General features: G+C 41.0%; 3 protein-coding genes across 4 annotated transcripts; 2 read left to right on the top strand and 1 right to left on the bottom strand.

The window, feature by feature from the left end:
• The first annotated feature begins 270 nt into the window (after positions 1 to 270).
• Positions 271 to 37423, top strand: LOC135175468 (sodium/hydrogen exchanger 2-like). Its single transcript, XM_064143616.1, has 12 exons — positions 271 to 531; positions 6052 to 6515; positions 11935 to 12185; positions 18802 to 19019; positions 20386 to 20588; positions 23456 to 23545; positions 25887 to 25957; positions 27432 to 27593; positions 28195 to 28291; positions 29189 to 29320; positions 33175 to 33265; positions 35225 to 37423. Exons 1-12 carry the CDS (start codon positions 390 to 392, stop codon positions 35593 to 35595), a joined length of 2292 nt encoding a protein of 763 aa, XP_063999686.1. The 5' UTR covers positions 271 to 389; the 3' UTR covers positions 35596 to 37423.
• Positions 37424 to 42499: 5076 nt separating this feature from the next.
• On the bottom strand, positions 42500 to 53402 carry MFSD9 (major facilitator superfamily domain containing 9). Of its 2 annotated transcripts, none has more exons than XM_064143619.1 (6): positions 53302 to 53402; positions 50665 to 50752; positions 48294 to 48337; positions 46920 to 47049; positions 45965 to 46174; positions 42500 to 45398 (listed from the first exon to the last, which is right to left on the bottom strand). In XM_064143619.1, exons 1-6 carry the CDS (start codon positions 53389 to 53391, stop codon positions 44608 to 44610), a joined length of 1353 nt encoding a protein of 450 aa, XP_063999689.1. In that variant the 5' UTR covers positions 53392 to 53402; the 3' UTR covers positions 42500 to 44607. The 2 variants fall into 2 exon arrangements, with proteins under 2 accessions (XP_063999689.1, XP_063999688.1); XM_064143618.1 differs by lacking the exon at positions 53302 to 53402 and adding an exon at positions 53005 to 53238.
• Positions 53403 to 65909: 12507 nt separating this feature from the next.
• Positions 65910 to 91563, top strand: TMEM182 (transmembrane protein 182). The gene is made up of 5 exons (XM_064144026.1): positions 65910 to 66050; positions 66455 to 66554; positions 67911 to 68009; positions 80762 to 80899; positions 91340 to 91563. The coding sequence occupies exons 1-5, from the start codon at positions 65910 to 65912 to the stop codon at positions 91561 to 91563; spliced, it is 702 nt and encodes a 233-aa protein (XP_064000096.1).
• The last annotated feature ends 52616 nt before the right edge of the window (positions 91564 to 144179 follow it).

The raw sequence follows: 144179 nt of genomic DNA on the forward strand, positions 1-144179 counted from the left end.
GCGTGAGGTGGCCGGGGGCGGTGGCCGGCGAAGGCGACGCCAACACGCGCCTTTGCCCCGCGGGGGCGGCCCCGGGGGCGGCCCGGGAAGAGCAGGGTGCCGCGGCCGGCTGGCGGCGCCGAGCCGGGACTCACCCAGTCACCGGGGAGGAGGAGGCGGAGTCGGCGGGCCCGCGGCAGCGGCAGGTGCCCGCGGCGGCGGGATGGTGGCGGCGGCCGGCACGGGGCCGTAGAGCAGCGGCGCGCCGGGCCGGGAGCGGGGACGCTATGGGCTGTTGCGGCGCCTCCCCGCGCCCTTTCGCGCCTCTGCTGCCGTTGCTGGTGCTGGTATTTGCGGTGTTGGCGGTCGGGGTGGCCACCTCGGAAAGCCAGCTGGCCGGCGCCTCAGCGATGGGCAGCGGCACCCCTCCGAGCCCCAGCAGCACCGCTTTCGAGGAGACGCGACTCCACGTCTTCACCCTGGACTATCCCCACGTGCAAATCCCCTTCGAGATCACCCTCTGGATCCTACTGGCCTCCCTCGCCAAGATCGGTGAGCGGGGCCGTCGAGTGACCCTCCCTCCCTCCCTCTCTCTCTCTCCCTCTCTCTCTCTCTCCCTCTCTCTCTGCCCTCTCGGGCCACCTGTCCCCCGGGCCCGCCTCTGGCAGCCAGGCTGCAGCGGTCTGTGCTTGGCGGCAGGGTCGCGGGTGCGAGGGCAGCCGGAGGCTGATGCGCCTTCTCGGGACGGGATGCTCAGGCGTGATTTATCTAACAGAAGGTGGGGTTTCTCGGTTAGGAAAGGTGTGGAGGAGAAAAGAGATTACCTCCAGCCCTCAGCAGCAACGCGTGTACCTCGGGCTACGAGGACTGTATAACCCGGAGTTCACTGGGTGCACTGCGCGAGTGACTTTGCCGGGATCAGTCTGCTGTCATCTGATCACTCCCTTCTTTTGCTTAAAATAACGTCGGGTATAATGACAGCGTCAGAACAGAACAGCGGATCGATGTAAAGCAAATATTTATGAGGGTAGAGTAAGCCTCTCCATTGTACTTCCCCACCATTCAGTTATGTCCCGAGAAAGACCAGAAAGGCCACCAGTGAATAAGAAAGGCCACCTCTTCCCTCATGTGGAAAATATTTGTATTGCATAGCTCCACAGTGTTTTGTGCAGCTTATATATATGATGGGTTTTGTTCAGCTTTCTCAGTCCCAGTGAGAAAAACTAGTACAGTCCAGTCATCTTGGGAATACCAGATAAAGATGCACTGAAAAGCCATTTACAAATCAGTAAATCTTGAAAATTATGAACTTTGTATCTTCTTAACTATGAAGGGTAAAGCCGTGGCAACAAAATTAAGACTTTTTTTTTGGATCAGATTTCAACAAAAACTATAACCATGTTAATTGTGATAAAAGATTTTGACAAAACTTTCGACTTCTGCTTGGGACATTTAAACAAAGACTGTGTCACATTCTGTTTAGTGATCAGAAAATCTGGATTTTGCAAACCAGAAATTATCTACTCGTTTCCTGCCACAGCTAGTGTTGTAGTTGGGTACCTGATCTCCTACCCAAGCAACTTGCTATGATTTCTTTACTTGCTGCAGAAATACTCTTACGTTGCATGCATTGGGGATGCATATGTCTCGATGCATGTATCTTAATGCGTTAAAGATGCATGCTTAGTCTTCAATATGTATTAAGGTGTTTGCAGAATCAGGACAGAGCTCAAATGTGGTATACTTGAGTACATCATGAACCGAAATAGCCAGAGAATTCAGAGTTTGATAAAGAGCTTAGCAAGTTGAATCCTGTTAAATTGCTCTGGCTCCTGAGTTTATATACATCAAGAGCTCTTGAATAAGCTAGGACTAGTGAAAACGTTTCTAGTTTATTAAAAATGACAGGGAAGCCATTTGAGACAGGTAAACACACATACATACACAATATATTATTGTATATACACAATTATTGTGTATGTACACAGTATGTTATTGTATTTCTGTAAGACTTTACGTGCTGACTAGCATGATGTTTTTGCTAGTGCAGAGTTAAAAGGAAAAAAAATCTTACTTTAATTTTCCAATCTGACTGCAGCACACTGAACAAGGAAACAGTGTGAGGAAAAGTGTGCATTATTTTTAAATCCCTACAATTACACCAAACAAAAGCTAGTGTGGCTAATCTAGGGCATTACTTCTGCTGTTACAAGCAGTGAGGGCCAGATCCAGGAGAGGCTCTAGGTGTGGCAGTGCTCAGCTTCACCACGCCCATCTGCAGGTGCCCTCACTCCAGGACTGGAATTAGGAACATCCAGTTCTAGCTCCTGAACCTCTGTCTATGTTTTCTTATCTGGTGAGTGTATCAGGTAAATTTTGCCAGGACAGGTCCCATTGCTCCTAAGTTGCATTGCCACAGGATCAATTTTTCACTTGCTTGTGCCTTCTTTTTGGATAGAGGTAGCCCAGATGGGTGCCCACTGAGACACAGAATTGTTGGCTCTGCCATGTCCTATTGTGTTACAAAGAGTGGGCTATGTGTCTCAGTTCAAAGTGATGAAGAGGGGTTTTCCAGCCTGTCTCACCTGTAGCCCCAAGAGCAGCCCTCTGAGAGAAGCTCTTTGGTGCATTCCTTTCCACAGCATTTCCTGCTAGCAGCATGGGCATCTCATCCCTGTCATGTCAGGTTGCATGAAATCCGTCTCAAGATTCATACACTGCCCAGGAAACTTTGCTGCTTAATCTGCCATGGCAAATTCCTTTCTGGGGCTAGGTGCTGAATGCTTATGCTTGGCACTGCTGAGTGGCAAACTTTATGAGCGGAGCCCTAAGGTCTTTTCAGATGTAAGGAGCTCAAAAGATGGGGTCGCATTTAATAACGGGTCTTGTAATTTGTGGAGGACTCCACAGAAAACTCTGTTGCAGCTCTTGCTTGTTGTCCAACTGGAGCTGTTTTAAACAAATGTGTTTTCACAGAAATGCAATTTAACTGGAGCTGAAATGTTCCAGGTTTTTCTAGTTTTATAGGGGATTTGTCTGAAATGTATCTCAGAGCCTGCATATGATCATGTTATTGTAGGCTATGTATAGAGGGAGCAAAAAAGCACAAGAAAGAAGAAAACAAAGTTATCAAGCCGAAGTTGAACAATTTGACAAGGTGCATTTTCACAAAGCCTTTAGAAATACATTGATTCTTCTTGTGGCATAAAACAAGGGCGCATTCAAAATCTGAGAGATTGCCTGCTTTGGCTGAAATTGTTACTTTCTGACCGCCTCTACTAACTTACCAGCTGTTGTGATACCATGTAAGAGGTATGTTACTAACATGCCAATGGAATCTTTGAGTGTATGAGGTGGGACCCAGTGCACCTGAATTATGCTGCAGTCTCTATGCACTGAAACTAGGCTACCTTCCTCCTGGTTTTACTTAATTCTTATGTTATTAGCCTGCAAAATGTTGTCTAACTGATCCAGGTTCTCATCACCGCTATATTTAAACAAAAATACATGATTAGAGGTGCTGCTTCTGGGAATTAGCTGATATCTTTCCAATGCTTCTGTCCTGAAAAAAAGGGTTTAAAGTGTTCAGAGAGCCCTTGGAAAAAATCAAAAGTACAAGTCCCAGTTGCATTTCTAGCATCAAAGTGCACTGGATTTCACCCAAGAAGTAAGAAACCAGAACTCTAAGGACTTTTAGCTTGAAGGTTACAGAATTTGCACTTTAGGCAAGTTTCCTAATGCCCGATGACCTGAGGGTAAACATCTTCCATGCTGTTGAAGTTGAGTCATTGCATAATCAGGAGCCCAAAAACAGAGTCAGAGGAGGAAAACGTAGCTGTAGTCAAGGGTTCAGCGTAAAAACCTGAGTATTCATGTACTGCAGGGAATCTGCTCCCATGGCACTCCCAGTAATGTGGCTGTGGATCCAGTCAGAGCGTGGAAGTCGTTCCTCATCCTGCAAGGCACCTGTGTCTGACTTGATGTGCACTGGATCCTAAATCCTGGCTCTGTGCCCTTAAACCACAGCCCATCCCTAGTCACTTTTGAATACTTTTTATGGAGGCAGGCAGCCTTTTAGGACCTTTAATGCTGTTTACATGGATAAAGAGCACATTTAACCTAGTGGGATGTTTTCCATTACTTTTAAGGATGAAAAAGAATCTCAAAAGCTCTGTAAGAATATGAACTTTCCAAAGAATGACTTGTAACAAAGAAAAGAAAAAAAATTTTTATTTCTATATTCACAGTAGACTTTTCATTGTCATTGCATTACAACACGTTGGGATGTTTTTTTTGTTTTCATTAAAAGCTGTATTTACAAAAAGTCCCTCCTTTTCAGTTTTTACTGAGAAAACTCTTCACAATACTTCTGAAGGGCTTAAAAACATTTTTGCAGAATCTACTTAGGAGAAACTTGAATACTGTATTGGAAATTTTGGTGTCTTGCCACTGCAAAACCTAGGACAAACCATAAACTGCCTACCAATGACTTTGGCAGTTATGTAACGAGTCACACAGGCTGTGTTTCTAAATATTAAAAAGCATTCTGTGTTCACACAGAAAGGAAAACAAAAAATGCAACCTGAGCTGCTTACTTTTAAATCCAGATTTAATATTCATAGGATCTATAAGTATTATAGAATGTATACATGTGTATGTATATATATATGTATATACTTATTTATAGAATATGTAAGTAAAAAATCTGCAGATTGAAACAGCTTTCTCCTTGGTCTTTCATTTGCTTTTCCTAATTATAAGTTCAGGCTTTCTTTTACCTCAAAAACACCTTTGATGAAAGGAGAATTAATAAAACAGATGTTTACAAGATGCAGAAGCTTGAAACTGGGAAAGTGGATGTGAAGTATGCCAAGCTTGCACTAGTTTAACTGTTTCGGCTACGGGTGTGATATTTGCTGAAACAGTTTGCCTGAAATAGACACCCGTTACTACCACACCCAGTGTTTCCATGCAGCTCTCATTTAAAATAATTTAAATGCTTTTTACTTAGGCAGGAATTGTGGGATGCTGTGGGTGCGGAGAGTTTTCTATATAATTATGTGGGCCAAATATAGATAAGGAGGAGTCTGGTAAAGATTGGCATCACCAGGACCCGGAATGTGACCTTGGTGCATAAGGTTGATCCTTCCATTACATTGGCCAGTTAGGTTTCTTCAAAACTTTTCCCATTCATTACCAAAATTATCCTTACAGCAGCCAACTTCTGCAAGAAATGGGAATCTTTAAATAAAAGCTGCACGGCTGTGAGATTTTTAGTAGACTAAAGAACATCCAACAGTGTCCTCATTCAGAACCTTTTTTAATTAATTTTTTTTTCCAGGAATTTGCACAGATTATTATGAGACACTCCTGACACTGCCACAGTTCATATAATGCAAAAGAATGAATGTAATAATACGGCCTGCAACTTATTGTCACTTCATGGAAAACATGCTGCTGCTTATGAACTTCATTTGGAGGCTCTGCTAAAGCTCAAAGAATAATTTTGTTTGTAAATGCTTCCTCATGGTGACTGGGAGGTGGCCATGGGTGACTGGGTGCAGGTCATATGTGCTAGTTCTGCTCCCTAGCTTTCAGACCATAAAAGACTTCTAAAAATTAAATTAATGTACTCCTTAAGTTCCTTTAAGAAGCTGTGCATGGAGGAAAGGGTGATTATTATGATTCCCCCCCCCCCCCCCACTATCTAGGTATAATTTGCCCTAGAAAAAGTGTTTGGATTGTGTTTCCGGAGGATTCCACATCACAGAAAAATCCCACACTTTCACAAACAGAACCTTTGTACATAGCTGTTCCACCCAGACTAGCTATTAACTGGAAGGCCTAGCTATTAAATTGTCTCTCCTCCAAATTAACTGAATTAACTACCCTAGCTGACAGATTTGCCTTGACCTGTGGCAGTGGTCTGGGTCAGACTTTGCAATGAAAATGAAATTGCTCTGAGATTGCTGCTTGTTTACTATAGAAACTAAGATAGCAGAATCCAAAACAAAATTTGGGATTCTGTGCAAATAACCATTTTACTTTCTTGTGTTTGAATTTCCTTGGAAGGCTTTCATCTCTATCACAAGTTGCCCTCGATAGTACCTGAAAGCTGTCTGCTCATTTTGGTTGGATTGCTTCTTGGTGGGATTATTTTTGGAGCAGATGAGAAGTCCCCACCTGTAATGAACAGTGATGTTTTTTTCCTGTATCTCTTACCACCCATCGTACTTGATGCTGGATATTTTATGCCAACTCGTCTTTTCTTTGAGAACTTTGGTACCATTTTCTGGTATGCTGTGGTGGGCACACTCTGGAACGCCATTGGCATTGGAATTTCACTTTATGGAATTTGCCAGATCAGTGCATTTGGTTTGACTGATATCACACTGCTGCAGAATTTGCTCTTTGGCAGCCTCATTTCAGCTGTGGATCCCGTGGCGGTGTTAGCTGTTTTTGAAAATATTCATGTCAATGAACAGCTTTACATCCTGGTGTTTGGAGAGTCTTTGCTGAATGATGCTATAACTGTGGTAAGTTGCTTGTTAAATTATTAGTTGATACAAATGATTAATGATTTCTTGCATGCTACTCCATTATGCCTCTTTGCATCTCTATCTTTGTATTGCAGTTTGCTAATAGAGTGGAAGTCAAGGAATGTTAATGTGTTTATGTCATTCTCTGAATTGTAGATATATAAACTATGGAAGTCTTACTATACCTAAATAATGTGTAATGATAGTATATTTGCTCTAAGGATTTTACTACCTGATCTCTTTAATTTATGTATCTTTGAATTCTGTTATTTCTGTAAGCTGAAACTGGAGGTTTTACTCACCTGCAGAAACGTTGTTGGACAGGAGAAAGAAAAGGGGTGATGGGCTGGCCTAGCATGTTCTCAGGGAAAATGGGGAAATCATTGAGATGGCAAAGGACTTAGGTGATGCGTGTGCCCATCCAGCTAAAACTGCCCTGAGACCACCAATACATTTCTTTCAAGCTAGAGATGAGGTAGGACAGTCATATGGAGGCCGTAATTTCTAATTATTAACTAGCTGAACTGGGTTTGTGGTGCTGATCTGAAGATGGCAAACTGCAAAATCCATCAACACCCCCAGTGCCCCTCATTTGTACCAGATGACACCATATCTGAGACATTGCTCCCATTTACTCATGCCTTACTTGTACTCCTCCTTCTGCCAGCTGTGTCTTGGCATGCTTTCTGTTTTGTGAGACACAGAGGTCCGGTTTTTTGTACTCCAGAAGAATAAAAAAGATTCATGAACTGGATCTGTACCTTCTCTGTCACTGGCTTCTTATTTCTATTCTATTCTACGCAGAATTATCATTTGGTTTTCTCCTGTCCTAGGATTTTTCCTCATTTACTTAACACTTGCATATCTCATGGTATAACTTGACTCTTGGTACTCATAATTTCTTGTATGTCTATGGGAGTACTGGCTTTTCTACCCCCTCCCCCCCCCACTTCATGCTTTAATTGATTCTGTTTTATCCAGTCAGCTGAATTGCATCCTCTCTTACAGGCTTGCCTTGGAGCCTAGCTTTTCTCATTAGCTTACATCTGAAACTGCCTGCCATTACTAAACTGGTATTAAGCCAGTCCTGAAAATAAATAAGTATAAATACTGAGTTTCAAAAGCTATAGCATTTCACCCCTGTCTGTGTATGTCTCTATTCACTCTTAATTGCCACACATGCAATGGAATTCTTTTTTATACAAGTTTGGGGGAAAAATGGTGTGGTTTTATGTCAATGTTAAGCTTACTTTTTTTTTTTGTGTGTGTGTGTATGTGTGTGTATTTCTATCCAAAATTACTCTTTCCAATCACAAAATTAATCACTGTGCCACTGGAGCAGCAGTTAATCCAGCGAGGTTTCCTAGCAAAACACTGCATCACAATGACAGAAGTATTCATGCGTGCCATTGCCCAATGGCGAATTACTCCAAACCACCATTTTTATAGGTGCTGGCATGGCAATTTCATAACAGTGATGCATGGCTTTCCTGTAGGCATCATTATTGCCTTCTTTGGACCTAGTCCTTTCTCAGGACATTCCTGTCCATATGCCCTAACCCAGGAGAGATACTCTGAGGAGTCAGTAGGGCAGGCCAGTAATGCACTGGTCATACATACATTCATGAAGGACTGGAAAGAATTTAGAGTACCTTCGATCTTAGTTCCCAGCTATCGCTTAGAGGTAGCACTTGGCAGGAGGTCGAGTGGTTTCTCACCTGCTAAGCGTTGCTCTCCTGATGGTTCCTGGTTACGGCTTTGCACACTTGCAATCATATGATTATACTTAAAACATGACCCAGGCTGTCACACAGTTCTCCTGCGGGGTACCCTTAGAGGTTCTCTCCTGCCCATAGCAGTGCTAACAGACCAGTCCTTACCGTGGTGCTGCCAGGATTACGCAGCTACCCGCTCAAAGGAGATGATATTTTGTGAATGCTGTCTCTTTCTCTGCCTGTCTTGTGTTGCTGAGAGCTGCCAAGGCAGTTTGCAGGCAGAGTTAAGCACTTCCAGCTTTGTCTGCTGGAGTACCATGACTCCCACCTACCATGGCAGCTGCCTCCCATGGGGTGCAGATTTGAAGCAGGAGACCTGAATGCGTGCCTGCCTAATTCCTATGGCCACTGCAGTATCAGAAACCTCGGGGGCTACAGAGAATGGCAGTGCAGAACAGTGTGGCTTTGGTAAAGATGTTTTCTAGATACTTCTTCCTGTATCCTGTTTACTCTCCCTGGGTGTTGCTAGTAAAAGCTTTTATTAAGAAAGCCAGGCCATCTATGTTTTCCCTTTTCACAAATCCTGCTTACTACACCTTCATTTTAGATGCAAAGAGAGGTGATTCCTCAGGAATCTTAATTCTGCTGCGTTTCTCAGAAGGTCTTTCACACCTGATAGCTTTTTGCTGTATGTCTGTGCATTCAGATGATCTGACTGATGGAGTTTTGGAGCTTGAATTTGGCTGAGGACAATGTTTGCTGGTTGGCTCCTTGTTCAGAGTTTGTGCTTTACCAAAAGACTGGGTCAGCATTAACTAGCACAGTGATATTAATGATCTCTGGAGGTCCTTTCCAACCTCTAAAGTTCTGTGATTCTGTGATTAAATTGAGACATCACAGCTGGAACTGAGTGTTACAAGTTCAAATTCCAATACTGGGCTTAAAATCACACAAAAAAAAAAGGAGCCAGTGTTGTTACAATAATATTATTTTCATATTAGAAAACATTACAGGCAGTGCTCTGTATTCCATCTCTAATGAAAACATTGTTTTAGAGTCCTTTAAAGTAATCTCAGAATTGAAAACTAATAACTGAGAACTAAAGAAAACAAGCAATTAGTGTCTAGGAAGAGCTGAGATACTCTGAGACAAGATTAAAAAGTGAATGGTGACTAATATTCCTTCGTGAAATCTTCAGCGGCTTCAGCTGAAGGATTTTGACTAAATGCAAAATCTTGAGCCTGAGAAAAAACCCTGTTTTCATATGAAATGCATTACAAAGTGTGACCATTGTTGATATTGTTTAACTCACCTGAACTTTTAGAGAGAGCAGTAAAACAGAATTGCTGGAGAGTAAAAGGGAGGTGAACTTGATTTTGATCTTATTTACAGCAGTGTAAATAAAGAATAATAGGAATGGTATTAAAATCCTGTTCATGACATTCCATAGTCCTCATTCCATAGTTCTGTTCTAACTGCTGCTTTTACCATGGTGATCTGGGTTTGATATGAGGTACAAAGGAGAACATTGCAGTTTTACTTTAAAATAATTTACAAACACAGACTTGAGATGCCTGTAAACTGGGTCCACTCTGTTTGCAAGGTCAACACTTCTCTGTGAGGATGAGGTGAGGTTATGGAAAGGCTGTTGCTTCAGAACATCTTTAAAAGCAGCTCTCAGAGCCCTTACTTTGGAGATTTGCCTTACATGTATTTATATAGTTACTTTTTAAAATACAAAAAAGGTTATTAAAACTCCAATTACAGAAAATAATAATAATCTTTCCTAAAAGAATATTCTGCCAGGTCAAATTCTCTAGGTGTCTTGAAGAACAGCACAAGTCTAGGGTAGGCTCAAGTTTCAACAAGTATGTCAGTGAAACTCCTCTCCTTGCAAAAAACCACAAGCCAACAGCATTTTTTCTTCAGTCTGTGATTCATGGAGTCTTCACAGTCTGTGGGCTGCGAGCTCCTTGTAAAGTGACTAAAAAAGGCACACCTGCTTTCAGTAGACTTCATTCTGGTATGCTTGTCTTCAAGCAAGGTCCACAAATCAAAACAGGTGGAAAAACAGTGGAACCTGTGACATTACTTTCCCATCCTGCACAGGACATAGTAACCAGGAATAGGGTGTAAATTCTGGGAGTCTGCCTCAGTATAGCAAGATGAAAGGCTTCATCCAGGTGAAAAAGGACCTTGTCCCCGGTGAACTCATCCTGAGGACATTGTTATCAAATCAGTAGTTCATGCTCCTGCTCTTGTCTTGTTTGTTGCTTTGTGATGAAAATTACTGGTGGCCATGCTAAGTTTGAATTAACTGTCTTCTGTCGTGCTTACTCTGCAATGCTTTTTCTTTTGTATTTTCAGTTCTTTCTTTTCACATGGCCCAGTGGACCCATAATGTCTTTTCATTAGTCTATAGTGAAAACTTTTACTTCTGTAAGACCTATCAAATTTTGCCCAAGAAAAGCTTAAGAACCTTCTGTTATGTGAAAGAGAACAAGACTGCAAACATGACAAATCCCTCCCAGTCGCTATTCAAACACATACATTGTTGGCACAACGCAAGTACTGATAAAGCATTGTTCTCTTGAGTATCATTTCTGATAGAGAAACCTGTTTGATTTGCTAATAAATCCAGAAAGAAAGTGGAGGTTTAACTCCTGCAAGCTGTCCAAGATGGCTTGTCATGTATTTAGTATATCCGTGTAACCTGTGACCCCACCGTGGTAAGAATAGATGCCTGTGACCAGCCTTAGATCTGTACAAGGGGACTATGTAGCTGTCATGGTATTGCATGACTTGGAGCATGCATGCAGTGCCAGGTAATACTTAAATCTCCCAAGTAAGTCTGCAAATGGGGACATCCTTTGAGACTTCTTTGAGAGTAACTTACTCCATTGTCTGTGTAGCAACTAAAATACTGAATTTTAGAGAAATGGAGAGTTTACATTGTTCTCTTTCCTATGTACAACAGAAGGGCTCTCCTAGTGACCCACTTTGTTTTGGAGGATGGTTATAAAAACTGAAAATTAAACTGAGCAAACACATGGTAACAGATCTGTTAATGGAAATTAAATCCAATTCTCTGCAACTAATTTAAATTTTGAAAAGTCTCTAAGCAGTCAGATTCATAATGCTTAATAAGTTAGAGAAAGAGCACTCCATGACTGCCATGTTTCTCATAGTCCTTGAGGTGATCACTATCCACCCCTTTTCCCTCCTCCTCCTCTGATACTGGTAACTATATGGTCTAACTCAGTACTGCAGCTCTTGGTGTCTTATGTAATAGTCTGATTTTTTTGCTCATTATGCAACTGCATTTTTTCCCCCCCCCTTCTTTTTTATTTCTTTGATTCTGGGGAAAATCTGAAATGGCCATTTATGGAGAAATCAGAAGCTTTGCAGATAAATGAACTTGAAGAAAGCTTAGATAAATATATGCTCCTGGTATGCAGAATTGCATGGATTAATAAACCTGTCGCATTTGCAAAAATGGGAGTCACAATATTTACTTTGTGTATCTCTGTGCTATTTATGGATGGCAAGTAATGTGCCGTAGGTAAACAACAGCATATCTCAAAAGTGAGCACAGGGCGGATGGAGAAATGAAAAGTTCAGTGTTGAAGTAGAGGAACGCAATGGCATGAAGGGAAATTAAGGAGACTTCAGAAACATAATGTGCTTTCTTTTTCTCATAGGTCCTGTACAATTTATTCAAGTCTTTCTGCCAGATGCGCACAATTAAGGTTATTGACATATTCGCTGGGATTGCTAACTTCTTTATAGTGGGAATCGGTGGAGTATTGATTGGAATCCTTTTGGGATTTGTAGCAGCCTTTACCACCCGTTTCACCCATAAAATCCGAGTGATTGAGCCACTCTTTGTCTTCCTGTACAGTTACTTGTCATACATAACAGCTGAAATGTTTCATCTATCAGGCATCATGGCGTAAGTACCCCAAACTTCAGTAATAATAGCAGCCAAGTGAGAATGCCAAAGGAAATTGCAGGGATGACCAGAATTTGCAAACCCTGTCATATGGCATCGTTTCATTGTGCATGGCAGTGATGCTGGCTTGAGGATTTCCGGCCTCTCCCCTCCCACTTCCATCCCATCCTCTCAGCTTGCCACTACACCAGCTGTGTCACTAAAACTGTTCGTGGCATCACACCATAAACCATATCTTTTAAACGTTCCAAGTTAAAAATAATCCCTTGTATTTTCAGTGATGTTATTTTTAACCAGGATCACTTTGGTGACCTGTGTCCTTGTGTGACCCCACAACTATTCATAAGGGCATGTCTGAGGGGTGGCCCACAGTGATGTAGGGACAGTGGTGGCTGGGAGGGAGTGGGAGTGGTAGCTAGGAACTCTGTGAACTGGCTTCACTTCTGATGCCAATATATTGTGAAACTGCGTCTTAGACTTAGTCATATGAGTAGCCAGTAAGTACCATTCAATGAAGACAATGTATATATCATTAAGAGAAACTCCTGCTGGATGACAAGCAGAGTAAGAATTGGGTGTACATAAAATTTTCAAAATCCAGTCCTATGGTGATATAACCATTTAGTTTAGTGTCTTGATTTTAGTTAATATCATGGCATTATGATGCCCTCCAAATACATCATTATGTATAAAATAATACTGATTTTTCTGACTTCCAAGAGGTAAAAATATTTTAATTCCTGTTTTTCTCACTCCTGGGCTTCAGTAAAGACAAAGCACAGCCTCTTGCTTGATACTGTTTATACTGTATCCACCTCAGTATTAGAAAGAGCCTTTATGACATTTGATATACTTAGTTTGCTCTGGTTCCAGGTAATATTTTTAAAGACCAGACTTCTTTAATGACTTTGTATTGTTCTAGTGGCAAATATCAGTCATTCAGACATTAGGAAGGTAGCTTTTTAGGAAAGCTGAGATGTTATTTCTGAGTATCACTGATACTTACTAATACCATATGTGATGATTTTTTTTTTTAGGAGAGTGAAGATAGGTTTGATAGTCATACCAGTATATATTTCTGGGGAGCTGGGGAGTGATTTACATGGAAGCTTAGAGCTGATGATTTCACCAGTATAAACAGGAGGGGTTATTACTTTAATGTAGGTAAAGAGATAAAGATTGCATACGCTTCTTCCTCTGATATGAGCCTAAATAAAGTAACGTATGCATCCACTTTGACCGAGTTCATAAATGTGCCATCTCTTCCCCTAGCTTCTATTCATAGCATTTGTGTGGTTTCTAGTTTCCTCCACTTCTTAAGTGATATGTCCTTGACATCCTATGATCAAATACTTAAAGGGCTTCTAAACCAAAAATGTGTGGCCAAATTGTACATGGGAAAAATTGTGGCAGTGAGTATGAAAATACTAATTTGGCTATGCTGCATCAAGGGTACAATGGAAAGGGCATGGTGGATCTGCCGGTGGATCAATGGACCCACCGCATGCCAGTGCCTGCCACCAGCACACCAGTACTTCCCATGGCACTAACAACCTATTCATTTTCATTTGTAATAGTGGCCCCTGAGTTGATGCAAAACAGAAGAGGAAAACCAAGTATTTTTTTTCCCTCCAGCACAGTAGAAAATAAGCTATCATCTCATACAACCCAGTATGTTTTTTTTTCCCCTAAATGTATTTTGTGATAGATCTGGATATGTCAATAACACCCAGGGGGAGCAGGAAAGGCTCTCTGCAGTCATGTAGTGTCTCAGATGTCAAGAGATGTAAAATGTGCCCCCTCCCTGCAACCCCTTGGAGTAAATCTAAACCTGCTTTTCACTTTGTTGTGCTTTGAACTGCAGAGAATATTTTACTCTGTGTCACACTGCAACATGCACCAAAATTGAGTTCCTTGTAATTTTCTACAGCAAATGACTCATGGCAGGATTACTTGCATCTGACTTCAGCTCTCATTTGAGTGTGCAGTTGGACCAAGTGACCTTGGAGTGTCCCATAGAACCTGGATTGTTTATTCATTATGTGCTTCTGTGGCCATTTATTGTTTAGCCTATAGGGAGTAATTGCCTGATCTCACCTTGTTCGCCTGTATCATTATGAGTCTTCCAAACTACTGATTGCCATTTCCTTCATAACCAGATTCAAAAGCTACTCAGTGAGACCTTGTAGTTGTTTGCCATGCTCACCCACCCCCCTACATCACTTCAGTAGGAGGACATGAGAAGGAACGTACGGTGTTATCCAATAAATAAGTGGCATACACAGACTGCCTCATTTCTGTGCAAGTAAGGAATTCACTGGCAGAGAAACAGAGGGAAATAAAAGGTGCTTGTCCCTCTTCTGATAAGTCTGTGTACTCTTCCTGAGGACAAATAATTCTTGAAGCATCCATGTAGAACCTCTACACCAGGTTAACTGGATGAATTAGCAAAGGGACTGAATGATGTCCCTGTAAGCTGCAGTGAGAAAGTCCTCTTCAGAAGGAGAGGAATGAGCTGCTTCTGTAATTAAAGTCAAGCTTGAATCAGGATCACAGGTGTAAAAACATACTGATGTGAATCTGAAGTGCACTTGCTTGGTTCCATTTGTAATTATAATGCTGCATTTTCTGCTGACTAATTTCTCGTAAAGGTTGTGAAGCAGCAGAACTATTAACATACACTTTTTTTTAATTCCAGACGTGAATTAACAGGCTGAAAGGAAGAAACATTAAAAGGATTGTAAATTTAGTAGGTCAAGGAAACCTGAGGATTGAACTTAGTGGCCTAGTTTATTGCAGTCATGACAGAAACTGTTCTGTTTGTACAGGAGGACTTTTGTTCTTCAGAAGCACAGAAAGTTGAAGGTTGATTGCAATTAACTGCTTTTTTGCTCCCCCTTCTAGACCAAGACAAGTATCTCAGGTCACAGAAGTAGCAGCCAGAATTGATATAGTTGAATAAGAAATGTAAAATAAACCACACTTAAGCTTTTGCTTTCATTATTGTGACAGTAAAAATTTAGTCTGAGAAGAACATATTAATATGCATAAAATCTTGCCTGTTTTTAAAAAAGATTTTATATTAAATTCTAACATTATATTGCCTTGTTTTCAAGTTAAAGTGCCTTCAATATTTTTTTTTCTAACATAAATAAATACTCTGAAAAGGTAACATATTCATAAGGCCAGCATTTATTAGCTGTGGAATATTACTGACCCAAAGAGTAACAAATAAAGGGCAGCACTATTGTTTATACTGGTGAACCAACCACTTAGTCAACACTAATTGAATGAATGCAAAATGTGTTGTCCCTTTAAATTCTAGTGGTTAAGCATAGTAGGTGTTTTAAGTTACAGCTTGCAAAGATCCTGATTAATCTGGTGACAGATTCTTATCAGACATCTATTTACAGTCTCTCCATTACATCAGGATCCAAAAACAAAGTGTGTAGAGAGCACACTTCCCTATTCCCCCAGTTGCAGGGCTTTTCTATAATCATGAAAGCTATGTATTTTAAAAAGGCAATAAATAGTACTAGAGTGTTTTATTGTGGTTTTTTGAGGCAGACCTGACAGCCCTAATGCTTTGGGCAGTTAAGTTGCAGCTTCGAGAATCTAAAATGACTGTGGGTTTGGAATTGGCTGTTTTGCAGCCTGCCCACAGTGTTCTTGCTATGTTACATTTGGTACCTTTGCACTTGCCAGCTCCACTGTATGCATCATTAGCTGGATGTATCTGGGATACATTGGACTTGTTATACTTGTGCCGATAAGCAGTGCTTGCACAGAAGAACTGTCATAACTTATGATATAACTTGAAATAATTGTAGGTCTGTCAGTGCAGCCTGCAGCTTGTGAAGAGCTAATTTACCACTTAATATGAGACTTCTGGAGGATGAAAATATTTAAGACCCTTATTCACATATTTTTTAAGGGTGACCACCAGAGATATGTGTAAACTGAAGAACCTAAGAATATTTGACAGCTTCCAGGGCTAGATACATGTCATGGCAAAGTCATCATTCTTTGTCAAGAAAAAAGTCCCTTACATGGCCCAGGTCCTCTTCTGCTTTCTTCCTGAGGTAAGCAGGCACATATGCTTGTGGGATCTGTAGTGACAAGTCCCCATTCAGGGCAACTGTGAGATCAGGATAAGGAAGGGAATTGTGAAGAACATCAGCAGTCTGCCAGTATTGGTAAAAAAGCAGGACCTCAGTTAGCCCAAACACACGCTCAAACTAGAAAAGTTGCCTAAACCACTGAGTGTTTCAGGAAAGAAGTGTGCATGCTTATTCTTCCATTGTGGATCCCATGAAACCATGATAAGCTTTGCTTCTCAGATGGCGTGATTCTCTTGGGACAGTCTTTCTGTTAACACTCTGGTGAAATCAGCTGGCAATGAGCAGAGAGCTGGCAATTATGTTAGTACTAAATGCAAATGGAGGTCTGGCATAGTTTTAGTCAAGCTTTCCTTCTTCATCTTGGAGTTTTCTTGGGCTGGAGCTAGTTTTTGTGTTGCAGCAGCCATTTTATTTTGTGCTGACTAGATCTGCCTCTCCATCACCAAGTGTGGTGGAAAATGCAGAGTGAAGGCCATGTTAGATGCATGTCCTGCTAGCAAACCCCCTCCACTTGTATTTGTAAACCTGTGTCTGCTGCATACTACTACATCTGTCCCCAAATCAGACCTTCCCTGAGTTTTAATCACCATCATGTGCCTGCAGCGGCTGTGCTGCTTGATAACGATCAGCAAAGTACACTGTGTCCTCTCCCAGTGTCCAGGTGTCCTTTTGGATTTGTCCCTCAGAAGTAATGCTGCCTAGTCACTTCAGGGATGTGGATGTGTTGGTGAGGTCAGAGATCTACAACTGTGTTTCGGATTTTGGCTGTTGTCCTCCAAAGCGAGCCATGATGACTTCACAGACAAGAAGAAAATTCTGGACAAAACTAACTGCAGTTATTTAGGAGGAACATGTTCAGAGTCTGCCAGAGACTAAAGACTCAGGTGCTGCTATGGACATCTTGCAAAATGTTAAGAAAGTTTACTATGTCAAAGCCTTTTTGAAGTTTCTGCTGCTTCTGGGATTCCTCTGTACTTTGATATATATATATACACACATACATTCTGTTAGAAGAAAGAATTTAGATGTGCCATTCATAATGTCAGTGAGCTTTTTCTGAGCTCTCCCTCAGTCTGCCATTCCATTACACTCACATTCAGGGATGTTTGAGTTATTCAGAGATGGGGCTCTTGTCTTAGAAAGAGGACATGCTCAACAGAAGACTTGCCACAGTGGGATCTCCATGAGATGTGGGAAAATCTTCTTCAGCTTCTTCCAAAGAAATGCTGGCAGACCTGCCAGCCACCTCCACAACAGAGAGAAGTGTGGAGATTTCAGTAAGAAGAAATATTCCCCATGTTGACAAATAATTATAAACTGAAAGCCTGATGGAACTGAGAGAAATAACCATAGGATAAGTCCTCGTGTATTCAGAAAGACATAGTTTAGTGTACCTGGTTTGACTAAGAACCCATACATGGGTATGTAGAACGTTTTTAACTGGGAGATCAGAGAAGACACGGTTTTGCTCTATGTAATAGAGTCAGGAGTGACAGCTGTTTCACGGTGGCCTTACCTTAGTTGCCCACCCTGGTAATTACTAGGCAATTCGGACTATGCTTCACTACACTGAGGCTACACTTTGAAGTTAACCTCCAGTCAGCTCTGCTAACTGTCCTTAAATTTGTCAGCTTTAAAGCTAAGTGGTCCTCAACCATCGCTGCACCATGGGCAGCTAAGCTGAGCAAGTGGTGAACAGCCAATAATGTAATTCTTTACTCTTTCTATTGATTAAGAAACTGTATACTAGCACAGACTCAAAACATGGACTTGTAGGTGTACTTACAGTAAGCCATATCTCTTTTCTCATCAGCTGAGATGCACGTTTCATTCCCATGAAGATGATTTAAATGTGCAACAGCACCAAAGTGACTTGTGGTGGTGTTTTTCTCACATTTAGCCCTGTGCACAGGCAAAGCAAGCAGAGGCCAAAAGTGGTAGAGGATGATAAACTGTTTGTGGCATTGGTGTTTACTTTGCCTGGAAAGAGGAGCTGACTACCGTCACTGCTGTTGAGGAGAGCAGTTGTTTGATGAGACAGTCTCTGGTGGAAAGAGAGGAAAGTCCTGCCCCAGGACATGCAGTTACCATCTTGTCTGATGTCCTCTGTCAGCAGTTGAAGTAGCAATCTGTTTTCTAGAGCTGCCCCTGGCTCTCTGCAGCTCTGCCTTTTCCAAAACAGAGTTTGAGTGACCTCTGCAAAGAGGTGATGCAGATTTAGTATGTGATAGATCTCTCTGTGTGCTGATGTTCTCTCAGGAACCTCCCCACCATGGAAAAAGCCAAACAAACAAAACCCCCCAATCTCATGCCCAAAACTGTATGTTCACCAACTCTACAAAATTCACATTGGTTATAGAGTAAGCTACAGAATAAAATAAGTATTTTAAAGTGGATTATGGAAATGTGAATAATATTCTGCAGAAGTGAAGCCAATGAAATAAATTTTTGAAGAAATCAAGTCAATGAAATACAGGATAATATTTGTCTTCCAGAATTACAGCTTGTGCCATGACTATGAACAAATACGTGGAGGAAAACGTTTCTCAAAAGTCCTATACGACAATAAAGTATTTCATGAAGATGCTGAGCAGTGTCAGTGAGACTTTAATCTTCATCTTCATGGGAGTGTCTACAGTTGGGAAGAACCATGAGTGGAATTGGGCCTTTGTTAGCTTCACCCTCCTTTTCTGTTTAATCTGGAGGGCACTGGGTAAGCAAGTCTCAGACTATGTCAGTGTTCTTTACAATTGAAAATTTTAACCTTTTGTCAAGTAGAATATACCAACATTTAGACAAAGACTCATCAGCTGGTCTTATCTGTAATATGTCCTGTATCAGAGCTGGCTTCCACCTTCTCGCAAAACGGAACGCAAAAGTTGCTTTGCTCCTGAGCCTGCCCATCTAAAGGCAGTGGTAGTCTACTTATTATTCAGAGTACATGCATTTAAGCAAATATTTATTTACAAATAAGCTACTTTTGCTGAAAAGAAAAAAAGTATTTGTCTAATAGTTCAACAGGTTGTAGATTTTTAAAATTTATGTTTCCTAGCTTGGAAATTTCCCCAGTCATAGGCATAAATGCCATCAAAACAGGAAATGCTGTAGTCAAAATTCAGGTATATATAGGTAAGACAAAAATTCCATAAGAAAATGAATGACCCTTTTGTAGTACTAAATCTTTTTCTTTTACCTTGAGACCTAAGTGCAGCTCAGGCTTGTAGGTCTTAAATATGTCCCTTGCCTCAGGTTCATTTGTAATAATTTGATCTCTTCATGGCTAGAAGCAGCTCATGCTCTGATCTGCCTCTGCACCCCTACTTCCAAAGTCTCTCTCCAGTTTGTTAATATGAACTAATTTCCCTCCTGTGCCTGCAGTGCCACAATAATACCTTTTGCTGAAAAGCAGGTGAGCAGTGTGGCTGCTCCCCAGCTCCTGGCCCCAGTACTTGCTGCCTTCACCTGCCTTTATACATCTACTCCATTCTACCACATCACTTGAGCCTTTACCTTCAGTATACCAGCAGGCAATGACATCTTCTCCCTCCATCTCCAGTCATGCATCCTTCATGTGTGTGCAGATAAAATTACATGAGTAGGAGTTTGCAGGATTCAAAGCACAGATTGATGGAGCTGACAAACCAAAGTGTAGAAAAGCACCTCAAATCCTATTTAAAGAATATAAGAAGTCTTAGCTTATACTGACACAAAGATTTATTGCTGTGCTAGAGGTGTAGAATCTAACAGATAGTTGTCTCATGGAGAGATATTAGCTGCTACAGGTCCTAAATCCAGGTGGTTAGCTCACTAGATATGTTTAGAATGATGCTCTTTAGGCATTTAATTTTTTTTCATGTCATTTTTTAGCTGCTAAGTAACATTTAGTGTCTTCAGTAATATATAGGTAAGAAGCAAATAAAAGTGATTTAAAAAAAATGTTGGTATTGTGAAGGATTTCTCTGATTTAATTTCTCTCTTTCCCCCCTTCCTCCCTATATTTTTTTCTGGTGGTTTTTTTGTTTGTTTTGGTTTTTTTTTGTTTGTTTGTTTTGTTTTGCTTTGCTTTTGTTTTTCCTCAGGTGTTTTCGTTCTGACTAAGATCATTAATGTGTTCCGGACAATTCCTCTCACTTTTAAGGACCAATTTATTATTGCCTATGGAGGCCTCCGGGGAGCTATTTGTTTTTCACTTGTCTTTCTGCTTCCTCCTGCTGTGTTTCCCAGGAAGAAATTGTTCATCACTGCTGTTATTGTGGTGATATTCTTTACTGTCTTCATTCAGGTAATGGCTTTCATTCTCTTGACTTCTTTCTCAAACAGGTTGTAAAAAAGCAGTGGGCAAAAAAAACCCAAATGTACTAATTTACTGCAAGAAACATACTTGAGGATACTCTCCATAGTCATAGTTGTAAAAAAAAAGGTCACAGGTATCAAATGTATGACAGATTTTAAGCACTTATGCTAACATGCAAGTAGTATGAAGCATTTAATACCTAGTGAGTTTGAAGCAGAGGTAAAAAATAATCTGTGTACAGCTCCAGCACTAATTCCATGTTAGAATATTTAAAGTTTACTCAGTTTACTTACTGAGCATTTACTCAGGAGTTCAGTGCTGGATATGATGTGCAGTGAGTAGGAGATGGAAAACACTGAGAGTACTGAGGCATAGAGTGTTAAAGTCTGGGTATTAGGCAGTGGTGCTGCAAGCCAACTGGACATCCACCCAAAAGCACATGGAAGAACATGACTGTGGTGTCCTCCTGGCCATGGAGGCCTGGCCAAGAATGACCAAGCAAGAGGGAAGTGACAGAAACCACATTTTGTGATTCTGTGAGGCTAAGATTCACAAACAAACGTACCAGGCTAGTCGTTATCTGGACCAGTGACAGAAATTTGAGAGACTAGTAAATGAAATTTAAAAAGAAATATATTTTTTTTAGCCTGGCTTTTACATGCATAAATGTGCTATGGAAAGTAGCAAGTATCTCTACTCTTTCTTGGGAAAAGAGAAGGTGGCCCATAGCAGCTGGAGTTGACCTTAACATGTAAGCTGTGAAAACTGGTTTTGAAGGATAGAGTACTTTAAAATATGTAGGTAAATGGAATATGTTATGAAATGCAACATCATCATTCCATAATAAGGCAATTTATTTTCTAGATTAATCTCATCTAACTGGACTACTGTAAAATCTTTGAGGGTGGGGCATACATAGGAGATTGTTAGCTTAAATATTTATTAAACCAAGGTTTAGATTCATGTTAGGATGGTTACAAAGTGGATGAGGAAGGAGTTGACAGTTTTTCCTTTAATGGGAAACAGAAGTGTATAGTCCTTTTGGTCAGAAACAACCTCTGAAGGGTTCTAGTCCAATCCCGTGCCCAAAACAAGGCTGCATTCAAAGCTAGATAGTGTTGCTCAGGGCCTGAACATGTCTGTGGATGGAGATTTCCCAGCTTCTCTGGGCATCTGCTTCAGTGTTTGACTGAAGGTAATAGGCTGACAAGGTGTTATTAATGGAATTCCACATGGATGATTCCTGGGGAAGGTTTATTTAATATAGAATCATAGACTCAACCAGGTTGGAAGAGACCTCCAATGACTGTGGCACATAAATCTAGGAGCTTTTTCTTGGTGACAGGCTTTGGAAGGTGTTTTCAGGGTAACAGCAAGGTGGGTTATCACGTAGAAACAAGAGAATAACTGAGAGCAATTTAATAGAGTGGAATTTAACAATATTAAGTGCAGATATTTTCTTGATGGAGCTTTCTTACTAGGGGTTTCGCTTATGAAATTTTAAGCTTTCATTTGGAAACAAATACAAAGGGAAGCAGGCTTGGCTGTACTACTTGATAATGGGGTGAAATTAAAGCCACTGATGCGCTGGGGACAGAAAGGCAAATCTGGTCTTAAGATGGATATTTCTATGTATTTCTCTGTATTTGTGTAAATAGATACTGAGATTGGGTAGGGCTGGGTGCTAGGTTGGACTGGATGATCTTGGAGATCTCTTCCAACCAGATGGATTCTATGATACTATGATAGATAATTCCATTGGAGAACAGTGTCATATTCTGGAGTGATCATGGAACTAGCAACCCTGCTGTGTGAAAGGAGACCAGGATGCCTTTGCCTTAGAAAAATGAAGGAGAAGGATTATAATTACTATTATAAGAGGGAGTAAATACCAGAGAAGAAGGAACACTTTAAACTAAAAAGACAAATGTTGGCAGAAGAAAGTGGTGCAACATGACCATGATGCAATTAAGAAACAGCTTTCTAATTATTAGAACAATAAGGTTCAGGATGAGTGTTCCAGTATGAGCAATGGGGCAAAGAAACCTAACTACTTTTGAGATAAAGCTTGATTCATTTAATAAAAACAAAAAAAGAATAAAAAGTGACCTGGTTGTCTAGAATCGTCGGGTCTGACTATATTATCATGAGAGATCAATTCCTCTCCTCTGTGCCAGTGCAGCTATACGAATAAACAAATTATGCCAGTTCTTCCACAAATAATTGTTCAAACCCATTATATCATTCTGGGATAGGCAGAGCTTTTTGTTCTTTCTCTGAGACTAGGCAGGCAAGGGCACATGTTACAAAAAGTCTTAGTATCCTGATCTCGAATAGCAATTTTTTCGCTTCTCTTGATACGTCTTTGAGTTTCTGTTTTGAAAACAGTCACTAAAACCCAGAATGTTGTAGTTTTAGTTTGGAGTGACTGGAGGATCTGTTTGTTAATTCAGAAAACAAGGGATGGTTTTTCTAATACATAACTGAACTTAAAAAAAACCCAAAACAATATACGATGAATAGGCTGAGGTATTTCTGATGGAGTTTGTCAGGTTGCCCCTGCTGGATCTCTTAGCTCTAGAGAGCCTCTTCCTTCTGTTGCATTAGTGAAGTCCAAGTTCTGGCAAGGACTTAATAGTTAAATGCAAGGCCTGCTAATCACGAGAATTAACAATTATTGTGTCAGGATGGGTTTTGGGGTTAGGAAGATGAAAGGGTATCCTGAGCTAAAAAAGTTATCCACAGCCATTTTCAAGGTTCTGACAGAGATTGAAAGGACTGAAAGGTTTTGGTTTTGCTTTATGGACAAAAAACACCCCAGGACTATTTAACTTTTTTTTTTTTCTTCTTCACAGGGAATAACAATTCGTCCACTGGTAGAGTTTCTTGATGTCAAAAGATCCAATAAAAAGCAGCCTGCTGTCAGTGAAGAAATTTATAACAGGGTATGCTGCAGCTTCAGATGAAACCTTCATGTAGATGAAATTCCTAGTGGCTTTCCATAAGACAAGAATTCAGTACACAGAGAGACACACGCTCCTTTAGATTTTTTTTCCACAGCTGTTGTAAGCACTATAAAGCTTACATTTAACCTTTGGCAATTAACAAAATTAGCATTATTATGTATAATTATTTTGGAGTCTTCACTTTCTTAATTGTTTACCTGATGAGGTAAATTAACTTCCTGTAGTTTGTTTCTCGTATGAGATACGTGTTATTTTAGAACTCAGCAACATTAGGAAACCTTTACCAATTTAATTACATTCCATTGCATTTGAATTAGTTTAATTAAATAAATGTAAACTCCTCCTAAGCATACTCTTAAACTTACTTAACTTCCACATCATTGGCCTCTTTATGTGTCTCTAATTATTGCAATTTACTGGCCATACATATTCTTGAGTGTATTTTTCCTTGTAGCCTACTTGTGGCAGGTGGTTTGATATTCCAGAAATAATAAGGGCCACATTGATCACAGAAGTATATCTAGACATTCCTGTAGCCTCCACTGAATTCTCTCCAGTAGTTCCTTGTCTGTCTTGAACTGGGAGCCAAGAACTGGAACACAGTACTCCAGATGAGGCCCCACCAAGGCAGAGTAGAGGAGCAGAAGAACCTCATTTGACCTTGCTGGTCATACTATTTGTAATGCACCCCAGGATACCATTGTCCTTCTTGGCCACAAGGGCACATTGCTCTCTCATGGTCAACTTGCTGTCTAACAAGACTCCAAGGTCCTTCTCTTTGGAGCTGGTAACCTCCACAGTTACAGTGTGTGGAGTCATTCTTGCCCGGATGCAGGACTCTGCACTTGTCCTTTTTTATCTTCACTGAGTTCCTCTCTGCCCAGCTGTCCAGCCTGTCCTAATCTTTCAGTTCATGTTTTTAGAGCTTATCCTTTTACATGTATCTACCAGGATTTCTCCTGCAGTTTGAAAGGCTTTTACTGTGGTACTTAAATTAAAAGCAAAGTGATTCTCTATTTCATAATTTATAATATGCAGATGAATATTAGGTGATCAGGATGCTTTGAGATAAAGCTAGACCACAGTTCGATAAAACAGGAGCTCAGTTCCTGAAGCTGGATATCTCAACTCTATCCTGGGCACCCTGAGGGGCTGGTGCTGATGTAGGGAGCTGCTGCTCAGTCAGGTGCTCTCCTCCACAAAGCCATAACCTGCTTCACTGTTAGGCCTGGGGAATTCCCTGGCGAAGTCCTTGCAGAAGTCCCAGGCATATCCCAGAGTGTTTAAGAAATTTAAAAGAATTAAAAACCTCCAGATTCAGGCAGATTGACTTTGAGGAAATTAGCCACTTCTTTCTGTCCTTCTGGGGCTGTGAACTAAGGAAATTAAGCTGAATTGTTATCCTGAATTCTAACTACCAAGTTAGGAGCATGTGTCGATCTGTTAGAGGGCAGAAGGGCTCTGCAGAGGGACCTGGACAGTCCAAGTGCCAGATTCTGCACATTGCCCACAACAACCCCACACAGTGCTACAGGCTGGAGACAGAGTGGCTGGAGAGCAGCCAGGCAGACAAGGACCCGGGGGTACTGGTTGACAGGCAACTGAACATGAGCCAGCAGTGTGTCCAGATGGCCAAGAAGGCCAGTGGCATCCTGGCCTGCATGAGGAATTGTGTGGCCAGCAGGACCAGGGAGGTCATTCTGCCCCTGTACTCAGCACTGGCCAGGCCACACCTTGAGTACTGTGTCCAGTTCTGGGCCCCTCAATTTCAGAAAGATATTGAGGTGCTTGAAGGTGTCCAGAGAAGGGCAGCAAGGCTGGTGAGGGCACTGGAGCACAACCCTATGAGGTGAGGCTGAGGGAGCTGGGGTTGTCCAGTCTGAAGAAGAGGAGGGTCAGGGGAGACCTTACTTCTCTCTACAACTACCTGAAAGGAGGTTGTAGCCAGGTGGGGTTGGTCTCTTCTTCCTGGCACCCAGTGACAGAACAAGAGGACACAGTCTCAAACTGCAGCAGGACAGGTTTAGGCTGGACATTAGGAAGAAGTTCTTCACAGGAAGAAGAGAGATTTGACATAGGAATGGGCTGCCCAGAGAGGTGATGGAGACCACCAGGAGGCTGGATGAGGCACTTAGTGCTATGGTTTAGTTAATCAGAAGGATTAGGTGATAGGTTGGACTTGATGATGTTCGAGGGCTTTTCCAACTTGATTTATTCTGTGATTCTGTGATACACATGGCTGTTTTGAGTTGGAAACTACCAATGCCTAAGGGCAAGCAAAGTGATGTTTATATGTAATGAACCAATGTTTCCCTTTTAGTTCTTTGACCATGTGAAGACAGGAATTGAAGATGTGTGTGGACACTGGGGTCACAACTTTTGGAGAGATAAGTAAGAGTGGCATTTAAATCTCTTTGTTATACAGGAGAGGCTGAACTTGCTCACCAGTGACAAAGAAAGGCTGTTGTCCATTATATATAATTTTTTATCATTTTATCCTTGAAAGTGGATGTTTGCTTTTAGAACATGTGGGTTGCAAGAGGAAAGTAGCAAAACATTGTCTTTTTAGTAAGCCACAAGCAAGTAGAACAAAATCTTCCATCTGGGAAGAAAGGCAGCCCTCTGGTCCCAGGATAAAGTACAGTACCTTCTGAGGGTATGTGTCTTCTCCCTGTTCCTGACAGTTTCGGAGCATTTCCTGTATGTCTGATGAGGCATTCATCCTGTCCACCTTTCCTCCTGCAAATTGTATGTGTCTGTGGTGTTAAGCGAGGGGTGAGTTTCTTATTTGATGGGACATACACAAAAGCTTTGGACCTCTCTCTGGAAAGATCAAGGCACTAGCTGGCATGAGGTGCATGAGGGATCCTAATGGCAGGCAGCTCCACAGTTCTTGATTGTAACATTTAAGACTTTTGTGTCATTTAAGAATATTGCTGCTGGCAATACTTGAATCATTCATATTTTCACATTAGCTGCTAAATCATCTTTGTAATTGGTTTTGATCTAACTCCCTTTTCTCAGAGGCACACTCTTTTACATCCAAATCCTTTAGATCCAAAGCATAGTCGTTGCTCATCCACCTTCCATGCACTTCAACAAGAATTTAAGTATTTTATACAAAGAGGAATGTCACCAGAAGGAAAGGCTAAGAAGAGCCCTCTCAGAATGAGTTGAGGGGTCAATGAGGATGCTCTTCTGACAGATGAGTGACATGGATACAGCTTGCCTTTACTAAGCCCGGTTCTCCAGCCCGTGCGAGCAAAGAAGAAACTGCCCTTCTTTGTGCAGAGCAAAGAAGTATCTCACTTCCTCATGATCTTTGAACCTGAATGGAAGAATAATTTCAGAATCACCAGAAGGCAAAATATTTTCTGACAATCAAAATGACCCAAGCTGTAATCAATATTTTTTCACCAAACATTCAAGAGGATTGCAATTGCTTTAAAGGAGGGGGAAATTTCCAGAGTTTTACAAGAGCAAGCTAAAATTTCAAAGAAAAAAGCAGGTGGTGCAAATTTAGACCTCTTATTTGTTATTACAGTAAATATTTAATGTTCTCTTTGTCTCGCTGAAAATGGAGAATGAAAAATAATATTGTCTAATAACACAGAATATCTTAAAGTTGAAAACTGCTGCTAGGGAGACTGTCCATTAACGTATTCATCAAAACAGAGGTTAAAACTATCTGAAGCAAAGATGAACTTGACCCTTTTTTATGTTACTCAGCAGTAGGCTGTTAATATGAACAGACGCATTCCAGGGCAATAAACTTCTTCACAATTGGATTAGGTACAGTATATTGGCTTTCCTTAACTCTGCACAGTAAAAATTAACTGGTTGGGTTGCTTTGCCTCATGTACAGGTTTAAAAAGTTTGACAATAAATACTTGCGAAGACTTCTAATCCGGGAGAACCAGCCCAAGTCCAGCATTGTTTCTTTATATAAGAAGCTGGAAATCAAACATGCTATTGAGATGGCAGAGAGTGGAATGATAAGCAAGGTCCCATCGTCAGGATCTCTCAGGTAAACAAGTGATGCCAGCGTGGCTGAACATTTTAGTTGGGTCACATAATTTATTTCACAGCTATGTCTCTAGGCAGGTTAATCACTTTGACTTAGGACGCTTTGTGTCTAATGTCACCTGAAAAGTAAATGGATACTAAACAAGAACATTTTGCCTGAAGCTCAGACACAAAGTGCTTGGTGAGCTGTGCTTGTCCAGAGGTTTATATAGATTCACAAGGGCAGCTGCGCATAGAAGCATTGATTTGCCATGTAGAGCAGAGCTGTATTTGAATCATTGCCTGCCTGTCTGCTGCAAATAGCTTCAGGGGAAGCCTGAAGGACTTTTTGAAAAGTACCTTAACCAAATCAGCAGTTTAATGTAATTTATATCAAATTTTGGAGACTGAGTTTTGAGCTCTACCAGTGACTCAAATGAGATCAAGATTGCATTCCTGCACTGTTGTGTTTTCACCTATTTCTCAGTTATTCTCAAATGATGTTTCCAACTCTAACAAGGGAAATGGTTCAAAAGTAATTCCCAATCATAAAAAGAAAATTATTCTTTTTTTTCTTTTGTAATCTCATTTCCCTGTGTTTCCCCCTTTCCATCCTGCCACAGTGAATATCATGAAGGAAAGATAAAGCCACTTTCTCCCACTGAGATGGAAAACATGCGGGAAATATTAACAAAGAATCTCTACCAAATACGGCATCGCGTAAGGACACAGTTTTGCATACTTATATATCCCACTACTCCTTCAATAGGCTGATTACTTTCCTAATATATCTTTGTGCTAGTACACCTGCTGTATCACAACATAATAATACATGCTGTTATTTCCATTGCCTGTGAATCCATGTCTTATGGTATGTACAGCAACACATTCATGTTCCTTTATGTAAATAGTTTACTTGATCTTACAGTATCGATAAAGCTTAATGTTTGTATCATACTATCTGCAATATACTTGTGTAATTTAGAAAAGATCATAGGTGCAAATTCAACCCAGTACTGTCCACTTACATCAGTATTTTGGTCACTTCATGATACGGGATTAGATTTCCCATTTGCCTCCAGCTCTGAAGTTATTTATATTAAAAGCAGAGGTGATGAGCTGGAAAAATAGTGACATAAAAGCAAAAGGACGTTTCATACTTACCCTCCTGTGGCTAAGTAGTTTAAATGCCTGAGCCCTTGGAAAACACTCAAAAGTGGAGCGAGCTTCAGCTTGCTGGAGGTAAAAATGACTTCCCTTTAGGTGACTCCTCTTACCACTTTCAAATGTGTCTCTTCCATTGATGTATTGCTGAGGAAGTACGGTGTGGAGGTGAACACTACATTATGACAACTTTTTGCAATTTCTTTTTTGTTATAAGTATCAGCAGGTTAAAAAAATAACAAACCAAACCAAGTGCTTCTGAAGCAGATGCCTGAAAAAATGCTGGCATAGTTGCTGTTCTAGTCCTTAATTATCTGCAGCGCAATTCGGTACACAAGGGTTTATGGTGCTCATTAAAACGTTAAAGCAGAGAGCCCGTTTGGCACTATGCATATAGTTCAACGCCTTTGGCATGATGCTTTTCAGAACGTGACCACTGGTTTTGTATTTCAGACAATGTCATATAACCGACACAGCCTGGCTGCAGATGCAAACGAAAAGCAGGCCAAGGAAATTCTGATCCGTCGCCGGCACAGCCTTAGGGAGAGCCTGAGGAAAACTAACAGCCTGTCAAGAGAAAGACCGGTACTTGTGCTTTGGGTGGTTTATAGAAAGCAGCTCTTTGTAGCTAAATGTCATACAGAAAACAAAAACCTTCTGAAAGGCAGAAAAAATTTGGAAGACACCTGCAGGTGTAACATCGTATTTACACCTTGAGTTGCATGCATGAGTCCCTTAAATTTGTGATAGAAACAGTAGAACCATTTTGGTTGGAAAAGGCTTTTAAGATCATTGACTCCAACCATTATTGTCTCTACTAAGTATGGTGCTAAACCATGTCCCTTAGCACCACCTTTGTGTCTTTTAAATGCCTCCATGGATGATGATTCAGCCACCTCTGTGGAGATCCTATTTCAGTGTTTGATAACCCTTTAAGTGAAGAAGTTTCTTCTAATATCCAATCTAAACCTCCCTTGGTGCAACTTGAGGCCATTTCCTCTCACTCTGTTATTTTTTTACTAGGGAGAAGAGAGCAGCACCCACCTTGCTACAACCTCCTTTCAGGTAGTTGGAGAGTGCAATAAGGTCTCCCTTCAGCCAAACTAAAGAACCCCAGTTCCCTCTGCTGCTCCTTATAAGACTTGCTCTCCAAACACTTCTTCAGCTTCATTGCCTTTCTCTGGACATGCTCCAGCAACAAAATGTCCTCCTTGTAATGAAGGCCCCAACTAAAACTGCACACAATACTTGTGTGGCCTTACCAGTGCTGAGTATAGGGGCATGATCACTTCCCTGCTCCTGCTTGTCACACTATTCCTGCTACAGGCCAGGATACTGCTGGCTCTACTGGCCATCTGAGCACATTGCTGGCTCATGTTCAGGTAGCTGTTGATCAGCACCTCCAAGTCTACTGAGCAGCTTTCCAGACACTTCCAGGTCTGCAGCATTGCATGGGGCTGTTGTGACCCAGGTGTAGGACCCAGCACATGGCCTTTCTGAATCTAGTGAATGGCCTTGATCCATCAGTCTAGCATGTCCAGGTCCCTCTGTACAGTTTTCCTGCCCTCAAGCAAATGAACACTTTGTCCCAGGTTAGTGTCATCTGCAGACTTATTGAGGGTACACTCAGTCCCCTTGTCCAGATTGTTGATAAAGGTATTAAACAAGACTGTCCCCAAAACTGAGCCCTGAGGAACACCACTACTGATTGGCTGCCATCTGAATCTAACTCCATTCACCACCAGTCTTTGAGCTTGGCCATCCAGCTAGGTTTTTACTCAATGAAGTATCCGCCCACCCAAGCCCTAAGCAGCCAGGAGGGTACTCTGGGAGAGACTCTGAAACACGTTACTAAAGTCCAGGTAAACAGTGTCCACAGCCTTTCCCTCATCCACTAAGCAGGTCACCTTGTCATAGAAGGAGATCAGATTCATCAGATAGAATCTGCCCTTCATGAGCCCATGCTGATTGGGCCTGATCCCCTCATTGCCTTGCACATGCTGCATAGTGGCAGTCAAGATGATCTGCTCCATGATCTTCCCTGGCACCAAGGTCAAATGGACAGATCTGTAATTCCCTTTTTTGCCCTTCTCGCAGATGAATGTCACATTTGTCAGTCTCCAGTTAGCTGGGACATCTCCTGTTAACCAGGACTGCCTGTAAAAGATGGAAAGTGGCTTGGTGGCACTTCTGCCAGCTCCCTCAGTACTCTTGACTGTATGTCATTTGGCCACGTAGACTTGTGTATGTCTTAAATGGTACAGTAAGTTGGATTATGGGGGCTTCATTCTGCTCCCCATCCCTATCTTCCAGCTCAGGGGGCTGGGTATCCAGGGAACAGTTGGTCCTACTACTAAAGACTTGAGGCAAAGAAGGCGTTGAGTACATCAGCTTTTTCCTCATCCTTGATTTACTGATTTACTGTGCTTTCCCCTGAATGCAATAGAGGATGGAGATTATCCTTAGTTCATTCTGTTGTTGATAATATATTTGCAGAAATACTTCTTGTCTTTCACAGATGAAGGCAGAAGATTTTCTAGCTGGGCTTTGGCCATTCTACATTTCTCCCTGCACAGCCTCACAACAACTTTGTAGTCATCCTGAATGGCTTGCCCCTTCTTCCAAAGACCCAGCTTTCAGTACAGGGGGTCAAACTGCTCCTGTGCCTTGAAGACAATTTGTGTTGACTGCTTCAGCAAAGCTTTAGTTTTGTAGAATATTGTATGGGAGTAGGATCTCCTGCCATGATTTTATCTCCTAAGAGCTGAATAGACTCTGTACACAGTGTACTTCTAATGGATGGCAAGTATTCACTATTGGAATTTTGATGAAGTGTGGATGACTGAGATAAAAACTAGATTTGAGATAGAAAAACTACTTAGAGTATGCACCGAAACACAGGAAAGAGAACTTTTAATTGAGTCAGTCCATGCGAGCTCTTACTTTGAAAACTGTTGTGGGCGCTTTAGTATTTATAAAACATAGTCAAGACTTCAGTTTTTGACACAAAATAGGACTACAAGAAAAGCTGTGGCATGATACTATTTGACCTTCTGAGGCAGTTCTGCAATACTTTCACTGTAAAATTTAACCATATTTGAATGAAGCACAGTGATTCAGCAGAGAAGCTGATCCCCTGGATCATCTTCTCATGTTAATTATCAGACAAATTAACAATCCTGTAAATACATATTTTCATTTTACAGAAATATTTAGGGACTGCTGTCTTCAGTGATACAGTTGTCCTTCAGCAGCTGAGGCTGGAACCATGTCTCAAATAAGTGCTGTATCTCATTTGTGATTATTCCAGGGCTACTGTGGTGTTAATTGTGGCAATAAGGCTGTTGCTGAGGGAGTTTTTTTATCTTCTCAACCAGTTACATAGGTTGTCTTTGCAATATATATAAATTAGGTGCAATAATGAAGAGGTGCAGTAGGACTGAGATGTTTTTTGAGCAGAGAGAGAAAAAAAATGTCTGGCAGTTGATTAAAATACATAGGCTGTAATTTGAAAGAAATATTTATCCGTTGATAAATCCACCACAGAGGGAAGTGCAGTGGCCCTGAGCATTGTGACAATATCCAAATGAGAAAAACTTCTCCTTTCAAGGAAATAAATTTCCTTTCAGATTCCATTTGCATATGCAGCAGTGAAGCAGAGGAAAACTGGTAGACTGTAAAGAGTTTGAAAAAAAATCTTAGTAACAAATGTAAGGAAGGAAAGATGCCCTTGATAAACTTTGGAATTAATATCAAACAAACAAACAAACACCACTCCCCCCCCCCCCCCCCCCCCCCCCCCAATCTTGGAAAGTACCTCTCACATTACAGGAAGTATCAGGCGTGCTCTGCTTCCAAGGACTTTAGAGCTTAGGCTTGTAAAAACAAAGATTTTAATGCCTCGAACTGGTAAATGATCATGCAGGTGCCTAACTTTCCCATCAACTTCAGTGTGACTAGTCAACTGTATAAAGCCATTTGTATGTATAAAGCACTTGCAGGATCAGAATACAGATTAGTTCTTGTGCCCAGGCTTCAGTCTCAACCTGATTTTCGCAGGTGATTAATAAAAAGTTTCAAATTGGAGAGCTGTGAAGTAGTGCCGTGCTTGCAGTTTTTGCTTTCCTTAGGAAAACCTGTACAGGTAAGGCTGAGGTTCGAGGGCATACATTTATTAACTTTCATCTCAGGAGGCATATCACTAGACTTTCCTTTGTTTAAGATGATAGAGATTACTCAGTCTTTGGCACAGACCTCAACCAGCAATCAGCATTAACTTGAATGTGTAGTAAAAGATCATGTATTAGCTAATCCCAAACTAGTCTCCAGCCCTTTAGCTACATAAAGCTGTTCAAGCCTCAGTTGTGTATCTTAATATGCATTATGTAGCTATTTTAAACTGCCCTAACTTTACTTTTCTCATATTTCTTTGCACACAGCCTGCTGCAAATACAAAAAGATTCCTTTCACTTCCTAAAAACACCAAACTCCCAGAGAAACTACGAGTAAGAAATAAAACAACTTCCAGAGGTAATGAAATTTTTTCTGATGTCTCATATTGGGCTACATTTTGCCTATGCAGAAGGAAAGTTTTTCCAAGGGTGACATAGAGAAATCAGCACATTCATTTTCAAATAAACATTAAATGTTTTACATGCACATGCTTTCAATCTAGAGTTAATAACTTCATAGCCTATTTCTGGATGTTGAATATTTATCAGGGGTCTTAGAGCATTAAAGGCAATGGGTCCTGAAGCAAATACCTGAGTGTAGAGAAATGCCCCAGCAAGCAGAGTCTTATGGAATTTCTCAGTTTAAACACCATAGTGTCATACTCCATGTAAGCAAGTGGCAGCCTGAAATACTTCTGCAGCAGAAGCACTGCTGTGTCTCTTTCTCCTTGCCTTTATTCCATAATAATGTCCAGATCTCTTTCTTGGATTGTGAGCCTGTTTAATTTCTTTTCTCACTGGGGCCAGCATAGAGGACACTGCTGAGAGAACCAAACCAGAAGGAGAATAAGGACATGAGGTCTTCTCAAAATTATGTGGTTTCTAATCAAACATTTTATTCTAGAGTTCTTGAATTCTAACACACACACAAAATCTGGAGGAAGGCAACCATTTGATATGAAAACTTTGCCAAATTCTATATATAACTTCTGATTATTACTGGTTGCATTACCATGTTTACAGTGTGCTCAGGAGCATTTCCTTTCACTGCAAGCAACCCTTAAGATCTCTTGCTGAGAAGATTAGATCTAGGCACAGTCACTATAATGTTCTGATTCCCAGTGCAATTAGTTTCCCACCCTTCCACATTTATTTAGCAACAGACCATGGTTTCGCCTGTTAATAATTATGTCTTTGCTTTCCTGAATGTAGGATGCATTTCATTCTGTAGTTATGTCTGCAGAGGTCACCCACTGTCACCCAGAATTAAAGAAGAAATGTGCCCCTGGATTATTCAGTTGTCACAAAATATATCATTTGGCACATTAAGGGGGAGAAGGCCTGCAAACACAGTCTGATGCAGATCTTCATTGATATATAATTATCTAAGCGATTGGACAATTATTTGGCAATATATTTTGTTGACCAATTCCTCACCTTTTTAAATGAAATAGCATGTGGGCTACTAATGGAAGTCATGACAGTTGCACAGTACACAGTTCATTGCTTTGATAAATTAAAAATGCTGTATCTGACTTAAGTCTGAGAATGAATCTGAGGCAGTCATACATGATTGTTAAAATGATTCTCAAATGACTGATGTGTGGAAGTTTTGACAAAGATATTAATTCATTTAAAAGAAGCCTGCTGGGGAAAAATATGTGTACTCGTACACATCCAGAAAGTGTCCAGCTTAGGTTACCTGGTAGTCATCATTTAAGAGGATCCCCTAAGTTATTATGCCAGTTCTCCTCTGGCCATTTTCTAACCTGCTGTGAGAGGGCAAAGGAGTCTTTAACACTTACAATTTGTGACATTTGCTCTGTGGATTCTCTTTGATACCTTACATTCACCTGTATTAAGTATGGGATGTTTCCTCCTTTGTCTGTACATTGACCTTGTGTGATCCTTTGCCGGAAATGCCTCTCAGGTTAGTTGATGTAAGGGTGAGAAATCTCCCTTTTGTATCCTGCTTGGACTTACGTGGGGACTAGCACCCAAATACCTCCAAGAGAGGCAAGTTTTTCCGTGTCCAGAGGCAGAACTGATGAAATGTCAACTTGAACAGGGGAAAACTTGGCAACAAAGGAGCAGCTGAGTGAGGGTTTTCTAAAATCAGTTTTGAGGGGAAGGACGTTTTTATGTCAGATCTGTCCTCTATTATGGCAGTTATGTGTCTATTATTAAGTCTAATCAGAAAGCACTGAATTAAGAAACGCAGGGAAATTTTCTTCCATGGCTCAGTGTGCTGTTGTTCAAATATCCTGAAACAGTAATATTTTGCAACTAAAATTTTAATTGTCTTTTCCATTAACAGTGGGTGACAGCAGTGACTCTGAGCTGGATGCTGCTACAACAGTGCTCAATCTAAGACCAAGAGCAGGAAAAATCTTGAGAGACCAGAGACTAAGACAGCAGAGGCCACCACCCGAGTTCATGGTGGAGTGGAAGAATGAAGTTGATGGGAGTCAGGATGGACGAGGAGAGCAGCAGGAGCCAAGCACCTTGCCTCAGCCATCCATTGGATTCAGGCAGCCACTGCTGACAAGGCCAAGATTTGGCACTTTGAGCAGAGAAGATTTGACTGCAGACCATGGGTCGGCAAGACCTATGCCACCACCACGGCTGGTTAGGCAGGCATCACAAGGAGAAAGGCAGAGAAATAAGCCTGAGAACCAGCCATACTGAACACAACAATAAGAGAATTACTGGTAATAAACCATAGACATATCACATTAGGATTCTAAATTATCTGATCAGACTATGGGATCCATTAAAATAAACAAGCAAACCTCAATGTGGATCTAACCACTTCCACTTGGATAAAGTCAAAAATGAAAGGAATACTGAAGCCAAAGACATATAAAAAGAATCTCTTTTATGAATAACTTACGGCAATGCTTTAGTCACATTATTTCCGCTACTAAGATAGCATGGAAATGTGCCTTATCACATCGTCTCCCGTGGAACCAAGTCTTACAAGTTCAGTGCCCAGTTATCAATGATGAATGGGTTCATTAACAGAACTTTGTATCATTTCAGATTTTATTTATAATCAACTAATACTTGTTTTAACCAGAGCTTTAATATGAGTAACACTGAAAACTGCACAATGCACCTATCGTATAGACTTTGTCAGAAGGTTAAATATATTCCTGAAGCCCAGTTTGTTCAAAGAACTGTGATACAGAAAAAGAGGAAGAAATGAAGAAACAAGCTGTAGGAGCAAAACTGCAAATGCAGTTTATAGAAATGAATTGCAACAGGGACAAGACTTGAATAACTTGACTTTTTACTGTCTGAATTGTTGGCAATATGTTACCTTTGAAAGGTACTAAAGGTCACCAAAGGAAATGGGAATTACCTACCTTGACTTTCACTAATGTAAATGAGAGCTGAGAGCAGCTAGGAGGACACCAGAAGCCCCAAAAGAAACAGATAAATAATATTCTCACTCAAAATTGCTTTTTTGCACCTTCATTTCTTGGCTGCAGTGCAAGTACATCAGTAGAATAGTTGCAGAGTGCTGCATGTAGCTGAAGCAAGCAGTATCATTCGAGGAAGGGACCACTGAGACTCAAGAAAGCTCATTCGCTCATGCTTCAGACCTTGATCAACTTGGTTTACTTTTTGTTTCCTCATCTGTAAAAGCAGAAAGATAATATTTTCTTGCCTGAGCTATGCACTCCTAGAAGCAAAAATGTTCCGTTCGATTTGTTTGTGCAGAAAAGTAGCACAGCAGGGCCCTGAAATCAGTTGAAGTCACTACGCACCTCAGCAACACCCGTAAGAAACACAGATGTCTTCATCCTCGCATAAATGGCTGCCATTTGAATGTGTATCGGCATGGAGGGTGCATTAAAATAAACGATACTTAACTGTATAGCTCTCAGGAACTTGCACTTTCTGTCCCACTTGATCTGTACTAAGTTTCGAGCTTGCCTTAGCACCGATGCACATTTCAGCACAATCATTTTCATTCTACGTGTTATAAAATCGGTAGCTTTAATTGAAGAATGTACACTGTGAAATCTTGACTTTTCTTTTTCGTTAGCACATTTCTAAACCTGTGGGCAATAAGATTAATTTTTTTTTTTAAGCTTGTTTTGAAAGAACTATTAAAAATCAGAATTTCTTTTGAAAATCACAGGCTAGACTTATTTCCAAGGTTCGTGGATGGGGTGAATAAATTAGTTTTATAAATGAAGATTTAAGACTTTCCTTCTTTTAACAGCTTTTCCAAAATATTTATTTCATGTATGTATTTGAAATGTCAAACCTTCCCAAGCCCTTTTATTAGGAGAAGTCTTTCAGTCTTTTCTTCTGTTCCAGCTATGGAAGTTTCTGCTCTGTGTGAAACATAAAGCCCAAGCTGCAGAGGCATGGGTATGTGAACTCTAGAAATTTCAGTCAAGTGTTTGTGGCTATTCTCAAGAAATGATTTTTGTGGAAGACAGTACTTCACTATCCCTTAATGATCATCTCTTGTGTAGAAATAAAACTGGACTCAAAGCCAGCAAGCTTTAAAAACTAATTTGAATTTGTCTTTCAACAGGAAAATATGTTTCATTGGTAAAATTGTCAATGCATTTTCGGGATCATGCTCGAATAAGAAAGAAGCCTTGAGTTTGGATTTCAGTTCTGAAACTCTGTTAGATTAGGTGTTTTGTATCAGGCAGGCCCCTCTAAAACCTGACTAAATAAGTGTGAAATGTTGCACATTAACGTTGAGTTTTCCCCCTGTGGAGCTTTCCCATTCATGTGCTGGTAATGACTAAGCAACTGGCTTGTATCTGGGGAACTCTGCCTTCTTCTCAAATGGTTGCTGTATTTTATAGCACAGTTTTAAATAGCAAATGCAGGTTTTGGGAACCTTGCTGCTTTTCTGGTTGTCGCTTAGTGGATACTCAGATCATTAGTACTTAGAGTGGGTGCCAGTTAGTACAAGCACATCAGATTGGAGGTCGATTTTATGCAATACTGTGTTCAGCTCTTTGTACTTCAAGATACACTAACATGCTGTTACCTTTCCAAAGCACTTTGAGATTCACAAACATCAAGGCAGATCTCCAACACAGTTACAGTCGGAAGCAGGAACAAATCTCCTGGGATTCTGTCTCCTTGCAAATGCTTTCTCCCTTTCTCTCTCCTGCTCCTCCCACCCTTTTCAGTCTCTTTTCTGCTACTGCTGGCTCTAGGTCTTCATCATCTCGGTGACCTGTTTTCTTGAGTGTTCTCCTTTTTAGTAGCAATGAAAGCAATAGGTGACACAGGACGAATCTTAGGTAGCTCTTCTCATTCAGCTCTTTCTCTGATCTGGGTTAGAGGTTTGGCTTTTCCTGGCTGAAAAAGAAAAACATATCCACTTTTTGACCTTTCTAAAAGGCCCATCTTACTTTAGCTAGCAGAGACTTTCCCTTCATGTTGTATCACAGACAAGTCTGCAAGAGAATGAACCGCCAAATAAATCTGTCCTCCAGCACCATCTAACGGGCAAAGCCGTGCAGTGACTGGGGACGTTTTCACTTCTTACGGGAAGCCAGAAAGCAGCAGTGCCTGGGAAACGCACCGGGTCAGAAGGCAGATTTTCTGCTTCCAGCTGGGCTCCCCAGTGCGCTCCGTAGTGGCGACAGTTTACTGCTTTGCCGAGGAAGCACAACACTCAAGTGTCCAGTTTTAGGGATAGCAGGAATATATGTATCTTACACTCTGAATTAGGGTTTTCTGGGAATTTCCTTCTGCCTTTGGCAGCTGGGACATCTACAAATTGAAAGTTAAAAGGGTAAGAAATTAGGTAGGGCAAGGGCTGGAGAGTAGATAGATAGATAGATATCCAGTTATCTCTTTTCAACAGTCAGAATAATTTGCCCTTGTGATGGTTTGGGTGTTCCCCGCCCCCCACACTTTAGAAATCACCCAGATTAGTCTCAGTCAACTCTGGGAATATAAATGAAGCTATTTATTTACAGCTAGCACAATATACAAGCAGATATTTACAATATATACAGCTATATACAGAAATAGACAAGGTAAAAGGTAATACAGAAACACAACTCCCCTCCCAGAAACCTGAGTCCCCAGAAGGGGCTCTCAACCACCCCTGCACCTTCCCCCTGCCCCTCTCAACCTTACCCCAGTCCTAATGAAGAATAGAGGTTCAGCCAAGAGGTTAAGAAGCAAAGGTGAGTGGAAGGTGAGGTTAGGGAGTAAGATGTTGCTCAGCCAGCAGCCCAAGGCAGAGCGCGACAAAATGTCGAGAGTGTTATCTGATGTTTTTGTTTCTTCAGCAAGACTCTGAGGGAGTGGACATCACCATTGTTTTCCTTTCACAGCCTATGATCTAGTTCTTCTCACCAAAACATTCTCCCCTGCTTCAAACTAGCACAGCCCTGTGGCAAAATGTTAAACTCTAGTGGCAGTAGAGTATAGTGCAAGCTCCACTGAAACCACAGGTGTTCAGTGGAAGAAAACCATGCTGCAGAATGATTTAGGAACTTACAAATATCCTCTCCACTGAAGCCACGTAGAAATCACATGGAGAAAGAGGTAAAAATGTGACCCAAATAACATGCCTGCTATTATGAGAGCAAACACACCTCACCCTACCTCAAGAGATGCCAAATCTACTAATTCCAGACACCAATAACATTTTCAGACTGACAATGCAAGAAACGCTTCAGCTGGTCATCATTTACAAAATTGTCTAGGTCCCTGCCAACATCCTTCAGCTCTTGAAGAAAAAGGAAGGATACTGAAATTGGCTGCAGAAATGCTTTTTGTACTACAAGAACTCTTGATATGCACATGACATCTGTGATACATGGTCCCAGAAGAGCCAATGACAGATTGGAGGCTCAGGGCAGAAAAACATGATAGACCAATTATCAAGTCCAAGCATGAGAAGGAATAACTGCATTAGGACACAGTAGACAGAAGTTATGGACTGTGTGATTCAGGAGATACTTAAATCCAGGATAGACAGGACTAACAATCCTTTGTTTATCTCATGTTTCAGAAGATCATGATACAAATTTCTAGATAAATCTGCAGCTGTTCTTGACACTGTCAGTACATGAATGACCATGAGGAAGCTGTCATAACATTGAAGTCAAAGAGTGTAATCTTGGCCCATTTATTAAATGGCTGGGTAAGTGGAGAGAGGTATAAAAAAATGCATGGCAGCTTAATTCTCTTATAACCAGCTGAGGGAACTTTAGGATTTGGGAGTTAATTAAAGCTGAGGTTGAAAATTGTCCACCTTGGATACTGTGCTGAGCCACAGGAAAATTGGCCATTTGAAGAATTCTTCTTGCAGATGGTAGATGCATCTTCTAGTAGGACAACATCATGGGAGATTGGGTTAGTAACACTCCTCTCCCCAGCAGGAAGGCACTGATGTGCTTTTTAACATGTGAGATTTAACAGAGTATGTGGGACTAGGACTGCAGAAGGTAAGCAAGAGTTACTCTGGTTGCTCTGGTGAGCCTTGCTGGTTCAGTTGGGGGTTGGTCATTTCTCCCAGGCACCTAGTGACAGAACAAGAGAGAACAAGAGGACACAATCTCAAACTGTGCCAGGGCAGGTTTAGGCTGGATATTAGAAACAAATTCTTCATGGAATGAGTAATTGCTCATTGGAATGGGCTGCCCAAGGAGGTGGTGGAGACACCATCCCTGGAGGTGTTTAAAAGGAGGTGGGATGAGGCACTTAGTGCCATGATTTAGTTAATTAGAAGGGTTAGATGATAGCTAGAGGTCCTTTCCAAGGTGGTTAATTCTGTGACTCTGTGAAATGCACTTAGATTTAAAGGATAAGGCATTTAAAATACCTCAGTTCACTTTATCTAATTTTCATATATAAGATCTCCTATTTATTACAAGTTTGACAGAATGGATCCTATTGTGTAGCACATCTCAAAAATACTTCTTCGATGATAATTTAGGATTTAACTAGAAATTTGCCTTAGTTTTTACTTGTAAATTAACACAGAAGCTTTTCAAGTCTTTTCTTTTAAATGAGCTCTACAAACTCTTTTGTTTTTATGACAAGCTCAAGCTCCACTCCAATAACTTGATTCTCAAAGTTCAGATTCCATTATACTGCCTTACAAGATTCACGATCAATTCGTTGTGAGTAAGTCTTCAAAATTATAGCAGTTAGCAGCACAGCTGAGTCTTGGGTTTTCAGATCCTGAAGTGTCAAGCTATAAAGCATCACTTACCCAGGGTATTCCACAGTCAGTTGAGGGCTGGCAGCACCTGAACTACAGAGGTTTGCATCAGCTAGGATGTAGTGGCACTACAGAGCGTTCAAAGTAATGATCAAACCAAACAAGCAATGCTAGCCCATGTCCTGTTTTGTTGCTGCATTATCTGCTCAATAATCAACTTGTTCACAGAAAAAAAACAATGTCCCTGACCACTGTGGTAGTGCTGTGGTAAATTCAGATAGTACAAGAACTGAAAGATGCAGAATTGTTTATAAAGGATCTCTTCAAATGTATGCAGCACATAGAATTTACATTTGCTTCATCATTTAAAAGCAACAAATTCAGTACATATCCTACACTACCAGCTGTTTTATAGAAATAAATTACTGCATTGTACACACAGCCTCTTCAGTGTCAGCTAATCATCACAGGTCAGGAGTCACTGTTACAAAAAAAATGAGAATTTCAAAATGTAGAAAGCAAACTAAAACCCTAACTCTGCTTTCAAGGTCAAGAAAACCAACCCAACATTAATAGTAAGCAAAAGAAAACACTTTAACTTGCACTTATTTGCCAGTAGAAACTTTACTTCCTATTCAGATCTCTGTTAACAGTTTTCAGATACCACAACTGTATTCAAGGAACTGCTGAGTATTTCAGTACAGTCCACTACACTATAGTCAAAAATAGCTGCAACTGGTCTTCCCTTGACTTAAAATGGGGAGACACATCTCCTTATCTCCAGAGACGTCATTATCACTTTCTGAACTTGCATGGTTATGGCAACTATGAGAAAACACGAGGGATTCAAACATAGTGTCCAGGCACTGGGAACAGTAGCTTTAAGCATTCCATCTCAGAACTGGCAAGTTCTCTATTTTCCTTTGTTTCTTTTTTCTTACTCACTGACAAGCTACTTCTTGTGCTTTTTACATGAAAAGCAAGCAGGTCCAAATGATCTGCTTGAAGGAGCAGCTTGAAGGAACAAAAAAACCCACAACGAATATCTGCACTTCGCATTGACCTGAGTCAATATATTTTGTCCTGTTGTTTCAGCAGAGAAGGAAAAATAGTGACAGAATTACATATTCCTATTCCTTTTTAAAAAAGTGCAACTTTTCTGTAACTGAGGCTTTAGAAATAAATGTTTCTGCAGCACCTCAGAAGTAATGCTAGCCTACCAACTAAAAATCCTTTTCTTCTGTAACATTAGTTGCAGTAAGTCCCTTGAGACCCCAGCCTTCTACAGATTTCTCTTATTTAGCTTATATGGAGAACTATTTTTCAAAATAAAAATATCTGCTGATCATGGAAAGCACATTTTGCACTTTATATGTAAAGAAGGAAGTTTGGTGGGTTTGATAACCAATATTCAAGCAGCTATATATATTAATATAAATTCAATTTTATTGTGTTTACAGAATTTATAATCAGTGCAGCAGCTTAGAAGAGTAAATGTTATGCTACCCCATATAATCAACATGTACAGGAAAAAATACTGGTTTTTCACATATATTAATTTTTGTGGGTTATCCCCTACCCTTTTCCTTTGCCCTTTGCTATAGTTGCAAAACAGAAGTCACTGATTTACAGAAAGGTTGCTTTAGGTGAAAAAATGAAGCAAAGTAGCTTATTAAAGGCTGGGAAGAAGAGGAAACCTAAGGGAAGAATGTTTTGGGACCTATACCAAGCAAGATAGGAGTGGAAAAGACACCTGGAAATGCCTGAAGTTCCTAAGGAGAAATGCAACACAAATTATTACAATAAAGAACTCTGAGGATACAGACTAAATCTGTTAACAGTACAATAACACACAGACATTACCAGTACATAAAGGGTGGCTACCAAGACAATGGAGATTCCCTTTCTCATATGGAAAAGACAAGGGGTAATGGGTACAAGTTACTTCTAGGGAGATACCAAATGGAATCCAGAAGAAAATTTTTCTCCATGAGGATAGGTAGACATTGAAATAATCTACCAAGCGTAGCGGACTCCCCTACACTGGTCAGTTTTAAGACTCAGTTTGACAGGGTGCTGAGCCATCACATTTAAACTATCATCTAGGAAAGCTGCACCAGATGATCCTTGGAGTCTGTTCCAATCTGGCATTCTATGACTCTATGATTATGCTTATATATAAAATTAAAACAACTCAAGAGTTCTATAGATATTGCCAAGGTGCTGCCACTGTAATCACTGAGGTGATAAAATAAAAGAAATTAAATAAATTATAAAAGTCAAAACACCATCTATGACTCTCCTGGAGCAGCAACACTATTTGTATGGATGTGTTCAAGGAGATAACCCAGCTCTTTTCAATAAAGAAACCCCACAACCGAACTATTACATAATTGCAGCCTACTCTGTACTTTCAAGTAACACTAGGAAAAGTATACAGAATGTTACTAGTTCAAAACACTTTTACAATGTTTGAAATTAAATGGACAAGTAATATGAGCTTGAACAGAGAAGAGTACAGCAGAGTGCTACAGCTCTCAGTATAGCTGACAGTTAACCTCTCGAGAGCTAAGCAGTACAGACAAATGAAGACTAAAATATCAAAAAACAAATGTCACTTATGGCTCCGGAGATGACAGAGTGCAATAAGCCAGATCCATGAACTACTGCTAGTTGCTTGAGCATACCTTTAACAGTCATTCAAAATTAAGAAGCAAATTTATTCTCACAATGAAGGTAGAAGATTGCACAGGAAACATTAATGAATAATTTATGACAAAATTGCTCAGAAACCACCAGTTCAAGGTTTCAATAAAGCTTACATTCGGTCACAGTTTCAGTCTGAATGATCCTGTATGATTCAGATCTTTAAATACATGAAGTTAGCATACACCCGATTCTGTTACCTGGGAAAAGACCAAGAGATGTAGGAGTTGACCAGCCAGCCCACAGTACCTAATCACATGCTGTGCAGCAAGTTTTGCAGACCAAGTACACTTAACAAAATCACATAAGCAAACACCCTGTTAATTAAGCTACTGTCACAGCAGACTAACGGCAGTAGATCACAGCATAAGAAATTAAGGCTAATGAGCTATAATGCAAATTGTCTCATTAAATAATAAAAATTCAGCTCTGTTTAAATAATAAGAACCAATTTCTGGCTTTTTTTAATAATCCATCAATCTAAACACCAATTCAAATGTGAGTTACAAGCAGGATTTATGTATTTCATGTGATTCTTTTTTCCTTCCAAAAAGGTTAAAAAGCCATTAAAAAATCCCAGCCCATACAACATGGCAACACCTGTCCCTCTCACAGGTGTTCTAGTGGTACTAGTCAGAATAACATTTGTTAGGGTAACATCCTGGCAGTAGAAATAGTTATATTTACTTGCCTCCACCTGAAAATAGTGTGTCCTCTTAAAAGATCTTGTTACTACTGTCCAAGTCTGGCAGGTGTAAGCACCACCCCAGTTTGATTCTGTTTGCTTCTCCTGTAAAACACATCTATGCAATGCAAATTTGCAGCTATTGTTTTTTTAAGTTAACATTTCCATGGCTGCGGTATTTTTGTTTGTTGGCATTCATTACCAGAATAGCTACTAAAGCTAGTCCAACCCCCAGACTCGGAGGGCCACAAGGACTGAACTCCTGAGAAAATCCAGAAAGGAGCGGGGCAATTATACGTCCCACTGAGGTCACAGACTGTCCAACACCTAGCAGTGTACCACTGGCCTCGTTCCCACCAATGGTCAGTTCAAGATCAATGATACAAGTACGACCTATAGTAGTTGAAAAGGCTAAGAATGTGGAAGACAAAATGACCATCCATATGCTCAGCGCTGAAGCATAGAGAAGAATCAATGTGCAGGTAAGAGTGCTGGAGTGCAGCAAAAGTCTGTAAGTGTTGTGCTGATAAAGCCTTGTTATTGGTCCAAGTAGACAACCAGCCAGGACTCCAAGTGCACTGCTGTAGCTCATTAGGTATCCAGCGAACAAGGGTTTCACCCCAAATCTCTCTTCCAAGGCCAGACTAAAATTACTATAGTACAGAAGTATAGCAACAGACATCAGCAACCGCACTAAAAATATATCCCACAGATCAGAGCACGCAATTGCTTTAATCCTCTTCAGCACTGTTGCAAGTTGGGTCCATGGAGACCAGAAAAAACTTTCATTTGCCATGGCTCTGTTAGGTGCTGAATTTAGGTGCTGGTCATGATTTGCTTTCGCTGAGAAACTGTCCGTTCCTTTGTTGTCTTGTTGATGTTGCCTATTGCTGGTGTTTTCTTCACTCCAAGGTAACATCCAGACAAGACCTATATAGACAAGAAATCAGTAGATTTCATTCAAATGCATTAACTTTATGTGGAAGACATTAGTCTGATTGTAACAATTTACTTGATGTAAACAAACAAAAACATTCAAAAAAGGGTTTTAATAATTTTAAAATATTACAAAGTTTAAGTCTAGTGTTACTCATGGTATATCAGTTCAATTCTAAATGCAGCGGGAGCAAGGAAAGAAAACACCGAGGTGTTCACATCATATAAACAAATCACACGATCACAACATATAAACAAATCTGAAGACTAAAGCCAGAATTCTGATTCCTAGTTTTCATCTTTGGGCATATCAGAAATTCCCATTGTTGTGTCTGAATGTAAAGGTGATGTATACAATATGAAGGAGAAGCACCTGGAGATTAACCACTTTCAAATTCCTACCCTTCCACACAGGTTCAAATTGAAAGGGTAGTATCACTATACAGAACACACGTGTCACAGATGATACATGCACCATGAATTTTAAGTATTACAAATGGCATAAACACAAAAGCGAGGAATGAAGGGACCCAAGATACAAAATCGGACATACAACTTACCAGCATTCAGAAGGAAGATAGAGGCACAGATGAATGATGTTTGATAAAAGCCATCTTCCAACTCTGTGAGGTAGCCACCAACAACTGGCCCCAGAATGAAGCCCACACTAGAGGCTGCGTTGAAACGCCCCATTACTAAAGGGCGGTCTCTCCCAGAAACCAGGTCAGAAAGCAGGGCTTTAGAGATGGAGAGTGTGTGTTTGAAAATACCTGCAACATAAGGTAAATGAAAGAAGAAACATGCACTCCTCAGTCCAGAAGATTAAAAATTACAGAAGCTACATGAAGTGTCAGTGGTCAAAATCCATGTGAATGATATTTTTAAGATCCCATTAACCATGTTCAGCCATGAACAAACACTCTGGCTGTCAAAGATGTGGACTTAGGAATCAGTATTATTCAGGTGTCTCTGTGAAAGGAGGGCTCCTGCAGCCCTGCTGAACAAAGAATTAAGTTGAGTGCTGAAGCACACTAGGAATAAAATAACTGCTAAAATACGAACTTGTGGATAGGTAAACATCTTGTCTATTTATGAATCTAGTCCTGTACCAGCTTTTCTGTCTGTGAAGACTTGCAGGATGGTTAACACACCAAATCCATATGGGAAACTGATGGGTGGCAAAAGAAGAGCACAGAAGGGTAAGCATACTGCAGGAATATTAATAATGCAATCATTTGCATTCCTTTCCTCTGGCTAGGGCAATGGTGTCAGTCACAGTATTGGTAGCATTTAAGAGTATTACTTCTACTAATTAATCAAACAATCAAATTATTAATTAGTAAATTGTCTTTAAGATACCATATTAGCAGTTTCTAAATCAAAACTATAGGCCAGATTTTCCCATTAGTAAGGTTCAGCTAGTGCTTCTGGGTGATGATGCTATGTAACCACCCATATACCATGATTTCACTAGCTGGGACTACAGGGAATTTAAACTGCAAGATGTTTACTCACCTACAGGAACTCTAGAAATGGCAAACAGAAGCACAGTGGTGGATGTTCCAAGAAGGAAGTAACCCAGTGCGCTGACAAGAATACATGCAAGCAGAGAATACCGTCTTCCTACTATATCACTCCAGCAACCCTTTCACAAGGCAGGAAATTAAAATTAGCTTCTTACAAGATGTAACTAAGTACAGTGAAAAATCAGTAGTTCTAAATTAAACTGTCAATAAAAGCTTAATTACACAACATTTCTAAGTGTTCAAAATTAGGAAGTCACAAGCAGAGTTATGCCCTGCTGGCAATCCACCTGCTGAAACTGATTCTATGTAATGTGATGATGCACAGAATTAAAAAAAAACAAAAAACTCTTTTAAAAATACAGTCCTGCAATAAACACCATGGAATATATGTAATAGAGGCTCTCTGAAAACATTATTGCAACACAACAAATAGTTATTTTCATCAATGGTTCCTATGTACTGGACGCATGTTGAGCATCCTAAAAATAATGATCTTAGCTATGAGTCATTTGAGCACAGACAACTAGGAAGTACTTGTGAGAAAGGCAAACAATAGGTGTGCCAAATGCAAGTTTACAAGTCAGCTTGATTCCAAACAGGAAATAGCTTTTGAAGTAAGCAAATGACCTGCAGTTAAAAGCAAGTACCACAATAATACAGAAGTAATTTATTCCAAGTGCCCTGCACAACAAACCCTGAAACATTTTTTTCCATGAGATGCTCAGAATCTGCTCTCTTGAAAGCTACATGGTACCAGAGTAATACCAAAGATGCTTCTAGCCACATATAGAGATCTAATGTAAAGCATGCATTCAAGATGTTTAGTCTCTGCACTCTTGCTTAGATTAGGATGTAAAAACTCATATACAGTAATAGAAAACTAAACAAATTCAAAGATATAATGCATGAATTTATGCCATATGGCAAATTATGAAGAACTGCTCATTAAGCTGGGAAAGCAAATTCTAAATAATGGGCTTATAAAGTGATGACTCTTGACACTCCTTTCTGGACAAGTTACTACTCTGAAGGAAACTGCTTTACTAGGATCAACACTGAAGAGAGCATTGTACGATTACAATGTGCTCAATAACCTATCAGTCCAAACATGGATTCTAGTTTTTGTCTGAAGACTGTATTCTGTTTAGTTCTGGAAAAATCTAGCAATTGACTATAAAATAAAAAAACATTTTCCACACAAATGAAAATCTGGATCCTCCAATAAAAAAATGATTATATGAAGACTATAACTATAACCATTTTTTTTTTTGAAGTGTCAAGAAACATTTATCAACCTCACCCTTTTTCCACATAAAATCTATGGAACTATCAATACACATATGAATGCAGCGTTACAACTTACCACAAATGTGCTGGAAAAGAGTTGCATTATACCATAGAGAGATCCTAAAACAAATTATTAAAATATCAATATTAAAAAGTAAAAGTCTAAGAAAATAAAACCACAAAATTTTGAATGTGGAAACAGATAAATTCTGGGAATAATTTACTAGAATAGGAAGAGGGAGCAGAACAAACCAAGGGTGGAGTTTAGCACACAGCTAAGGAAAAGGTTCCAAGAATGATAAAAAAATGCAAAAAAATCAACCAACCAACCAACAACAACAAACAAAGGAAGAAAAAATGCTGAAGGCTTGTAAAACCATATCATGTAGAAGGATGCTGCTGTGTACAGTGTATTGAACAAAATGGACCTTGGCATTTACAGTTATTTTCTCAGAATTAGCAGAGAATTATATTACTACGAGGCACTAATTACTTTCCACTTGGCACCACAGAACCCCTGAAGAAACCACAGATCCTCCTCTTTAATTTTGGAGGCTAAGAGTTTAATAGCAGTTAGTGGCAGAAGACAGGCAGCAAAGAGAAGCAGAGGGAAATACCTGCCAGTCCCTTTAACTTATAAAAATATATCCCAAACCCCTGTTTCTTTCAAAGTCAAAAAACAAAGCAGGTTGTTGAAATGAAAACAGACTCTTGAGCTGCTGTTTAAAATCCTTTTCTGTCAACTCACAAAAAGGAACCAGAATTATTTTATGAGAAGTGATAAGCTTCATTAAAAAAATGAAACAGAGCCCATGTCAACCACAAGCAGCTATAAAGAATACCATGCTTGTTTCATGATAAAAAATGGTATCATAAGATATCAATTAGAACTTTAGAACCATGAAGCTTATCTTACCACTTCAATTTTTAAGGTAAAGTTTCAAATCTTCAGTTTATATGTATTACACAATCAAAGAAGGATAGGGGCTGGAACAGACCTCAAAAGATCATCCAGTCCAATCCCCCTGCCAGAGAAGGATTGCCTATTCCAGATCACACAGGAAGGAATCCAGGTGGGTTTTGAATATCTCCAAAAAGGGAGACTCCACAACTCCACTGGGCAGCCTGTTCCAGTGTTCCATCACCCTCACAGTGAAAAAATTCCTCCTCATGCTTACATGGAACTTCCTATGCCTCAACTTTCACCCATTGCCCCTTGTACTGTTGTTGGGCATCACTGAGAAAAACCTGACTCAATCCTCTTGGCACTCACCCTTTACACATTTATAAACATTAATCAGGTCACCTCTTAGTCTCCTCCAAGCTAAAGAGTCCCAGCTCCCTTAGTCTCTCCTTGTAAGGAAGACGTTCCACTCCCATAATCATTTTTGTGACTATGCTAGACTCTTTCAAGCAGTTCCCTGTGCTTCTTGAACTGAGGGGCCCAGAACTGGCCACCGTATTCCATATGTGGCCACAACAGGGCAGAGTAAAGTGGGAGGAGAACCTCTCTTAACCTACTAACCACACCCCTCCTAATACACCCCTGAATGGCACTGGCCTTCTTGGCCACCAGAGCATGTTGCTGGCTCATGGTCAATCTTCCATCCACTAAGATCCCCAGGTCCTTTTCCCCTTCACTACTCCCCAGCAGGTCAGTCCCCATCCTATACTGATACCTGGGGTTGTTCTTTCCCAAGTGCAAGACTCTACACTTGCCCTTGTTGAACTTCATTAAATTTCTCCCTGCCCAACTTTCCAGACTAAGTCTTGCTGGATGGCAGCACAACCCTCCAGTGCGGAAGCCACTCCACCCAGTTTGGTGTCACCAGCAAACTTGCTGACAGTGCTCTCTGTGCCCTCATTCAGGTCATTGATATATATCATATATATATATTGATTAGTACTGGTCCTGTTACTGTCCCCTGAGGGACCCCACTAACTACAGGCCTCCAACTAGACTCTCAGACTTCTTCCCTTCAACCAACACTCTTTAAAGACAGTTAAGTATTTTTCTGAAACACAGCTGCAAGGAACTTAATCAAACTGGGAACACAGGCATTGGAAAGTTCAAGATAACCAACTGCCTAAGCACCATAAACAACAGTAAAACTAAAAGCAACATCTCTGGCTCCCAAAGTTACTGAGCTGTGAATTGCTGGATGCTGGAAAAGTTATCTGTACAAATATCAATGCAAGATTTCCTTGTTCTTTCCAAGTGTGCTTTCCCAAGCACTTGCTTTTGGCTGCTGTGAGTATCTCTGTCTGGAAAGGTATCTGGGTCTGGTAAATATGGCTGCCCTTACAGTTTTACTTTAAAATCAGCCTTACTTTTTATTATGCTATAAGCAAGGAAGAATTATGGTACTACAGCCAATACGCAGTAAGGGATAATACAGGCCACATTATCTTATTCTTTAATAAATCAATCAAGTACAGCAACTCACCTATTATTCCAGCAACTGTATGACTTGCTCCTAGAGATTTGATATGAAGGTTCATTAAAGGAACAACCATGCTCACACCAAACAAATCCTGAAATGATGACAGAAAAGTTTTAATAACCAATCACTTTTGCAAAGATGATGGCAACTTGGCTTAATAACATTAAAACAAACAACCCCCCCCCCCCAAAAAAAAAAATCCATATCAATACAAGATCAAAAGAAAACTTTTCATGGCCAGTATGGTATGTTGTAGCCTCTATGATGCATCCAGTATATACAAAATTACAAAAGCACATAAACTTAAAAATAAAAGGATGGCTTCACAGAGGAGTTAATATTATGAAAATGGCAATCCACTTTCCTCCTCAAGACACAATTATTCTGAAGACATTTAAGCATTAAAAAGTACCTTAATATATATTAACCTTTAGTTGTTTAACATGAAAAGTACTTGGTACCTGTAATTTAAACTCAAGGTGGTATATAATATCAATCACCTAAAAATACTTTTAACTTCTGCAGATACAGTATATTTGGAAAATCCAGAGCATTTTAACTCTTTGTCCACAATGGAGAAGTCCTGGTAGAGCTAAACCTACCTACAGACTGCCTTTCTGTAGAACTCATGACATGCAATTGAAGGGCAACAACACACACACAAAAAGATAAAAGGAAAGCATAAGTGAAAAACCTTTCATATGAGGAAGGCAAAGGACACTGTCTGTCCTGAACAGTACAAGGGTTTCCTACTCATTCCTTTTGACTTTTTATCTTTTGTTAAGCTAACTAGAGCGACCCAGTAGTTCTTTCACTGTACACTGCTGGCACCGCCTAATGTCCTGTATCAGAGCTGAACCTTACAAAAGACATCTATTGGAGCGAGATCACCTTTTATCAATGACTGTGTGAGCTGAACTAGACTAACCATTCATAGTATAGCCAAAGCCAGAAAAACTGCAACAATGTGTATCGCTAAGTAATTTCTCAGTATGTCATTAGCAACCTTTTGATGGCTGAAATTGCCATGAAACATTATTAAATATATTACCATGAGCAAACACACCACACGACTTATTAACATCCCCAATAAACCAGACTTAGCTCAATGACCCATTCCAAGCGCTCACATGCACAATCATGAAATAAACTAATTCACTCAGAAGGGACCACAGGAGGTCTCCAATTCTGGTTTCTGTTCACAGTAGGCCTGGATCTGAGGTCAGACCTAGTAGCTGAAAGTTTTATCCAGCTAGGTCTTGAAAACCGCAAAGGATGGAGACTGTACAACCTCTCTGGCAACCTGTCCCACTGCTTGAATGTCCTCATGGCAAAAAAGATTTTATTTAAATTGAAACAGGAGGTTCTGATTGGAAACAAAACTTTCTGTCTCTTGCCATGCACCATACTTTGTGGTCCTCTGCTGGACCCATTTTAACTGTTTCAGGCCCTTCTTGTGTTGGTCTCCAGAGCCAGACACATTACTCCAGGTGGGGGGGCTCATGAGAGTGGAATAAAGGGAGAGAACCACCTCTGACCTGCCGGCCATGCTTATTTTGATACAGCCCTGGATACATCTGGCTTTCTAGGCTGCAAGAGCTCTTCATTACATTTCACTATGCTCTGTACCTTCTAAAAGGATACTTCTAGTTCATTTCAGTGTACTCCTGGTCAGCAAGGTATTACAGAATTGGAGAAACACAGCGTTTAAGTGAATTAAGAAGCAAAGCTTGTTCTAACACACCTTTTCTTGGCATATTTGCTCCAGGACCCAAACCAAAGGCTTGCTGCCGCAGCCCAGCCTGAAGTTAGGCAAGAGAATACATCTACATTTGAGAGTGCAAATCTGTACTCATCTCCATTTTCCAAGTTACCCCTTCTAAATGAATTAAATAACACTTTCCTGAGTCTGGTGAATTGCTACAGAATACAAACCTTAAAGCCTACGCACTATGTTTTTCAGCAAGGTTTGTTGGTTGGGTTTTTGGGGTCCTTTTGGTTGTTGTTGGTTTCAAAAGGATTTTTGGGTTTTTTCAGAGAAACAGTTTTGGGGGTTTATTTTGGTTTTGTGGCCGGGGGGCTTGGTTTGGGGTTTTGTTTTGGTCTTTTTTTCCCCCAGCTTACGTTAAGCACTGGTATTTCAAGGAACAGCTCCCTGACAAGCATAACGCAAGCCTTAGGTTTAAGGGTGCTGCGCTATCCCACTGCATTCACGGGCTAAAAATCATGCCTTTCCATCAGACTGCAAGACCGCCTGTACAGATAAAACAGTACAGTCGCTACAAACTACTGCCGCTACAAACACCCAAACTCCAAAGAAGAAAAGCGTTTGAAGTGATGTACCTCAGAACCCAACAGCTTTAACCGGAGCGCCGAGAGAGGAGCTCGACACGGATAGGGACCCAGGGTCGCCCACAGCGCAATAGCAACCGACATGCGGAGAGTTTTCCCGACTTCGGACTTTGAAGCATTTCCTGACAACACCGAGGGGACTTAACGGCTACGGAGCCTTTCCTAGCTCCCCCTTCTGCCTCCAGCACGGCCCCTCCAACGAGCGCCCCGGAGCTGTGGGGCCGGACTTAGGCAGGGCTGTCCGTCCCAGGCCGCACCAGAAAGGCGTCGCCGCCGCACCCCGCTTACCAGGAAGCCCACCGCATACAGGCAACGCACGAAGCGCGTGGACACCGGCGCCGGGCTCCCCGCCGCTCCCCAGCCCCCATCCTCCTCCATCCGGCCAACGGCGGCCGCGCACCCGCGCCCCGCACCGGCTGCGCGACGGCGACGGCGCAGGGCATGCGCAGTGGCAGCAGTGTGCCGGGAAGGAGGCCGTGAGACGAGAAGCAGAAGGGAGGCCTCGTATGGTGGTTGTGTTCACGAGCGTGTTCTTCGTGTTGCCTCTTTTTCAGGCGAGGAGGAGCCATAAGGCATCACTGGCTTTCGCAGGCCATCGGGATCGCTGCCTGCCCTATCTTCCTTTCAGCTGGACTTTACCCTTCCTGCCTCTTCCTGTGTCTTGGTTCTGGAGAGTTTTGCAACGCGGCACCTCGGGGCCTGAGGCTCGGAGGAAAGCAGGAAGGGCTAGGTGGGGTGGAGGGGCTTTGGAGGCATGCCGATAGGTCCCTGCGCTGTTCTCCGCATTGCTGTGCAAAGAGAACGTTTGGACCTGGGCACCTCCAAGCCAGCTTCCTTCATGCTGGCTGTTGCCTGCCACTGCTATTGTTGCTTGGGTCTGTGACAGGGTTCAAGCTGGTGCTGTCACCAAGTTTTATGATGATAAAGTGATTTTCACCTCTTGTTACATAGGAGCCAGGAAAGAATGGCATCCATTCTCCCCATTAGTGTGTGTGTGTTGCTCTGCTGTATTTCAGGTTAAGTTGGGGTAATGAATTGTTGATGGCTCCAAGATGATCTCCAGAATGACTCAGTTGTTTAATATCACAGTGGCTTTGGTATTTTATAATTGACTTAACCGATGCATCTTCTTTAATTTCATGTAGAGTGGTTTGGGTTGGAAGGGACCTTAAAAGGTCATGGAGTTCCAACCCCCCTAGATCAGATTGCTCAAGACCCCATCCAACTTAGCTTTGAACACTTAGAGTGTTGGACGCTCCATAGCTTCTCTGGGCAACCTGTTCCACTGCTTCAACACCCTCATGGTGAAGAATTTCTTTCTATTGTCTAATTCAAGTCTGGCTTTCAGTCTGAAGCTATTCCTCCTCTCTGTGGCCACTTTTGAGTAACAAAACTTCTTAATTTTTAAAATTCTAGATCTAACATTAATGGAGATCAGCTGCATACAATCCTCTGAAAGTGACAAAATGGTTACAAAATGTTGGAAGAGCACCACAGGAATTGACACCACTCCGCTCAATTGTGCAATACTTTTAACCTTGGTCATTTCAACTCTGGTAGAAGAAATGGAAATGGTCCAGAGATTTGTCAGAGGAAACTATTAAAGAGCTGGATGATTAAAAGGTGTTGCAAGAGTTAAGTACTGTTCTGAGCTATTAGGCAGATTGACTTCTGTGCAAAACTGAGCCCAAGTGAAATCTTTGAAGCTCTGTGTAAGTGCCAGTCTCTGTTCTAAGTCTCAGAAACCAGACTTGTTAATTCTGCATTCTTTTCATATTCTTAGGATCAAAATGATCTAATACAATCACAGAATCTTAGAATGGCCTGTAAGGGTTGGAAGTGATCTCTGGAGATCACGTAGTTCAGTCCCTCTGCTAAGATCATGTTGCACAGGAACATGTTCAAATGTGTTTTTAGAGTCTCCAGAGAAAGAGACTCCACAACCTTTCTGGGCAGCCTTTTCCACTGCTCTGTCACCCTCAAACTAAAGAAGTAACTTCTTAAGTTCAAGTGAAACCTCCTGTGTTCCAGGTTGGACCCGTTGTCCCTTGTCCTGTCACTGACCACCACTGAAAAGAGCCCAGCCCTATCCTTGTAACTTCAACTCTTTAGATATTTATATACATTTATAAGATAGCTTCTCAGCCTTTTTTCCAGGCTGGAGAGCCCCAGGCCTCTCAGTTTCTCCTCATAAGAGAAATGCTGCTGTCCCCTAATTTTCCTCACGGCTCTTCATTGGACTTTATCTAGTAGTTCCCTGTCTTTCTTGGGCTGGGGAGCCTAGTACTGCACATAATGTTCCAGGTTCTGCCTCACCATGGCAGAGGAGAGGAGAACCTCCCCCAGCCTACTGGCCACCGTTTTCTTAATGCACTACTTGGGGACACATTGCTGGCATTTGGTATAACTTGTCCACTAGAGCTCCCACATCCTTCTATGCAGAACTGCTTTCGATCAGGGCAACCTTTAAATTGTACTGATGTATGGGGCTATTCTTCTCCCTCTGCACTTGCTCTCATTGAACTTTATGAGGTTCGCCTCTGCCTGTCTGAGTCTCACTGAATTGCAGCACAGCTTCCTAATGTGTCAGTCACTCCTCCCAGTTTTTTATCATCAGCAAACTTGCTGAGAGTACACTCTGTTCCTGCATTCATGTTGTTGATGAATATGTTGAACTCAGTACTAGCCCGCTAGCCACAGGCCTCCAATAACCCTATGCTGTTGATCACAACCCTCTACGCTGTGACATTCAGACAATTCTCAGTCCACCTCACTGTCCACTCATCTAACCCACATTTCTTAAGCTTACCTGTGAGGATGTTATGAGAAGCAGCATTAAAAGTCTTGCTGAAATTGAGTTAGACAACATTTACTATTCTCCTATCACCTACCCAGCTGATCCCACCATCACAGAAGGCTGTCAAGTTGGTCAAGCATGATTTCTCATGACAATGGGTGCAAAATATTGTAGGCAGGAATCTTGTACTCCATGTCAATGGAAATGCTTAGTTTTGTGTATTATTTTAAACTGTCTGCATGCAGGCTGGCTTGTAAAGAAGAATAGCTGAACTTTTTGATCCTTCAATAGTAGTGCAAATTATTTATGGAGAAAAAAAAAAGTATTCAGAATACATATAGGTATCTCTTCCTGTAGCAGAACTCTTACTGATTTGGTACTACCAAATTTGATTAGATTATTTAAAAGTTATGCATACTACATATTTTCTTTTGTATAAAAAGAAAAATACATTAGTGTATGGTAGCATGGCAAATCTCTTTATTGCCTTTGAGCTGAAGACAGATGATTCCTGCTACCTCAGAGGTTTTCACTCATGTTCTATCACTGCAATTACAAAATTTAAGATAAAAGTTTCCAAATAAAGATTAAAATTGCCAAATAAATTGATGGTGGCTGATAATGGAATTGACTAACGATTAAAGGAATGAAATACAATGAAGACCATTTATCACAGTTTAAAGGAAACTAGAACTAGTCTAATATCATTTGGGGCAGAATTATGCAGTAGTTGGTTGATTAAAATGATACTATCAATGAAGTGCATTTCCATTACTTTAAGATATTTGTCTTGTTGCTAATTTGAGGTGTTTGACTTACTGCATGATTCTTATGATCACTAGAGCGGTACATGCTCAGACATGGCAAACAGAATGTGGGATCAGGATTGTTTGATACATTTCTGGACTGTATTTGTGAATGGATAACCTTTCCTGAAGAAGGTGTATGTCTAGATGGGCCTCTCATTTCTAGACCTTTTTTTCCAAGACCTAGAGGAAGAGATAAAATCAGAATTACTGAATTCATGGATAATCAGAGAATCATAGAATCAACCAGGTTGGAAGAGACTTCCAAGATCATCCAGTCCAACCTATCACCCAGCCCTGTCCAATCAACTAGACAATGTCAGTAATGCTAGGACTGGGAAAAAATTGCAGACTAGTAACACAGTCTGAGATGTATAAGTGTTCTAAATGTAAAGACCCAGCTAGAAACAAAGTGTGATGCCTGCTTAGAGGGTGCATCTGTCTGGTATAGTATGAGATTAACATGGTAGTCATAGTAAATAAGCAGTGATTGTAAGTTTTTATTGCTATTCTGTGGCCCAATGAGCAAACCTCATTTTTCAATGAAAGAGGAACTTGAAGTAGAAAAGCAGGAAAACTTTTTAACTTTTGTCTCAGTTACTTGATCTGACCAGTAATGCAACAGTTGCCTTGTTCTGTTGTCCTAATTGAAGATCAATGTGGAGTAAACGTAAAGGAATTAAAAGAAAGAGAGACTTTTAATGGCAGAAGAAATGCTTCTTACACTGTTGGGCTGGTGCACATTGGACTGTTCTCAGGCTTGCTTAATGGGATTTTCTTGATTCAGATTATGAATATGAGGGGAATGAGTCTGAGGCAGAATGCCTGAGCTTGTTTTTTAATGAGGAGAAGGGATGAGTGATCCGCAGCCCTTTACTCAAAACATCCATTGTGGTTGGTAGGTGCTTGGTATTGCCTGCCAAGCAAAGGACAGACAAACTGCAGCTGCTCTCCCGTCGCCAGCTGTGTGGCTGGGTGTGCTCCAAGATGCTACAAAGTGAAAGCACTGATGAAAATAATCTAAAATCTAACAAAGTTTTGGAAAAAAGATCTTTTCTTTCCTTCAAGAGAGAAGAAAATTTTAAGCCTTAGAAATTCTTAAACAAAATTTGTAAAATACTTTTGTTAGACAGTTTGAGACGACTACAGCAATTTATTTCAGTAAATGGAACATATTACTGGATTCCCATGTTACAAATAGATAAGGTCAAGCCCCCCAGAAGTACATTTTGTCATCCAATTTAGCGAATCTAACAATGACTTCATTCTGGTTTACTGCTTCAGATCATTAGGGTAACATTCACCAGTCATTTCAACTTTTCACATATAAATTGAGCCCAGTAGAAAAAGTTACCATCCAGCGGTCCAGAACGCTTTAAGATGTACTGTAAATGAACTTTAGCTTGGAAACTGCTGTTAATCTTAAAGGCATTTAAAGTGTATCCTCTCTGAAAAGATCTGCAGCTGTAAGGACTGTGGAAAGAAATCTTTCAGTTGATTCCACTCTCAACGCTGTAAGTTCTGGTGGGCATGACAGTGACTTAGAAAGCATTTAAACAAATCTTGTTAAAGAAGGGATTGTTTCAGGCCTTGGGCCTTGTTATAGAATAGCATAGAATCAACCAGGTTGGAAGAGACCTTCAAGATCATCCAGTCCAACCCATCCCCCAGCCCTATCCAGTCAACTAAACCATGGCACTAAGTGCCTCATCCAGTCTTTTCTTGAACACCTCCAGGGATGATGACTCCACCACCTCCCTGGGCAGCCCATTCCAATGCCAAATCACTCTCTCTGTGAAGATCTTCCTCCTAACATACAGCCTATACTTTCCCCGGCACAACTTGAGACTATGTCCCCTTGTTCTGTTGCTGGCTGCCTGGGAGAATCCTAGAATCATAGAACTGTTTTAGTTGCAAAAGACCTCTAAGATCATGAAGTCCCACCATCAACCTAACACTGCCATGGCTGTTAATCCATGTTCTGAAGATCTCCCCTCCTGGAGTTTTCCATGGCAGCATAACTAATACTGTATAGCTTTCCATGTTTCTTTAAACAGATGTTTAACAGAAAAAATAAATATGCCACATATTGTTTAGATACTACTGCTCCTGCACTGGAGAAGATGTTGGTCTAAATGACTCCTGTTGACTCTAGTCCTTTTCCTGCTGTACAACAGTACCCTTATTTCACATGCACGCACACACAAATACACACACACATAACCTATGATTTTACTTTTATTTTTAACCACAGGAGCGATGGAGAAGCTGGAGGTGTACAGAAAAGACTGTATGCTAGTCCTCATCTATAGCAGGCTAGATCCTCATGGCCTCCTGAAGAAATCCCAGATATATGTACCAAAAAGCATCTGTGCAGTAGATGGAAGAAGGTACCACCTCAGAGTGAGATTCATAGTGCTTCTTGCTGTGGAAGCAGCCACATAAGACAGTACAACAAAGAAGAGTGCAACTCTTAATTTCTGACTATTTCTGGGATGCAGGCTTTTAATTGTTTCTATGTGAAATTGACTGGAATGTTTGCTAAAATTAAGCAACTCTTCAATTTCTGTCAAAATTGGAAGCGAGATGAGTCTTGTCTTTTAAGCGCTGCAGGAAAAATTAATAGAATCATAGAATCATAGAATCAACCAGGTTGGAAGAGACCTCCAAGATCATCCAGTCCAACCTAGCACCCAGCCTTAGCCAGTCAGCTAGACCATGGCACCAAGTGCCTCATCCAGTCTCTTCTTGAACACCTCCAGGGATGATGACTCCACCACCTCTCTGGGCAGCCCATTCCAATGCCAATCACTCTCTCTGTGAAGAACTTCCTCCTAACATCCAGCCTAGACTTTCCCCAGCACAACTTGAGACTGTGTCCCCCTGTTCTGTTGCTGGTTGCATGGGAGAAGAGGCCAACCCCCACCTGGCTACAGCCTCCCTTCAGGTAGTTGTAGACAGCAGTGAGGTCACCCCTGAGCCTCCTCTTCTCCAGGCTAAACAACCCCAGCTCCCTCAGCCTCTCCTCATAGGGTTTATGTTCCAGGCCTTTCACCAGCTTTGTTGCCCTTCTCTGGACATGTTCCAGCACCTCAACATTTCTCTTGAATTGAGGAGCCCAGAACTGGAGACAGTACTCAAGGTGTGGCCTGACCAGTGCTGAGTACAGGGGAAGAATAACCTCCCTTGTCCTACTGGCCACACTGTTCCTGATGCAGGCCAGGATGCCATTGGCTCTCTTGGCCACCTGGGCACACTGCTGGCTTATCTTCAGCCTACTATCTATCAGCACCCCCAGGTCCCTTTCTGCCTGGATTCTCGTTTAGTATTGGCCTGGCTTTTTTATAATTTTAAGAGAAGTTTAGAGCACTCACCAAAGATGTGAGGCACTCAAATGCACCTTGTGCCTATGATAGTTCTAGTTGTCTTGCCTATCTTGCAGGGACATGGATTCATCACTCCTTGCATCAGTGTTATGACTGTCATGGGCCAAGCTCAGTTTGCAGCTGAATATTCAGTATGATGCTGCCATCATACCAATGTCAAAAATGAAAGTGTTGGATGGGATAGAGTATTATGGGGCTTGAAGTTCAGATTGTAACATGAAAGGCTTTCTGTTCTGATTGCTCTTTCTGGTTTTGGAGTGTTAGTCTTTTCTGCTGGGCTGGCTGCTGCATGCTTGGGTGGGGGGAACCATTTTATCACTGACTTCTGCCGCTGCTTTTGCTAAGGTCATTTTATAGCACATGATCTTATTAAACCCTTTATCTCAACCCATAGGTGTTTCTTTGTGTTACTTTTCTTTCTGTCTGTATTTGGGGTAAGGGTCTTGCTTGTTAAAGCAGACTGTGTTAACCCTGGACAATGACTTGATTAAAAAATAGCATGCCTTCCCTTATTTTTACCTATCCAATAGAGATTTAATGTAAGATATAAGGCAGAATGTGATATATGAAACAGAATGACCCAGTCACAGTCATACTAAAATTTTATCTTCCTTTCAGTGGCTGGATGGCTTGTAAAGTGAAGTCATCAGCACAGAGAATATGTGAGGCAGGATCTAAATGGAACATATGCTTTGCAGTTTTGTTCATCTGAGTGGCAAGTCTGTGATGTATTGTTGCAGATGTAAGCATCTGAATACATAAACATGAATAGATGTAATTAATGCCCCATAAAGATTGTTCTTGCTTTATTAGTGTTCCTGTTGAAGCTGTTGCTAGGGTTTGGGCTTTTTCTGTCCTTCAGTCAGAAGAAAGGTAGCTACCATCATCTGACTCTTCATGATGTTAGTCCAGCTCCTGCAGAATGAATGGTTCAATGACACCTGTGTTTAGAGTGACTTGATTTCATCCATATACAGAGGACTTGTCCTCTATACAATCTCTACTCAGATTTTACATGAGCCAGCAATGTGCCCTTGCTGCAAGGAGGTGAATGGTGTCCTAGTCTGTATTTGGCAGTATTGCCAGAAAGTTCCTCTCTACTCAGCACTGATGAGGCCACACTTGGAGTGCTGGTTCAAGTTGTGGCCTCCTCAGTACAAAAGAGATATGAATGTGCTGAAGAGAGTTCAGTGAAGGGTCATGAAGATGAAGTGGGTAGAGCATCTGTCCTGTAAGGAAAAGGTGAGAAAGTTGGCATTGTTCAGCCTGGAGAAGAGGAGGCCCGGAAGGATCCTTAATGTGTGTACTTGAAAGGAAATACAAAGAGGGCAGAGACAGGCTCTATTAGTGATGCCCAGTAACAGACCAGCAGGAGTGAACACAACCTGAAACATGGGAGATTGCTTCTGAACATCAGTAAATGCCTTTTTTTTTTTTTTTTTACTTCAGGGATAACTGATCACTGGCATGGGTTGCCCAGGCAGGCTCTGGAGTTTCCAGTCTTGGAGATATTAAAAAGCTGCCTGGACGTCATTTCTAGAAACCAGCTCTGAGTGGTCCTGCTTGAGCAAGGGATTAGACAAAGTGACCTCCAGAGGTCCCTTCAGGCATCAGTCATTCTGTGATTCTGTGATTTGTAGCCTGATTGTAGCATTGAGGTTAAAGTGCTCATATCTCAGACTAGTTATTCCAGGCTACTGGTAAGCCCAGCCCCTAGTAAGCAGAGAGAGGAAAGAAAAAAAGCAATAGTGCTTTTAGGACATGATTCATTACCCACTGAAGTAGTCATCCAAAAATAGGTCAGAGGGACTGTGTTGTAAAAGTGCCGATGGGACTGTAAAGGAAACCTGAGGTGACCAGCTTAATTGGAGTCAGCTACCCTGCAGCTGTCTAGTGTTAGGTAAGATAAATCCTGGCCAGAGATTTAATGGACAAGGTGTACTATACCCTGTATTTCTGCTCAGCACACAGCTGACAATTGACCATGTAGGTGCAATGGATAACATACTGCCCAGCTGGGAAAGATGGACAGAGTGGGGATCGGAATCAGCAGATGACATCCTTGGTTGCTATATGAAATGTTTTTCTTCAACAGTAAATGGACATTGAGGTCTCAGAAGGACTCAGCTCTGAGGCAGCTGCTGAAATTGTTTCTTGGGATATAGTGAGACATGCAGCCAGTTCTTAAAAGGCTCTTTTTAGATCATGGACATTATCTGCTAGCACAGAGTAGAGCTGCATGCCAATTCCAAACATACACATACGACATTTACTCAATCACACACAAACATACACAAGCAAATAAACAGTCTTCCCCCCCCCTACCCACCCATAAACTAATCAAGCTTTTTTGCCCCCCCCCCCCCCCCTGTTTTTTTTCCCCTTCAGATGAAAAATGAAGAAACAGCTGGGTTTTGGTTGTAGTTTTTGGTGGTGGTGGTTTGGTTTTTCCCCCTGTTTTTATATACATGAAGGAGCTTATATGCTATATTGATGCCAGAGGTATTTAGATGCATAAATAAAATATGACTATTTAGAATTATTTTAGCCCTATCTATCTGGAAATGAGTACAGATAAAATGATAAAACTTCTGCCAGCTTTGTTAAATGCTGTTGGGATCCATCTGTTATGTGAGGACCTTCAGCCTCAATGAATGTTAGGCTTAATTGGCCAAACAAACTGTATATTAAAACTGATTTAATTACTTTATTGTCATTATAGTAGGGATAAATTTTACTAAGCCCCTTTGGTTTAAAATATCTGTCTTTCTGTGGAAATTTTGGAATATTGGAAGGAGTTGGGTAGCAATCTTGCTTAAGGTTCAGAATAATGATTGCTCTGGTTCACTAAGCCTGGCCCTGTTTTCCCTGCCTCAATACTTTCTCTCTTCTGTTGAGGAACCTTGAGAATTTTATTTTATTTTATTTTATTGAAGAAAAAGTGCCCTGAGACTTTCTGTGAGAATTCAAGTATTGGATAACACGAATTTATAACCTGACAAAGCAAGTCTTAACATGGCTTCCAATTCATTCCTCACATAGCTCGGCATAATACTGGAGATGTTAGAGTATTTGAAAGATATCTCTGCCAGAGAATGTGCCATAAATATAAAAGAGAATAATTAGATTAGATCCTCTCAGGATGAACATGCTAAACTGAGACCAGAGTACATGTACAGTATATTAAAAATAAATACTTGTACTGCACAGGCAGTGATTCAGCTGTCATTGGAATTCAGTGAAGCTTTTCATGCAAGCTGATTTCAGTGAAGCTACTCATGAAAGTAAGTTACTGTCATGCAGAAATGTGTTCAGGGTGGCTGATGTACTTCTGAAGCCAGGTAGGCACAGTAAGACTGAAACAAGCCATTATATTTCTTTTCTTATTTGTGAACTAACAAGACCTAGATGTCTACTTGAGTGATTGAACTGAGCTCTCGGAGTGTAATCTAGGTTTTGCCGAACCACTCTTCAGGCTCCCCGACTGTACTGACTGGGTCACTATTGGTTATAACAGAAAGGCATCTAGCTCACATGGAATGGTCTAAATTTGGGCTTCTTAGCCTTGAACCGAACCCTACTTTTTTTTCTATCTTGTTGATACATTAAAATAGAATAGAATAGGACTATTTCAGTTATCAGGGAACTACAAGAGTCATCTAATCCAGCAGTCTGAGCACTTCAGGGCTGACTAAAAGTTAAAGCATTATTCTAACTTGCAAGTAATGATTTTCTGAAATATACCTTACTTGCTTTTATAGCACATTCTGTAAGTGTTTTTTTTCCTGAAGACTGGTTTTCTTTGATCAAGAAAATAAAACATCACTTTCCAAAGTCAGAGATTTCCTAAATCACTCCCTGCTATAGCAAAGCAAACTGCGTCAGTGGTTGTCAGAGAAAGCAGATATGGCAAGAAAAGTCTGTTGGGCTGAGAATTCCTTTACTGTTCTGCATACATTGAAGCCGTATAGTGAAAAAATGCCATAGAATATCAGGTGTGTTTGTGTATGAGGCTAGTACAGTATGAGATTTGAATAAAATATGACTTGTAACAATTGTGTCTATGGCATTTGGCATACAATGTAGTGTTAGGAAAACACTGAGGACACATCTTTGCCTCATCTGTCTGGAAACAAAGAGAGGTGGTAGAAACAGTCTTTCTCTTGCTCTCCTTGAGAACACTGTGGCACTGTCCAAACAGATACTGTGATGTTGGAAGTAAGAAGTCCCTCTGGAATCCTAAGTCTGTTGCAGTAACATTTTGTGACACGTTTTCTGGACTAAACTGACTTCATCATTTTCTTGATCCCAGCACTTCCCGGTGTGAGAAGCCAGTGGAATATTTTCTCCTCTGGTTATAGATAATTCCAAAGCAATTTTACTGGGTAAGGAGTACAGGATCTGGTGTGCAGTATAAACTCAACAGATCTCTACAGTAGTGTGCTAGTTTGAAGCTAGCTAGAATGTTTTGGTGAGAAGAATTAGATTACAGGCTGTGAACGGAGAACAGTGGTGATGTCTACTTCACTCATAGGCTTGCTGAGGTGTATAAGAATAAAAGCAAAACATAGATAAGGGAGTCTTCTCCTCTGCTGCTGGCGAGCTCTGAGCTGGATCTCACTCTCTAACCTCGCCCTCCACTTTATTTTCTAATCCACTTTGTTTCCTAACCCCCCCTGGCCGAACCTCCATTCTTCCTTGGGACTGGGGTAAGGTTGAGAGGGGCAGGGGGAAGGTGCAGGGGTGGTTGAGAGCTCCTCCTGGGGACTCAGGTTTCTGGGAGGGGAGTTGTGTTTCTGTGTTACCTTTTACCTTGTCTATTTCTGCATATAACTGTATATACTGTAAATATCTGCTTGTATATTGTGCTAGCTGTAAGTATAAGCTTCATTCATATTTCCAGAGGGGTCAGCTGAGTCTAGTCTGGGTGATTTCCAAAGTGTGTGTGTGTGGGGAACACCCAAACCATCACAAGTGGCATGCCATGTAATGCACTAGAGATGTTTGTAAAGGCCTGCTTGGCAGGAAGAGTCCTTTAAAAAGCCTCTTCTTGTGCATTGAGTCCTTGCATTAAATGCATTACCTTCCAAAGCAGCCAAAGCACATGTATGGAAAATTGTCTTCTATATATAAAGAGATTGAAATTTCTTTATCAGGTGCTGGGAGGAATTTCTAGTTACATGCATTTGTGTTATATGCACCTGAATAAATAAAGAAGATGCTTGGTTTAGTGTTGTTAAAGCTATTACTGTAAGTGTAAGATGTAATTTTTTAAAACTAACTGTACTTTTAATAAAGGTTAGAACTTTCCAAAGGCATCTCTGCAATTTGGCTACCATGTCTTACAGTTCCTTTAAAAAATCTCTTTATTTAGTAATGTGGCATGGTAAGTTCCCAGGTATTTGGTGTGTTTTCTTCCCTGCTGGCAGCCAAGGAAACATATACCACCAAGCCTGAACTTTGGAACCCCTTGCTGCTACTGTGTGCTCTGTAACATTGTTCATGTGAATGGATGGACAGAGCCATTGCAGCTCCATCCCCATCTTTGCTGATGTTGATGCACCAGCTGCAATAATATTTCAAGTCAATCCACGATTAGTTAGGGGAAGGTCAGCTATTTCTGACTGGCCTTGCCCGGACAGAGAAACAGAATGAAGCTCTGCCATCAGTGTCTTAAAATAGAAGGCCCTTTTCATCTGTCAGTCTTGAGTCAGCCACATGGAACAAAAATTAGGGGACACAAACCAACTCACAGGGCATTGGGAAGAAGGGCACAGGCAGGAAGAGAAACTTCTTCAGATATGAGTTGTATTCTCCAATCAGCTTTTTAGTCACTTTCCCAATACTTTTATTTGTTTTACTTTTTCTCTTATGTAATTAAGTGTTTCCTTTAGAATAACTTTGATAATGAAACTAAGTGTGGGGATATTTTTTGGCGGCTTCTTTGCAGCTCTGGGGGTTTTGCTGTTTTTGGTGGCATTTGGAACCGATTATTGGCTTCTTGCTACAGAAATAGGAAGATGTTCAAAAGCACCTGAAGATATTGGGGTTAGTATGGACATTTTTATTTGTAACAAGGATTGTACATCTGTAGGTTTCTTCAACGTGTTTCTTTTGCAATAATTTAATCCTGCATGAACTCATTTTCACCTTCTGGAGGCCTACAAACCTGCACCAAAACCTCTTGTAACTGATTGTAATCAACTCTAAAATGGAACTTATCTTTTGTGATACTATTGCAATATGGTATTCTTTCAAATGATGTATAATTGGTAAGATATGCTGTAGTTAACCTGTATTTGAACAGGCTGTGTTTCATTACAATAGTGGTGTTTTTTACCTAAATATCTGATTTCAGTTGTACTTGATACTTTCAGCCATTGAAAAACTGAACATTTATAGCTTCTTGATTTTTAATTTTGTTTTCTTTCCTATTTCCCTCCACCCCATAGGGAGAGAAGGCCACTTTCCATCATGAAGGTTTCTTCTGGAGGTGCTGGTTTAGTGGAAAAGTAGGAGAAAATAATGCCAGCATGTGGAATTTCTGGTATAGTAAGTAAATTTCCTTTTAAATTATCTACAGTAGTTTGTTGTCAGAATTGTTGTGGGGTTTATTGCCATCTCGTGTGATCATGTTTATTACCACTGGTGATCATGTTCTTCAGCTACCCTGACACAAATGCTTGAAAAATCTGTTTGTAATCTATACTGAAGGAAAACCTGGGACAGAGTGATACATGTTTAGCTAACAACTTATGCTAAGAGTGGTATGGCTGTCCTGTTAACCTGAGTTCATTCTTATCAGGACAGCCTCCCTCTTGCCAATTACTGTTAAACAGACTGCATATTTCTGTAATGCAGGGAAAAAGAGCTTAGTGGTTAGGATGGTCCATGAATTTTTGGTCAGAGAGTTTCTCAATCTGGTTCTACAAGTGAATTAAGGAGGACATGGGCAGTTCTACCATGGAAAATGTGTAGGGCATATAACCTCTGTGAGAATTCCTCTACTAGATTGACAGGTGACCTTTTGCAATCTTCCACTATATGCTAGGATTCCAGTAGATCAGAATCCAATCAAAATCTTCCATGAAGAGATCAAGCAACTTTCTTTTCATGTGTTTGACCCTACCTCTGAGTTATAGATCTCCCTGTCCTTATTGCAAGATTTCCACATTCCTTGAGAAAAGCAGGTGCCATCATACAGATTTGACTTCAATAACCCCTATTTTGCTAAATATATTGCTTGGTCTTAGGTGGTCAATGTACTATTCATTTTAGTTAATTTCCCCTTGTTATTTATCTGGAGAATTCTGTGGTCAGGAATCTGAAATTTAGATGTGGTTTAAGCTATAGTCAGCCTTTATCTTTCACAAGGGGAAGAAGGTGATATTTTTATAAGCATTTAATATAAAGGGTGAAATTACCCTTCCCTGGGGATATTGATTCCGTAGACTAAACTCATATTTGTTGAGACTGTAAACTTTCTGAAGATGCTTGATATTTTTCATTGTTCTTTCACAAGAGTGAAAGTAATTTCCTGGTTGTCTTTTTTTTAATTTTGTTGGTGGGACATGCAATAGTGAGGCAGACATAATTATTCCTCATAACAGAAAGACACATATACATATAAAAGCATACGTGTGCGTTGCCTATAAATTGCGGTGTGTATTCAGCAAGGCTACTTTACTGTTCACATAGTACAAATCTCTGTTGCCCTTTAAGGAATATCCTTGGCTGGATGACAAGGTTGGTGCCTCTTACCAAACCAAATCTGCTTCAAGCTGTTGCCTGGGAAAGAACCTGGAATCTTGACCTACAAAATTCCATTTACCCATTTGAAGAACAGGCTTAAAACATTTTATTGTTAAGCCAATAAAATAGTAATCTTTAGCTTTCTTTCACTTCTAGCTAACCAGTCACCTTCTAAGAATTGTACACATGCTTACCTGTCTCCATTTCCCCTTATCCGAGATGAACACAACTCAACCTCCTATGACTCTGCAATCAGTAAGTATTTTTCTGGCTGAAAATGGATACAGTGCCTATAGTTTCAAGCAAACAAATTGGATGCTTCAGTATAGAACAGCCTTATCGCTCCATACAGTTTAATTACTAGAGTTTTGGTCTTTCATACTTCTCGTAATTTTCCAACATGCATATTTAAGCCACTCTTTAGCAGAGCACTTAAATGAATGCTTTGCTTTAAGCGTGATGGCAGAATGGAAGTAATTTCTGAAAAAGAGAGACATTTCCTTTTTAGTGCTTTTTCCTCCAACATAAAAAGTATCTTCCTTAGGCTGAGTGCATTAAATGCGTACTTCTTCTGATGTATTCCAATAAAACTGGTTTGTTGTTTAAATAAATTACCACATGTGGAAATATGTAGCATTTTTACTTTATGAGGAAGGAGGAGAGTGGCCTTGATACTGTCTAAGTTTGTTCCAGTAACTCAGATATACTGAACCAACTGCTGATTCCATCAGCTTCTCTCCATTGAGACCATAGAGAGCTGAGGCACTGAAGTTCCTCTGAACAGTGTGTACTAAACATGAATATTGTAGTCTAAAACTGCATCAATAGGCAGTTTTGGTTTGTGGACTAAACTATTTCTAAATATATGTATATTTTCTATAATAGTTCAGAATACATGCTATGTTAAATGGAGATACTAACACTGAGAAACTAGTGCTGTAACAAAGATCCTTGTATTTATATATGAAGATATATAGTAATTTAAGACTTTATGCTTGAATAATGCCTGGAAAGCTCAGTTTTAACAAATCTTAAAAACTGCTTTAAAATATTGGTCAAATTTAATCAGATCAAGGGCTTTATGCAAGCATATTTGAAGTAAGTCACTTCAAATATACATGACTTTTAAAATAACCTGTGATGTGCAGATGCTGCGTGTCGATGAACTCCCTGACTCATTGACTTAAGTGATCCCCTCGTGTCCTGAGGCTGTAATTAGGTCTTTGCTAACTTTGAAAGGTCTTCAGAATCCAATTTTTTTATGGTGCAGATGTGAAAGAGAAAACAAGTTGGGCTGATAATGGCTCTGTTAATCTATGAAAATTATGAACTGTTTGTCCAGGAAGAATTCAGCATTCACCATTTAGAGATCTAATCTGTAACTTCACATCACATCCACAACAGTTTCTCTTTCCATTTGAAAGTGACAGAGTCATCAGCTGCTAATGATCTCGACAGAGTTTGTATTCCACTATTCACTCATACATTCAAAAAGGATCCTCAAATTGTATTGCATGATTACACAAAAGTGGACAAACAAAGAATAAAGGAAGGAGAAGGAATATCATCAAAAGTTTAATTAATTTTAGTGAATGTTTGCCATAAGAACCACTGCTCAAATATAATTTTCCTATCTATATTTCATATTAGGAGATTAAAAATAGGCAGAACTGTATTATAGATGCTAGCCCAGGTAGAGCATATTCTGAGCCATTCCTGCTATATAAATAGATACAGTTGGATTGCTTTTGAGCTCATTAAAACTGAAAAGAGGTTTTTTATGCCTTCTACTCATTTCCAGCATCCAAGTGAGTTATTTACTAGACTAGGTGTGTTTGTTCAAGAATCTTTCACAACTTCTTATGAAGAAGGTTATATCATCGTCTCTTCTGTTAGTTCAAAACTTGTTTCTTCTTTAGTCTAGTTTGATGGTCCTGCCTGTGAGTTTTGGGAAGCAAATTGTAAAAGTTTCACTGAAACTGCACTTGCTAAATTAAGAAATGATAGAGGGTTGTGCTCCTGTTTCACAGTGGAGGAAATACTTTTCTGTAAAAGCCAGTGCAAAACCCTTGGTTTGATTTCATGAGGAAAAGATCTTCTTAACTATTTGTATAACCAGTTGACACACCTTGCATCTGCTAAACAAAGGGGCAATGCCAAAAAATGAGGTTATTGTTCTTTTTTTAAGCTATGCTACTGTTTCTTAAATACAATATTACTACTTCATTGGCTCTTGGCTTTCTCAAAATACTCACATTTGGGAATGAAAAAAAAAAGAAATCTCCCACACAAGTTTATCACTGCTTTTAGTTAGTCACTCACCTCCATTTTTAATTAGGGGTGGATAAGAAGAAATATTCTGTCATCTGAAAAATACTTAGCTTGCTTTTTTGTGGAAAAATAAACAGCTGAAACTTCATTAAAAAAATCAAACATATGCACAACACATTTTCCTAAACCCTGCTAACTTTCTGTTGACAGAACTGTTAGTTTCTGAGCAAGCAAAGGCACATGACTGCTTTTACAGGCTGTTTGATTTAGGAGACTTTGGGACCTTATCGGAGGAATTAGAATTTAAACTGCAGCCCCTGGTGGTTTGTTGTGGCTTGTCATGTTGCTGTCTAGTTAGAAAGGCTCATTCCAAGATACATTTTCTGAGGAACATAACATCTCCAATGTTTTTTGAGTGCAGTGCCTGGACCAAGTTCTTTGCTAGGTTGGACTGGATGATGTTGGAGGTCTCTTCCAACCTGGTTGATTCTATGATTATGGGGATGCTGTTGGTGGCATAGAAATCAAATCCCTGTCCATGCTGGCAGTACCTGTGAAAACCATAACCCAGCACTGGTAGAAAAAGGACTCTTTGTCTGCCCTCCTCTTGCTCTTAGCAAAAAAACACCACTCTGTGCAGAGGTTTATCCAAACTTAGGACTGTGGTGAGGGTTGTGAAGCAGCTGTGCAGAGCATGAGGGGACAATGTCACTGCTGGTCAACCAGAGGGACCTAGGTGGGAGGGGTGGGGCCAGGTGAACGTCATGAAACTCAATAAGGACACATTCAAGGTTGTGCACTTGGATCAAGACAATCCTCCCTATCAATGCAAGATGGGGGATGATGAGATTGAGAGCAGCTCAGCAGAGGACTTGGGGGTGCTGGCAGGGGAGAAGCTGGACAGGAGGCAGCAATGGGCACTGGCAGGCCAGAGGGTCAATGGCAGCCTGGGCTGCATCCAAAGCAGCATGGCCAGAGATGGAGAGAGGAGATCCTGCCCCTCTGCTGAGCTCTGGGAGACCTCATCTGCAGTGCTGTGTCCAGCTATGGGGCTTGCAATACATGAAGGACCTGAACCTGTTGGAGTGGGTTCAGAAGAGGCCATGAGGATGATCAGAGACTGAAACACCTCTGTTACAAAGGCAGGCTGAGGGAGTTGGGGCTGTTCAGCCTAGAGAAAAGAAGGCTCCAGGGAGACCTTAGAGCAACCTTCCGGTACCTGTAGGGGACCTCCAGGCAGGCTGGGCAGGAGACTGTTTAGAAGGGCCTGTGGTGATAGGACAAGGGGCAATGGTTTGAATCTGGAACAGGGGAGATTTAGGTTGGACATGAGCATGAAGATGGTGAAAGCCTGGAACAGGTTGCCCAGGGATGTGGTGGAGGTCCCACCCCTGGAGACATTCAGGATCAAACTTGATGGGACTCTGAGCAACTTGACCTATTTGGGGATGTCCCTGCTGGCTGCAGGGGAGTTGGACAAGATGACTTCTAGAGGTCCCTTCCAACTCGATCCAATCTGTGATTCTGCGTGTGATTAACTCCTTTGGTTTTACTATCAGTAGGAATTTGGCTCAGAGCTTGTCATGGAGGGTAGCAAAGCTCTTTTGTGGGGCCTTTGCTGTGCATGTTACAGTGTCTCACATTGAAGGCCAAAAGCAGTCGTGAAACCAAAACAATCTTTCCAGTATACATGGGAAGATTCCTCCCTAGGAAGGGTAAAAGGTAAACATAGGCTCTGTTTTGGTTTGGGGGGACCTTGGTTCCCATGTGCGCTCAACACCTGCCAGGGGGCCGATCTCTGGGTGGTCTTACAGGTTGCTTATGGTAAGAATTGTCCAATTGTACAAGTTGATTATAGCTTCGTACCAACCTGTAAAGATAACGTAAAGTCGCCTGAACTGGTTAAGCACACCCCTCTTAAACATTGTAAAATGGTGTGTCTGCTTTGATTGGAAGCCTGCTTCAGCTTCAGCCTGCTCACCTGCTGGCTCGCTCTCACTCCTGCTGCCCCAGCTGAACCTGGCCTGCATCAGGAATGGTGTGGTCAGCAGGAGCAGGGAGGTCCTTCTGCCCCTGTACTCTGCACTGGTTAGACCACACCTTGAGTATTGTGTTCAGTTCTGGGCTCCCCAGTTTAAAAGGGACGTTGAGATGCTTGAGCGTGTCCAGAGAAGGGCGACGAGGCTGGTGAGAGGCCTTGAGCACAGCCCTACGAGGAGAGGCTGAGGGAGCTGGGATTGTTTAGCCTGGAGAAGAGGAGGCTCAGGGGTGACCTTATTGCTGTCTACAACTACCTGAGGGGTGGTTGTGGCCAGGAGGAGGTTGCTCTTTTCTCTCAGGTGGCCAGTGCCAGAACAAGAGGACACAGCCTTAGGCTGCACCAGGGGAAATTTAGGCTCGAGGTGAGGAGAAAGTTCTTCACTGAGAGAGTCATTGGACACTGGAATGGGCTGCCCGGGGAGGTGGTGGAGTCGCCGTCCCTGGGGCTGTTCAAGGCAAGGTTGGACGTGGCACTTGGTGCCATGGTCTAGCCTTGAGCTCTGTGGTAAAGGGTTGGACTTGATGATCTGTGAGGTCTCTTCCAACCCTGATGATACTGATGATGATGATACTATGAATGCTTGCCACGAGACCAGCGGACGCCCGATGCTCTGAAGCCAGGGCTTGCCTGGGCCCGATCCTGCGCAAAGGTTCGGACAGTGCCCTGAACTTCATAAACACTTAGAAACAACTGCTTTGAACAGTGAGTAACCAACAAACTTTTACTTGAAGACTGAGTAACTTCTCAAGACTCAAAGAACTCTTTAAACCGCAGACTCTCTTTATTCGCCATTTTCTGCAATGTTATCTGCGACCTTGGATCAAAAGAATTTACCTGGGTAGTTTAGTTTTGGGGAAGGGGATCTCTGTATTTTAGCAATAAGTCACTTGATATTTACAAGTTAGCCTTGCATGTTTTCCCCATAAATTTCCCCTAAACTGCGTTCCACGACACAGCTTTTCTGGGCCAGAACTCAGACGAGGCTCAATCCATCCTCTCAGCTTATTTATATCTTTTTGTATGTTGGTTTTATGATGTTGGGGGTGATAATTCTCAAAAACCTCACAACACTGAGTATCTTGAAGTTTAGTATTGTCCTACACCTTATGAAGCCTTAGATTTAAGGCTTGGTTCATCCTGCTGTGTAAACCGAGACTAAGCACTGAGCGTCAAGAATTATAGCCTTAGATAGAAATATGCAGAGACAGAAAAGCCTACAGTGATGCTTATGTTAGAAATTTGAATGCATGTTTTAATACCTCAAATTTCTTTTAATCGTTATTGTCAGATGCACGATCAGCTTCAAAGTGTTAGGTGACACTGCTTTCAAATTGCAGCTTGCTGTGTCTTTTAATCACAGAATCACAGAACAGCCTGGGTTGGATGTAACCTCCAAAGATCATCTAGTTCAACCCCTCTGCAGTAAGCAGGGGCATCCTCAACTAGATCAGACTAATCACAGCTATAATGGTTTTGTTCATTCACTGGTTTTGTTGAATATCTTGGTGGAGTGGGGAGGACTTCACCTACCTGCGGTCTAAGATGTGGTCCACAGCTCTGCTAACCATCATTTATAGTTAATGCACTTAAATTTGTAGGACATGTAATTGATCTTTATCTGAAATGGGCATCTGAAGTAACTCAGAGGAAGCCTGACTTTAGTGACTTTCTGTGACGGTGCAGTGGTTTGTAGTGACAGCTATCACAGTGTGCAGGTCTTAAGTAGACTTAGGCAGATTGATTTATATGATAATTCACAAATGTGCAACAAACTACAACCTAGTAATAAGTAACATGAAATTAGCTTATAACAAAGTGCCAGAGTAGTGAGCTCTACCTTATGAAATAACCATATTTATGTAACCGTAATCACACTGATTATCTGGTCAGGCTGTTCTGAAAATGTAATAGTATAGTGTTGGGAACTGGCTGGAAAATGGGGGGCACAAGCCCCTAGGAGTGTGTACAGTCAAGCCTTGGATGTGAGGTCTGAGTATTGAAGCCAGTAAGCTGCAGGGCTGTGTGTGAAGAAGCTCAGAGGAATTTGTCCTTGAGCCTTCTGATAAGCAGCGTCTGTGGGGCTGTGCGCAAAGCAGGAGGGAATTGGGAGGAATATGCAAATTCCAATACTTAGGTGCACTAAAAATGCTTCTGCAGTAACGGCAAGTAGGGAAGATTATGCATATTCGAATATTTAGATGCGCCAAATGATAAGGAAAAGTATCACTTGCATGCTGTATGTGTTTCACACTTTTCACCCTAACTGAAAGTATGTGCTTTGTAACTTGGAGTCTGATGCTCTCAATAAAGAATTGGAGCTTGGATTGCTTAGCTCAAATTGAGCCGTTGCCAGTTCCCATCCCCTTCCACAGTATAGTACTTAAATAATAATGCATTGCTAGCTCAATTAATGCATAGTATCATGTAATGAGATTGCTGAACACTGGCCAGGGGAAGTATAGGCTGGATGTTAGGAGGAAGTTCTTCCCAGAGAGAGTGATTTGCCATTGGAATGGGCTGCCCAGGGAGGTGGTACAGGCACTGTCCCTGGAGGTCTTCAAGAAAAGCCTGGATGAGGCACTTAGTGCCATGGTCTAGTTGACTGGCTAGGGCTGGGGGATAGGTTGGACTGGATGATCTCGGAGGTCTCTTTCAACCTGGTTGATTCTATGATTCTATGACTACCACACTTTTATAGAACTCTTTGCCCATAGGACAATACTAGGCTGTTTTTTGAAAAACTAAGAACTCCTTTCTTGTACAGGTAGTCCTGTTGGCTACAGTGAGATTATTCCTAAGAAAAATAGGTCTAAAATCTAGCACTTAGTCAAGTCATTAATTTCCCCCCTCCCCTAACACCTATATGGCTTTAATTGGAAACAAACAATAGTTCCTTAACAGTTGTAAATTCCCCAGTACCTACTGAAGCTAAATTTGAAGCCATTTAATGGGGCTGTACTGACACATTAGTTTAATACTCTGATTTGTAGCTGCTAATACTCTTTTCCCTGACTATTAATATCTTATTTTGTCCAGCACTGAGCATATTGTTAGATTTGAGGTAATGTCTAATATAGTGTAGAATACATTATGTTTATGGATCTGAAGCAAAATTCTGGTTTAGCAACTGTTAAATCTAATATGATGCGATCAAATTTTCTGGCAGGTTTGTTACTGGGTTGAAGGTGACCTAAAGTAATCTATAAAACCCCAGCAATGAAATCTGAAAATAAAAACTGTATGGTGAAATGTTAAAAGCAATCTATTTCTAAGTAAAAAAATAATGCTGTTATGTTATACAGTGACATCATTGCCATTAGAGACTGTAATACATTTTCTAAGGCAGAACTCCCCAGCCATCAAGCAGTGATAAACTGAGGAGTATTTTAAAAAGCAGTGTATTCATACTGTATTTGTATTTGTTTTACTGTTAAGGTTATTAGAAAGAAGATTACCACTAAAGCATAGTAAAGCTACTGAGTGAAACTGAGAGAAGTTTGGTAAGGTTTACTCCATTGCCAGGAGTGCGTCTCACGCACTGCCATGATTTGTGATCTCATTTACAGATGTTTATCTGCAGAGAAAATACTCCTGATTTAGAGCAGTTCAGATGTTACATTGTGGGTAGCAATACTCTTGTCAACAGCATTTTGATATCTTTTGCATTAAAGACATGTTCTAAACTACAATCCCCAATCGAATCACAGGGAAGGTTCACTTTAGGATGTGTGCTTGTGAGTGAAAATTCAAGGCAGCTTTTCCTGTAGTAATGTTTATGCAGCACTGCACTCACACAAGCTTCAAAAAGTGCATCAGATTTTTGGCACTTAATTCATATTGATGTTCAATATTAGGTGGCTGGTAATTTTTTTGATAGGCCATAGAACATGTATTGGCCAATTGATGAGATTGTAAAACTCTTGAAGTAAGTGTGGCCAACAAAAGACATGGTTTGGTTTCATGAGGTTAATTTTAACATCACGAGTAGTAGATAGGTGTTGCATTATGTCATTAGCTGACATGCTCCCGAATAACCCATTATGGAGCTTTAGAGGTGTGTATGGCCACTGTACCACAAGTGTGACACAATGTAGGTGGCACAGTTGTCTAACTTTGTCAAATATTTGGAGAGTAGGAGAGCCCTGCAGAGGGACCTGGACAGGCTGCATGGGTGGGCAGAGGCCAATGGGATGAGATTTAACAAGGCCAAGTGCAGGGTTCTACACTTTGGCCACAACAACCCCAAGCAGTGCTACAGGCTGGGGACTGAGTAGCTGGAGAGCAGCCAGGAAGAAAGGGACCTGGAGGTACTGGTGGATATTAAGCTGAAGATGAGCCAGCAGTGTGCCCAGGTGGCCAAGAGAGCCAATGCCATCCTGGCCTGCATCAGGAACAGTGTAGCCAGTAGGACAAGGGAGGTTATTCTGCCCCTGTACTCAGCACTGGTCAGGCCACACCTTGACTACTGTGTCCAGTTCTGGGCCCCTCAATTCAAGAGAGATGTTGAGGTGCTGGAATGTGTCCAGAGAAGGGCAACAAAGCTGGTGAAAGGCCTGGAACACAAACCCTATGAGGAGAGGCTGAGGGAGCTGGGGGTGTTTAGCCTGGAGAAGAGGAGGCTCAGGGGTGATCTCATTGCTGTCTACAACCACCTGAAGGGAGGTTGTAGCCAGGTGGGGGGTGGCCTCTTCTGCCAGGCAACCAGCAACAGAACAAGGGGACACAGTCTCAAGTTGTGCCGGGGGAAGTATAGGCTGGATGTTAGGAGGAAGTTCTTGCCAGAGAGAGTGATTGGCATTGGAATGGGCTGCCCAGGGAGGTGGTGAAGTCACTGTCCCTGGAAGTGTTCAAGAAAAGCCTGGATGAGGCACTTAGTGCCATGGTCTAGTTGACTGGATAGGGCTGGATGATCTTGGAGGTCTCTTCCAACCTGGCTGATTCTATGATTAATGCTACAATATATTATTGCTTCTCTTTCATATCCTGCAGTAGTGACATCTTAAAATATGTATCTTTAGTTTCAGTTTGAAATCAATGCTGGATTCTACCATGCTAGAGAAGGGAGCTTTTGATAATTTTTGACCATTTCTCCAAAGTTTGCTCCCATACTCAAAACCAAATACTTCTAGTACTCATATGATGCAGAAGTGTCTAGAGGGACTTAAATTAGGATCTTTAGTGAGAAAAGCAAATAGCAAGTGAAAACTACAGGTCATGCAGTTTTTTAGGAATATACTGCAGCTATAATGTCTCTCTAGTATAGAGGCCAAATGGTGCAGAGCTCAAAGACAAGCATACCGTGTGTTCTCCTGTTTTGCTCTGAGTACTGTTTTATTTTTAGACCTGCCTGTCACTTCCAAGGCAAATGTTGTAACTGGCAAAGGGTTAGCTTACTGAGACAAGTTACAGAACCTTCTGTTTATCACTCCTGGAACACAGAGCAATAGTATCTAAGATTAACACTGCAGATAGGTTTACCTCAGACTCTCTGGTATTGCTTGCACCTTATTTCTTCTGTTGTACAAAATACTTGGAGTAGTGCATCTCTCTGAGGTAGCTAACTCAAACATATCTGTGAAACACCTTGCAGAAGCATGGGTAGTCCTTGTCGTCTGGACCAGACCATGAGCTGTCTTATGAACTGCGTCAGTGAGACTTGAAACAGTGCAACCTTCTGTTAACACTTTGTATAGGTGCACTGAATCACTATTTCTTGAAACAGGCTGCAGGGATCACGGTGTCAGCCCTTTTCATGGAACATAAAGAAGGCTAATTCAAAGCAGCATCTTCTGATGCACTCTCTCTGTCATGGTTCACCTCAGGCTCAGAGCAGCAAAGTCTTTGACTCGAAGAGTAAGTATGTTCTTAGGAAGGTTTAGTTTCAACCATCTCTTTTCTATTCATCTATAGATGCCAGCTAAACTAAATGACAGCAGTATTACTGTATTGTAATTGTGAATTATTAGTCCTGTGGGAACTGATCTTGCACATCTAGGCAGAGAAGATGGGAAATAGGCTCTGAGTGAAAATGGTCTGAGTATGAAATAAATTCTCTTTCTTTATAGAAAAAAACATTGCATTTGAAGTCCCTTTATATTTATGTGTGTGTGTATATATATATATATATACACACACACACATGTATATATATGTAAACTCTAAATGCTCTTAACATGTTTTGTCAGTCCTGTGTCACAAATAATGCAGATTACTTACTGTCTGCATATTAGAAGGGGCAATCTTCTGCTTGAAAAGTCAAATAGTTGAGAGCATTGCAGACTTTTCGCCTTTCAAGTACAGTCTATTTTCTAACTGATGTTTTATGATGGAGTTATCTGGGTAAATAAGTATTAGGATCATCAGAATTTATCCACAGTTCTCTAGAGGCAATAATTATTTCCAGAGAAATAGAATGGAAGCTTATTTCAGGTGATAGCTAGGGTCAAATCAGTATTTTACATCTAATGCATTAAACAGCTATGCCACTAGAGCAGAGAAACAGCTCTTCACTTGTATAGTTAGAGAGGTTCAAACAAATTTTCATCACTTACATGTTTACTCCTTTTGTGTTTTATTTACAGGAATATTTGAACAAATAAAGCTTTTATGATAAAATTTCACTAAGACAGAATTCAAAACTTCCTGTATGAAGGGAAGATAATGAAATTTAGTCCTGATTTTGTAATGCTGGAGAATCTTGTGTCCTCGATTGAGGAAATAGAAACAGTGCTGTGTAACTTAGGTGACACGCTATAATGGTATTGAAGAAAGCTTTTTCAGGATCCATTTTGGCCTATGTGTCCTATTATGTAGCATGACTTTGAAGTACCTTGGGCCATCCATGTAAAAGAGCTGGGTGGTTATAGACTGATTTAGCAGTGTTAGGTTTTAAATGAGGAAGTAATGTCCCATGGACTTGGGGACTGCGATGAAGCTTAGCAAAGTACCCCCATGAGTAAAATAATATGAAATTGCTTCAGAGACCCAAGACTGAAAGATTTGAGAGATTTACCTTTCTAGGTCTCCATTCACTGTCCATTTGCATTAAGTGAATCATTTAACTATGTGTTTAACTTGAAACAGGTGTCTAAATCTCATAAGAGGTAGAGTACTTAGAACAGAACACACACTTAACTACATTGCTGAACCACAGACTTATTACCTAATATTTCTTTTTGTTGTTGTTGTTTATGTGGAAAGAAGACTAGTATTGGATATGAACCAAAACACATTTTTAACCCTTCTTCTAGCTACTTTCAGACACATTCATCCTTCCTCTGCCCAAATCTGCTGATCAGTGTGGTGGAAAATTATGTCTCTGAGTGTCTGCCTGGATTAAAAAGGAATCTATTTACAAAGTGTGTCTAATGTGGTGTGGTGAACATGATCTAGCTAATACATTTACAGGGCTGATAAAAGCAAGATGATGTGTACTTTAACATGAGTTAAACTGATCAAGTTAAAAACTGTAGATTTTTGGAACACATTAGCATGAGCTGATAATGTTTAATGTACCTTCCTATTTCAAATGAAAACAAACCCAAATTATTCCAGAGTCGCTGGCTCTAATAGGCTGTGTGAATTTGAAACTTTCAGGATACGAACCAGTATAATAGTTGCTTGGTTGTGTTTTGCCATAACAGTAAGTAGGTGCTGTCAAATGATAAATGGCAGTTTCTTTTGTGACTCATTTCTCCTGACTTGCCAGCTGGCTTATGTGCTTTCCCTCAGTTGGGTGGAAACGTTTTTCACTGACTGAATTGTCAGTGCTTCAAGATTTTCAGATCTGACGGTGGAGATCTTTGCAACTCATAATTTTACTAATGGGTTGTGTTAATGTACCAATTTTTAAATCCATGGGAGAAATTTATGTCACTCTTGTAGCATTTGTAAAATGATGACTTTGTTAAATGGAAGTGCAATTAGCCAGCTAAAAAAATAATTGTTAGAAAGACTCTTTTGGCCAGAGTATGTCACAAAACTCTCTGCTCATTTATCACCAGCTGCATCCATTAATTCAGCACTGCTTGGCGCTGTCTGACAGGGGTTTCTGAAACACCACATTTTGAATTTAATAAAATAGCAAGAGCTTTAGAACAGGAATAGGCTGGCTTATTTTTTTATCCATAAAACCATATTACATTTTTTGATCTTCCCCTCTCTTCTGCTGTAGATTTCTGCCTATGGAATGTGACTATATCTAAGGAGAATCATCCAGTTGCAGATTGTAGAGAACTTACAGATTTCTATTGGTGATATGGTCTGGGCACTACTATTGCAAAGATACTACATCTCTTTGGTTCTCCCAGACAGTTTTGGTAAAACAATTGTAGCCTGTCAGCCCAATCATTTATGGCAAAGAATCATTACTAGAGCTTTGGTGTACCATTTTCTAAAAAGCATGTACTTGGTCAAGTTGCTATCTTACAAGTCACTGCTAAATATTAAGCAGGTGGATTTAATTTGTGGTAATTTACAGCCTATTTTCCATGATCATCAGATAAAGGCTGGTATTGACATCTAATTTGGTCCACATGATATATAACATATATGCACAGTACAATTAATGTTTCACTTTTTAGTAAAAAAAGTGAAAACAGGAGGGGAAAAGTCTTTCTTAGCCAAATATGTCACTTCTTTAAATGCTAAAAAGTGTTGTCTTCTTTTTTTCTTCCCCCTTCTTGCCTTTCTCCAGTCTATCGAGGATTCTGGACCGTTCTTATGCTCCTGGGAGTGCTCACTATTGTGGTGGCTAGTTTCTTCATCATCTGTGCAGCTCCTTTTGCCAGTCACATTCTGTACAAAGCAGGAGGAGGCTTTTTCATCATTGCTGGTGAGTATAGTGTTTGTTCAGTCAGTTAATGAATAGGGTTTATTCCGTTTTGCTTGACCAAAAATTATATTAATCATGGTTGAAAGAAAAAAGCTTATGCTTCCATCCATTTCTTGTGAAGTGCCTGCCTTGGAGATGATTCTCTCAACAGTTATTTAGTTATGAAGCTATTCTAAAAACTACTTTTGGATTGAGATGAAAAAAAAAATCCCAGACAAATCGTGGAATTACACTGTAATTTCAGACTGCTTTTTATTTATCAGGAAAAAAGAATTCATATTTGTGGATGCTGCCTTGTAGGATTCTCAAGAGCTTTAGCTAAAGAGAGAAGTTTTTTAATCAGCAACGCCAAAGATTATTGTGGTGGCCTTTGAAGAAGTTAGAGGGCAGAGCACATTCACATGACCACTACAGGAGAAATGTTATGGATGTGACTGGAGTACACAAAAATGTTACTACATATGAGTAAGCAGGAGCTCTAAAGTACACAAAAATCATAGAATCATAGAATCATAGAATCAACCAGGTTGGAAGAGACCTCCAAGATCATCCAGTCCAACCTAGCACCCAGCCCTATCCAATCAACTAGACCATGGCACTAAGTGCCTCATCCAGGCTTTTCTTGAAGACCCCCAGGGACGGTGCCTCCACCAACTCCCTGGGCAGCCCATTCCAATGGGAAATCACTCTCTCTGTGAAGAACTTCTTCCTAATATCCAGCCTATACCTACCCCGGCACAACTTGAGACTGTGTCCCCTTGTTCTATTGCTGGTTACCTGGGAGAAGAGGTCACCCCCTACCTGGCTACAATGCCCCTTCAGGTAGTTGTAGACAGTAATAAGATCACCCCTGAGCCTCCTCTTCTCCAGGCTAAACAGGCCCAGCTCCCTCAACCTCTCCTCATAGGATTTGTGCTCCAGGCACAAATGTATGAGTAAGCAGGAGCTCTAAATCTCTGTGAATGAAAGGTAACAACTGAATTCCCTCTTTCCTCATAACCCACATGTACTATGGAGAATGCATCCTCTCAGGATTTGGTTGATATGGGCAGATCTCTGGGACACTCTTCAGTTAACCTTGAAAAGTCTGGGGAGACATCATTCTGGTGTGTGATACACTGCTGTGTAGGGTGTAAATGATAGTACACGCTCAATCACTGGTCTCTTTTGTACAAAGCCTGGGGAGAGACAGCCCTGGGAGAGAAGTATTGTGTTACATTGTAGACCACTCATGTCAGGACCAAAAGGTAGTAGCTTTCTTTCTGCTTCTGTTGCTGACCTGTTGACCCTGCTTATTCGCTTCACCTCACAGCTCTTGATACACAGCTAGTGATCATTAAAGGACCCTCAGTGAATTGTGGAAAGTATTTTATAGTATTTTTGCTGAAAAAACCTCCTGCACGCTTGCATTTGATCCCTTGAGAACTACTCCTCCCACTTCTAAAAAGACACAAAAATTAATTCATAGTCTGTCCGAAATCCTTAGATATTTCAATACTTCTTGTCCCTAATATGCAGGGTAAGAGCCTGTGTGAGTCCTGCTCACACAATTTCAGTCTGTGAAAAACCTCAGCTGTCACTAGAAAGTAGCAGAGGCTGTTAGAGGGAAAGGACACATGAAAGACACCAGGAACCGATGGGCAGAGGTGCAAAGCAATGTGTGTGTTCTCTGCTCTGTGTTGGTTCATCTGCCCTCATTTAGGTAGGGGAAAGTTAGATCCCCGAGTCTGTGCTAGTCTCCCTTGGCTTCTCTAGGATGCCTGCAAGAAGCAGTAACGTTCATTGGCAGTAAAAAGAGTAGATATGTATGAAGTTCTCCCAGCTGGGGATTCATTTAATCCTGAAAGTGTGGCCTAATTGGATCAGATGAATGTGCTGTGGAGGAACCCTACATGTCTCTTTCTTTTACTGAGGGAATCTAGAGAGACTCTTTTTTAGTGTGTGATGTTAAGTGAACGTTATTATCCCAGTGTGTGACCTTGGTCCTGCCTATTTGTCCCTCTCTCCCTTTGTCCCTACAGAGCAGATATTCTTCAAGGGAAATACTGACTTTTTACTCTCTGTGTAGTGTCTTTCAACTTCAGCACTGTTCTCAATCAGGGCTTCAGAGAAGAGTTGTGTTAATTTTACTAATTCTGTTGTTATTGAAAAGCAAAGATATTTGCAAAATCCTGCTATGATTTGGCAAAAAGCTAAGGATGACAGTGGAATAGAGGACTCTGGAACCACTCAGCTTGCACAAGAAATTTTGGCTTGGGTAGTGCCACATGGTTACTGACCAGGCTTTTCTGCATCTACTCATCGTCCCATTGGTAAGACAGAGCTGCTTGAGGAAGGCACTTACTGTAAATATCATTATCCTATCCAACGCTTCAGATCACCCACAACAACATTAAACCAGAATTTGTTGCTCTCAGCTCCTGTTATCAAAGTAAAGGTTTAATGGGAAAATGTGACTTAGGGCACAGCTGAAGTTAGTGTTCTTTTAAGACAGAAACCATTACATTGAACTGAAAAAAAATACTTACCTGTGTGTATAAATATATATATTTATGTAATGTTTTGAAAGGGCTTGGATGCTGTCTTATCACAAAGTTCAAGTAGCTGTTACACTAAAGAGAATAGGAGACCTCTGAGAAATAAGTTAGACAAGGTGGTTGTCCTGTGGAAGTTATTTTTCTACTTAAATATCCTTAAAGAAAATGGTTGGATGAAGCTAGTTTAGTACCTGTATTGGACTGAAGTACCTGCATCCTTTTGCAGTCTTTACTGACAAATTAGGTGGCAGATTAAACTGCTGCCTCAACTGAAAAGAACAGCTTGTACATGGTCTGCTGTGCCTCTTAGCATTCAGAAAACAGCAGAAAATATTACTAGGTAGACTTGCCAGACTGGGAGGGTTTTGAAGAAGCTTGAACAGAGATCCTGAGTGACACAGAAAGAATTTAGGTCGGAAAGGACCTCTTGTGGCAAGCAAGGTCTGTTCTCCCATTCAAAGCAGGACTAGTTTCAAAATCAGATCAAGCAAATGGGAACCTTATCCACATGAGTTTTTTAAATCTCCAATAACTGATGTTCCACAGCAGCTTTGAGCACTTACCTCAGTCTGACCACCTTAATTTTGAAACATGTGAGGTTTTCCCTTATATTTACCGGAAACTGTTCTTGCTTGTGACCATTGCATCTCATCCTTTCAGCATGCAGGTCCCTAAAGAGTCCACCCCCATCTTCTCTATAATTCCATTTAGGAAGATGAAGACTATTTTCTTTTCAGACTAAACTCTCCAATTAATTCAGTCTCTTCTTACCCTCTGTCACCTCAGCTTGTCAGCATTTCACTTTCATCAGAGGGCCTCAAACTGGACACAGTTTTCTTGATACAGTGTCACAAGTTCTGAGTAAAAGGAAAAAATAGTAATTTTAAACCTGGTGACAGTGTTCTTGCTAAGGCAACTCTTTATGGGGTTAACCTTCATTTATACCAGATCTGTTTGAATTTTTGCACACTGAGAGGGGCCATTCTTGTACTTTAAGGAAGCTGTCTATGAGGAACAAGCAGTACTTTTGAGCCCACTTTCAAGGCATCTTTTGTCCTTCAGGGCAGCCTTCTTTGGGATTCTACCTACCAGTTTCCTGAACAGGTGGAAATCTGTTCTCCTGAAGTTCTGGGTCTTTAATTTCCTACTCACCGTCGATATTCCTCCTAGCATACTAAACTCTGCTATTCCATGACTTTATAATGACAAATTGACCAGTTTTATCTTCTTTGTGAATAGCAGGTCCAGCAAACCTCTTCCATTACCTGGCCTGTTCCACACCTGTTTCAAAATGTTACCTTTGATGTGGTCCAGCTATCTGCCTCCTGGGTTGCTTGCTCTCTGCAGTGCTACCCTTCTGGAAGATACTGGGGTGGCTGAGTCCCTTGTGACAACTAGAAATCATAACAACTATTTTTCCAGTCCACTTCCTTTTTTGGATTGGGTGGCCTTTAGCAGGTGCCCACCACGACCACACCCTTTTTACTCACCTTGTTGATCTTAACAGACAAGCTCCTGTTACTTAGAATATCTGTTTATTCAAAGCATTTCTTGCAGGCTGTAGCATCCCACCCACATTAACTGACTGTTTTTAAAGAGTCTACATCTCCCCAGCAAAGCATTCCAGTCACACAGGCTGTCTCACCATGTCTGCAGATGCAGTGGCATCATCCATCATCCAGTGACAGCATGAGCTTGAATTCCTGCTGTGTTATTACAACAGTAGTTCATTTATGTACATGCAATTGAGATGGGCTTTCAATTGTGCTGCTTTCTTAGTGAAGTGTGCAAGCCTCCCTCATTGTTCAGTCTCTGTGCCCTCCATTCTCTTCACTCTGCTTATCTGGAGGCTTTGACATCCATCTGCCAATGGTCCTTGCTTGCATCTTTTCTCACAGGGTTACTGAGCTTGTTGCTCTTTCCCTGCCTTGTCTGACAGATCTCACCTCTCCCCAGCAGTTCTCATATCTCAGAGAGGTCCCATGGCCACAGAAGCCAAAGTGCTTGCAGTACTAGGTACAAAGCTAGGAGCTGATGCACAGTGTATACCAGCTTTGTACAGCTTTTATCCTTTGGGCAGCAGTTTTGAGACTGTCATCATGTGGGCCCCATGCACTTATCTCTCACCCTCACAGCCCTGTGATTGCCCACTCAAAGTTGCTCTGTAGGCATCACTGATGCCCATATTGATGAACTGCAAAGGGCGTCCAAGGCCCAAAGGAACCTCAGAAGCTTCTCCACAGTGTTGTGTACCTGAGGCCCAGAAAAGCATCAAATCTACCCTATCAGAGCAATTCTGATGTTTGGTCTGTGGCAGTCACAGACCTACTTTTTCTTCATCCTGATCTTCAATGAAGGCTATTTCTCTTACCAAGTGGTTCACCTGAGGTGCCACAAGTGGAAAGGCATGCATCTTTGTAACCATATTAACTACCTGAGGCTGCAAATGAAACTACAGATGCTATACCTGTGGGGAGAAGTGCATGTCATTTCAAGGATACCAGTCAGTGACCTCAACCCTGTCTTTGCAGCCTCACTTTTGTATATACCAGAGGACTGACCAATAGTGCAGATTATACGAAGCCTTACACTAGCTTCAAAGATAATAGGAAAAGAAGAAAAAGGTGCCTTAAAATAGTAATGTAGAGCAACCATCAGTAATTACCTTGGGCTGTTCCTGCCTGGGAGGTAGTAAAAAGTGTCCTTTTTTTACTGCTGTCAAACAGGCAAGCCCCTAGGATGCATTAGAGATGCCCCCAGAGCATTACAGAACCACACCCTGGTGAAGAAGCAAGATTAGAAGTACAAGTCTAACTTCTATTTTCTGTCGAAAGAGTGAAAAAACCCTGATATTTTAATTCTGGCTCCTAGATGAGGACAAAAATCTGTCTGCAGAGATACATGCCAGCTCCCAGAACTCTTAAGTGGGATCCTTTGCATATACTTCAGAGCGGAATGTCAGACGTACTTTTAAAACAAAGGTCACAAGAGGCCAAGGTAGAATCTGTAATAAAGACAGGGACACAAAAATAAAATTAAGATAAAATTCTCTCTCTCTCCACACACACACACACAAGTTTTCCTCAAGTGAGACAAAGAGTTCTAAACTTTAGGCACAAGTGAAAGGCTCACATCATTCTTTCCAGCACCTGTTGTCTTCATGTCTGCATAGTAAAAGATTCATGCCATAAACAGCCATTCACAATTGACAAGTGAAAGGCATTTCTACGTGGGAAGAATAAGTACTAAAGGCCAGCGAACTGCTTCTGGAATTCATAGACATTTCTAAAGGTTCTGTATTCTTTCTCCTTTGCAATATGCACAAGTATTTGTTTGAAAGAAATTCAAAGGAATAAATGCAAAAGACAGAAAAGAGTGACCTCAGAGAAGTCCATGTCTTATCGCATTGCACAGGGCTATGTAGCAAATGTGTGTTCGTAAAACAAAAACAACCAAAAAAAAGAAAGAAAAGAAAAGGCAAAAAGAAAAAAAAAATCAGGAAAAAAAAGAGGAGGAGGGAAGCATTTATTTGTCTTAATCTCTCTCAGACATACTTAATGTTCTAGGAATAATTTCCCCCATCATTCCTGATTCATGCAACTGCTGTTCTGTTTTATATTCACTGAAAGGCAAGGGCAAATAGACACCCACACACTACCTAAAAGTTCTAAATGCTGAAAATGCAGAAATCCATTCTAACACACATTGTTCCTAAAAATATTTGCTTCATAAAATTGTGGAGGGTTGGGTTTTTTTTTTCAATCTTGGTAATTTTGCCTTGGAGCTTGACTAAGGGAGTTCATGATATACACAATGGATAGTGCAAGACTGCAGAAACAGATCTCCCAAAATAAATATGTATTCAGTAAACTTCCGAGTGCTTAACTCACATTAAATCATAGCTCTGTGAAAATTAGACAAAGAGGCACTAATGAATAAAATGCTGTTCGAGGCAACAGTACCTGGTCAGTTTTTGCTTAGCCTGATTCAACTTTTCAAACCATTTCTTGAACAAGCCAATATTCCTGCTAATTAGCTTCCATTAGCAAATAGTGAGAACTCTTAAATACTCCTTTAGTGTCTTAATTAATGAAGAGGGTTTACATATTGTCCTCTTTTTTCCTTCTTCTGTTTTAAAGAAGGACATTTATCTCTGCTTGACATACATTTCTTCAGCAAATTTCCATACCCAACAATTTGCCACACACAGGTATTAACAGCTTGCTTTCCTGAAGTTGTTTTACCACTGGCAGGACTGCCTCACTACTCTGTGCCTATATGGTGCTGGCTGTAGTTTAACCACCTAGAAGGTATTGCTTTGGACTGCCCAAAGAGCAGTGGGTGCCCATTTCAAGATTAAAACGTGCCCAAAGAACAGTGGGTGCCCATTTCAAGATTAAAACACCTGTTATGGAGTCTTGTTTTAATGGCAGATGCTTCTAACTGACTAAAGTTACTTAGCTTTGTGTCTGCCTGGGGTGCCAGAGGTCATTCCAGTTTTGCAAAATCTGGTTATAATTACCTGCTGCTACCATGCCAGAACTTACAGCAGTACTTTTTGTGATTATTATTGTTTTGGACTGAGTTTGCCCTGATGAAGACAATAAATAGAAGACTGCAGACAGAATCACAGAATCACAGATCTTTAGTGGTTAGAAAGGACCTTCAGAGATCATTGAGTCAAATCCCCCTGCCAAAACAGGATCATCTAAGGTAATCTGCACAGGAATGCATCCAGCTGGGTTTTGAAAATCCCCAGAAATGGAGACTCCACAACCTCTCTGGGCAGCCTGTTCCAGTGCTCTGTCACCCTCACTGTAAAGAAGTTTCTCCTCATGTTGAGAAGAGAGTGCTCCAGTTTGTACACATTTCTTCTTGTCTTATCACTGTGGACCACCAAAATGAGATTGGCCTCATCCACTTGACACCCACCTCTCAGATATTTATACACATTTATGAGATCTCCTTTCAGTCTTCTCAAGGCTAAACAGCCCCAGGTCTCTCAGTCTTTCTTCATAGAAGAGATGCTCAAGTCCCTTAATAATCTTCAGGGATCTCCACTGGAGTCTCTCCAGCAGGTCTCTGTCTCTCTTGAACTGGGGAGCCCAAAACTGGGCACATTATTCCAGATGTGGTCTCACCAGGGCAGAGTAGAGGGGGAGAAGAACCTCCCTAGACCTGCTGCACACACTTTTCTTAATGCACCCCAGGATGCCATTGGCTCTCTTGGCCAGAAGGACACGTTTCTGGCCCACAGAGAACTTGCTGTCTATCAGGACTCCAAGGTCTTTCTCTGTGGAGCTGCTCTCTAGCAGAGCAGTCCCCAGCCTGCACTGGTGGATTGAAAACTGTCTCAACAGCAGAGTTCAGAGGGCTCATCAGTGGCATAGAGTCAACCTGGAGGTCTATGGCCAGTGGTGTTCCCCAGGGATCAGTGATGGGTCCAGTTTTGTTCAATATCTTTATCACTGACCTGGATGAGGGCATTAAGTGTACCTTCAGCAAGTTCACTTATGATGCAAAACTAAGGGGGAGGTGGCCAACAGTCTGCCAGGTTGTGCTGCCATCCAATGAGATCTGGACAGGCTGGAGTGCTGGACAAAGGCTAACCACATGAACTTTCCTGTGAGGATGTTATGGGAGACGTTTGAAAATGCATAGCCACAGCCATCTGAGAAGGCAAATTCCAACATACATATGGATTTTTCCATATTATTAATGTGTCATTCAAAATCTTTGAGCTGTAATTTTTTTTTTTTTGGTTGAAGTTTTGAAACCTTGAACAAATCTCCATGTCTCCAATAACTCTTCTGAATTTGGCCCTGAATCTTTCTTACATTTTACATCAAAACCTGCTAGCTCTGTTTGGTTTTAATTTTTATGCTGCCTACATTATGTGTTATCATTAGATGTTCTTCTGCCCAATTTGACTTGTATTTGGAGAGTCTTCAGTTTAATTTCTCTTTCTTTATGTCTGGCCCTAAGGTGATCCTTCTCTGTGTTTCACTGGTTTTATATTTAATACAAGTGCAGTGCTAAATTTCATGAAAATTGAATTTTACTTAGGTGAAATACTTTCAAAATTGAATTTATGTCTTTTAGAGTTGAGTGTTGGCTTTTTTCCCCAGTTTTGTTAGGAATTTGAACCCTAGTGAAAAATGTAATCTTGGAAGTGTAGTTCACAGACGGGAAATGTGTCTGCCTCCTTTATTTAGTTTTTCTACTTTCTTTCAGCTTCATAAAAATTGCAGATCCTTTGGGCTTTTAAGTCAGGTTTTGGTTATTTCTCAGGTTAACTACTTCTGCTCATTTTATGATGTGCTTCAAAAAGCACTGACTTGTGAGCTCTCACCTGTCAGAAGTCCAGGATGTCCAGAATGCAAAGCTATTACATTTTGACCATAAAGCACCAACAAGAATGTCAGCAGATCACCAATTTAAACTGCTGCAGTTAACCTGTCTCATTTTTTCTGTAGTCAGTGAGGGACTGATAAGAGTTGCTCCCTGGTAAGTGGATAGGAAGGGCAGGGAAGTGAGATGGTGAGGTAATGTCTCAAGGTAGGGATGTGGAAAAGTAACCATGAAAGGTTATCAGGACAGGTGGATCTGGAGGCATATGCCTGTCTGTGAATGCTTATGAAGTTAATTTGTGGGTTTTGCCACAAGTGTCACATTTGTTCAAGATTGCATTGCAAGTATTTAGGAGGCTGGAGAAGAGACCACGAATACCTTTGACTTATCCTCTGTGGCTTTGCAGACTATAAAGTCAAGTTCAGCAATAAGTGTTCCCAGGAATATGCACTGGCTGGTGGCTTTAATGGGGCACCTACAAAACCTGTGGTAAGAACAGGATAGGGTGGTGTCTCACAAATATTTTAATGTTGGACTAGATAGTCTTACTACTTTAACTGTGGCATGACAGCTGGAGCTCAGGGAGCAAGTGGGTACAGGCTGAAGCATGCAAAAAATTCATCGTCAGTTTTCCAGCAAATCTGCTGGAGCATCTGTGCTGCAGGCTTGCATTTCTCAAGTGTCCACATTGCTCTAAAGTGAAAGGAAATATTAGGAATGCAACTGATACTTTCTTCTTATATCTCCTTCTGGTGTATAGTAACAAAGAGGTGAACAAAGTTTGTGAGGACATGTGGTCCCATTACTGTCACATGTAAACAATCCAAAGGCCTCCAAAGGCCACTCAGAGGAGGGGTTGGGAAAAGGCTGTGAATTCTGTGATGGATTAATTCCAGGAAATTGTTGTATCCAATCTAAGGCTAATACTAATAGTCTGCTTCATAGGTATTAGTTCATTATTGTTGAGCTTTGTTCCTATATGTGGAGAATTTCATACTAAATACATCTGAATTTGCCTGCAAAATTCTGGAGTGGAACACTCTGAAGTTAGTATGTTTCAAACAAAGCCCTTTTCATAATTGAAAAAGTAAATGCAGAAAAGTGAAGACTATCAAAAAGATTTCTCATTTCTTTCCCCTTTTTGTATCTCATTCAAAAGACTGTGGTAAAAATAGTGTGAGAGTTTGAGAAGCAGAAGTGGATTTTTTTTTCCAATCATTCTCATCCCCCCCTTCATCAAAATGCTAGAAATATCTGCCTCCATCCCAATCAAAATGGTAAATATCTGCCTGAATTTTATCCATAAACAAACCTGTGTTTCAGTCTGCCTACCAAACCCAGATGTATTGTTTGTCATGGGAGCATGCCTTTCAAGGCAAATTAGAAGCAAGATGGAGACACTGCTTGTTAGATGAAGCCAAAGGCAAAAAATATGCACTGGTGGCTGACTTGCCTTGCAGACAGGGTCTCAAGTGTGGATGGGTTTCTAGGTATTACAGTAAGTGCACCCAGCATTTGTCTGTATTGTTAAAACCTGTTGTTTCTTTTCTAGGTGTCTTGTTTTCCCTGGTAGTCGTGATGTATGTCATCTGGGTCCAGGCAATGGCTGATCTGGAAAACTACACAAACATGAAAAAAATGGATTGCCCAGACTTTGCTGTTTATGTACATTATGGCTGGTCTTTTATGCTGGCTCCTGTAGGAGTACTTTTTGCTTTATTAGCAGGAATGCTGTTCCTGTTGGTAGGGCGTGCTATCTATTTACACTCAGACTAGTTCTGCACTGCTGAAAGGAATGCAGGAATCCCAGCGAAACTTCATCACAACTTGTAAACTGGTATGCAGTTTTATACATTATTACCATTGTGGCAGTCCTGAGTGTGCAGGAAGACTTCTGGAAGTTTTTCTGTTAATTGTTTAAGAGTAAAGGACACAAAGCTCGACACGGGAAGAAACCACCTTTAGGCTCAGCATCTTGGCTTTAACTCTTTAGCAAGTAGACATGTGGTTCTCTATATTGTAGTATTAGCAGCATTTCTGCAATTTTGCAAACAGAGGAAGGAAAAAATTGCCTACAACCACAAGCCCAACATGAAATGGGCCAAATCAACATTTTGTACATTTGTCTTTTAACATTTACTTTGTGCTTCCGCTTGTGGAGAATGCTGCAAGGTAGAGGAGAAAGCAAACATTCAAGTGCAGTAATTCAGTCTACCTCCTGTCCTGTTTTCCACCACTCGCCTTAGCTCTAGCACAAGCAAACTTGTCTGCACTTTATAAAAATAGAGTGCAGTTGTTCATGTAGCATCCATGGGAAGAGGACAAGAGAGGAGACAATTGCCATGAACAGCGACCTGGTGCTAGTCTGTACACATGTAAAAGCTTAACTGTTTCTCTTTTCTGTGTGTGTTTGAAAGCTGTATACTTCTGTATTCTGAAATCCATGTTTGTTGCATGATTCTATAATCCAAAATGCTGTAGTTGTAATCACTAGCTGAAGTTGTGCCAAAATTGTACTTTGAATTGCATCATTAATATTTTAATCAAGTTTTAAGCTTACTCTTTTTTTTTTTTTTAATGAAGTAATTGGCTCCTCCAGCAAACATTTTCTTTTCTGGATGTGTAAAACTACATTTTTTTTTTTTATTTAAAAGGGTCTGTTATGAAGACAATATCTAGGACATGAAAATGTATGGTTGTTTTATGTAGCCTTCTCTTTCCCAAATATTAAAAGTCTTCATTGTAGACCAGATGCAAGTTTTCTGCTAGTCATCCCAAGGAAAGCAATGAGCTTAGCTGAGACATCAGGAAAGGTGAATTTGGTTCTGTATGGTAGGAGTGGCTGTGTTTGTGTGTGTGTGTGTGTGCACACACATATGTGTGGAAGGTGGGGTGAGGATGGGACTGTATGCATGGTATGGAAAATATGGGGCGGAGTTTCAACAATCAGGAAACTTTATCTGGCATTGGGCCCAAGTTGAAATTAAATCCATCTGCAACTGTGTTGGTTTTCACTTTGTAACTCAATGCAGAATGGTTTGGGACTGCTGAGGGAAAGTAAAGACTGCATGTTAATTTCTTCTTGTTCATAATGCTTAATTCCACAGCTGTTATGAATACTAAAAGCATCACTAAAAGGCAGGGAATAAGTGCCCACCTAGGAGATGTGGCAGGCCAGATTGGATGTTGCTTCCATTTTGGGAGTTTTTGTGACTGGGAGCTTTCCAGCCTTCCCTGATACTAACTTATTTTTCCATTGTCAAGATTAGCTTTATGCATTATAGAGCAGGAATATAACAAGGACAGAGAGTAGGAAATTGGGACTATGTAGTTTGGAATAATTACCCAATCATAAAAATATTTTGATTGGCAGCTAACATGGTGGTTTTAATTAGTGTATTTGAGAGTAAGATGGGTGAATTTTAACCGAATATTTATAAGCATATATATGAACTCCATATAAATGACAGCCACCTAGAGAACATTTGGGTTTCACCATAATGCCATTGGTTAGTCGGGAAATACTGAAATTAACCCTATCCCTTGTGCATATGGTATTATATTCTTGCCCTTAATTACACAATCACATACTGTTTCTCAATACAGTATGTTGGTATTTCCCTCTTTACAGTCTAGGATACTCACTGGTAATTTTGAAGGTAAATTCAATAATCAAGAGTTATTTGACTGGGTAACCCCCCAGCCTTGTCTGCTTCTTGGCAGGGGAGAGTCATTCTCCACAGGAGCTTAGAGGGACAATATGCTTGAGCCATTTTTGTGCAACCTTTAGAAGCTGGAGGAATTGAGAGGTGCCTCAGAGCTGGACTTCTTCCAGCAAACCTAAGCATGTGTGCAGCAGTGACTAATAAACTCTACAAGGAATGAGCCATAGGCTCCCATTGAGCCCTTAATTCAGCCCATGTGCATCTTCATAACTCTTTCCATTATGCAGCTAAATTAGTTACACTCTGTGTGTGAGGCAGCCTCTCTTGGAGATATCCCTTTGGGTCAGATTGTGAACATAATGGCTGTAGAAGATCCAAGGTGTTTCCGAGGGTTGCCTTAGAAACTTCAGTGTGCCTTCCTGGCATTGGTAGAAATTGCTTATAAATTCTTCTCTCAAACTCACACTTTTGGCAACAGTCTGTAGCTCTATCAATTTGTGTTAATGGGATACCATCTTCTTCTCCTAATAGCAGAACTGAGAGTCAAGTTCCTTCTGAAATGGTGAGGGCAGGTTGTTTGCTTTCTCCAAAATATGTATGTAGGTAAACAATATGGCAGGTAATAAGTAGCTGCTGCAGACAAGGCACTGGTGCTCAGGATGCCAGGGAGGCATTTGTGTGTGGGTTATCACCTAAAAGCACAGTCTAACTTTCGTTCTTCTTGTTTCATTAAAGATCATCACGCAGGGGAATGCATTTGTAAGAGCTTGGGGAAGACAGACCAGCTAGGGAGATTTGCTGCATGGCATTCTTCCAGACACGCTTTTGTCTACAAAATCCTTGGCGGCGATGCAGGGATTTTCATGATTAGGGCTGAGTAAAAGATTGTAAAGGGGATTAAATACTGTAATCAAAATATTCTGTGAAATTGCTCAAAGTACTGTGTTTCTCACGAATCTATACGGTTTGGGGTTGGTTTTGTCGGTTTTGTTTTCGGTTGGTTTGGTTTTGTTTCTTTTTTTTTTCTTTTTTTTTTTTTTTTTTGATTGCCTGACTGGATTAGTAAGTCTGTGGTCATACTGCAAAAAAATGAGCACTTTTCCCCCCTTTTCTTTTCTTTTCTTTTCTTTTCTTTTCTTTTCTTTTCTTTTCTTTTCTTTTCTTTTCTTTTCTTTTCTTTTCTTTTCTTTTCTTTTCTTTTCTTTTCTTTTCTTTTCTTTTCTTTTCTTTTCTTTTCTTTTCTTTTCTTTTCTTTTCTTTTCTTTTCTTTTCTTTTCTTTTCTTTTCTTTTCTTTTCTTTTCTTTTCTTTTCTTTTTTCTTTTCTTTTCTTTTCTTTTCTTTTCTTCTCTTTTCTTCTCTTTTCTTCTCTTTTCTTCTCTTTTCTTCTCTTTTCTTCTCTTTTCTTCTCTTTTCTTCTCTTTTCTTCCCTCTTCTTTTCTCTTCTTTTATTTTTTTTTTCTGAAGTGATGTTTTTGTAAAAGTGATTGCAAAAGGACCAGTTAGGTGAGAAACATTTTCTGATTACTTTTGATCTATCAATCATCTTCTTGTCCAGTGCAAACATGACAAGGACCATGACTGCCCACAAAAGAGGCAGTGAGAAAATGAGAAGATGAGATAAGAAAGGATGGACAGAAAGGAGGGAGAGGATCTGTCTTTGATGCCCTCTGCTAGCCTGCTGTGCAACTGTTGTGGATTCCTGGAGGACATGCTGACACAGTGTGGTAAAGGCAGCTGCAAACAAAAACAGTCAGTAAGGGATTTGCCTCTGGTTTATCCAATGGAATGGGCTGCCCAGGGAGGTGGTAGAGTCACCGTCCAACTAGGTGTTTAAGGAAAGACTGAGTGAGGCGCTTAGTGCCATGGTCTAGTTGACTGGTTAGGACTGGGTGATAGGTTGAACTGGATCAGCTTGGAGGTCTCTTCCGAACTCGTTGATTCTATGATTCTATGAATGTTACTCGTTGGGGTGGCTGCTGGAGGTTTGACTTCATGAAATAATATGGCTGCCTATTGTCATTTACATTAGTGAGGCAAAACAATGTTCTCCTTTGAGGATGTGCAAAATACAGGCTGCTTTATCTCTCTGCGAGGTGCCTATCTGCTGCAACTGAGATTGTCTTCTGTAGTGTGCTAGTAAAGTGTTAACAGAACAATCACTAGTAATGTCTGTATTGTTGTCCCCTGGTTGCAAAGTGTGTTGTGCTTATTATCTTTCAAGAAGTCATACTAAACCTCTTAGATGAGCTATTTTCCTTCCGATGCAGCAGCTGCATTTTCCTCTGGCTTTCCGGCTCCTGTCTGTCCTTTCCATGGTATGGTTTCCAGGCAGTGAAGATTAAAGTATGTTCACATGAAATTCTGCTGTGTTAACTTAGGATTGATGCTGCAGAAGTTCATGGAGATGCTGAAATTGAAAACAGAAGTGGGTCATCAACAATTGAAAGTGACAGAAAGGATGAAGAATCACACTTTTGCCTCCATGTCTCTTACTAACATCACCAGTTTAAACTGGTCTGTCTTTCTGTGTGACTTACCTACTCAGAAAACATGTTGACAATCAGGATCAGGAGGGTGATTTGACATGAAGGGATGGAGTGGAGGGCTGGCACCATCTCCTATATTAGACACTGCCAAAATCTGCACCTCATTTTTCCATTTTTATTTACATCGCAAAGAGCCCAGAGATGTCTCACAGAGTGCTGCAAGGCTTCACATTTTGCTGTGAGGATAAGGGGAGGGCCTGCATCAGGAGTCACTCCATGGGATTTGAATCACAGAATTGCCTACATTGGAAAAGACCTTTAAGACCATTGAGTCCAATCATTAGCCTAATACTGACAATCCTGGACTAAACCATATCCCTAAGCGCTACATCTACACAGCTCTTAAGTACCTCCAGGGATGGGAAGTCCACCATGTCCCTGGCCATTCTAACTTGCCATAGATCTGTTCCTTACCTGTTTGTAAAGTGGAACCTCTGCATAGGGAAGGTGCTTTTCACACTGGAAAGCAGCCACTCTGAACTGGATTGCAGTAAGGAGATAGTCTTAGTGGTGGTACTTCACATTTGGCACATACCTCCACCCCCCCTTTTTCCTGGGTGCCCAAGGAGTTGTTCTCTGAAACAACTTACCCATGATAAGGTTTTAAACGTGTTAAGAAAAAGACCTTAAATTAACACAGCTTTAAGATGGAAGCACATTTAAAACAGAAAGAAACCCAGAAAGATAATGAAAAGCATTTCCCCCTCCTTTTCTATACCACATCAGATTGACTTATCCTCTGTTATGTGGCTTTACTTTGAAACAGATCATTCTCATTGCAACACGTTTAATGCTGCCAGCCACCACATGGTTATTTGGCAGCTATTTAAAGCTCAGATCATATTACTCTGTCGCAGTGCTAGTCACCCATGTTCCAACTGGTATACAACTGATCTAAAGAGAAATCAGCTTCAGGTTTTGTTCTCTGAAATTAAATGTGACTGCATGATCTCTATGATCCTTTCCCCTCCCCTTTTCTCCTTTTCTTCTTTTTGCTTTTTTGTGTGCATTATTACTTTTTGGAACAGCATTTTGCTAGCACCACAGGGGAAATTCAGTTAGGTTGTCAGCCTGATATAGTGTATTATCAGACGCGTTAGCTTTTCCTCCCTCTTACATTTGCTTAAGAGCTTATAAACCAGAGAGAATAAAAAGTGCTAAATAGAATGAAACGACCTGTCAAGGGTAGATATAGTATTGGTGAATGACTTAAAAAAAAATTCCACCAGCTTCAAGCACTCCAGTCTCACTATTTGCGTTATCTCGAAATTTGGCCTTTTTCTTTTTTCCCCCAAGTAAAGGGCTTTGATGGTCGTTGATCATTGATGATTGCTTCTTGAAAAGGACTAATTTTTTTTTCTTTACATGTTTAAAACCTTGTCCAGGACAAGATTTTGTAGCAGGAGAGAATGCCATTATGAGATTTGAAATAGATACGAATCCTGCTCTTAATATAATGAGCCTAATCTTGAATGTTACAAAACATTGAACAAAGTCAAGACAAGTGAGTCCCAGGAAGAATTAACCAACATATACTTTATACTGCAGGGAATTTAATTATTTTATTACTGGAGAACAGGAGAATTTTCTGAAGGAAATAAAATGATCAATCTCCAATCCAGGTCATTGTTAACCCAGATATACGCATTAAATTGAGAAGCTGGGGTGATCAGCTTGCATTTAACCTCTCTCAGGAAGCAGGGGATAGTGCTTACCCAGAAACTTCAGTGAGTGTTTATTAGGAAACTTAAGTTTCATATGCAATCCTTCTTTTGCTCCTTTTTTTCTGAAGTCCTGTCTGTGTCATTTGTCATCATGCTTCCTATCAACACCACTCCAACCCCCACTCCCAGGAATTACGTCAAAACCTTTTCAGGGCTTAAAGCTTTGCCCTGAACTTTAAATAGCAGCTTGCTAGTCAGAGCAGTATGAACAGCATATTCCTATATGTTCCAGGACTAGTGCTAAGGTTATAATACAACTTCTTTGGCATGTGCATCACATAATCTGAAACAAGAGCATCATTTCAGCCTTCCCTGAAGAGCAGGCTTTAGGAAAGGAGGTGTTAGGTCTCCCTTGAAGCACTACATGCTTTTAGGTACTAGTGTGCTGCTGCCATGCATGTAACAGTCCCAGACATGCCTGGTGCTGAGATGAACCTACACAGCTACATAAACTGCTCCGGGACCCACACTGTGCACCAGAGATGGGGAGGATGTGACTTAAAATGCACTCTCACAGATGTCTATGTAGCAGAGTGAACATTTCGAGTAGCTTGAAGAAGTTGGCTTTAATACTGAACTTTGCCAGCTAATGACCACTGAGGTCTGGTGTGAAAGACAGTGTTGGTCAGAGAGGAGCAACTGTAACCTGGATTATGCTCTCTGCCTCACCCACAGAGACATGGCCCAGTGTGCCTGTGCTGTGGTCCCATCACTGTAGCTCCAAATGCTTTTGTTCTTGAAGTGGCACAGCGCACTGTTAGTTTGCAGGTTTCCCAAATGTTAGCTGTGTCTGAGCAAATGAGCCTAGTGGGATTCAGTGGTATGCTGAGGTTATGACTCTTCAGACAGATTGGTACAGTACTCTACAGAAGCTTCATATTCAGAGCTTCACATTTCCTTGGAAGACATTTCTGATAGATTACTAACTCCCTGTGTCTATAGAGAATGCAATCCACAGGAGGCATTTGCTTCTAGCTATCAGAAAAAACCCTCTAGCTTGATAAAATGAAAAGCCCCATCTCCTAGCAGCCTAGTTTTTTTTAGTCCAAATCAAAACCTAGTATTACCTTATTGTACGAACAGTCCCGTTGAAATCTGTCACAAGGCAGTGACGTACATGCTCAAAGACAGGATGGTGACAGCTGGTTCTAGTACATGAGACCCTCTTATAGCTCTAACCTGTGATTCACCCAGTAGGAAAATATTTGGATAACCTTTAAGTAAGAAACATTACGTCGTAATTCAGATGTAGAGGAATATTAAGTCATTATATTCCGATTATTAATTGCTATAAAAAGCCATGTCTGACATTTTTTCTCTGCAGAAAAAAGCCAACAAATCGTGTGCATACTTCAGCGACAGTGAAATACCCTTCAGATTGCCCTTGGTAATCTGTGGCCATACCTCTGCTGCTCCAGTGAAATGAGCACATCCCTTGAAGACTCTGCATGAATCAGCTGTGGGGTCTTGAATTTAATAAGAAGCTTCTGCACTCAGAGAGGGAGGAATTGCATGAACTGGAGAGACCAAAGTAGGAGTCCCAGTTAGAAGCTAATTCCCTGTATCTTGGTATCTGGAACTCTTTGATCAGTTGTGTGCTTGGGTTATTTGGTCAGATCCTTATTCCCGCACAAACACACTGCCTGTTCATTTATCACCTGTGTGTCTAGAGGCCAGGACACATTTAGATGCAAGGGTGTCTGAAAAGTACTCAAACATAGAAAAAAGACATGGCCCTGAGGCATGAGTTTAACAAAATGCATTTTACCTCTGCCAACTTATTAATGCACCTGGATTCTTTTGCTGGAATGATGAAGGTGTGGTTTTAAGCTTGGAAAGGACACTTATACTACATGAGCCTCTCAACTTAAGACAAGCACTTGGCAAAAACAAACCCTCACCTCATGAGATGGGGATGGCTGCCAACTGCTTTCTCTGTGAGGGAAGAACTGCAGCCAGTGTTACGTTTGTAGAGATTTGTGTTTGCTGCTTGGCTTGCGAGTGAACACAGGTAACAGCCGCACCACCCCTGTGCAAGCCATAACCCATCTGCTGTACACAGGATTGAAATCCCGTCAGCTGCTGCCTGCCTCTGTCATCCGGCCGCCAAAGGCAAGGCTGGAGGGAGAGAGGGAGAAAGGAAGATGACAATAACATTTTTGGCGTGCGTATGCGTGGGCCAGGGGCGGTATGGCTGTGTCGAGCTCTGCACCGATCCACGGGGCAGGCCAGGAGCGGCAGAGCCGCAGGGTTTCCAGCAGAGACGTCGGGCAGCGGTGCCGAGGCACGGGAGCCCGGCAGCGGTGCGGGCCGGATGGGGCTGCGGGGCGGGCGGAGGCTGCAAGGCGGCCGGCGGCCACCGGGGGGCTTCATTTCCCCTCGGAAGGAGCTGCACCGGGAGCGGCTCGCAGCGAAAGCGGCTCGTTAGAGCTAATGAGAGGCTGGCTCTTCCCCTGCTACCGCGGAGCGCTGGCTGCTAGCTCAGGTTTTACCCACTTAAAGATTTCTCGGCCTCCCTGTTTACTCTGGGGATTTCAAGTCTGTCGGCCTTCACCGAGTCGAGGCTAATAGACTTAAGCCCGTTTTGCCCTTCGCAGGAGTCTTGCTTTACCTCCGTAACAACATAGACGGTTTCTGAAGCAGGACAGCCCCAAACGTTTTGCTAAAAGCTCTGTGCAGCCTGCCAGACTCCTGCTCCTGCGGTGCTGCTTTCCTCTTCGCTAGAAACTGGTGCTTCACTACTTTCTTGCTTAAATAATTAGCTGTGAGAGTAATGCATATTAATAACTGTGATACATGGGTTTTTTAAAACGCTTATATTCATTCATAAGATCTCAAAGTGCTTTTTAAATGAGGTTAGCACAATTAACCCTGTCGAACCACTGCTGTGAAGAGTTTCCAGACATGCTCATAGCTGATGCTGTCACCATGCATCAGCTGTGCAAATGGTCCCATTTCTAACACCTTTAAGCCAAGGCTGGAACCAAAACTAAACAGCAGGAAGCCCTCATATTAGATAAGGCTTTTGGTCGCAGAAGCTGCTGCTGCCTTGAAGGGAGGAAAGAAAACAGCCTGAAAGCATGTGGGAACTGCCCTGCTGTGGCTAGAACGGTTGGGGATCACTGAAGAACTGAAATGAGGAGAAGCAGCAGTTGGCAAAAACTGGAAGAGGTAGCAGCGAGAAGGAGAGAGAAGTTTCTTAAGTAACATGTAGCATCGAGAGCTGTCACAGTTTGTGAGATAGGCTCCTGCCCTTCCTCAGAGGAAAATGTTCTCAGTGATCTGGAAGAGTGAGGGGGCTAAACCCTGAAAGGAGGCCTCCAATTTTAGAAATGTCTCTCCTCTCCATAATCCCTCCACTTTTATAACATGTTCTACGTATGACATTATACAAACTGCGCAACTGACAAATCCTCCCTTTGCATTAGATTTAAGTGGCTTCCCTCCTATCACTCCTCACAGTTAAAAATACATTACAGAAATTACTATCCTGCCTAGGAAAATGTGTGATGGCTCTGATGTCTGTCATTTATTTCTAAAACATTTTGGCACTTTTCCTGCCAGGTTGTCTTCTCCCTTCGGCTTCGAGTAGGGGAAAGGAAAGTGTAAGGTTAGGGCAAGTGTTTTAAAATTTCTCTGGCTATTGCATGCATGCATTGCAGCCCACATGCCAGGCATGGTGGGATCTAAATGCTCATCAGAAGCAGTGAAATCCTCAGGAAGAATGGTGAATAGAAAGCATGAAGAAGCCACAGCTCAGGCTGCCATCAGAATGGCCATATCGGATTAGACCAAAGGTACTTCAGGATCTTGTCTTTCCTCAGTGGCCAGTATTTGCAGAACGACTGTCAGCAAACAGCAAGTGTAACGTGACCTTTCCTTTCCTGTAACTTTTCAGCTTCTGCAACGGGCACAGATTCACCCCTGCTTTCACCTCCTTGCCACGGGAGCTGTATTTGGCCCTCTGCTTCCAAACAACTCTCCAATCCCCTGCACTCCTTTCTCCCACAGTCCTCCAGGTGATGCTCCAGCACTGCTTCATAGGGGTCGCTCGTGCAAGGTGTTTCTGAGCATTAATCATGCCATGGAGATCCCTTTTCCCTCTGATAAGAGCCTGGCTCAATCTGCGAGGAAAGGAGGAGAATCAGTCTGCCTGATTGCCGTAGACCCTTCATTTTGTACTCCGCAGCCCCCTGACAAGCAGAGCAGCGGGAGAGTCTCCGCTCAGTTGCTCCCAGCAGGTGTCACTATGGAATGGGAAAACGCAGTTCCAGGTCCGGGAAATGAGCCCGGCTGCAGGCAGAGCATCCTCTGACATTGCGGCCGAGGTAGCAGGCGGATAGGTCCGGGAAACTTTCATAATTGGATCTAAAGGATGCCGCCGCCGCCCTCTGCTTCCCCTCTTTCCCCCCTCCATTGCAGCAACCTGAATAGTGGCTTGGAGGAATTTTCCAATTTTAAAAACCACTGCTCAGCAATGAATGGAGGAGAGACACCCGTCTTCATGGATCACTACCCTGTGTAGCAACACAGCACAATAATGCGTACTTTCCAGAACTGTTGGTAATTACTGATAAGCCCAGTTCAGCTCTCAGTTACATACAAAGCTGAGTAAACAATGGGAGGAAAAAATTAATTAGAGCCCGTGTTTGCTAAAGCTGGCTACCGATTCCATCTGATCACGTTCCTGTTCCTTTTATTCCCTCTGCACAAACATTTGGGTGGTCAGGTTTTGCTGGCACCTAGGTGTGAAGCAGGAGCTTTTCTCTGTGTAAATAGTACCTCTCTCCCAGGGCCTGGGCCCTTCTGGTGAGTGCTTGCCTATGCTATGCCCTTGTGAAAAGGTCTTTGGAGGCCTGGGGAGGTGAAAGTTAAATGATCACTTCTCTAAAGCAATACTGGGAGTTCATACATCATCAAAAGCAACAGAGAAAGATAAGAAAACTAGAAATGGGAGATAGTGGGAGACATGTTCACATGTGTTTTAACCCCAGGTGACCCTAATGAAGTATCTTTTATGACAGTAAACATAGCGTGTGTGAAGAATCAGAGGAGAATTCAACACCTCGCAGAAAGTTCCTCCTAGGAATGCTCTGAATGCACTGGGGACACAAATATTTGGCCTGGCTTGCAGCTTGAATGCTGCAAGGGCCACTTGTCCCTGCTCAGTTCCTCATCAGGAGCTCTAGCAACTTCTAGCTGTTTCAGGGAATTGACAGTGTCAGAGAATGTTGCCAGGGCTCTAAAAGGCATATTCTCCTTCATGACTGATTGAAATAGCTCACTACAGTAGGTCCGATTTAGTAATGTCAAAGCTAGCCCGGTCCAGAGAAAGTGGTCAGACCAGATGACCTTCAAATGCACTTCCAGCTAAAATAGCTTCATAACTGTATAAGGCTGTGGGGTCCCATTTACTAAGCCATGTCTTTGAGCAATGTCCTTATATTTTCTGTATGTCATTTACCATTTCTGTGCAGTGGTAAAGTCTGTTCTTCTGCTCTGCCATTCTCAGAGATCAGGAAAGTTGGATGTGGCATCTCCTTGACTGATTATGAACCTGATATACATCTTTCCTTCAGCTTGGGAGGGACTCGGATAACTCTGCAGGTGAGGATTGTGATTGATGAATGGTAAATAGGGAAAGAGCTTTGGTGCCCTCAGCATCATCTCTGTTCCCTGAAGGGCTCCATCTGAGTCACTGCCTCAGTGATTTCTTCAGATTCAGCTCCAAATTGTAGAAACCAGGTCAGGCTGATGGCTTGATGTTTTGCTGGCAACAAACAGTTTGGTGAGACCTGGCATCTGCTTAGACTCATGATGTGTTTCTCCTCTTGTGAAGAAATGCTTGGCAGATGGATCCATAATATCCTGCCCTTAAGTGCACCCCTTTTATTGGTGTTGTTCATGCCTTAGTGAACAAAGCTGTGTTTTACTGGGTGCTAGGAAAGGGTCAGATCAAAGCTAATGTGATTTACCCATGATACTTGCAGTAACAAGAGGAGTTCAAAAGATAGGAAATCATCTATGAAGACAATCAGACTTCATGTACACCTTCCTGTTCTCTATACAGAGTTGTGAACACAAAGAGAAGGGTTCTAGGCAGAGGCCCAGTATCAGTGCCTCCCTTTTCCCACTAACATGCTGGACAACATGCACCGTACCTAACTTAGCCTGCAGGGTCTCCCCTTGGCCCTCAACCACAAGCAGCTGCCCTGGCAGTGTGCTTCTAAAACAAACTCGGACGGTGTGGGTTTAATTAAATTCTCCCCTCTCCCTATTTGAGCAACCATTAGGAAAAAAAAATCCACATCCCTACACTCTAATTTTGTTTATTCTGAACACATTTGCTGGATGTAAGCCATTCTAATTAAACTGCAAACTTCTTTTGTAGAGAGCTCAGACATTGCTGAAATCGATGTCAAGCGTTACACAAGTCTGTATCATTTGTACCGAGCTTTCTAAACTTCGTTGGCATAGGGAAGGAGTAGAGTAGCAAAAATAAAAAACAAAATCAAAAACCCCAAACCCCAAACCCAGGAGAAAACAAAACCATGTTGCTGGATCTATCTACTGTTTCAATTTGCTCGTCCCTAGGCTCTCCACAGAATTCACTAAACCAGAAGCAGAGCCTGATGCAGAGTGTCAGCTGTCAAATGTGGGTGGCACTCTGGTGTCGGATAAAAATTCACTTGGAAATGCAGGTGAGGAGAAGAAAGCCTCCTTTCAAACCTGGCGCACTCCTTGTAAATCAGGACTTGAATTTGGTATCATGCAGTGAGCAAGTGCTCTGAAAGTTGTTCTCCTTATGTAGGTTACAGGAATGATACTACCTTAACTTACACAATTGCATCAGGTGCCCAGCAGAAGACCCTGAGACACTTTGCTAACAGTGGAGGAGGGTCTGGGACATCAGCCAGCTGAGCTGCATACACTTGCTCATACTCAATTAGCGGGTTCAGACTGCATGTGTAATCCACACTGCCTTCAGTGCCAAGCTACCAGTTGCCCTCAGCAGCTAATAATGTTAAACTGCAAAGTATAGTTAATTAAGTAGGTATGATTTATTCCATAGTATGTTTCCTACATACAGAATGGTGTGTAGTTTTCTACTACCAATGTAAGGTATTACTCCTAAAGGTGTCCCTTTTGGTCCTGGTTTCAGGTGTTTATTGTGTTTATTCCTTCTCTGTGCAGGACAGTGGCCTGCACCTCAGATTGTGAAGGCTGTGACTGGCACCAAAAATATTAACTCTTCTTTTGAACTAATGTCTTGGGCGGTCTTGCATTCTGGACATGTGATAGTTTTGCTTTGCCATCTTTTAGCTTCTAAGCTAGGATCCAAAAGATCTACAATCCTAGTTCTTAGCTGCTGGAAAATAACAGTATGGAGGGCAGGAACAGGACAAGAAAGATCACTGTCCTCAGCTAGCATCTGGATTTCTATGGAAGTTTTATGCCAGTTGTCCATGGTTGTTCCCACCAGTGTTCCTTCAAAGCACTGATGCAGTACACATTAGTCTAATGCAGGCATTCTGGATCAACTCTGGTTGAGAGAGCTATGACTTACATGTACAGAGGATATGTACAGAGGGAAATGCTTTACAAATAGAAAGGGGCTTGTTTTATAGGCTACCAGCGAGACTTTGTTCAGAGAGAAATATTTTACAGACAGCACATCACGTTGTTTGAAAGCAGTTTTGCTACAGATGCAGTGTCATTTATGGGTGGAAGACAGAAGTACTGAAACTTTACAAGGACACATGAAGAAATCATTAAAGAAAAAACAACACCAAGTCAAGACAGGAGTTATGAATGACTGAGGGTAATGTGAGGGCTGTTGTGAATGTTGTGAATGAAGAGGTTTTTTTATTCTCTGTTTCTGCTTGTTACAGTGAGCTTTTGGCAGCATCTGCAATTTGTCTGGGTCCAGGTGAAATATTAATTTAGTTCTGAGGAGGAATCAAACATTTTCACAGCAAATATCCTCTTAGTTAAGGTGTTCTTTTTAGGCTGCAAACAAAGCTTTGCTACCACACTGAAAATGAGGTGTAAGTCCACTGAAATAAACTCAGACCAGTTTAAGCAGAGACTAGAAAACAGTACCACATGTTTCTTTTAAGAAGAAAGAAAGAAAAAAACAACAAACAAATGAAACAACAAAAAAGCTGGAAGAGACAGTGAACGATAAAGATGTATTTGAATGATCTGGTAATTATATGTATACCAAGAGCCATTCATTCATTTATCTATTCTTCCTTTGCCAGCATTGGCGAGCAGGCAGAAATGAAACTCTTCCAACCTTCTCTGTCATTTGCTGCTTCTTTCATCTGCTTTCCAGTTTCAAAATCAAACACTTATCTCTCCCTTTGCTATGTAGATCTGTAAGGTTTCTGTTCACACAGCAGTGGATGGGCCCAGTACGAAAGGTTAAATGATTAGCCCATTAAAGTGAATTATTACTTTTGGGAGAAAATAAAGGGCCATGAATCCTGCACGCTGAGGCTATCACTTGCAGTGAAGGAGGTGTTTAGGTGTTAGAGAGGGCTGATGGACATGTACTGGACGTTGCCCGATATGTTGCCTTACGCACACATTTCAGACATATGGGAAGGCAAAGTATCCACCTGTAACAGTCTACAGTTTGACTCTGAAAAAAAAAACACAATAGTTAGGAAGGGAAAAAGCAAGAATTAGAAGAGCAGGGATAAGATTAGACAGTAACCAACTACCTACATGCACAATTAGACAGTTGCAAGCCATTTTAAAGTGGAGTTGTGTGAATAATTGATTTTTCAGTTCACTGGTCAAATTGAAGACAAAAAAAGAACTCGTTTTGGACTGACCTGAAACGTAATATATTATTTGCTTTCTTGCCAAAATCCAAAAAAGAAAAACAACTAAAAAAACTGATTTGGAGTTGAAGTCAGAGTTAGTGATTCATTTAGATGGGGAAATGGAAATGCTTATTAGGTGCATTTTTAATTTTAAGAAGTTTAGAAGTAAAAGGTTTTGAATAAAATGTTGTAAAAGTATGAAAATATTGTCTCTTTATTTGAAATAATATTCAGTCAAAATGATTAGCCAAATGAAGTCAAAGTGAGGAACAATTTTAACCTGATCTATCTGCCTAGTACCTAATGACTTTGATTGCCTCTGTCCTTCCACCTTACTTATACAGGGTGGTGCATTGTTGGTGGAAAAGTTGCAAACAACTTCTGAGGTAAGTGGAGAGTTTGTTTTTCAAGTGAGGATTTTTAACCCACTTCTGCTGGGGATGAGGGCATAATTCTAAACACTCCTCTGTTATACATCTAAGATTACAGAGAAAATGTCCAAATGAAGTGATTCTGTAGTTTGTTTTTTAAAGATAATATATTAGTAAGTAAATAAGGCTTGACGAATGAAGAAAGAAATAAACTAGAATAAAATAATGTGTCAGAGTACTCAGCTAAGTATCACAAATTTGCTCTGGAATTACTAAGTCATCAATCTTGCAGCAAACTGATGGTGGCAGTCCATGCAGAGGGATACTCATGGGGCCTGTCTGGAGCTGAGGATGGAAGAGATCAGTATCTGGTCCCATTAGTTTCCTGAGTATTAGCTCCCAAGTTTTTGCCCTTGTTTTCACTCACTGGGGAAAAACTGATGTGCCTCCTGGGGGCTGTGCTTTCGAGCTTGGTCTTCTTCCTGCAGCAGTTCAATGATCAAAGAAAGCGCAGAGGCTGTTTCCCAGGATTCCAAAAGATACCCATTGCAGGAGTCCTGCAAGAGATGCTGGCAAACAAACAGGATTTAGTGATCCTGTTGGTCATACCAGTGTTCCTTTCTCTCAGTCCCTTAATTTTCCTTATATTCAAAATATTCTCTGTCTTATAAATACCATCTACTCTTTATTGATCCTCTCTCATAAGAAGTGTTCTTTATGCCATACTTTAAATGCCTGAGTGGGTTACTTCTTTTTGCATTAGCTGAGTAACTGCAAGCAAGAACAGGAAAGAAATTATCTAACATGACCAGCCTTCCACATTAATCTCTCAGCATCACTGACCACCAGGTCAGTATTTGGTGCACAGGACGCCTGTTTGGGTCAGGAAGGAGAGAGCTTTGCTTGCAGGCAACTGTATCAACCTCTCCTCACGTGGACTCAACAAAGGAGTACATGCAGTTATTTATGGCTCTGAAGCCTAAGCAGCTGTTTGAAATGAAGACACCTTGATCCAGTCAGGTTATGGAAGATAACGTGCTCTATACATGGACTTTGATTTATTTGCTTTTCTTTTGATTCAGCTGAAAGCCTCTCACTCTGTCTTTCATCTCCCTTTTCCAATTCCTATTTCAAACCTCATGTAAAAAGTTTATGAGGAAGAACCAGGCCCCAGCACAATCATTTATCTTATGGGGAGCAGGTTTCCACGCATATCATTCCACCCTTTAGGTGCTGCTAAAGCAATCGGACAATTAGTTCACTTTATATTAAAACTTTATTAGAGACAACCCTGTTTTTCATTTTGTGCTTCTCTATTTTCTTCTCCAGAAAAATGGAACGAAGCAGTCATATTAAGATGCATTCACAGAGAAAATAATAACGATAAAAATAACATCATTGCTGTCATTAATGACCATTCTCTGGTACTTCTTTTCAGGCAATAGTTCACCTTATCATGATGTCTGTGAGTCTCAGTGCAAAAGGAAAAAAAAAAAAAAAAAGCTTATCATGGTGTATAAAGAAATTGAAACCTGTTTATTTATGACTGGGTAAGAATGAACTGCCTCATTAATGTGTTATAAAATGGGTATAATTCAGCTTTTTGTACAATCCTCCATGACGTGTTGACAGGTGCTGTCATGCACTATCACTTTTAGGTTATTGCACTCTAATAGACTACAATTATAGCTCATTTAATATGATATGACAGTAGGGAAGCATGTGTGAGGTTACAAAAAGTTACACTTACAAAACAAGCTGGTGGCAGTGGGTACAGCTACAGGTAAATATTGCAAGGGGATAATTCCCTTTCCTCCACTACAAGGCCCAAATCTCTGTGGCGACAGGTCTTATAGATACAGTTCTTGGAATGAAACGTTTGTGTCTAGTCACTTCCTTGTGTTTTCTCATGTTTTGCCCACAAATGCCAATATTACTGCTTTCAGTTGTGCCTCATAATGTTGATCCAACAGTTGAAACCACAGCAGGGGGTGAAGTGGGCTTGAAGAAAAGCCGAAGCTGTAAGTAGCACAAGATTTATAACAGCTGGCAGTCCACCATCTCATCTCATACAAAAAACTCAGTTTCCTTTTGGCAGCCTGCTGTGTCACTAACAAGAGAGGCTGCAAAATTCACCCACTGGGTGACAGTGGAAGGCAGCATGAAGCACACACCACCGTTGTTTTCATATGGCAGGAGACAGGTGGAAAAGTTGTACCTCATGCTTTAGTTTCACTCATTAAAGAGGAAAACTGCAGAACTGATGTTGGGTAGAAATATTTTAAACTGGCAAAAACAACAACAACAAAAAAGAAAAGTCCCCTTGGGGAGATTAAAGATTTCTCAACATTTGCAACTCAAATGCTGTAGTGTTTAGTATGGGCAAGATTCATGCTGTGGCCTTGTAGGTGGTATTATAAGCCAGAATAGTCTATATTTTTGTCAGTTAGTCTATATTTTCGTCTAAGCTGTATACTGAAATGAGTGGCCTTGCTATTTTCTTGCTCAAAATGTATTTCAAATATTGTTTTAATTGCTGAGGTCATATCTGTGCTCGCACACTGAGCAACTCTAGGCTCCTTCTGGGAGTTGCTACACACTTAAATTCAAGGGTTTATGTATGAAAGCCTAGAAGCTTACTGTGTGTGATGTTTTCAGAAAATCAGTTTTATAGTCCATGCATCCGTGGTGCCTCAACAGCTGGGTCACGCCATATGGGTCGGGATGCTGCTTCTGTGTTTCATGCATCCAGGAAGCCGGAGTAACACTCCTCAACCGGTTAGTAATGAAACATCTCCTTTGCATTACAAAGAATGCGTTTATTCCCTGAAACTCTTTCCCCATCAGCAGCAATTATATGCTTGACATACCTACTGGAAGAATACACATGCAGCCTCCTCTGCTCCTCAGCAGCACAGAAGTCTCAGCCTGGTGAGCTGTCACCTTCCTCCCTCCCTTCCTGAGCAGCCGCTCCTCTCCTTTTTTTTTTTTGCCTGCCACTCCTCAGACCTCCCTGACCCTCCAGCTCATACTATGTCATCTGTGTGCCTGCACGGGATCAGCAAAGGGGAAGGAAGTTAACTGTCAGGACAGGTCTGTGACCAGGCTTGTGCTGGGGAAACAATTTTCAGCCATCCCTGTGTGCCTGACAGAGCTGCGTACTCTCACCGCAGCTACTTTTCAGGAGAGATGCCCACACACACTTCAGCTTGATAATCCCAACTGGCTGTCATGTCCCGCAGACTTGCCCAAAGGACATGTACCAAAGCCATCGTCACATACAAACCCTGTTAAACTAACTATGCCCTCTGGTTCTCGTGGAGATTGCAATGCTACAGAAAACACCACGAATAATCCCCTCTGCTAAAAACAGTAGCATGCTATTTTGAATCTTTCCATGCTATTTTATGCCTCCATCCCAAGGGAAGAATTGTATTAATACAGCGTTCTGAGGTGCTGGAGAGAAAATAGAAGTGCTGATACAATCATCCAGTGCTTCCTTTAAGATTGTTGCTAATTCGAAATGGAACTCTGAAAAGCTTCTGCTACTTTTTGGGGAAGATTTTGCTCTGCAGAGCAGTGACACCTGGAGTCCCAGTCACTTGGTTCCTTCTGACGATCTCCCATTTAATGGCACTGTTGTTTTTAAATTCTCCTACAACAAAGACAAAATTATAAACAGGAATGCTTTGTTTAGCAAATCTTTGGCATTTGGAAATTCATTTTCAAAAGATGTCTTAACTACACTCATTGGGAATGTATGCTTTTTAAAAAAGCTGACCTCGTATCGCAGCTATCAGCCCTTTCCCTCAGTGTCATGGCCAGTCTCAAACTGGGTAGCCTTTTTACAGTTGTAATTTAGTTTGCCAATAATGTCACATAACCAGTTAAATCTACTAGGAAAGTGTGAGTGGTAACACTGTCAGAACAAAGTAAACTCTGCTATCCTTCAGACTTGTGATAGTTTGGGTGTTACCTGCCCCCCCACACTTTGGGAATCACCCAGACTAGACTCAGCTGACTCTGGAAATCTGAATGAAGCTTATATTTACAGCTAGCACAATATACAAGCAGATATTTACAGTATATACAGTTATAGACAGAAATATACAAGGTAAAAGGTAATACAGAAACACAACTCCCCTCCCAGAAACCTGAGTCCCCAGGAGGGACTCCCAACCACCCTTCCACCTTCTCCCACCTCTCTCAATCTTACCCCAGACCCAAGGAAAAATGGAGGTTTGGCCAGGGGGTTAGGAAGCAAAGTGGATTAATCAGAGAGATGGCAGAGATGCTAGAGAGAAATGCAGCTCAGAGCTCCCAAGCAGAAGAACGACTCCCTTATCTATGTTTGGATTCTTGTTCTTGTACCTCTCAGAGCTGTTATCTAATCCTTCTCACCAAAACATTCTAGCTAGCTTCAAACTAGCATTGATACGCACCAAGCAGTGGCTATTACTAACAAAACCCCAACCCAACACAAACAACAACAGCAACAACAACCCCCAAGCAACCAACCAAAAAAAACCCCCAAAAAACCCAAACCACACAAACCAACAAAAAATCCACACAACCAAAATAGCCTTTAATTAAACCAAAACACCAAAAACCCAAAAACCCCAAAGACAGAAAACAAGACTGAAGCCAGAGAAGCACAAAGCAGAAACCTTCACTTCTGAATTTTCTAGCTTTTCCCCTGTTTGGCAGGAAAAGCTGTTTCTGCAAATTGGACCCAAAGCTTCTGCCTTTGATCAGTGTTTGGTTGGCAGGAACTGTGTTTTCCTTGTTTTTTTTCATCCATACTGGAATAATGACTTTGTCACTTATTGGGGATGTTATAACGGGGAATAGAGTTACTGCTTGACATAAAAATCCAAGTGAATTTCTGCAATGATCTTCTGGGGTCTCTCAAGGGATGGCACAGATGGCATATGGTCCTCCTGCTTTGGACTGCACCCAATAGGCACCTGTGGATGAGGCTGGGAGGAGAAAGGAGCAGTGCCAGGGAGAGCATTAGACACAAACTGGTTGTAAAACAGCACTAGCAAGGGAGTAAAGCCTTCCTTGCTACAAACTTGGTGATTTTATCACATTGTTTTTACTACTTTGTGCTTGGAATAAGCTCCTTTCACCACTCTTCTCATCCTTACTTCCATAGTCCTGGGAAAACAAAATTATTTAGCCCCCTTTGCTATGTATGTAGACTTCAATTGAGGCTACACAGTTTTAGTTAAGTTTTCAGGAGTAAAGCAATGTGTTCCATCCTGCTACCACGCAGTGATTTCTAATACATTTCATTAATTTCATTCTGAAAGAACGTGTCAAGTAGAGAATTCAAACCCTGTCTCTGTGAACTGCTCACAGTGGATAATGCTATAACATCTACCAATAATACAGAGTATTATCAAGGCCAGGCAGGGAAGCAGAGACCTGAAATATCTTTTTTTGTTTGGTTGGTTTTAGTTTTGAATAAGGATGATCAGGTCTTTGCAGGTATCTCTTAGATTTGGGCTTTGTATTGTTTTTGACTTGTCTAAAACCATGCTGAAGTGGCAAGCACTGTCTTCCTTTTTTGTTCCTAAGAGTTGTCACCTGTTGTTTTTGTATCAATCAAATATCCAGATGTATTTCTGCCTTCTTTCCTTCCTGCCTCCCTTCCTTTCTTCCAAATTCCTTCCAAATATATTTTTTTTTTCTCTCTCTCCCTTCTCTCTTTTAGCTATTTTCAAGATAAATCCTGTCCTTGCAAATTCATAACTGACAGGGCTGACTAGAATATTTACTGGAAAAACAAGAGTGCACAGCAAGACTTCATGATTCTCTCATATATTTCTTTATAGGGTGCATTCCACAGTATTTGGTGCATGTGTCAGTGGAGATGAAAAGATACTTTACAGGGAAACAGAAATCTATTTCCAATGACATTACTATAGCACAGAATGGAATACTGTGAATGACAGTCACTCAGATTTCCATAAATGCATCTCCTCTATAAGCAAAATTCTGAAGTGATTTTGATTTCTAATGTCACTCTTGCAGGCTCTGCAATGTCATCCTAATTTTCATCAGAATAATTATATTAAATTTTGATGTTTGGTCTGTCAGAAGTCTACACATTTGTTTCACCAGTTAGCACTACTGGGTTTTTTTGTCTACAACACACAAGGAGCAACGGTTTTCCTGTTCCTCTTCTCTAGAATATATGGACATTCTTTAATTATTAAAATGTTATAAATTGAAGAGAAACAGAGAAAATGTATTTTGTGACTCTTTCCCTGTGAACACAACATTTTTTGTCTGCCTAGAGTGGTAGGCCTGTTGAGTCTTTTGCCTCATGAAGACCTGAATACCTCCCAGTTGAAAAGGAGCAGTGTCCCCAGTGAATGCACAGCAGTCTTGTAAGCCTAAAGTGTGTATGTGTGTGTGTGAAGCCAGGTTTAGGCAGTTTTCTTTACTAGTGAGTTATGCAGAGTTTCAAAATGGAATCAGTGAAGTCAAATCAATCTTCCAAGTCCATCCCATGCTTTCTTTTTTATTGTTTTGGTTTTTTTTTTTCCCTCTTTGGACATAAAACATTTCAAATAAAAGTTCTATTAATAAAGCTCTAACCACAGATTAAATATTTCTGCTGACATTATTTGACCGATAATATCAATTTCATAGTTCAAATTTTAATAAGGTATTACAAAGCATAGGAAGAAACAAGCTAATCAAGCCAAGTTTCATATTTCCCCTCTTTGTATAAAATGATAAGTGAATTTAAAGCTATGCTTTGTCTCTTTAATATCTGCTAAATATGGATGAATTACTGAATATATATTTATTCTTAGCCTCATTTGAAGGCAAATATTTACAAGGCTTTTCTCTTGTAATCTGATTTTAATATCTCAACTGAAAATGATTCATAACATGTGGCTTCAAATACCCTGTAGTTAAAGAGGCCAAAAATTAATTAGCTGATTCTAGCAAGGGTTTCTTGGAACTGACCTTGAAAGCAAAAACATAAAAAGAGAAAAGCAAAAAAGCAGTACTGTTTATCAGATTGTTGTACATTGTTGTTGCTTGTGCAAAGAATTTCAAGAGTAAATAACAGAGAGTGGCAATAACTGGTGTCTGATCTTTGGTGCTGATGTACGTGTATATCCTTTGGCTTTCTCTGACTCTTCTAGTAGGGCTTTAGAGGCCAAGTCCTTTCGGTGCGGAAATTGTTCAGACAGGCATTGGTATGTGCAGTGGGTTAGCCACTCTTACACAAGTAATGGGAAGCACCTCCCTTTAATGCCTTGTCCAGATTAAAATGCAGTGGGTGCAGAAACACTTGCAGGTCATTTTTTTTGCATCTTATAAATATACTCAGGAAGCCATCTGGGAACAGAAATACTCCCTAAGTACCCTGACCTGAAACGCAAGTGTCTTTGTGAAGTCAGTTTCTCTCCTTCCTTTGAAAGACAATCTTGCTGATGCTGACTGCTAAAAATAAGGATGCAAAATCTATTCCAGCATCTGGAGTTTTCTTTGCTTTAATCCGTTCATTTCCTTATGTATTGTTATATAGGTATTTCTGTGCACACTGTGATTAATGTACAAATACATATTTTACTCAGTAGGATTAGAATTGAGTGGACCTGATTCTCCACTTCCTTGCATATTGCATCATTAGATACAAGTGTAGGTACAGCCCTTTTAAGAACTGTCATTTTATAAGGAGCTTTAGGGAATTAGATTAACTCTTGCTTTGCCAGTTTACAAATAATATTCAGCTAGTATGAGCTGAAAACAAATCTTTCATCTATATTTTTTTTCCCTGTGGCTACATGCTTTTCTAGAAACCTGAGCTGTGAGTTATCTTCTGTCCCATTAAAGCAGCTGTTTCCAAAGGGTAGCCTGTGGTCCAATATTTCCTTGGGGCAAGTGCATTCCTGTATGCGTGTAGAGGTATGTGTGCGAGTATTAGGTCGATATGCAACATGAGCCAGCAGTGTGCCCAGGTGGCCAAGAGAGCCAGTGGATTCCTGGCCTGCATCAGGAATGGTGTGGTCAGCAGGAGCAGGGAGGTCATTCTGCCCCTGTACTCTGCACTGGTTAGACCACACCTTGAGTACTGTGTTCAGTTCTGGGCCCCCCAGTTTAGAAGGGATATCAAGATGCTTGAGCGTGTCCAGAGAAGGGCGACGAGGCTGATGAGAGGCCTTGAGCACAAGCCCTACGAGGGGAGGCTGAGGGAGCTGGGATTGTTTAGCCTGGAGAAGAGGAGGCTCAGGGGTAACCTTATTGCTGTCTACAACTACCTGAGGGGTGGTTGTGGCCAGGAGGAGGTTGCTCTCTTCTCTCAGGTGGCCAGCACCAGAACAAGAGGACACAGCCTCAGGCTGTGCCAGGGGAGATTTAGGCTGGAGGTGATGAGAAAGTTCTTCACTGAGAGAGTCATTGGACACTGGAATGGGCTGCCCGGGGAGGTGGTGGAGTCGCCGTCCCTGGAGCTGTTCAAGGCAAGATTGGACGTGGCACTTGGTGCCATGGTCTAGCCTTGAGAATTGTGGTAAAGGGTTGGACTTGATGATCTGTGAGGTCTCTTCCAACCTTGTTGATACTGTGATACTGTATTGTTATTTCCTGAATTAATGTGTCTAAAAGAAGTTCTGGCAGTTGTGATTGTGATGGTTTGGGTGTTCCCTGCCCCCCCCCCCCCCGCCTTTAGAAATCACCCAGACTAGACTCAGCCGGCTCTGGAAATATGAATGAAGTTTATTATTTACAGCTGGCACAATATACAAGCAGATATTTACAGTATATACAGCTATAGACAGAAATATACAAGGTAAGATGTAATACAGAAACACAACTCCCCTCCAAGAAACCTGAGTCCCCAGGAGGAGCTCTCAACTACCCCTTCACTTTCCCCCTACCCCTCTCAACCTTACCCCAGTCCCAAGGAAGAATAGAGGTTCGGCCAGGGGGTTAGGAAGCAATGTGGATTGGAGAAGAATATGGAGGGTGGGGTTAGAGAGTAAGATGCAGCTCAGCCAGCAGCCCCAGTGAGAGTGGTTATCTATGTTTTTATTTCTTGTTCCTATAATTCTCAGCAGGCCTATGAGGGGAGTAAACATCACCACTGTTTTCCTTTCACAGCCTGTAATCTAGTTCTCACCAAAACATTCTAGCCTGCTTCAAACTAGCACAGCAGTGATTAAAGTGGTCCACAACTTGCCGGTGCTCCTGACTTGTTGAAAGTTTTTTATTACAAGAAACGTGAGGGATTGTAAACCCACCCTTAGCACACTGGATCAAGTTGCATCCAACAGGAGTAATTACTTTTTTATCAATGAATGGGTTCACTTTAAATAGTTTTTCCTCATTCCACAAGGTTAGCTTTTTCTTGATATAATTGCTAACTTTTCGTATTCAGAACAGTTTCTGCAAATGCAGGGCACATTTTGCTTGAGAATGAAGTTAAAGCACAGTTTAAGGCAATCTCATATATAGGTTAGTTAAAGATGGTATGGTTTGCTGTTTAAAAGGTTCTGTTGTGTGCAGGTACATATCTTGCATTCTATGAGTGTGATGTGATCTAATAGCCATAGGAAAGACACAATATCCTCAGTAACCAGCAACTGCTACAGGGCAATATGATTTGGCAGAATCCTACATGTAATTGCCAATCTTATGCTGAAGAAATAAGGATAGGAAAAAAAAATGTGGCTTGCTTTATTTGTAAAAATGCCAGGCATTGCTTGAGAAAGCTCCATTCCTGATTTTTCACTTCTGCTGTTTTCACAAAAACAAAAGAAGTGATGTTTTGGTGACCCTTTCTGTGTACATACTATCTGTGGTTTTGATATATAGTCTCCTTGTATAGTAGCCACATCTTTACCCTCTCTTTTGCTTTGATTTGTAGTGCCACTGCTTATTTCCTCCCTCTTCATTATCTTGTGTGGTGGACTTACAAAGATCACTTGTTTACCGTGCAGCTAGATCACCTAATCTGGGCTTGCAATAAAACCCATGTGCTATGTGAATACCAGAGAGCTTGCTGTTATTTTTGACAAATGTTTTGCTGGGTTTCGTTGCTGTGTAGTTCCTTTTCCCCTAACTCTTCCTATTGCCACCATAATTTAAAAAAACCCAAACACTCCCTCCCAAAACCCAAACGATTTAATTGCAATGCTTTGAAAAATCAAGTTTAGAAAGTAAGGACATAGTCACTGGATGGTGAAGATGGTTTGCCCAACATAGCTCCAGGAGGCTAAATACAGTATTGAATTACCAAATCATTCAAAAAAACCCAAAACCCAGCTTGCATCAAGTCTACTGGTTTATGGTTTCTTGAATATTCCTAGTCATCAGATATTAGGAAATCATAGAATCATAGAATCAACCAGGTTGGAAGAGACCTCCAAGATCATCCAGTCCAACCTAGCACCCAGCCCCAGCCAGTCAACTAGAGCATGGCACCGAATGCCTCATCCAGTCTTTTCTTGAAGATCTCCACCACCTCCCTGGGCAGCCCATTCCAATGGGAAATCACTCTCTCTGTGAAGAATTACACTACAAAGTTTACAGCACAGCATATATACTCCATGGCCTGTTATAGCCATAATCCATATTTTAATGCTTTATGTCAGGCATCCCTGCTGCCCTCTAACCATTCTTTAATAATAAGACAAAAGTGATATTTTAGGGCAACAGTTAATAAATAACTTGACTTATCTAATCACACCTTTCACTAAAATATTATTATCTTTTGACAGGTTCATTACTGTAGAAGCATCAGGGACTGATGAAACATTGTCTAATTCTACCACTAGTACATTTTCTGTAGTTGTCTTTCTTTTAATTTAATTCTCCTACTCTGAAAGCATACTGTCCATTGCAATTATTGAATGAGCATTTAATCTAGCATAACTAAGGCATTTTAATCTTTTCTTATGGAAAAACGATTAAATGGCCATAACATTGTGATGATGTGCACTCATCAACTCCTGACTCAGAGAATCAAAGTTTTCTGCTTTCTGATAATCAAAACTCAAGTAAGGTTTTAGCTTTAGTGCAGCACATTGGCTGCCTGAGCAAGGAGAGAACTCCTGCGTATTTCATAGTATTGCAGAGTCTGAAAAATAATTTATCAGCCACTTCTGGCAGGGTTGTGTCTGGACAACTTTTGCATATGTCAATGCCTTTTGCCCCATGCAACTAATGTGTGGGGTGGGTTTTTTTGTTTGGTTGATTTAGGATTTTATTTTTTTATTTTAATTATTATTATTTTGTGAGTTGGAAATGTATGAATAGGACAAACCCAAAATATAGCAGATTGAATCAAAGCAAAAGAAGTATGCCAAACCCACTTCTTGCTTACTGATTTTATCACTTTTCAAGAAATCCATTTCTTGAAGTTTAATGTCTTCCTTTTGTCTGACATCACATGTACAAATTTAATGGGAATTGAATTTGGGATACATAAACATGCATGCAGAAAATAAAGTACTTGTTTTCAGGTTTGCCTGAAAAAATTGGCTATCATCAGAGCCCATCCCTGCTAAAAAGGCAACTAAGAAAGTCAAATTAACCATCTCAGAACAAAATAGCAGCTCTCAACCTTTTTTGTTACCAAGATCCAGCTGCTATCTCTCCAGGACAGCAGTTCCCACTGACAACGTGGAAAGGGGCAATAAGTTCATTGCTCTTTCAGAACATGCTGCAGTTTCTACATTCCCCTGGAGAGACTGCATCAGATATCCACAGAGCTCTGTTTCAAATCAGTTCATAGAATTTAAAAGAGATTTTTAATAATGAGTAGAATTGTGAAAAAGAAATCTAAATTTATCAGACAGACTTACTGCTCACTTCAGTCCCCCAGACAGATGTTTAATAGCTCATTATTTTGCTCTTAAATAACTACATCTCCTAGTAACTCACCGCTGTAATACAGGATGATGTGTAGTTCTTAACCTTTTACCCACGTAATAAACAAAACCTTCATCTGTGCACTGTATTTGCACAGATATATAAATAAAGTCACACTTCTAAATAGAAGGAGAAAGTGCTAGTACATATATATACCCTGCAACATGCTTTAGCATGTACTAAATGTATGACTTGATTCAGGTTGTCACTATTCTCCATCCCAAGTAAGGATAAAAATCTTAGTTCACTTCCAAAGGAAAATACAACTCTCTGCAGAAAGAAATAAAATAAATGTAATATTAAGGCTTTTTGTCCACTTACTGTAAATTTTGATTTGGAAATGACAGTGCAGGGCCTCATAAACTCCCATATACCTGGGAACTTGCTATGCTATAGCTTAAAGATCTTTTGGCTATTTCCCCGTTCCTCCTGCCTCATCATCTTCATACCTCCCACGGAACTGAAGTGTTGGACTATGGAAGCCTCTGGCTTTAATGAACTGTGGTGTAGGTTTGCAGTGAACAACTGGCCAAAGTCAGATGAACAACTGGTCTAGAAGAAGACCAACAGTCCATTTAGTGAGCCACCACTACTGCAAGTGACAGCTGACTGACACAAGAACATCACTAAAGATCATGAGGCTCCAAAATTCTGTAGGGTATTAATGACCAAACTGCATCAGCTCCTACTTTCTGGAAGGGATTTTTAATTTCTCCCCTGGTTTATTAGCTTATTATGAAAGACAAAGGTACTTTGTATTATTTTAGGATGCTTCCCAACGTTTTCCACCATGCTAGGCAGAAAATTCCTGCTTGCCATCAAAGGACTCATCTAATTTTTCCTGTCCTGGACAAATATGAGAACTTGGGCTTGAACGCAGTAGCTTCAGTGAGGGAACAAACTGGCTAAAATGTAACATTAGCAACAGCTATAGAAAAGCTTTAATTTACAGGTAGACTCCACCCCTGGAGTCATTCAAAACCCACCTGGACTCAGCACATCCTGTGCAGCGTGCTCTATGTGAACCTGCTCTGGTAGGAGTGTTGGGCTATTATGATCTCTGGTGGCCTCTTCCAACACCTATCATTCTGTGATTTTGTAATCATTGACATTTTCCTCCATGGTGACAATATAAGATGTGGACAAATTCTCTATTCATACTAGTAGCAAATGGAAAAGGCTACTTTTGTTCCTGTGTAGTTATTAGGGGATTGCAAGTTCAGATGAGACTTGAAGCTTACAGTGCCTGCATGCTACTGGAAAAAAAAAAACAAAAAACTAAGGAGAGGCACAGTCTTGTCACACAGGAAGGACATTTTGCAGGCTTGAGCATTTGCTACGGTGTTAGTTCATACTTCTGATCTTTTATAGAAAAAGATGGATGACCTTTAAAAGAATCAGAAAAAAACATGCTTTAACTTTACATTATCTAAGTTCTTAGAATCTAAGATTATTATGAAATATGCAATAATTGCCCATATCTTTGCTTTCACTAATACAGATAATGCAGGTTTAAACAGAATGAGGTCTCTCTTGCTAGGTTATCAAAGGATGCAACAGGAATCGGAAGACTTTTGCTAAAACAAGAGCAGGCCTTTGGTTAGATTCAACAGTCTTGGAAGTCTTTTCCCACAAAAAATATTTGATATTATATTATTCTATATTGTATTATGTCCATTCATCTGTGGCAAGATGAATGTCCCAGATGTCTTGGCTCCTGACATGGAATAATGAGGTGGAATATATGACTGGAAAAAGAGCTGACAGTGTTGGGTTGTGTAGCTGGGGAACACTTCTCCTAGCTGTTGTCACTACTGGGAAAGACTGCTTGCTGCATTCTGCCCAAAAGTGTGTTAGAGGACCAGCATTGCTGCCTTGCAGTGTGGTGGAGATTATTTCCCCCCTTTTTTTTCCCATCCTCTCTCTTAAGGTTATCAGTAGTCTTGATCTTTATTTCATGCCTGCCATCAAAGGAAAGATGAAGGGATCACTTATATACTTTTGTTGTAAAGTGAGCTGCATATTGCTGGGAAAAATGCTAACAAGGGGCATCACTCATCCACATAGCTCTCTATTATTTATCCTTCCACTTAGGAAGTAGACTCAGTGGGAGGATGGTTTTAATTGCACTATTCTCTTGTACAAAGCTAGCCAATGATTTGGTACCTTAGCACCTTTTTTTCAAGCTCAGGAGTGTGATGTTGAAGCAAACTTGCTCTTGACTCTTGTTTTCCACCTAAGCACAGTGAAAAATTCCTTTACCTTAACAGTGGTGGAGCGCTGGAACAGGTTGCCCAGACAGGCTATGGAGTCTCCATCTCTAGGGACCTTCAAAACCTGCCTGGAAATGTTCCTGATCAACCTGATCTAGGTGAATATGCGTTAGCAGGAGGGTTGGACTAGATCACGGGTCCTCAAACTACGGCCTGTGGGCCACATACAGTCCCCCCAGGGTCCTCAATCCAGCCCGCTGGTATTTACAGAACCCCCCGCCAGGGGTTGGGGGGGAAACCAAGCAGCCACTTCCAGCCACTTAATCCACTTGCCGGCCTCTGCAGCCTCCAAGCACCCGCTGGGACTGGGCTGGAACCAAACTGTAGTCCGGGCCCTGGCACTACTGGGCTGGAACCAAACTATAGTCCAGCCCCCGACACTACTGGGCTGGAACCAAACTATAGTCCAGCCCCTGACACTACGGGGCTGGAACCAAACTATAGTCGGACCCCAACACTACTGGGCTGGAACCAAACTATAGTCTGGCCCCCAACACTGCTGGGCTGGAACCAAACTATAGTCTGGCCCCCGACAGTGTCTGAGGGACAGTGAACCAGACCCATTTAAAAAGTTTGAGGACCGCTGGACTAGATGATCTCCAGAGGTTCCTACCATTCCATGATCCTTACCAGTTTGGTTCACATCTTGGGGTACTTTCAGGGCTTGTAAAAGTAAACCTTTTAGTTGAAGCTAAACCAGGAGGTGGAGTTGAGGAATGCACCTAATTTTCCATGTGTGGTAATGGGTGTTGAAATCACAGACCTACATTAATGTTTTCACATTTCATCAGCCCTTCTGAATTCAAATTCAAAATATGCGTAACAACTTGCTTAAGTTATAGCTAGGTTAATGATAGTGAGGACTTTACATTTTCTCTCTTTGCCACAGGTGAAATCACATACGTTCTGTACTTTGTCATTCCCCATTTATTTGCACATTTTCTTTGCTTCTTTGATTTGAACCCCCTGATCCTCTAGGAAACCTGCTTCTGTCTGCCTTCATTCTCCCACTTTCTGTGCTAGTTTGAAGCAGGCTAGAATGTTTTGGTGAGAAGAACTAGATTACAGGCTGTAAAAAGAAAACATTCTAGCCTGCTTCAAACTAGCACACTTTCACATTTCCCTAACTCACTTTGTGCACTAACACAAAGTTTATTGGCTTGCCTTCAAATCACATAGAATACATCAGGTTGATTTGGCAATGACTGGAAAAAAATGCTCAAATGAAATAATGTTTGTTTGCTAAATATGCAGATTCATTTGTACAAAAACTTTTCAAAATCCTGATGAATTATGATTCTGTTCTGACTTTATCTGTATAAAATCCCTGTTTGCAGCTCAATACAAGTGATTGCTTTGTAAGCTAGACTAATTATACTATAAACTTTTGTAAAAAAGTGAGATGTTAAGGAAATATTTGAACTGCTTTGATAAAGTTTTTCCCCCTGGTTCTTAATGTGGGAAAAATTTCCAAATGCTGACATTTGTCCCAGCTTGAGGATGAAAAAAATAGAAATCTAGAAATATTTTGCTTAGCAGTAAAGCCATATGGTTCAGAGGAGCAAAATGCACATATGGCGACAAGATCATCTCCTGTAATTCAACCCATTAGTGCAAGAAATTTGTTCAGACAGGTATGTAGTTTGGTTCTCATTTATGTTACTGCTATCTCATTCTTATCTGGCTATAAAAAAGGCCCAGAGAAGCTAGCAATAAATATAACATATGCTTCCACTAAAAGGTGTCAAAATCTTCTTGCTTCCTTACACCAAATTAGGCTGTAGTATGTGTATGCAATATATGTGTATTTAATCAAAAGTTGAGTCTCTATTTAAAATATATATATATATATTCTCCTTGTCTTGAAATTAAACAACTGTAAAAGTTCCACATGAGAATTGCAATATTTTTACACCAAATCAACGTATTATCTAACTTGTTCATACTCCCCTTTGCCTAGTGGGCAATCCCTGTTTCGACAATTCCTTATTGTGCAATGACTCGATACCACTGTCTGTGGAGAGACTTCTTTCTTATGAAGCATAAACACAAAGACAGATTAATATCCTTTGTTTCAAAATGGATTTTGGTAAGGGTATTCAATGGTTAGCAAAAACAAGCAAGAGTTACGCAATTATCCTGTATATTTTAGTCTTGCTGCTGGCTCTGAGGACATTTCAGCAGCTTCATCATCATTTCTCTGCATGTTTAACCCAGTTTCCTGGAATGGTATGACAATTCACTGGGACAAAGATGAAATCCTTTCTAGTTTAACTGTCAGGTTGCTGAATACTGTGCACAGGAAAGCTGCATGGCAGAAGGAATAGGACAGAGTGTATCTCTGGTCTGACGGGGTGGGGGGGGGGGAGGGGTGTCTCAGAAATTATTTTGAGGTTGTTGTGAAAATCAAACCAAAAGTGTTTAAACATACTGTCAAGCTGTTCCATAGATATATCTTTCTTCCCCCTTTTGTTTGTTATTTATTTTCGCATTCAATAGTTTACTATCATTCAGTCTTTGCCCTCAGGTTTCTCTGGGAACACGGATTAAGGAGACTATCCCAAGAGTAGATTTTACTGTCAAAGCAATCAGAATCTGTGTAAATCCATTGCATATGTTTTAGGGTACAAATTAGTGATACAATCTAAGTCTTTTGATAATGCAATAGCTGGCAGGTATGCATAAGCAAGACTAAAAGCAGCGTCTGACATTATTCACTGTCAACACATGGTTGTTTAAACATAAGAAAATGATCCTAAAGTCTGGCTGATTTTAAACACCTAAATCCACAGGACAGCTGAGAGAGTGAGTGAATTTTTTCACAGGATGAGAAGATTTTTCTGGACAAGAGGCTAGAATGACAAAAATTGTAACTGGGATAGAAGACATGTTACTTCTACATTACACACGTTGCTATCACTATTTTTGCCCTAGTGCAGTGTTTGTGTTGCGATGTGCCTCGAGATGTCAGAAGGTTGTCTGCAAAAATGCTTTTGAGAAAGCTCCCCTTCAAAATGCTTTCAAACATGTCCACCACATGCAATCAAGCGAGAGAAAATGACCATAAGAAGATTAAATATTAAGCCTAATTTTGATTTTTCCGTAAGTGAAAACCCTCTTGACTAAGAATGTCAAGAAATATTGCCCTTGGTCTTATGATAAGTCACTTCAAAGGTATTTATATAACACAGGTCTCTGACTCTTGCTCTAGCCTCTAGACTATGCCAATTCAATGTTGTTCTGCTTTCTCTTGTTTTCAGAGAGCATCAACTATGTTTTGGCTTGCTTCCCAGAAAATGTTGATCCAGAGCAGAGATTTTGACCCTTGCTAGAGACAAAGACATATGAATTAAAAATAAAAAAGAGGTAACAAATAAAACACTGGGGGTGTAGGCATGTGAAGAAAATCATAGGCAGTTCGAATGGTAGACTTTACCAGTAGAATGACCTTTAAACTTGGGTCAGACTTGCACACCTTCAAATTTGTATTTATTTTTCATGGCCTGAGCTTACTATTGGGATTTCTTGGCTTTGAATACCAAATGTTCTTGAAAGACAAAAATCTATTACAGCTTCCTAGGAATGATCCCTTGAGCTAATGGTAAAAGCATCTATAGCAGTATTGGATTAGAGGCACTGTGACAGTTATACTGAGTCTAGGCTAGCTAGACCTAAAACTAACCCCAGATATGCCTATGTCTTCAAGTGCTTGTTTTTGGAAAGACATTTTGCCAGGTGCTTGGGAAGCTCTTTAGTTCAAGCTATAATGTGCTTAGTTTTGCCTGCTTGGAAGCCTAAGTCTGCCTGGAAGTAAGATGGAAGTTAAGTGCCTTTCACCTGCAATTTCTGATTTAAATGGTATGGGTTTCTAAAGGATTAAATGTGTCTTATTTGTATCGTGAAGCAACAGAGAATGACCCAGTCCAGTGAAAAGCACTGGGCTGACCCTCAGACAAGAAAAGTCAACATGAAAGTCATTGGAAGGCCATCCTTCACACCAGTTAATGGAAGCCACAACTAATCCCTGTACTCAGGGTAACAAAGCACAGCAAGAAGCATTTTGTTTAACCTCTGAAGGTACTGTATGTGTATGTCTCCATCAATTACTGTCTCAATCAAAAGATGTCTGCTGGCGTTGCTAGCATTTTGAAGCACACTCATAGAGAACATAGACTTCCACGCCTTTGCCCTTTGCTTGTGTGTCACTGATACTGTAAAACAATACAGTATATGGGCAACTCGGGCACACACTCTGCCTCTTAACATGTGCATTGTTGCAGGAAGATCAGGAAGATTTCTACATTTCTAACTGCTGGATACCAGTGTGCATGGAAAGGCATTCTGTGTCCTGTCATAGTTTCTTCATTAGGGAAAAGCCTTTTATCTTGTAATGGATGTCAGCAGGAGACTGAATACTATGAAACTGGTCCATTTCCCCTTTGCTTTTAGGTAGGCAAAAAGCTTTGGTTAAATGAGAACAACTACAGACCGGAGGATGGGCCGGCCAAAAAGTGTGGTAGCCTACAAGTTGTGTATCACAGTATCACAGTATCACCAAGGTTGGAAGAGACCTCATAGATCATGAAGTCCAACGCTTTACAACAGAGTTCAAGGCTCTGCTGGGTCTCCTCCTCACAAGCCACTCTGCCAGCCCTTCGTTTTTGACCTCTCCCTTTTTGTTCATTTCTGTTCTCTGAATTTTTCTTGCCTCGGTGTCTTGAGTCAAGCATGTCAGTTCCCTTTTGCAGCCTTTTGTGTTCATTGATCAGACTCTGTCATCTCCCTGACTATCCTTATCTGCAACTGAGCCCTCCAAAACTGTGCCTCTCTGCCCGCTTGCTCCACAAACTCCTCACTACTCCTTACCCTGGGTTGTCAGTATAATGAAGGCTTGATTTCAACACTTCCCCTCATTTCTCTGTTCGCTGCTCTGCAGGTTAATGCAGATTCCAAACTTCAACAAGCAGCTGTTAAACATGTCATTAACACTGCTTCGGCTGCAAATGAAACTCTGCTATTGGGATTATTCCGGGAGCTATAGTTTTGTGATGAGCTTTGTCAATCACAGCTGACCTGCTGTGTACAGAATGAAACTCAGATTATCTTCTTTCTTCCTCAGACTCTTGTCATTTTTTCACAAAGAATTACTATTCTACTCCCCGAAAGATTGATTACTTGCACAAATAAGAGAGTCTGAGACATTAATACAAAATTCACAGGCTTTTCTTTATCTCAAACCTGCAACTCCCTCTACATTTCCTCCTGGTAATTATATTAGAATTGTGTACACTAGGAATTGCCATCTGATTATTATGAAACTAGTTTTGTCATGACAAAAATGAGCTTAAGTCTTGTTTTTTTGGAAAATGATCAGTACAGTGCACTGGATGAGAGAGAAGGAGATTAAATCCAACTTGCTTTCATCCATGAATGCTTTCATCTCTTTTTCAAACACAGGAAATGATTACCACTGCTATAAGCCGCAGTTCATATGAGTGAAAAAGGATAAGAAAATATTGAAAATTCTGTAACCAACAGTAGGACATAATATAGGTCCCTGGTACCCACTGAGAGACATGTACTTTATTTTTCTATGCTGGCAATGTCAAGGGTTTCACATTTTGAGAGTCGCCTTCTGCTGAGGTGTCATTAAGTATGGGAGAACATGCTAATGAAATTGCCATTTCTCCAGGTTAGGATTTCCTTTTATTGTAAGAAACAAAAAATATGCTACAAAGTTTTCACTCAAATAGCCTGTCCTCATCAGGCACTTAGTGAATCTTGCTCTTGTACTTTCCAGTAATTCTGGAATAGCCCAAAACTGAGCCCAAGCTGTCCTTTGTTCATAATATGTGGAATATATTTGAATTATAGTAGGAAATATTTAATATTGGTATGGCAGGCTGACTTCAGTCCTTCTGTGTCCTATTTTAATACATTGATCTAAACATTACTATGATTTGGTTTTAATGCTAAAGTTGAGGAAATTGCTTGACCTCTTGAACAGCACTTTTTCTTTTACTGACTCATCAGTCCCAATGGCCATTACCTTCCATGATAGAAAACTCAATATTTGGAATCAGATGCACCTTTGGGCAGGGGATATATTTAAATTTGAGCTCACGTCCTCTAATACTGCAATCCACTAAACAAAACCATTTCCAGTTTCATTGTTCTTGCTTAACTGATTTTTCCCTTTACGAGGCCTGTCAAGCTCGTGTTGAAAAGTAAGTCCTGGTTTCATTTCCTCCAAGTCACCATTCAAAGTGTTTGGGTTTGTTAAATGGTGTGCCCAAATCAGTAAGAAATTCGAACTCTCCCAGGCACCTTAGCCAACACAGCTGCTAAATGTAAGGTCACGTTCAAAGTCAGATCATTGCCTCGTGAATCACGAGTGCACTCTGAACAAGTGGAAAAGAAAAGACCGAGAGAGAGCATGTTTCAGGGAGAGAGAGAAGCAGCAAGCACGCAAGCAGCAAGCATAAAGTGTGAATCAAAGAAAGAGAGCAGGATGACAAGAGTTGGGAAATGTGGGTGCCTCTTCACCCCTGGAGCTGAGATGATAATTTTCTTCTCTTTTAATCCTTCTTTCTAGAAAAGAAAGGGAAGGGAAGGATATGAAGTGCAGAGTGAGTGACAAAACGTACACTAAACAAAACCACACAGTTATTAGCAATTGAATATTTCATATTTTGAGTCACTCAAGCTCTGTGAGTCCCAAATAGCACTTTTAAGTATTCAATTTTTTTCTCCATTGACTTTAATTAAGCTTGCCCCAGGCTGGCAATCCTGATGCACGTGGGAAAGCTTTTTTATAAAGGAGTGAGCTTTCTGCCCGTGCAGGTTTTATTTTTTCTTCTTAAAATCATCCAGCTGTTTTTTCAACTCAAACTCTTATTATGTCATCAGGTGCAATTTTAGAAATATAAAATATAGATATATTAATCTCTGCACCATAAATATTTTCCACTTGGTGACTGTGAAAATTACCATATTATTTCCTGATTCCGATATGCCTGATGAAACCTAGTGTTAGTGATAAGTGACTGTACGTATAGTAACTTCTGTGTGGGGACTGGCACAAAACACTCTAAAGATAGGTTTCACATACATCCCTGGCCTTCTGTTTTCTGCACCTCTTCTCATTTAACCAGTACCACCACCCTAACAGCTACACATCCAAAACCACCACAGGGTAAGACCATGTGGAAGCAGCTTTTCCCCTTTAATCAGTGACACTTTTTGCTGCCATGCACTGAATTTATTGTGCCCTCATATTGTTGAACTCACTGACTAAACTGCTTTTGATGGCAATGCACTGGTGTCACAGAAGCTGTACAAATCCATGCTGTGTTTATTGCTATATTTGTCACCAAAATACAACTGATCTGGTAACTGTGGTCCTTTCCCTGAGACACTAGATATTCTGGTGTTCAATCATGTCCTTTTTTAGAGCACAGAGAAGTCTTACAGAAGCAGTGGCAAAGATATAGTGAAAGAGTGCTTTTTTTCCTGTCAGTGAGTTGGCTTTACAGTCGGTATACCCTGACAATATTGTTTACTGCAACTACTGGTTTCAGTTTGGCTACACTGATTTATACTAGTGGTGAGATAAGATTTAAAAAGCAGAGCGATCTGGGGTGCTAACTAAGCTGCAGTTATGAAGAGTGAAACTTAAAGAGGGGAATAATCCCTGCAGTCAGGCAAATCCCAGTGAGGAGACTAAAGACAGACTGTTATGCAGTTGCTGAGGCCAGTGCTGATAAGGAAATAGGTGGACAGTCTGTGTGTCTTCTGGAAACCCAAAGTTCCCTATGAGATCATGTTCTAGTTTAGAGCTTCCCAGAAACCCACAGCCCAGCAGAACAAAATTACACATAGGATGCTTCCTCCTCTCCCCACTTTGAAAAGAATTAGGTAGAAAGAGTGGAAAGGAGTAAAACACCCACAGAAAACAGTCTAGCACCAATTTTGGAAGTTAAAAATAACTTTAACAATAAATTAAGGGTATTTAAAGTAAGGGATTTTACAGAAGTATAAGGGAAGGGAATGAAGTTGCAAAAACATATACAAAGCTGGATGGATGAGAATGGATGGAGGTAGATTCAGGAGGTAGCCAGCCAACCGCTGGCCACGTGGCAGAGCTGGAGTGGCAAGGGTGCTGCTCTTCAGGCCAGACACACAGAGAGAAACTGGAAGTTTGCCTGCTTTTATGGTGTTGCAGACAGGAAGTGGGAGTGAGCTAAGCTTTGTATGTGGGGTCAGGTTCTAGACCATCCCCCAGGAGGAGCCAGGCCTAAGGTTCCAGACCACCTCCCAAACCCCTAGAGGCTAGTGATGTTGAAGTACACGTTAGAAACCAAGTCTTAGGGTGTTTGAGAATTTCAGGGATGGTGCAATATGCTGAGGGCTTCAAAAGTAATGGTGATGTTGTTGGTGAAACTCATTCTGATGGCTGTTCTGTAATGTGCTCTCCACATAGGCCTCAGCATTTTTCAGCACAGGCTTGCTGTGAAGAACTGTTTTCCCTCACAACCTCTGAAATTAATCTTGTTTCACCTAGTTTCATGATGAGGTAGCTCCTGTAGTGCCACAGCAAACAAACTGTAGTCTTTTCCTGAGATACTTGAAGATTAGATTAAACCTAACCTGGGTAATTCTGCCCTCTTCTCTTTCCTATCTCAGTCTGTCTTCTGCAAACTGGTGTAATATGTCAATAACCATTTTCTCTAGAGACCAACCTCAAACCAACCTCACTTCATTTTTTTACCATATTGAACAGATTCCTTGTAAGCCTCTGAGACTATGAATGTTTTCTGGCCATGTGTTTACAGAACTGGACTTAACCTTTTCTGTACTTCAGCAAAAAAATTGGGACAGATTTATGCCTGAATATGTGCAGGCACTAACCCAAAAGGAGAAATGAATATTTGCACATAATAGATGGCTACAGATGTAATGCTGAGGGATATGGTTTAGCAGTGATTTGGCAATGCTAAGTTAATGGTTGGAACTGCTGATCTGAAAGATCTCTTCCAATTAAAATGATTCTATGATTCTGTGATTCTATGACAACCTAGCAGGGCTACCTGTGATAGTGATACTCACTAAGAGGATCTTGATCACTGACTATTCCAGTAATAACAAAGATTTTGTGGCCAAGGCTTTGTTACAATGGGCCAGGAAATTTGTGATAGGGCACTGGACTTGCAAAATCTGGGCTACACAACAACCTTGCATGAGTGCTCCTTACGTTCATGTGGGAGTAATCAGGGTATAGAGACTCTGAATGGGGTTTCTGCTACAAATATTGCTTGGTGCTGATGCTATGTTAGTAGTTGAGTGTAGAATCAGCTTTGGGTGGGTGCCATGCAGCTTATCCATATTAACTGCATTTTATTTGTATAGCAAGTCAAAGCACTAGCCATATTGTCATCAATGCTACTACATCTTTCTGATTTATTTCCTTCCTCCCAGACTTTCTTCATCTAAATGGGACTAGTTTCTTTCCTGTAACCAAAACAGGAGTGAGTGATCCTCTAACACTTTCAGACCCCTTTTCTGAGGCATTCAAGAACTTGAGCACTCAGTTCCTTGTTTTTACCAGCCTGCAAGCTTTTGAGCTCGAGTGATACGCAGCAACACAACTTGTCTTTTGTGTCCCATGTGGGAGGCTGACATAAGGGCCTGAGTATCTGTTGAGCAAGCAGAATTTAAATGGCCCTGCCCAGGCTGCAGACAAAAATAGTTACAAATATATTCAGAATGAGAAAATGTGAGGTTTTTTTTGCAGTTGCCCCTGTGCTACTTTTGGACTATTTGGGCTTACCTCCAACTACAGATTCTATCATAGCAAAATTATCAAATACCAAATTATTTTACTATTTTCTGTGTCAAAAGGACAATGTATTAAAAACAAGTCACAGACAATTCTTTTCCTGTAAAGGTTAGGGATTCTCAATGTACATTCAGAGCCATACACACAAGTGCAAATAAGTCAACTACCACAGCTATTTAATCAGGAGCGTTTGTTGATTTGAGCAGAGCCCCTATGCTGTGAAATGAAAAAAGAAAACCAAATTTTCTTGAGCAATCTTGCTGTTCCTGCTTCAGGTGCTAGGCCATTTCACTAAAGCAGCTCAGACGAGAATGTCATTAGTTCTTAAGCCCCAGGTGAATTTGCCACTGTTCCACATGATTAAGCCAGATAATTGTGTGTTGATAGCGAATGTGGTTGGTGAAATACAATTTCTAGGACCTTCCTAAACAAACACAATGTAGAAGTGAGTCAAAGTGCTGTCATTTCAGTCCTTTGTCACAGGCTTTGCACTTGCAGACATCTCTGGTAAGGGCTGGCAAATAATTCTGTGGCGTGTCGCTGTGTTCTTAAAGGTGACCTGTCTCAGAAAGTGGATCATACATCTTTTGGCAAGCAGCTTAGGAGAGGAGGAGGGAAAAGGCCTGGTTAATGTGCCCGTGAACAACGCAGACTTCTTACGTTAGCCCATTTTAAACTATGCATGCTGGAGATTGCTTTGTCTTCAAATAACTTCACAATTCCAGACGGTACTTTCTGAAGTGATTAAAATGCCACAAGTAATGTGCAATTATATATCCTGAGAAGCAAGGTACGGAAAACTTTTTAAGAGCTATTTTAAACAGGGTTTCACTGTCAGGGCAATCCACACCCAGTAAGCAGATTTCTGGGACTGTATTCTGTCTCTGCTGGCTTTCTCTGTGACCTTGAGTGAGTGAAGTAAGTAACTAAAGATTTGATTTTTTATCCTGATCCAAGAAGAGACAAGACTATAGATCTAAATTGTTGGGGTTTTTTTCAAGGTAACAAATAGATGTTCAGTGGCAGCAATAGCTTCAGCAAGCATGGTGCTCCAAGCCATTTATTTCTTCCCTGGTCCTGTACTGGCACAAGCATATATTTGGAGAGTCACAGCTGGGGATTGACTTGGCTGAAGCATGGGCTTCTCTGCCTCCAAAGAAAGGCAACCTTTCAGCAGATTTAGTTCCTCTGATCCTGTCTATCACAGGGCTCATCGACATCTGTGCTGGACCAGTGTAAGCCATAAAAGTGGCAAAAACAATCATGTTTAGAACCTTGGAAAGGGAGAGGGGAAAAGCAAGAGGGTTGATTGTATTGGCAGTACTGCTAATAAACAGTAATTATTTTACTTGTACAAAATATCTGCTAATGCTCATGCTGGTGTTGGGGATTATATATTGTGGTAGCATCCTTTGAAATTGTTTTGATGAGAGATACAGGGGAAATTGAGGGCATTAGTGAACCAGTTCTACTGATTTAACGCTAGTCTTGAGATGTGCAAAGTGATTAATCCTTAGAAAGGAGTAAAATTTTATAAAAGAAAAAATGAAAACAACCCAATAAGAAAGAGATGAAAAGAAGGTGATTTTCCTGATTTACCTACATGGCACCTTCTGCATCTGGCAGTGCTGGGAAAGTCTGTCCTTTGATTTTTATGCTGCCTTTTTTTGGGTTGTTTGTTGTTGGTTTTTTTTTCGTTTGTTTGTGTTTTGTTTGTTTTCTTTGTGTTTGGTTTTTCCCCCCCCTTACCATTTTTGTTTGAAACTGGGGAAATATGAATTGTTGAGGGACAAAACAGTGCCTCCAAAACACACAACAAGTGTGTATTTATTCTGGATATGCATTAGATGAGTTCAGCAGCCTTTAAAACAAATGTCAAGCTAAAACATGTGTGCACACACATGCAGGTATGTTTGTGCATGCACACACTTGGGTCTCTGTCTCACTTACAAAGCTGTGTTTGTCAACCAGAAGAAGGAGAATATAAGCAGGCAGGAAAGGACTGAAGATGCAGGAAAATAAGAACACTTCTTGCCTTTCTGAGTACTTTAGAAATATTTATCAGATTATTACTTCTACCTCTTTCATTTCATTCAATAAGCAGGCATATATTATGTACAATCAGTATCCTGCAGTACTATCTGGCAGTCCTTGTGCCATGATTTATGATACCATTAGATGTTGCTTGTTTATCTGTGCAAGCTAAACACTTCCAGTGCGCATTCTTCTTGTGTCTTTCTTCCTCATCTCTTTTCCTACAGACTTACTTTCTTCAATCACTCTGATCATGTGTCTCTTGAGATACTGGAGGAGGAGTACCTCAAAGACCATTTCAGCTTCATTTCACGGCCTGGTTGGGGTCTGTGCATAGTATAACTACTGTTTTATCTTCTGAAAACATTTTTACCAAAAGCCAAGGCATTGACTGCGAAAATTGTTCTCATCTGCCTCCTGTGTAGTTTATTAATATTCAAAGGTGAACGCACAGAACATGTGTACTTTTAGCAAGCAGGTATGGCATTTTCTAGAACAAGACAGACCCTTTACAATGACACCATGGCAAATTGGCTTAAAGCATGTGCTTTCAATTAATTTTAATTGGATTGGAGTAAAATGAAATTTTAATTCTGATGGGTGTTGCAGGACTGAATCACAGAGCAATAATAGAAACTTTGTTCTTTGTATATTTAAATGCTTTGGCTAATTTGGGATAAATGAGATTTTGGGGAAAATATTATTGTATAGGTTTCATCCAGTGAAGGTGCTCATAACTACCATAGGGATTGATCAGCCCTATAAAGCATAAGTGAGCTCTATTATGCAGAAAACTGAGTATGTTTAATTAAGCTGAGGGGAGGAAAAAAAAGTAAGAGAATTAGCTAATTTTTACTGTGACATAAACTTTGTAATCATCCATCCTTCTAAGGAGAAAAAGAAATAATCTTGCTAATGCCAAGCCTTATAAAGACAGATTATTGGTTGGCAAGAGTTTGGAGTGCATAGGTACCAATAGACAAATAATTTTCTGACCAAATGGCCAGAGTAGAGTCCTTAAAGTCAATCCAAACAATACTAAAGACAAAAAAAAAAAAAAAAAAAAAAAAAAAAAAAGGAGGGGTGGGAGGGGAGAATCAGTTGTCATTTCCATCAGAGCATCATAACTTATCATCTAGAAAAAGCAGAGGCAGTTTTTAACAATTTCAAATAAATGTGTGAAAATAGCCTTGATGTCTCCTTAGGCTGCTAAATCTTTTTAATGCCTTAAAAAAAAAAGCATAAAAAAAGGCTCCAAATGGGTTTAAACAATTTTGATGAATCTGAAACTTATCTCTCTGCTTGTAATATCTTCAGAAATGGTGCTATTAAATTGATTTGTGCATGGACACAAATCATTAGTCAGTTGGACCCTTTCTGTTAAAAGGTTCTAGTCAGTATTTAACTCTTAGGGTGAAAACTGTCTTCCAAACAGGCTTTTGGAGTATAAACCTTGAGTTCTATAAAATAAGGCATTGATATCTCTTACTTTTAATATTCAGTCTTGTGGGGATTGCTTGTCAGAAACTGTGTTGGTCACTGACACGAACTTGCCTTTTGCTCATGCCTGAAGGCAGTTAGCATCCGCATGCTGAATGGTCTTCTGACTCCTCCTGCGGCACAGAGGATTTTTCCAGCTATCCCTGACAGTCCTTTCTGCTTATTGGAGGTGATCGTATTCCTTGAATCCACATGGGAACCAACCATAGGACCATACACAGCTACAACGCACAAGCCCACGCTAAATTTAGAGAATCCATCTACTCTCCTTCCTTCTTGCCTTTATTTTAGTAAGATGCTTTTAACTTTGAGTATTCAGAAACTCATTTTTCCCCCTTCTGTGCCTCTTTTTTGAATTCCCAGAAGACAGGCTATTTCAATGCCCATCTGTATCTAGGGACTGGAGAACAACACAGTCCCCAGCTGCCATGTCATTATTTTCAATTCCTTTTCATTACTTACTGGTTTTGTTGGTTTTGGTTGTTTGTTTTTCTTTTTGTTTCTTTTTCCTTTTCTGTTAAAGGAAAACAATCATTTGGCTTTTATAATATTTCAGCGTTGTTCCATACTGAGGACTAATGTCACAGTTTCTTGAATATAAACTAAATGAGCTAGAGCCACAGATCTAGTCCACTACCCTTTTGTCTACCAGATTCAGACAGATGGTATCAACCAGTTGGAACACTCTTAGTTATAAGCCATTAAGATGAGCAGTGGGTCAGATCCTTAAAAAATAGGTAAGCACGTATTTGCTTATAAAATGAGTTTCTAACTACTGAACAGTATAATTTAGTAAAATGGAGGCAAACCAATTTCTGTTATGAAATTGTTGAAATACCAATTTCTGACTCTGGTGATCAGAACTATTCTCATTTTCAGTTAGCTTTATTGTAACAGTGAGTGAATTAGCAAAGAATGCCTTCCTTTCATTTACAGTAGGATATTCCTCAGACATCTGGGTAAATGGAATTCAGTCTTCAAGAGCATACTCCAAAACTTCCACAGATCTCAAGGGGTTTCAATTGTGCCTTTAAATGTTCATCTCTACTGCAGGTTTTCTTGGGCTTGAGTGAGAAACAGTAAGAAGAGACTGTTACAAGCGCAAAAAGCAATTTTGTTAAACTACACATTTCTCTAGATCCACATTATTTTAATTTAAGCTCTTCAGGACAAAGACTATCTTTCATTATCTGTCTGCACTATGCATACAAGCAATGAAGTCCTGTGCTTCACTGTGGGTCTCTAGCTTCTGTTTGTTATAGGGCAAATAACAAATCCTACTTGTTTTAGATTTCTCACACATCTTTCTTTTGACTTTCTTTCCCCTGCCTTTTAAACTGCAGGACCCTTGAGGCAAGAGCTAACTTTATTTATGACAGATAACGTGATGTATGCTGTTGGAGGTTAATTATAAAAAGAAACCCAAAATGTAACAAAATCCTGTATAGTAAAGAGACAATTCAAGAGAAAATTTCTCGTTGGTTTTAAATGCTGTATGGTATTATCAGACTTAACAGCTTTATTTGAGTCTTGTATTAACAAGCCTTAGTATGGTATATTAGTGGCAGCTGGTTCTGCATTAATTATCTACTAGTTTGAATGTGACAGCAATATGTATTTATAGTGGTCAGAAAACTTGTCATTATAGAATCATAGAATGGTTCAGGTTGGAAGTGACCTCCAAGATCATCCAGTTCAAATCCCCTGCCATAGGCAGGGACACTTCCCACTAGAACAGATCACTCAAGGCCTCATCCAACCTGGCCTTGAACACCTCCAGGGAGGGAGAATCCACAACCTCCCTGGGACACCTGTTTCAGTGTTTCACCACCCTTGCTGTAAAGAACTTCTAGGTTAAATATCCCCTCTTCGAGTTTAAACCCGCTACCCCTTATCCTGTCATTACAAGACCCTGTAGGGCCCCTTCAGATGCTGGAAGGCTACTACAAGGTCTCCTCAAAGCCTTCACTTCTCCAGGCTGAAGACCCCAAATTCTCATAGCCTGTCCTCATAGCAGAGATGCTCCAGCATTGTGGACCTCCTCAGGACTCACTCCAACAGTTCCATGTCCTTCTTGTGTTGGGGGGCTGCAGAACTGCACATGGTACTCCAAGTGGGGTTTCAATAAAATAACTTGAAGTTTTCCAGACTATAAAGTGGGACAGGTCATCAGGGCAGCTGCTCAGTAATGTGTATTGCTTCACGTCCAGTGAAGTTCAGAGAATCTGTACGAATGATGACTCTACAGATACATGTCACTCAGTATAACTTTAAGCAATTACATCATCAGCCTTCAGAAATCTGGAAACAAGTGTTCTTCCTTGGGATTGGATCAACACAGCTTACAAGAGTTTAGCTTGCTGAACTAGATATTTTGCTTCAGATATGTTGTGCATTTATGTATGTTGTCCTGCAGTGTCATTGTGCCTAACATTTTCGTTACCAGGATCTGTACAGAAATATTTCCTTAGTCCAAATATGTTTCACAGGATGCTAACAGATGCCTTCTTTGGGGTGAACCTGAAGATCCATATGGTGGGTGACATACCTTGTGGCACACTCAGAAAATCTATCTGTAGCAAAAAAAATGAATATTGCAAGGATCTTGTGAGGTGTCAAGATCTGTTCAGGTCGACTTATGTTGATACTGAACTGAGCTAAACCAAAATGCTTTGGTTTCATTCAAAAAATGTTATTCCATATTGCAGTTTTGTAATATTCAGCAATTCCTTTAGATCAGAACTACTAAAGTGTCATATTTTGACATTTCCAAACTTTGTGAATTTCAGAGGTTTCAATAGGCAATGTTTGACTTTCTGTTCCAAATTGGGATAAAAGCAAACATGGAGAGAGTGAAATTTTCAATGGGACTGAAAACACATGTTCTTTCAACCCTGGACGTATCCTTCTTCCACATAAAAAGAGTTTCAGATATTTGCCAGGGATACTGCATTTTGACTACTTTCACTTTATTTCCTGGCAATATAACACAGTGGAGATGCAACATTTGTGTAACTGTAATATGTGACTTTGTTCATTAGCCTGCCTTCTCAGAAGTGGAAATTTAACCATGAGAAAATGAATACTTAGCATATGTTTGAGTTTTTCTGGAGATGTATAAACTTGAGCCTTTCTTCTTGCAATGATTCTGTCTTGTTTTCCCCATAGGATTGGGTGTTTCTGCCTGATGCATCCCTATCCCTGCCTGATCCTTAAACAGAAAAAAAGGGAGGGGAAACTGGCACTTCTGCTGGGAATACCTGTACTCTGTGGAGATATACCAAAAGATTCGGGCACAGGGATTCCTGCAGATACTTGGACAGCTGAAAATCACTTTGTGATAAGTGATCTCTGGCATGTTCAGGTGAAGTGTATAATCTGGTCTTCTACCACTATGGAAACATGAATTAGAAAAAAAAGAAAGTTAAATGTCTGTCCTCTTGTCTTAAGTGAGCAGCAAAGGCAATGAACCTATTGTCACCTATCTGGTGTGTCTCATCTATGAGTACAAAGAGGAATGTTTTCAAACACTCAAGGCATTGCTCTAGATGACAATGAACTTCCATGCCTGTCAAAATAGCTGTAAAGGCTTTTTTGCTCCTGCAGAAAGAAGGGTGAATGCAGTGCATTTGATTCCACTGAACTGTTATCTGTAACATCCTCCATATCCTGACACCATGACACTGAAAACCAGTATCACTTCTCTAACAACCCCCACCCCATTCATTAGATTCCAAGACACACTATATTATTCTTCATCTCACACACAGCACAGATGTGCAACAATGTGCAATGTTGCACAGCGTGATGGAGAAACTTGTGTGATTTGCTGTGCAAACACCTAATTTTCCCTGGGAAAATTTGGGAACAATTCAGGCTCCCCTGCAGCAGGTAGTCAGACTTCCTTTGTCTAGTCTTAGACTTTGTCACATTTTAGCAATTTCTCCAACATGACAGGTGGACTTTTTTATGTACAGGAAGGCAACTCTCAAGCTGCAGCAGCTACAGGTGAGCAAGTCAGTTCAAGGGATCACAGGATCCCAGGATATTAGGGACCCAAGGAGATTGTCAAGTCCAACCCTTCTGCCAGAGCAGGACCACATAGTCTAGCACAGATCACAGAGGAACCCATCCAGACAGGCCTTGAAAGTCTCCAGAGAAGGAGACTCCACAGCCTCTCTGGGGAGCCTGTTCCAGGGCTCTTTGACCCCTACAGTAAAGAAGTTCCCCCTGTGTTGAGGTGGAACCTCTTGTGCTACAACTTACACCCTTGCTCCTTGTCCTATCACAAGGAGTGAGCAGAGCCTGTTGCCCCCACTACTGGCCAGCCTTCAGATGTTTATGAACATTTATTAAATCTGCTCTCAGGCTTCTCTTCTCCAGACTGAAATATCCCAGGTCCCTCAGCCAGTCCTCATAAGCCATGCCCTCCAGTCACTTAATCATCCTTGTAGCCCTCTGCTGGACCCTCTCCATCAGAATCTCGTCCCTCTTAAACTGTGGAGACCAAAACTGAACACAGTATTCAAGATGAGGTCTCACCAGGGCAGAGTGGAGGGGAAGGAGAAACTCGATCTGCTGGACACACTCTTCTTAATACACCCCAACATCCCAAAGCAAAGTATGCAGCATATATAAATGAAGCTGCTCAGACCACGAGATGCTTTTATCTATGAAAGCCTGGAGGACTGTTTTCTGAGGAGAACAGTGGCTTAAAAAAGCCTTGGGCTGTGTTGGTCCTGATGTGAGCAGCATGCTTTCTGTACCTTTTGTAGCCCTGCTGTGAAGCTGAAGATCCCGAAATGCACACAACACAAACAAGCACAGCTGAGAATGTACTTTAGTCACACAGTGATTTTTTTAAAATTGTTGTTGTTGTTTTAACACCTAGGTCTTTTCAGGACCAATGCTTACAGGCAAAAATGGGAGGCTGAGCAACTTAGAGAACAGTCAGCCATCTTCCGAGCTGCCCTAGGTGGGAGCTTCCTACATAAGCTACCTCACACGTCCTAAATCTGTGTTCAGTGAAAAGTGCTGGTGGCCCAAACACCTAAATGAATCTTGTTGGTGGCAATACACTGGGCTGCTGTGATCCTCCTAGCACGTACTTAACATTTCCCATAAACCAGGTGCTAAACCTGTAGTAATGCCATGCCCTCCCTGTAGAAGCTGAATATACAAGCATTGCAGCTGCAGAAATTCCCCCTGTTATGACCTCTCCTGTAGGACTTGAGCAGCCTGGTTTGGTTTGTGAACACCTGAGAGGTTTCCCACACAAGCCAGTGGCATGTGACTATTACAGGCTGCCTGGTTTTATTTTCTTCTTTTATTTGAATTGGAAGTATCAGGAGGGCTCTCCCTGGGTGTGGAACGTGGGTTTAGCCAAACCCTAGTCTTGTTGGGAAAGTAGTTTTTAATACCCATCTGGAGTGTGGGTGAAGGTGAAAGTTGTCAGGCTGTGAAAAATGGAATTGGTGTTGGCTGACCTGAAATAGGCCGTAAAGTTCTATTCCTCACAAAGGCAAGATATATTATTGCTGTAACGCCATTATTCCGCTCCATCACTTTTAAACCTTGTTCCCATTATCTGCAAGTTAAATATAACCCTATGTAAAAACAGGAAGGACAGCGCTAAGTTGTCCAGCTTAACAGCACACACTTAAAACATAATAGAGCACTTGTTACTGTATTTTATGGAACGGAAACTCCAAATGTAAAGATGTATTAAGGAAATATCTCAAAGTTATTAGGGAAGGATATTTACAATTACAGATTGCTTTATATTATGCTTTTATGAACATCTCAGGAAATGAAATAGCCCTCAGCTGTAGCGAGTGAAGAGGGAGGTAATTTTCCTTAATACGGGTGATAAAATTAATCTGATTGAAATCGCTAGCGATTATTTCGCAGAATACTGAGTGGCAGTACAATCACTTACACTCTTTTATATTTTTTTAGTCAAAGCTCGTGTAGATGAAAGCTAATTACAAAGTAGTGATGTGAAGCGCTAAGGAAATAGTTTGTATAGCATAGAACAGGCACAGCTAATTGGGGTTTGTGATTACACAGATTGTTGTTAGGGAGAATTAACTACCAGCAGTCTCTCCTGCAAAGCTTCTCATCAAGGGAAAGTAAAAATAGACACTGGATCTGTTATTTATCTAATTATGCTATGAATATTTTTCACAAGCGTGTTGCACACTCTCAAATGGTTTGTTGTTCAAAAACTTTTGGTCTCATGTTGCTTCTGATCAAAGTATCAATATGAAGTTTCTGACATTTGATTTTTTTTCATTTAATATTACACACACAGTCCTTCTGTTTCATGCCTGGGAATGAAAAGATATGAATTTAGGTATCTATACATAATGCTGTGACAGTGGAAATGCATCAAAATGATAATTAGGAGGATAACTGGACAGAGAAGACTGTAGTAAGTGACCCAAGTGAGAAAAGCCATGACAGGCTTGAAACATTGCTGAGAAGTATTTTCTTAGCTGTTTTACAAAGGTGTTGCACAGGCCTACCAACTCCTAAACCCTCACAAACATGCAAAGAGGCAGGCTTCTCTGTTATGTTGCTCTCTACAGAACAGGAAGGGGTGGAGGGAGGAGATGTTCCATATGGAGATCCTGATCTTGTAAACTGGTCTGCCTGGGAGTCCTTATGCTGCATGGAGCCTCACTGAAATCATTAGGACTCCGCGTGGTGCAGCATGTAATCAACCTGATAGTAGATGCTCACTGAATCTGCTACATGTTTTGCTTTGTTTTGTTACTGCCTTTTACTTGCTGACCTGGTGTAGTTCACTGGGATTGAAAACTGTCAAGTGATAAAGTTTCAGGGAAATACAGAAGAGCTAACACAGAAAGCCTCTTAAGGTCCTAATTTCCAGTGGATTATTGAATTAATGAATATTAATAACAGATGCAGTAAATGTTGGTCATCACCAGAGTAGCTGCGAGTATTTTGGAGGAAGGCCCCGGAAGAACCAGTTGGATTGTAAAACTATGTATTAGTAGTCACAGTATCACAGTATCATCAAGCTTGGAAGAGACCTCATAGATCATCATGTCCAACCCTTTAGCACAGAGCTCAAGGCCAGACCATTGCACCAAGTGCCACGTCCAATCCTGCCTTGAACAGCCCCAGGGACGGCGACTCCACCACCTCCCCGGGCAGCCCATTCCAGTGTCCAATGACTCTCTCAGTGAAGAACTTTCTCCTCACCTCGAGTCTAAATCTCCCCTGGCACAGCCTGAGGCTGTGTCCTCTCGTTCTGGCGCTGGCCACCTGAGAGTCATAGCATGAATGTTTGTCAGTCTCTCTAGAAGTTCTCAAGAAAGGGGAAAGCAATCATGAAATGCTTAGGCAGCGACATTCAAACAAATTGGCAAGCATTAATATCACTACTGAAAGGAGCACCACACCTTCCTCTAAGTGTCACTTCCTGGAATTACAGCCTCTTAGTACAAACCTCAGATACTCCTATCTTCATGCATATAACAACTCCCTGTACCATCCTTCAAGAAGTGCTTGAATAACATCCAGCTGCATTCTGCTCAGGAGCTGGATGCTCAGTATTTATAAGACATCTTAGGAGAAAACTGCAGCAGAGAAGTATTTTCCATCTGCTTGATCTCAATTTTCTGTATTATACAGAATGTACAAGCGATCAGACTCAGTTTAGAAGCCTGAGGATGAATGGGTAAATCATAGAAGTTTGAAACTTCACACACAAAATAAAAGCAAAAAGTGTTAGAAGCAGCCTCTGACTTTGGGTGGTCAATTTGAGACACACGGATTTGAGTTTGCATTGTAAAAAGTCTAAGTTCCGCAATTCCACTCTTAGTTAAAATTTAAATCCCCCAAGTCAGCAGATCATTTTAGCATAAGCTTATATGCTTTTATTTCGCTCTTCCCCTGTCCCCCCCTCCACCCCCTTCCTTATTTTCCTGAAAAATCCTCAGGCAAAAGCTTGCTAAACTGCGAGTTGCCCTATAATCCAGCTGTTTACAAATTTATTTGAACTAGCGACACTGAAACTTCTGTCAGTGCTCCCAAATATCACAGTATCATCATCATCATCATCATCATGGTTGGAAGAGACCTCACAGATCATCAAGTCCAACCCTTTATCACAGTATCATCAGTATAGTTCTGCTTTGGATAGTGTCCCGTATCCAGAGGTGCTTTCAGCTGGCCGGGTGTCTGTAGTGGGGGGCCACATAGGCTCAAAGCGGCTTACATACGCCTATGCCTGCCTGGATATGCTTTCCCACCCAAACTTGTTTTCCCGCCCAAACCAGAGCTAAGCACATTAAACGGACAAAAGGAGCACCATAGGCCACAAAGTCTGGCCTGCCCTGGTTATATAATGTGGACGTAAACAGGTTGCATAAGCCCACCTGTGCTCTTCCCATGTTTGGGGGTATCAGGCTTATGGACCCTTCCTAATTTGGTGTGTTGTGGCTGACTGCCAACAGCCTGTTGGACAATATTGTGGCCAAGGGACCATCAGTCTCGGCCCACATCTGATAAATAGGGCGATTCAGGTAAACTAGGGGCTCTTGCCACCTCTTCCGCTCACCTCTTCCAGCCTGCTGCCTGGGGACACTACCTTTATCCGCTATACATGACCCTTTGTTCCACGGCACTCTGCACCCACCCAGGGGATGATCGAACGAGGCGTTCCCGGTGTCCCCGCTCGGCCGCCGCTCCAGCTCGCCGCATCAGCCCGATCGTGCCCGTGGAACCCTCTCAGACAGCGCGCCCCAAATTCGAATGGAACTATCAGCTCCACGAGAATCAACTACGTGGCTTTCACTGTATGCATTTTGGGACCACAGACGCTGAGACTTCCAATTAGTGAGTATTTGAACTCTCTTGATTCAAGTTGCTAAGGAATTTCATTGCCTTTACCAGTGGCACTTTATGCCACAAGACTCTCTGACCAGAACATTTCCAAAACCTCTGCCAAATTGCTTAATTCGGCTGTAAATAGACGTTCTGTAAAATAGTTTCACTAACTGTGTACAAAGAATTTGTGTGGGTTAGCTGTACATCAATTTGGGGGAAATTCTCTTTGTATATATTAATAAATTATTTAATAACCTTCAATCGGCTTCCTACTTCACCCCAAACACAGACTCAAACCCCTCTCTAACAGTATCATGGTGGGAGACAGAGCCTATGCTTTACTGTAGGCCTCGAGGATAGGCTATACACAACTCCTGTGAGTTTAGTACTGGGTAAATTCTGACCACCCATTCACTGCCCCTCACAGTCAAGTCTCACCTTCATTACAGCCTTACTGACTGCAGAGAACAGTGTAAAAATCCCAAGCAGGTGATTATACTACCTCCATAGAAGCTTTTTGCTCTGGATAGTCAATTTAAGACAAGCTGGGTCTGATTTTCTAATATGCTGAATTGCTGCAGCTCTTGCTGACTTCACACTGAGATGCCCAAAATCAAAGCAATACATACAGCGTTCAATTTTTGTAATAGTGCTGGTTCCCCAGCTCTCCTGCTCCACCATCCCTCTTAAGGAGCAGGACCACTGTCCCACTGGGGATCCCTTAAGAGAAATGCTGGATACCCATGCTTTGTAACTTTCACCCTCTCCTTAAAGCTGGAGTAGGGCTTCCCTTTGGGTTCTGTGCCTGGGTCCACATACTGGTAGAAGTGTAAGGGAAGAAGTGTA

The sequence above is a fragment of the Pogoniulus pusillus genome, chromosome 5 (assembly GCF_015220805.1).
Source record: "Pogoniulus pusillus isolate bPogPus1 chromosome 5, bPogPus1.pri, whole genome shotgun sequence".
NCBI lineage: Eukaryota > Metazoa > Chordata > Aves > Piciformes > Lybiidae > Pogoniulus > Pogoniulus pusillus.

What these genes read in the sequence shown, in the direction of transcription:
- LOC135175468 (XM_064143616.1), top strand. Translation starts at nt 390, where the DNA reads ATGGGCAGCGGCACCCCTCCGAGCCCCAGCAGCACCGCTTTCGAGGAG. An exon ending in TGAATGATGCTATAACTGTG is followed by an intron (nt 6,516 to 11,934) that starts GTAAGTTGCTTG and finishes TTTTTCTCATAG; the next exon opens with GTCCTGTACAATTTATTCAA. An exon ending in CACAACTTTTGGAGAGATAA is followed by an intron (nt 25,958 to 27,431) that starts GTAAGAGTGGCA and finishes CCTCATGTACAG; the next exon opens with GTTTAAAAAGTTTGACAATA.
- MFSD9 (XM_064143618.1), bottom strand. Translation starts at nt 53,097, where the DNA reads ATGTCGGTTGCTATTGCGCTGTGGGCGACCCTGGGTCCCTATCCGTGT. An exon ending in TAAAGCTGTTGGGTTCTGAG is followed by an intron (nt 50,753 to 53,004) that starts GTACATCACTTC and finishes TCATCATTTCAG; the next exon opens with GATTTGTTTGGTGTGAGCAT. An exon ending in TATCTTCCTTCTGAATGCTG is followed by an intron (nt 45,399 to 45,964) that starts GTAAGTTGTATG and finishes TTGTCTATATAG; the next exon opens with GTCTTGTCTGGATGTTACCT.
- TMEM182 (XM_064144026.1), top strand. Translation starts at nt 65,910, where the DNA reads ATGAAACTAAGTGTGGGGATATTTTTTGGCGGCTTCTTTGCAGCTCTG. An exon ending in CTCCTATGACTCTGCAATCA is followed by an intron (nt 68,010 to 80,761) that starts GTAAGTATTTTT and finishes GCCTTTCTCCAG; the next exon opens with TCTATCGAGGATTCTGGACC. An exon ending in AGGCTTTTTCATCATTGCTG is followed by an intron (nt 80,900 to 91,339) that starts GTGAGTATAGTG and finishes TTTCTTTTCTAG; the next exon opens with GTGTCTTGTTTTCCCTGGTA.